Here is a 144,179-nt window from a genome sequence, read left to right as displayed (position 1 = left end):
TCCCAGGTTCTAGGTAGGGTTAGGAGATACTCCTGCCCGAAACCTTTGGACAGCTGCTACCACTCACCGTGGGCAAGACTGAGCTGGATGGACCAATGGCCTGACTCTGTACAAGGCAGCTTCCTCACATCTGTGTTAAAAAAAAGGCTTCTGAGTCTCACGGCACAAGGCAGAAATTGGAAACATCTGAAATGTATGGACGAGCGTGGAGAATATCTGGCCGGGGTTCCATGGCGAAGAGCTTAAGAACAATACAGGACAAAACTGCCTGTGTCTCTTTGCAATTGGATGTGCAGCTAAACAGGCCCCTGCAATTCTAGCTCCTTGCCTCCCGCTAGCTCAGATGGAGAAGTTTGCTCAGGCGGCCTGACGCTGTGCACCTCAGGATGCGCAAGGCTGTTAAACAGCTGCCCAGCGTCCTCCAGGCCACGTGCCCTGCAGGCAGCAAGCCTGCGCCTGTGACAGCTTTGCAGTTTTATCAAGTGCCCAATTAAAATACTCTCACTCTGGTCGGAAGACAGCTGTGTCCTGCAAAGGCTGGGGTGACTTGACGTGTCCAGTCCAGCCTCTCACACTCTCCCATTTGCAGTAACAGGGGCTGCCCTGTTCCGAGACGAGGGTCCCCTCCTTCCTTCTTTCCCGCCCTGCTGAGTTTTCAGCTTTGCACATCAGATACCATTTTTGTCTGAACTGCATGCGGTCGTGACGATCGAGGCTGGAGGTTTCGCTCCGCGGGGTCATCGCCGACCATTTACATAGCCCCTTTCCCCCCACCCTCCAGATCATTGCTGCATCTCCCCTGAAGTAGAATATGAAGCCCTGCAGAGGCAAACCAGCCTTCTGATATATTGGAAAATATTCCTGCAAAATTGCAAGAAGGGAATGTAAGAAAGAGCTCTGCTGGATCAGAGCAACATCCCATCTAGTACAGCATCCTGTTCTCACAGCAGCCAACCAGATTGCTCTCCCTTATTGTGGCTTCCAGCAATGATCAAAACCTGTCCTGCTTTCATCAGACTACCAAGCCCATAATGCAGTGCGATTGTGAAGGACAGACCCCCCCCCCACTGCAAGAAACTGCTCAAGCACTGTACCTGCACACATGCCATACATTTCAAGCACATGGCTTCCCCCAGAGAATCCTGGGAACTGTAGTTCACCCTTTGTAGAGCTACAAACCTCAGCTCCCTTAACAAGCTACAGGTCCCAGGAGTCTTTGAGGTAAGTCATGTGCTTGAAATGTATGGCAGGCACATGGCCTTAGATAATCATCTGAGGCTCTGCTCCAGATCTTTTCTTCCCCACTGTCTGAGATTAGATTCCTGGTAAGCAAAGGCAGTGTCAGGAGTCCAGCCTACACTCAAGTAGGACTCTGGCAGAGACACATGCCCGACTGGCATGTTCCCTCCCTCCCGGTCGATCGTTTGGGAGCTTCAAAAGCTTTCGTCAGCCTGACCATCACAGCAACTGATGCCAACTGACATTGGCACACTTAAGGATCTGCAGAGCTTGCGCATCTTGCGTGACAGACCTCAGCAACTCAGCTTATTGGCTGATCTACTTTATTTACATATAAACAGATACAGAGCACTGCAACATGGCTCCCTCTCTCTCTAGCATCAGACAGCAAAGAGAAAAAAACAACAAAGAACAATAGTCCCACTTCACAGAACACAGCAACACAAACATCCTGTCTCTGTCACCACTTCCCACTCTGTGGAGTCAAAACATATACCGTCATGTGAAAGACAAAAATCCCATGACTGCAATCATAGATCAGGAATTCTAACAGGCAGGGCCTCCTCAGAGGTGGCACCATGCTTATGGAATGCCCTTCCCAGGGAGACTTGGCTAGTGTCAACTGTGTTATGATTCTGGCACCAGGAGAAAAATGTTTTTATTTGCTCTGGATTTCCAGCATGCAATGTTTACTGGTTTAAATGACTGTTCTATCCACCTTGCTGAATTTTTATCTGATCTGCAGTTTTCTTTTAATAGTGATTTTTATCTATATTGGAAGAGTGTGTCCTCTTAGCCGGTGGCACTTTTTCTTATACAGAGTGTGCAGTGTTTAGCTAGTGAATCTTGTCTAGAGAGCAGACTTTACTTATTACAAGCACACAAACACTCAGAGACGCTTGTAGGTAAGGAAATAATAAAGTTGTCTGTGATAGGAAATGCAAGTTGGATAGAAAGGTTTCTAGTTCTCACTGAACCAATCTAGAGAAGGACAAGGGAGCCATGCTTGTGCCTTTGTTCTCTCAGATGATAGCTCCTGAGTGACCTCTCATCCTGAGATCTGAGAAGAAGTTGTAAAATAAGATGTCTCCTAAGACCTATCAGTTTAAACAACAAAGAGAGAGAGAAGTCAGCATAGAGATCAAGATATGGGAATTAGGCTAGAAATCTGGAGGTTCCTCACCTTCTCTGTCTTAACTCCATGCATTCCCCTCTTTTGCAAGATGAGTTACACCCAAACTTCTAACCATCTACCTATTAGTCATTCATTCTGTTGCTTTCTCTGTTTTTAATTCGCCGAGCGCTGTGCCATGGAGCTGCTGATATAGCTCGATATCTGAGCAAATATCGAAGAGTCCTGTTAGTCTTCCTCTACGTTACAGAGGCCTCACTGGCCTCATCTACAAGTCAGGCATGTAGTGTTGCTGGTGTTATAAGAATTCTAAGGTCCCAAATATAAAATAAACGTTCATAAATGTACAAGGCAAACACATACATAAGTATATAAACCACAAGTGTCTGAAATAGAACAGGAGAGCAATCCTGAAGTCATTTTGACTCTTCCAGTGACCTCAAATATTTCTCTGCAAGGAGGAAGGAAATGGGAAACCCTCCCCATTGTCTATTGCTTACCCGTCTAAAAGGCATATGTGTGTGTGAATAGGGTGATCCTGTGACCTGGATTCAGGAATTAAAGTATTTACCATCACAAAAGAATTGCCAGGCTGCCCAGGTAAAGCAATCAGTGACCATCATCAAGTATCCTGGCAAACAGGATTTCTGCTGGAGACCACCTCTTTCTGTGATGTATGTATGATGTTTTGGGGGGTGGTCTTGAGTTACAGGGTGGGCAATTCAAAAGTCTATATAAGGGCTTGCACACTATTGTTCTGGGTCCCTCCTGCCTCCTGTGAGTGGTCGTGAGCACCCTGCTGCAACAGTTAATAAAGATCAGGCTTACTAGCTGCCTTGCTCCTCAATATTCTCCAATTGGCCTCTGTTATTTTCTCCTTCCGATAGGTGACCTACTTATGAACTCTATACAGGCTCCTGGATACCCCATAAGGGGAAAGGAGCAGTATTTTCTTATAACATTGGTCTCATGCGATGGAATGCTCTCCCAGCAGAGATTCAGCAGGCACCCTTGCTTCTGACTCCCAAGAGACTTATTTTTATGTTGATCTATCCAGTCTTCCTCTCCCCAGTCTTATGGGTCCACTCTTTTGTGGATTTACTCATTTCGTTTATTTATACTCACTCGTGAGAAAGGCTTCAGGAGCAAACCCTGAGGGGAAGTCCCTGCCCATCGCCTTGCAGAAATCTTCGGGAGAGTAGAGTCCCTAAGGCTGTTGCACACCTCCTTCCAGCAACTCCTGCAGCCAAGCTAGTGCCAGGTGTATTGCTCTGCTTTCCTTTGGACCAAATCCGTGAGGCTGAGAGGCGACAACCCAGGGCCTCCATGCACACTGCCCAGGCTTGCACCCCAGAGAGGTCATTTTTGGTGCTGCTGATGCAGGAAAAACAATGCAGGAGGCAGCAGTGACGAGTTACTGGTCTCTGCAGCCACAGCAGGTGCTGTGATTCACCAGCAGTTTGAGTTCACCCCGGAGGTGCACTCAATTGTCTCTCAAGACAGATGGACACCAACACCACCAACAGCAATGTATTTGTGAAATATTGTTGTACACTGCCTTGATGTTATGCATGAGATGGTGGTCTGTAAATAATTTACAAATAACATGCCCAAGGATTAAGAATTTCTGGGAGATGATTTATAAGGAAATGAAAAAGGTATTTAAATATACCTTCTTGAAGAAACCAGAGGCCTTTCTCTTGGGCATTGTCGGCCAATTGGTGCCAAAGAAAGATAGAACTTTTTTAATGTATGCTACAACAGCAGCAAGAATACTTATCACAAAGCATTGGAAGACACAAGATCTACCCACCCGGGAAGAATGGCAGATGAAGCTGATGGACTACATGGAATTGGCAGAAATGACTGGCAGAATCCAAGACCAGGGAGAAGAGTCAGTGGAAGAAGATTGGAAAAAAATTAAAGTATATTTACAGAAATATTGCAAAATTAATGAATGTTAGATGGATGCTGGAATGAACCTATATGGCCTTAGCAGAAATGTTATAAAGAATTAAGTAAAAATAGATTGTTAATGGGTCAAAGTGGAAAATTTAAGGTTAGATTGTGTTAAGATAAATTATAGAACAAAAATTGAGAAAGATGGAAAGGATTTGCTGAAATAGCTAATTGAACTAGAATACAAAAAGGGAGGTGTGAGGAGGTCGATGAAACAAGTAAATGAAAGATAAAGATACGGAAATATTGGATATGTTTTTAAATGTTTTTGTTTTTCTTGTTGTTTTGCTGTATTGTTCTTTGTTTTTCTTTTTTTCTGATGTATTGTAAGGTATTGTTTTGTTTTGTTTAACTTTTCATTGTTTCTTTCTTCTTTTTTCTGTAATCTTCTAACTTCTAATAAATATTATTTAAAAAAATAAAAAAAATACAAATAAATAAATTTGATAACAAAAACCAACAGCCTTGCCGATTTTAAGGGGGGAGAAGTCCGGTAGTTTTGAGATTTTTTTGGGGGGGGGGTGTTTGGAGGAGGTGGTGCAACCTTGGGACCCCCTGTGTACATCATCCAGTGTTCCATATGTGAAATATTTATTTCCTGAATTTTATATTCTGCTTGATTGTAAAACAATGAAATTATCAGTAAAAACAGTGAAAAATATTTTTTTTTTTAAAAAAAAAATATATTCAATTTTTAAATGAATAAACTGAAATTCAGATTAAAATATTTGGAGAGGCTTGTGTAAACAAAAATAAGAGCAGAAGAACAGCCTCCTAGATCAGGCCAATGATCCACTTAGACCAGCATCCTGTTCTCACAGTGGACAACCAGCTGCCCTTAATAGGAAACCAGTAAGCAGAATTTGAGCACAAGAGCACCCTCCCCTCTGTGGTTTCCAGCAATTGGTATTCAGAAGCATTGTTGCCTCCAGCTATGGAGGGTGGAGCATAGCCATCGTGGCTACGAGCAACTCATGGTCTTCTCCACCATGAATTTGTCCAATCCTCTTTTAAAGTCATCCAAGTTGGTGACCATCACTGCCTCCTGTGGCAGTTCAATAGTTTAACTATTGTCACGGGAAGTGGGGTTGCTTGTGTGTAAACCTCTAGCTGTTCCAAACTGCTTAGGGGCGGTTGTGTCTTTCCCTGACTGAGCAGCCCTTGACGCTGCTGCTCAGTCGCTAGCAGAATCCGTGAGTGGGTGTCTCCTAAATTTCCTCCAGCATAAGAATTCCTTAACGGACAACCTTCGCCTCTCCTCTCTGCGCGGAAGCCTTCTGCGCAGAGTGGGCGTGCCGAGTGGTGGTCCTCCACCCTCCTCACTGACTTCACTGGAAGAGTCTCGGAGCCTCACCTCCGAGATGCTCTCTGCCTCTCCCTTCTTCCTGGTGTCACCTGGACTTCCTTCCCCAGATGACGTTCTCTCTCTTCCCTTACTCGTTCCCTCTCCTGCAGAATCCGGGAGCCTCGCCTCTCCCCTCTGCTCTGATGTCAGTTCCCTGACAACTATGTGCAGTTTGAAGAAGTGCTTTCTCTTGGGCAGAGAGAGAGAGAGAGGTTTGGAAGAGATTCTTACTCTCTGGTGAGAGCCAGTGTGGTGTAGTGGTTAAGAGCGGTAGACTCGTAATCTGGTGAACCGGGTTCGCTTCCCTGCTCCTCCACATACAGCTGCTGGGTGACCTTGGGCTAGTCACACTCAGTCTCTCAGCCTTACTCACCTCACAGAGTGTTTGTTGTGGGGGACAAAGGGAAAGGAGAATGTTAGCCGCTTTGAGACTCCTTCGGGTAGTGATAAAGCGGGATATCAAATCCAAACACTTCTTCTTCTTTACTTGCTCATAGCAGAGTTAGCCCAATGGCAATTCCTCCAAGCACATTAAAAATTGGTTAGATTTTCATCTGCCCTCATCCACCTTTAAACAAACATTCCACACCAAAACATTTAGGTTAGAATAAATCACAGGCATTTAGCTTTGTAAACAGGTGAACTTTTTCACTTCCAAAAGTTTCAGAAGCTACAGCAACCAAATTTCCATCCATTGGCCGTAAAATAAGAAAAGGGGTTCCAAGCGACTTAAAAACAAAGGATTTAGTTTGTTTACAAAAATAAAATAAAATCATGCGTTTGTTGCAAATGCAGGCAATAGAAATATCATTTTAGAGAGATTCATTCACTTGTTTTTTCTCTACAGCTGGGATCCATGCTGCAGCTCCAGCTTCTTTGAGGAAGCTCAGAGAAAGGGAGGAAGCAAAGCCTGCTGGAAGCCTGCTAAGTCTCACCCACTGGCTACTTGAGCTCAAGGCTCAGGTTAACCCTTTCATGAACATGAGCTAATAACTAGCTGTTACAACATTGCTCCCCACCAGGTGCCAAAAAGAGTAAAGTGAAGGCACCTGCCTGACGTCAATAGGCAGGGAGTGGGTCAACAGACAAGTGTGGGTGCTGCCACCCTAAAAGCTTGATTTCATTATATATATGTAACATCACCAACAACAGAAAGTGTGGGTCTTTGCTCTGAGGTGCTTGCAATCCAAATGTATACAGTAAAGGAAACCAGAGAGGAAGGTGACAGATAAGAAGGATCAGAATATTTTTCATTTCTGTGGGGGGAAATTTTGCAGATCCGTTTTTGCCTGAAGGCTGCTTTTATACTTCAAATACATCTGAATGACAAAAATCTCAAACGAAAAATCTTATTTGAATGCGTTTGCATAAAAATTGATGCTGTATATAACACATTCTTTCTCTGAAAGTTTCTGATATTCCTATTATAGGTATCATTGGGTTTAACAGTTTTAGGAAAAGAACTGAATCTTGTGCAACTGAATATGTTAAATATTGTTGCCTTAAATCTCACCACCTAACCTCACCAAGATAAATTACAAGAGCAAAACTTGGAAGAGTCATAAAGTTGGAAGGGAACCTAAGAGCCATCTAGTCTAATTCCCTTCAATGCAGGAAACACAGCTAAATAATCCCTGGTAACCTCTGTTTAAAAAACTCTAAAGTTTAGGTAGTTAATTAAAAAAAATCCGGATGAGGGATAAGGAAATATTTTGAGAGGCATTTCAAATTTCATATTTCATATTTTGAAAGACACACACACACACACACCCACACACACACACCACTTGTAGGAGAACTGAAACTGACCATGTGGAGAAACCTTACGCACTGTTTCTGCTGATGCAAAACTTCATTCAAAAAATCAAACATGAATCAGACCATTTCGACAAACTTCTCGTCTTGTTTCAGCTCATTTCTCAACCTGCTTTTGGTGCTGTGGGTAAATATATGTCCCTGAAATTCAGATTTTTGGGTTTGTTTGTTGGGTCACATAATCAAGAAACTGGGTTCTTGGCTAGCAAACAATAAACCTCCAGTGTTCGGCTCTCTGTTTCACTGTTTGGATTGTGTGTCCTGGTGGATCAATGAAAGAGGCTCCAGTGGAAGTCTGCTAGTTGAGACCACTGGTCTTCAACTAGTAGGTCAGAATCCTCTCCTGGGTCACAGCCTGATCCAAGGTGGGTCACAACAGGAGCACTACCACCAAGCAGATACAGTGGAACCTCAGTTTTTGAGCGTCTCGGAAGCTGAGCGATTCGGAACCCTAATGCTGAAAACCTGGAAGTGAATGCTTCCATTCTCAAACGTGCCTCGGAAGTCAAACAGCTTCTGAGGCGCGTGTCTCCATTTTCTCAATGGACTTTGCCAACCGCCCATTGCACCTCAGTTGTCAAACGTTTCAGAAGCCAAATGGTCTTCCAGAACAGATTACGTTCAACAACCAAGGCTCCACTGTATAGGGCAAAAGAATAAGGAATGAGTCCCCAAATACATAACTTTGTTTAAGGCAGGTCCTTGGTCTGAAATGGTTCAAGTCTAATGGTTTAGACTACCTTTGAATCTGGATCAGGGTTTGATTTGACCCCCTCCCCCGAGGTTTAAACTCCAAAACCCACAGCTGGACAACACCTTTGCTGTTTAGTATGCAGACCCTCAAAGTGTCCCTATTTTCCAGGGACAGTCCTTGATTTACAGAAGCCGTCCCAGTTTCTAATTTGACGCAGGGGCATGCATACCCCAAAAATTTTGTGAATCTTTGTACTTTTGTCCAGTTACTGTATTTATTTCCCCCGATTTGAACTATAAAGTGGTGATTTTCTTTTCTTTCTTTCTTTCTTTCTTTCTTTCTTTCTTTCTTTCTTTCTTTCTTTCTTTCTTTCTTTCTTTCTTTCTTTCTTTTATATTAATATTTATTCATTTTCACAAACAGTTTTAGACAGCCAATCGCATTTTATCACACATTCTTTTTTTTTTTACTTCCCTCAGTTTCTCTGCCGATCTTCCGTTTACATTTATAGTTTTAACACATTTCTAAACTTAACATTGCCTTTAAATATCTCCTCTCCATCTTACTCTCTTTTTTACAATATTCCTTGTTTTTTCACAGAGTCTCTTGAAAACCAACAAGCGTTATCTGTTCATCACTTATACTAAAGTGGTGATTTTCTTGAGTCAAAATGAGAGTACCCCTTAACATTTTTTTAAAGACAAAAAAGCACTGGATGTCCCTATTTTCATCCAAGGAAAGTTGGAGGGTATGGAGTTACCGGTATGTGACCCCTGAGCCATAGGTAACCATACAACCTTTAGTAACTCTGTCCTCCGAGGAGATAAGTACTGGTACAACCTTTAGAAGACATCTGAAGGCAGCCCTGTACAGGGAAGTTTCTTTTAATGTTTTGTCTTTTACAGTGGTACCTCAGGCTACAAACACTTTGGGTTACAGACTCCACTAACCCAGAAGTAGTACCTCGGGTTAAGAACTTTACCTCAGGATGAGAACAGAAATTGTGCTGCGGCGGCGTGGCAGCAGCAGGAGGCCCCATTAGCTAAAGTGGTACCTCAAGTTAAGAACGGTTATAGGTTAAGAACGGACCTCCGGAACAAATTAAGTTCGTAACCAGAGGTACCACTCTATTATGTTTTTATATGTGTTGGAAGTTGCCCAACACATATAAAAACACAGTAGCCACAGTTGGAGGCAGCAATGCTGGTATTCAGGGGAAAACCAGGGAAGAGGACTCTTCAGCATCAGTTTGGCCACTGTGAGAACAGGATGCTGGAATGGATGGACCATTGGCTGGATCCAGGAGGAATCTTCTCATGTAGAGACATTCTAGGAGGGTGAAGGCAGGGCAACCCACAAAGTCTCACTCAAGGGTGCAAGGGGCTGGTCACCGCGAGAGCTGGACGCCGGGACATATGGGCCGTTGGCCTGATCTCGCAGGCCCTTCGTGTGTGCTCATGCATTCCCATGTATGGGCTCGCGGTCCTTCACCCCAAGATATTCACAGCCTCTCCCCCGCCATAGCCCCAGATGGAACCATCACCCGGAATGGAGAGGTCGCTGGAAATGGCAGGCAAGGCAGGCCAAAAGTAATCAACCCGCCGGGCGACCCTTCACCCCTTCCTCGGCGTTACACATGCCCGGGCTAATACACTTGAGTCCAGCTGCTTGAGCAGCTGACCCCCCCTTCCTCCCCCCCCCAAGGCCCCCTTGCTGACAAAAGGCCTATCTTCTCTCCACCTAAATGATTTAAATTCTAATCAAACATCATTTATAGTACATCTCGCAGCCGTCTCCTGGGAACGGCTCCCACGTGAGCTGTTGCCAGGGCAACCAGGGGGTCTCATTTCAGAAATGTCAGATTGCATTATTGTCTTCACACTTCTCTGATAACCTGGTGTCTCTCTCTCCTCCTCTCCACCATCCCTGTGGTTTTCACTGTCTCCCCCCCCCTTCAACTCCTCCCAGCACCAGTCCGCCGCCCCCCCCCCTTTGCAAACCCCTGCATCCCAGGAGAAAATTACCAGCTCTATTTCATTACCTGCTCTAGCCTCCATCATCACCCCTCCTCTTACACACACACACACACACACACACACACGCACACACTTCTCCCCTTTGGGGCTTGACTGTGTGGTCTGGTGTCATTTCATTTCACTAGATATGAAAATGAGACATGGATTTTGTGTGCGCGCGCGCACCGGCGATGATAGCACAAGCACAGTTGTTCCTGCAAATCTCCCTGGAATCGGGCTGGTTTTTGGTGGTGGGAGGATACAGGTTCTAGACCTAGTCCCTGTCACCCACGGCTATGAGACCCAGGAGAAATCTGGGGCTATAGGAGCAAGGTGCCTGCCACAGGCCTGCCACGTGGCTTTTAAAGATCCGTTTCAAAAGAGAAAACATATTTTCAGCAAGGAACAGGGCTGTTCCTTGTACACCAAGGCTGTGCATGTGTCATAAAACACACACATTTCAAAGACTCCAGGGAACCGTAGTTCATTAAAAGTGCTGGCAATTGCTGCTCCACGAGGGGTAAACTATAGTTCCCATGGTTTTTTGGGTGTATGTGTGTGTGGAATGTGCTTTAAATTTGCAAAAGAGTAGTCTCTGTATAGGAGTAAGACCTCAGAGCAAAAGAGCAGCCTCGTATTGGAGAAAGACCAGTCAGTCCCTCACTTTGATTTAGTCTGACACCTCATTGCATGGGACTGTCCTTTGGTTTGAGGGAGCCCAGAGCAAAATGCCCTCTGCAGAACGCCTCCTACATCAGTGAACCAGCAGTGGGTGCCCAATTATGCCTCACCAAAGAAGGATGCACAGACTTGCATGTGCTATCCCCCCCCCAAATGCAAATTTAGAAAAAACTCCCTCAAATTTAAATAGAAATACAGTTCAACTCGCTGTACTGAGGAAGGTTGTGGGTCCCTTCAGATGTCCTTCATCTGTGATGATATGTGCTTGCAGCAGACACACACGAACCTGCTTTCTTTTCTATATAAATTTTTTATTAATTTTTCAACATTTAATTTTCAACAATAATTAAACGTACTTTTACATCTTATACAATTTTTTTACTTCCATCATTCGCATCTGAAAATTTTCCAATCTATTCTCTTAATTTACATTTCTTATTTTCACTATTACAATTAAATCTCATAACTAACATCTCTCTTCTTTCTCTTCTTTGCAATATTTCATATACTTCTCCTTACAAAACTTCTTGTAGTCCTACTAGCGTAATTTGTTGATTACAGTTGCTCTTCAAATAATTCATATATTTCTTCCAATCTTCTGTGAATCTCTGGTCCTGCAGGTTTTGAATCCTTCCTGTCATTTTATCCAATTCTGCGTAGTCCATTAATTTTGTATGCCATTCTTCTTTCATCGGTATTTCTTCTTGCTTCCATTTCTGAGCCAACAATACTCTTGCCACTCACACACGGACCTGCTTTCAACACCGTTGGTGCCCACAAAAGTTTGCACACCCCATTGCTTCTTGCTGAAATCCGGTAACTTTTTAACACCACAAATGTTCCAGTTATTATTGATGACACTGATATCCTGCCATTCCTCTAAGTTGCTCAAGGAGCTCTCCTCTTCCTCCCCTTTTTAATCATTATGACGACCCTGCGAGGTAAGCTTAGACTGAGAGACAGTGACTAGCCTAAGCTCAGCTGGTGAGTTTTGTGGCTGAGCAGGGATTTGACCCCTAGTCTCCTAAGTTCTAGCCTGACACTCTTAACCACTATGCAACACTGCCTTTCTCTTGTTGCACTGGGGCACCAGGGTGTCGCTCCAGACAGCAAGAATGTGGTAATGCTGGAGAAGCATGGCAGAAGAATGTGCAGCAAATCTTGCATAAATTCACACTGAGGCACTCTTATTGCATCCATGACATGTTTCAGGCTACACCTGCAAAATAATCATAATAATACCAGTCTTCAGGGTCCTATGACCAGGAGGCCTATGGCCCCATTCACAGCTTGCATTTAAAGTGCTATGATATCACTTTAACAGTCATGGCTTCCCCCAAAGGATTCTGGGAGACTTAGTTCGTTAAGGGTGCTGACAGTTGTTAGCAGGCACCCCCCCCCCATTCCAATCACAGAGGTAAAATTCCCATAGTTCCCTGGGAAGAGGGATTGATTGTTAAACCACTCTGGGAATTGTAGCTCTGTGAGGGGAACAAGGGGCTCCTCACAATTCTCAGCACCCTTGCCAAACTACAGTTCCCAGGCTGTTTTGGGAGAAGCCATGTTTAAAGTGTCACGATTCTGCTTTGGATACATAGTGGGATTGGGGCATTAAAGATCAACTTGTTGGAGTGGTCATGTTGTTCGGATGTCTGATTATCATCTTCCAAAGCAACTACTCTATTCCAAACTTTAAAATGGAAAGCGTAATGCTGGTGGTCAACAAAAGAGGTTTAAAGACTGTCTCAAGGCAAATCTAACAAAATCTATAAACACCAACAATTGGGAAACACTGGCCTGCAAGCGCTCCAATTGGAGAACAGCCTTTACCAAAGGTGTCATGGGCTTTGAAGACACTCAAACTCAGGACACAAGGGAGAAACGTGCTAAGAGGAAGGCATGCTTAGCAAATCCACACCGTGATCAACTCCCACCCGGAAACCTATGTCCCCACTGTGGAAGGATGTGTGGATCCAGAATTGGCCTCCACAATCACTTATGGGCTCACTGTTAAACCCGTGTTTATTGAAGACAATTTTACTCGGCTATGAGTGATCGCCAAAGAAGAAGAAAGATTTATAAAATGCCATTGGAATGGGGAGCAGGCAGGGCTTGAAGTTGCCTACCCACAGGTAGCACCTTTATAGCAGATCAGGCACACAGGTCATCATCTTCTCCAGTATGGGGAGATATTCCATGTTTTTATTGCCTCCCCCCCACCAGCCATTATTTCTAAATTTGCATCTATACTTACGCTCTAAAATTTTTGGGCACACCCACATAGCACATTCCACAGAAAACCAATCCTTCGCCCTTCAAAATTTAGGAAATGTTCCCTGAGAAAATTACACATTATTTTAGCACATAGAACGATCCCATCTGTGGGCTCTCTTAATTACTCTAAATATTTCCTCTACAGAAGGAAATATCTTGGAGACCCCTTTCCCAATAGTTCTTTCCCTTACAAACCCTACAAATCCTAAGGGCATATTTTGTGTGTGAATAGGGTATGCCTGTGACCTGGATTCAAGAACTGAAGTATTTGCCATCTCAAAAGAATGGCCAGGCTGCCCAGGTAATACAATCAGTAAAACCTTATCAGGTACCTTGACAGACAGGAGAGAAGCTACACTCTCAAATTTCTGTGATAGACTGCCTATTTCTGTGATGTATGTATGATGCTTTTAGGGTGGTCTTTGGCTAAGGGGTTGGGCAATGTCTAAAGTTTTTAAAGAGACTTGCAAGGTGGGGGTGGAGTGTGGGAACTCTGTTTTGCAACAGAAAAATAAAGACCTGCCTTGCTTTTTCTGGATCCTGCCTCCATTTATTCTTCTCTGACCAATCATGGACTTAGGGGACTCAGAGTCCCTTGGTGAGTTGGGCAGCAAAAGCCTTCCCCCCAATTTTTCTACAACACATATACATTAGATTTTGTGCAGCTTGTGTGCAAACTGGTCTCCTTTTACTTAGTGAGGCATCAGCGGCCAACCTGTTTAAAGGGCATCCCATATATATCTTCCCCAGGGACAAAATAAAGACACTGTTTCATCAGGGGCAGGGAAAAGGAAACAGGGATTGTCCTTGGTTTGGGATGGGGGCAGAAATTAGATCCGGTTTGCATTCAAAGGCAAGCCTGCCTGATTTGCACATTCTAGAGCAAAGGGAAACCGCAGCCCACCTTCAAAATTTGTCTTTCTCCAAATTCTGCAAGGAAGTTCCTCCTGCTAAGTAATGTGTGCGAAGCTGCATGGGTTCAAAAGCGTGAGTAAAAAGGCGTGCATTTGTGAGAAACGAAATGCAAAAATTCATTGCATTGGGAAAACTGCTTTGCAGTTTTGCAAAGTGTGCATTAGGCAGAAACCACAAACAAAAAAGGCCTATTTTCAGCATCGTGAACGCTACAATGCTGATGATTTTTCAAAAGGACTGTTTTTATATATTTTAAAAATTGCAAACTGCTTTGGAAATGTGGTGAAGTGAGCTTAAGTGTGGGAAAATGAGCTGCTGAAGGAAACTTACCGTATTTTTTGCTCTACAAGACTCACTTTTTTCCTCCTAAAAAGTAAGGGGAAATGTGTGTGCATCTTATGGAGCGAATGCAGGCTGCGCAGCTATCCCAGAAGCCAGAACAGCAAGAGGGACCATTGCTTTCACTGCGCAGCGATCCCTCTTGCTGTTCTGGCTTCTGAGATTCATAACTTTTTTTCCTCTTGTTTTCCTCCTCCAAAAACTAGGTGCATCTTGTGGTCTGGTGCATCTTATAGAGAGAAAAATACGGCAGTAAATAGGATGCCCGGATTTTGGGCAACCCCCCTGTTCTTTGGTTGCCCTTGATATCCAGCTCCTTCATTGGCAACCCTTTCCTCCTCCCTCCTCTTTCCTTTACCTTGTGTGTCATGTGCTTTTAAATGTTGGCCCAAAGGGCCGGACCCTTATTTACACACTGTGTGTGTGTGTGTGTGTGTTAAGAAGAGTTTGGATTTGATATCCCACCTTTCACTCCCCTTCAGGATTCTCAAAGAGGCTAACATTCTCCTTTCCCTTCCTCCCCCCCAACAAACACTCTGTGAGGTGTGTGGGGCTGAGAGACTTCAGAGAAGTGTGACTAGCCCAAGGTCACCCAGCAGCTGCATGTGGAGGAGTGGGGAAGCGAACCTGGTTCACCAGATTACGTGTCCACCACTCTTAACCACTACACCACACTGGCTCCCTGAGAATCTTTTTGGCAAAGGGGTGTGGGGTATTATTTTTTTTTTTAATGCCACTAATATAACACATGCCCCCTTAAAATCCCCCAATGCTTTTGGTTCCTGCCTGGCACCTGTGTGCGCCTGGGCACATTAGAAGGGAACACGTCCACTCGCAGACTGGCACTGCCAAGTCAGAGTGGGTGGGCTCTCTCTGATGAATGTGTGCGCCTGTAATGAACCTTCTCTGCGAAGAATAAACCCGCCCTGGCCCAGGCGGTTAATATTTAACTGAATCAAGAGCCATAAATATGGAAAATGGGACTTTTAATTAAATAAGCAGCTTTTAAAAAGACCCTTGGGCCGGAGAGGCTTTTGTTTAAATATGATTGATTGGTCTCCTTTTCTCGTCTGCTTGTTAAAAGTCCAACGAGAGGGGCTGCTTGGTCCCTGTCACACTCCAGAGGCCTGGCTGCTTACAGGGATGTCTTCCAGGTGGGCCGGGCACAGGGGGGCAGTTTCTGAAAGGAGGGTTTCGTATTTTAGGGCCTTAGCTTGGTGCTTGGAGAATCTCCTTTGCAGGCAGAAGGTTCACAGGTTCAATCCCCAACATCTGTAGGTGGGGCCGGGAATATCACCTGCCTAAAATCCCGGACAGCAGCTGCCAGTCAGTGCAGACGATACTGGCCTGAATGGACCAATGTTCAGACTGATATATGAGAGCCTCCTATGTTCCTATTTAATTCAGCACTTCGTTTATAACACTGAGGACTAGAAACTCATTTTTTCCCTTTAGAGGAAGGGCTGCAACTCATTTCATTTCACTTTTAATTTGTATACAACCTTTCTATATTACTAAAAAAAAGTAAAAAGGTAAAGGACCCCTGGAAGATTAAGTCCATTCAAAGGTGACTATGGGGTTGTGGTGCTCATCTCGCTTTCAGGCCAAAGGATCTGGGGTTTGTCTACAGACAGCTTTCTGGGCCATGTGGTTTACAAGCTGAAGAAATGACAAAATGTACAACCATCACATACCTTACAACAACATGATCCAATGCAAATAACAACAACAACGTAACTTTAACAACTTATATCAAAGTAATATTCAATAATCCATTAGAATATAATTCAGTGGTACCTTGGTTTCTGAACGTAATCTGTTCTGGAAGACAGTTCTGCTTCCGAAACGTTCAAAAACTGAAGCATTTTCTTCTGGAAGCATTTACTTACAGAAAACTCAATACGGAAGCCGCGTGGCACATTTGACTTCTGAAAAGCGTTCAAAAACCAAACCAGTTACTTCTGATTTCCAGTGTTCAAAAACTGAAACGTTCAACTTCGGAGACGTTCGAAAACTGAGGTACCACTGTAGTATGCAAAAAACAAATATCAGCAAATAATAATTAGGCATAAAATCACTCTTAACAATTACAACAATTAATTACTAAATGATTAGCAATGTAAATAACAGCAATAAAAATAATGCAATAAATAAAACCACAATACAGTGGTACCTCGCAAGACAAATGCCTCGCAAGACAAAAAACTCGCAAGACGAAAGGGTTTTTGGTTTTTTGAGTTGCTTCGCAAGACGATTTTCCCTATGGGCTTGCTTCGCAAGACGGAAACGTCTTGCAAGTTTGTTTCCTTTTTCTTAACACCGTTAATAGAGTTGCGACTTGACTTCGAGGAGCAACTCATAGAACGCGGTGTGGTAGCCTTTTTTGAGGTTTTTGAAGACTTTGGTGATTTTTGAAGCTTTCCCAAAACTTTCCCGACACCGTGCTTCGCAAGACGAAAAAAATCGCAAGGCGACAAAACTCGCGGAATGAATTAATTTCTTCTTGCAAGGCACCACTGTACAGGCAAACCACGTTAAAGGATCAAATTGAGAAACAAAGAGACATAACTTGCAATATTAATGCTTTTTTTCAATCCCTGAACTCCTGGGAGCCAGTGTAGTGTAGTGGTTAAGAGCGGTAGTCTCGTAATCTGGGGAACCGGGTTCGCGTCTCCGCTCTTCCACATGCAGCTGCTGGGTGACCTTGGGCCAGTCACACTTCTTTGAAGTCTCTCAGCCCCACTCAGCTCACAGAGTGTTTGTTGTGGGGGAGGAAGGGAAAGGAGAATGTTAGCAGGTTTGAGACTCCTGAAGGGGAGTGAAAGGCGGGATATCAAATCCAAACTCTTCTTCTTCTTCCTCTCTCTCTTCCCAGCTGAACCAATGAATTTAGGATCAATCTTGGTTTGAATTATGCACACAATAAATTTTGTTGGGTCAAAGTTAGGACTCATTTTCCAGAGGTATGACCATACAAAGTTTGACTTGCAAAGCAACTAATTTTGGATCTCAGAAGTACAGTGGTACCTCGGGTTAAGTACTTAATTCTTTCCGGAGGTCCGTTCTTAACCTGAAACTGTTCTTAACCTGAAGCACCACTTTAGCCAATGGGGCCTCCTGCTGCTGCCGTGCTGCTGGAGTACGATTTCTGTTCTCATCCTGAAGCAACGTTCTTAACCTGAGGTACTATTTCTGAGTTAGCGGAATCTGTAACCTGAAGCGTATGTAGCCTGAAGCGTATGTAACTGAGGTACCACTGTATCTCTTAGTCAAATGAACAGGACAGCCCAACACGTTTTGCTGCCTGAGGCAAAGGTCAATATATCCCCTCTCTCCTGTTTCCATGTGCAAAAGCCAACCAGTTTGGCAGCTGCATCTTACTTGACACTGTAACTGGGTCAGGATCCCCCGCTGCACCTGAGAGACGCTGGCTAGATTAGGGCTGTCGGTGTGACATATGCTTAAATGTCTCCCCATTAACTTGGAACTCTGTTAGCTATTACACCTGAGTTCAGAGAACTGCACTGGTCGAGGATGAGCTCAAGGTGTTACTGTTAGTATGTAAAGCTCTCAACATCGTGAGACCAGTTTACCGGCAAGATCACCTTGCCCACTTCAATCAGGTTACAGGTCCCACATAAGGCCATCTTTTGGTATGGCAACACTTACAACTTTGGAACTCCTTGCTTGTTGACGCCAGGATATTCTTTTTGGTGCCTGCGCACCAAATATTCTTTTTGGTGCCTGCGCACCAAATATTCTTTTTGGTGCCTGCGCAAAGCATTCTTGTTTAGACAAGACTACCCAGATGTTTACAAAACTGATGTGAGTTTTAATCTGTTTTTAGTCTATTGCCATTTTAACTTTTCATTATTGCTCATTTTTCTTAGGTACTTTGGTTTTCAAACAGCTTAGGTCTCTAACATTTCAGCTCCCGAATGCCACAACCCCAGAAGTGAGCGTTCCGGTTTGCAAACTATTTTTGGAAGCCAAACATCTGACAGGGCTTCTGTGCAGGAGCTTCCTGCAGCCAATCAGAAGCCGCGCTTTGGTTTTTGAACGTTTTGGAAGTCGAACGGATTCCATTCAGCTTCCAAGGTACGAGTGTGTGTGTGTGTGTGTGTGTGTAAACCGCTTTGAGGTTTTCTGCAGTCAAGCGGTGTATCCCTTTTATGATACAAAATAAATTGCTGCCCACCCTGCAAATTATGAGGCGCCCATTGAAACCACCCAAATAGTCATAGACAGTAAGTTGCCTTGTGATTGTGCTCAGGTCCTTCCTATTGTGTGCCCTGGGGAGACTAGGACAAACCCCTTCGCCGCATGAATCATTTCAAAGCGGACAGTGCCCTCCAGATGTGAAAAAGAAACCCATGTCAAGTTCAAATGGCTTGATGAGGAGTAATTGCCCCCTGCGGTTTCAGGAATAAAAGAACTGATAGCATAGAGGATGGAACTTGTGGGTTTGATTGGTTGGATGGATAGACAGATATACAACTAAGTTCTACTTAGCAGAAGTGTACCTAGGACGCAGATAGCACTGTGGTCTAAACCACTGAGCCCCTTGGGCTTGCTGATCAGAAGGTTGGTGGTTCAAATCCGCACAGCGGAGTGAGCTCCTGTTGCTCTGTCCAGCTCCTGCCAACCTAGCAGTTCGAAAGCACACCAGTGCAAGTAGATAAATTGGTACCGCTGTGGTGGGAAGGTAAATGGTGTTTCTGTGCACTCTGCTTTCCATCATGGTGTTCTGTTGCACCAGAAGCAGTTTAGTCATGCTGGCCACATGACCCAGAAAGCTGTCTGTGAGCAAACGCCGGCTCCCTCAGCCTGAAAAGAAAGATGAGCGCCGCAACCTCATAGTCGCCTTTGACTGGACTTAACCGTCATGAGGTCTTTTACCTAGGGTCCCTTGCACCCTTTGGCAAGGAGATGTATCTGCACCCTCCCCCCCCCCAATCACTTTACTTGAATAGATGCATTAGAAATTCCTACATTTTACACAACCCAAGGGGAGCGGAGGAGGAAGGGCGGGAAAAATTCACACACCTTTGTGTCACAGTACAGGAAGGACATGAAGCTTCTTTTGTGGTGGAATCTACATGAATATAAAAAGTTTTCTGAAAAAGCTTTTTTAAAAAACGTTTTTGAAAATACATTGAATTTTCCATAAGGCTCACCATCGCCATCTAGTGCCACATTGTATATTGCACTAAAAACACACTATAAACATTTTATTTGCAACTCTATAGCTGAGTCCACATGGGTCTGATCCCGCTGAGACAGCAGGGTTGTTTTGTTGCACAGTCCTGCGTCATACACTCCATAGGTGATTTTGAAGTCCCTCCCTTTGGCGTGCACCCGCAGCAGGGGCCGGTTTTGCTAAATCCTACGCACAACTCTGCTACTCAAGAGTAAATCTGAAGGAACCTCAGCTCATCACATCCATTATTTTTTATGGATATGCTTTGAGCGGGACTAACATTGGATACAAATCCAGGTGAGGATGAAATATTGATCACCAGCAGCCACTCCCAACAAAACCTCCACGCAGGTAGGAAACTTTAAGGCCACATTCACACCATGCATTGAAAGCGCTGTGATGCCACTTCAAACAGTCTCAACTTCCCCCAAAGAATTCTGGGTGCTGTGGTTTGCTAAGGGTGCTGAGCATTTTTAGGTGACCCCCTTATTCGTCTCAGAGAGCTACAATTCCCAGAGTTCCCTGGGAAGATGGATTGACTGTTAAACCACTCTAGGAATTGCACAATGCAGTGGTTCCGAATGAGCAAAGTTCTTCAAAAGCCAAGCCAAAAGCCAAGGCTTTTGAAACTATTGACATTTCTACGGTAGTTTTTGTTATGTGAATGGTGCCATGGACCACCAACTGGGAACCACTGGTATATGGTATAAGGTTAGCTTCCTATGTCTTAAAAGAAGGACCGGAGAGCCTCTCTTCTATGTGCAGAAGGTCCCAGGTTCAAATCCCCAGCATGTCCAGGTAGGGCTGGGAGGGACTCCTGCCTGAAACCCTGGAGAGCACCTGCCAGTCAGTGTAAGCAATATTGAGCTTGATGGACTAAGGGTCTTACTTGGAATAAGCCAGCTTCTTTTTCCCCTCCCTTTTCAATCAACCTTTTGTTCGGAACAATGAGGGCTGGAATCTTGCATTATTTTTGCATATCTGTATCAGAGCTTTGTGTGCAGAAAGTCCCAGGTTCAGTCCTCAGGTAGGGCTGTGAGAGACTCCCTGCCTGAAACCACTACCTGTCAGTGTAGACACTGCTAGTCTAGATGGACCAAGGGCTAGGCTCAGTAAAAAGCAGCTTCCGAGGTTTCCTCTTGGGCAGCCGATGTGATGGAGGTGACTGTAAGTTGCCTCTGGCTCAGCTAAGGTGGCTGGTCTTGCTGCAGCTGTGTGTGTGTGGAGTGACATTGGAGCTTAGATGCGAGATGGTTACACACACACACACACACACACACACACACACACACACACACCCTCCGTGGCCCCCTCCTCACACACTGCTCATCTGTGGTGGTTCGCAGCTACCTGAGCTGAGAAAAAAGAGAGAAGGGGGGGGGGAGAGAGGCAACTCATCATCCGAGGGGTCCAGCCACTCGCCCCGTTGCCATGGCAGCAGCTGTGGCTTGGCGGAGGCAGGCATGAGTGATGGCGCAAGGATGTGCCCCAAGGCTCTCTCCATAAAGCCGGGATACGGCAGCTGTAAATCGCCCTCCTCAGAGCCGGTGGGCCTGGAGGAGGAGGCAGCCTCGGCCCTTCCTGCCAGGAAAGAAAAGAGGGAAGAAAAGCAAAAAAGAAAGGGATAGGGGGAGAGCGCAGCGAGGAAATATTGAAGGCTGTCTTGGCCCTTTGATGGAAGGCACATGCCATCCCTGAGCATCTTTGGGGTGTCCAGGTGCACGCATGGATTGTGCAACAGACTGAACACTGGCTTTGGATCTGGGAAGCAGGGGCATTGTTAGATTGCAGCTCTCTCTTCTGCCAGGAATCAATTGTCTTCGCTTCCCTCCTCCTTTTCCTCATCCAATTTCTTATTTCTTTTTCTTCATATGTGGCCACCAAAACTGGGCTGTTATCATCCCTTCCTTCCTTCCTCTCCTTCTCTCTCCCTCCCTCCCTCTGTTTCTGCCTCCTTCCTTCCTTCCTTCCTTCCTTCCTTCCTTCCTTCCTTCCTTCCTTCCCTTCTGCCAATGCTGTTTCCAAAGACCAATCCAACCCTTTGGCTTGGTTTTTATGTACTAAGATCAATTCAAATCTCAAATTGTGGGATGAGCCCTGGCTCAATGCCAGAGCATCTGCCCTGCATGCAAAAAGTTCCAGGTTCAATCCTCAGCAACTCCAGGTAGGCCTGGGTGTCTCCTCTGCCCAGAAACGAAAGCGATTTGTTGGTCAAAAGGTTCATCAACCTAAAGCAGTAAAATGAATAACCTATGGGGTAGTGGTGGATTCGTGGAAGGTCAGGTCGTCTCAATTGCAAAGAAAAGTGAAACTGAAAGTGTTAACCACAGGCTGCCCCTGAAGCAGACCCACTGAAATTGACGGAGAGGATTAATTTCGGCCCATTGATTTCAATCAATCGTCCAAAACTGCATGATGCCTTGTGTGTCTCCTTCCAGCAACTCCTGCAGCCAAGCTGGTTCCAAATATCTTGCTCTGCTTTGCTTTGGACCAAATCCGTGAGGCCGACAGAGGGAGCGTTGTCATTGGGGCAGGCCAGGACCTCCCTACACGCTGCCCAGGCTTGCGCCCTGGAGAGGTCACTTTAGGGCTGCTAATGCTGCGGTTTGGCGTCACCCCTGGAGGTGCACTCCATTGTCTCTTGAGGCAGATGAGTGCCTAGAACAACAACTTCTGAGTAGAACTTAGGCTACAGCCCTCTGTCTGCTATAGGACTGATCACGTTTCAAACTATCCTCCAGTCGATTTGCAACAACCGGAGGGGCATGGCCCAGTCCAGTCGCTGTCTTTCAGCCTAACCTACCTCGCAGGGTTGTTGTGAGGATAAAATGAGAATTGTGTGCACAAACTTGAGCACCTTGGAGGAAAGCTGGGGTATAAATGTAATAATCATAATAATACAGAAGGTCACAGATTCAATCCCTGCAATCTCCTGGTAGTGCAGGGAAACTTCTCTATCTGAAACCCCAGAGTACTGCTGCTCAGTCAGTATAGATGGTGGCTCATAGAATCATAGAACTGTAGAGTTGGAAGGGACCCCACAAGCCATTAGTCCAGTCCTCTGCAACGCAGGAATCTCAACTAAGGGAAAGGGACCCCTGACCGTTAGGTCCAGTCGTGGCCGACTCTGGGGTTGCAGCGCCCATCTTGCTTTATTGGCCGAGCGAGCCAGTGTACAGCTTCCGGGTCATGTGGCCAGCATGACTAAGCCACTTCTGGTGAACCAGAGTAGCACACGGAAAAGCAGTTTACCTTCCCACTGGAGCGGTACCTATTTATCTACATGCACTTTGACATGCTTTCAAACTGCTAGGTTGGCAGGAGTAGGGACCAAGCAATGGGAGCTCACCCCATCGCGGGGATTCGAACCGCCGACCTTCTGATCAGCAAGTCCTAGGCTCTGTGGTTTAACCCACAGCGCCACCTGTGTCCTAATCTCAACTAAAGCATCCATTATATGCGTACTGCTACCTTATGACTCAGATTTTCAGGAGCTTCAGTGTGACCAGTCTTCCCTGTTCCATAGTATTAGGAGACTGTTGGAAAGGCACCTTTCAGGGAAGGCAGAGCTTGCTACTGGAATACAACTTACCCAGGGATTGGTCCGAGTGTGTGATTGTTGCGGAAACTTGCCCTCTGTTAGTATTCAGCCTGAACCTTGCGAAAGGTTGCCTCGCCAGAGAACAGAAGGGGGGGGGGGAGAGATCTTTGCCTTTCATTCCATAGATTTATTCTGCATTCTCACTTCCTCGTCGTGAACCCAAGGCATCCTCAACGGACTGACTCAGTAGAGAACAGCTTCCTGTGTAAATTCATGATCCACAGATTATTAGCGCTAGCAATTTTTGCTCCAGTGGTTTCCCTTTGGTCAAGGCACCATCCTGAGCTTCCTGATTTATTTATTTTCTCTGTTGTGTTTTTGTGGGATTTTAGGATGGTGCTCGTACCCAATGTTTTTTTTCCCTAAATAAAAATGTTTAGGGGTACTCTCATTTTCCTACTCATATTGAAATACTGCCCCTCAATGAGGCCAAACTTAGATTCAGGAAATATTTAGGGGTCTGCGTCCCTCTCCCCCTGAAATAAAGCACTTCTTGTTCCTTTGCCTCTTGGCTCTGATTCTCTGTGGCACAGCTCCTAGCTCCCCTGTGCCTGAAGACTCATGCCTGATGGACAAAAAACAAAAAACAAGCAGAATCTATCCCGGCTGCTGGAGTAAACCTGCCTCCCCCCAAAGGTACTCCAAATCACTGGGAAGAACTGCAAGGGGAACAACCCCCCCCCCACGCCCCCCCCCAATCTCTAGGTTAAGGAAGAGGAACAGAAATGGCACCCTCTGGTGGCGAGAGAGAATACTGCTAGACCTTCCTAGGAAGTGGCGGCTCCATATTCTCCGGTTAATGTCCCATTGCTCAGCCAACTCTAAATTATCACCTCTTCCTGTTGCCACAGGGAACTCCAATAAGAAGGCAGCGGACACAACCATTCCACCTCATATATGCCGCTTACTTTTTCTTTTTTGTAAAAAAGAGGACTTAATAGCTCTGGCATTGTTTGACATTTGGGTTTTACTTACTGTAGAAAGCAGCACTAATTACTTCTGCGTTTCACTGCAGCGGCAGCAAGCTCAAGGCTTTTTATGGAGTGCCGGAGACAGCTGTGGCAAAGATCTACCTGCCGCCTGGCGTGGAACTGGCGAGATCCACATGCACCCCGATCCGACACCTCTTGTGCTATCAATACTTAGATCAGCCCAGAGGCAGTGAGGAGTAGTGGTTAGATGGTTGGACTATGACCTGGGAGACCAGGCTTCAAATCCCCACTGGGTGACCTTGCCCTAGTCCCCTCCTCTCAGCCCAACCAACTTCACAGGGCAGACAAACAGCTCTGGCAGTAAGTCAGAGGGAAAGGTCTCCCACAGGAGGCTGTGGGCTCTCCTTCCTTGGAGGTTTTTAAGCAGAGGTTGGAGGAGCCACCTGTCATGGATGCTTTAGCTGAGATCCCTGCATTGCAGGGGGTTGGACTAGATGACCTTTGGGGAATCCCCCTTCCAACTCTACAATTCTATGATTCTGTGAAATGGGGCAGAGAACCATGTACGTCACCTCGAGTTCCCTGGGCAAGAAGGCGGTACATGGATGTGATAAATACAATGCAATAAAAACACATCTCAAGTTGGGGCCTGGGGAGGAATAAAAGAATGAAATCATTAGGGCAGGGACGGCGAGCCTCAGAGCTGGGGAGCAATGTGGCGCTTCAGATCTCTTTGGCCCTTGGCAATCCCCTCAGCATCCCTTCTTCAACATCCCTTCTTTTGCCTGGGTGGAATGTGCCATTGACCTCTGATGGAGGGTAGAGAGGGCCCTGCTGAACCAAAGGTCATGGTTTTGAGCCCGGCTCAAATGCGGGTGGCGCTGTGGGTTAAACCACAGAGCCTAAGACTTGCCGATCAGAAGGTCGGCGGTTCGAATCCCCGCGACGGGGTGAGCTCCCGTTGCTCGGTCCCAGCTCCTGCCAACCTAGCAGTTCGAAAGCACGTCAAAGTGCAAGTAGATAAATAGGTACCGCTCCAGCGGGAAGGTAAACGGCGTTTCCGTGCACTGCTCTGGTTCGCCAGAAGCGGCTTAGTCATGCTGGCCACATGACCCGGAAGCTGTACACCGGCTCCCTCGGACAGTAAAGCGAGATGAGAGCCGCAACCCCAGAATCGGTCATGACTGGACCTAATGGTCAGGGGTCCCTTTACTATTACCTTGGGTGAAAGATTTCTGTATTGCAGGGGGTTGGACTAGATGATGCTCACAGCCCCTTCCAACTCTTGAATTCTATGATTCTATGACCTGGCAGCTGGATCAAGCCAAAGCCCATCTAGTCCAAGACACTGTTTTCCCTTTTTGTATGCCACATCTGCAGCTAGAATTTTGTTGGCCAAAAATTGGAAATCACAAGAAGTACCAACAGTGGAGGAATGGCAGATGAAGATGATGGACTTTAGGGAGCTAGCCAACCTGACCAGAAGAGTCTGCGAGCGGAAGGAGGAGGAGTACCAGGAGGAATGGATGAAATTTAAAGGCTATTTAGCTAAATATGCTAAGATAGTTTAAATAGAAACACTTGCGAGTACCAGACTGGCTTAGGATTTAAATATGTGAAGTTATAGAATAATATATCTAAAGTTAAAATGAAAAGAAGTAAAGATGTTAATGGATTAAGTAAATTTTATGAGAAATTAGTTTTGGAAAACTGTTACAATGATATATATAGAAAATCAGCCAGGGGGATTCGAGGAAGTCACCTAACAATGTTAACAAAAGTGGAATTATTATAGTTAGGATTTATGCTTGTTTCTTTGTTTTTTGATGTTTGTTATAAATTTGGAAAATCAATAAAAAAAATTGAAAAAGAAAAAGATCCTGTTCTCCCAGTGGCCAATGAGAGTCTCCTTCTTTGGAGGTCTTTAAGCAGAGGCTTGACAACCATATGTCAGGAGTGCTCTGATGGTGTTTCCTGCTTGGCAGGGGGTTGGACTCGATGGCCCTTGTGGTCTCTTCCAACTCTATGATTCTATGAGATGCCACAATGGGAAGCCCCGCAAGTAGGACCCGAGTGCAAGAGCTTCTCTCCCCTCCTCTGAGGTTTCCACATTCAGAAGTATTAGGGATTCTGGCAGTGGAGGTAGAACAAAGCCATCATGATTAGTAGCCACTGATCAAAGGCATCAGGGTGAGTCAGTGGTCCATCAACAAGGAAGCCTCACCAGCTTCAGCAGCCTGCTCAGGAGGACAGCTGAATGGGCTTGATGGACCACTGGCCTGATCCACCAGGCTCCTCTTATGTTCTCATGTTTAATTACAACTCCCGTCAGCTTTGGCCCGTGGCCATGCATGCTAGGACTGATGGGGTTTGTAGTTCTGGAAAGCCAGAAGCTCCCCCACTTTTCTCCTACAATAATGATTTGTTACTTATACCCCACCCATCTGGCCAGGCCTCCCTAGCCACTCTGGGCGGCTTCCAACAAAATATTAAAATGCAGTAATGCATCAAACATTAAAAGCTTCCCTAAACAGGGCTGCCTTCAGATGTCTTCTCAAAGTCTGGTAATTGTTGTTCTCTTTGACATCTGGTGGGAGGGCGTTCCACAGGGCGGGTGCCACTACCAAGAAGGCCCTCTGCCTGGTTCCCTGTAACTTGGCTTCTCGCAATGAGGGAACCGCCAGAAGGCCCTCGGAGCTGGACCTCAGTGTCTGGGCAGAACGATGGGGGTGGAGATGCTCCTTCAGATATACTGGACCGAGGCTGTTTAGGGTTTTAAAGGTGAGCACCAACACTTTGAATTGGTTGGGACCTATGCCAATTCCATTCTTGGTGCTGAACATCTCTGCCCTTTTCAAAGCAGGCTGCAGAAGAACTCCTGATGACCGTCCTGGCTGGATCTCCCTCCTCACTCCTTGTAAGATGCCTCCCTCCTCCGGCTCCTCCTTTCCCCAGCCAGGAAGCCGACAATGAAAATTCACACCTCCCGAGGAAATTATCTCCTCCTCGCTTAATTCTCAGGGCCGCAAGAGCTGCCTGGACAAGCCTGTGCAAGAGAGAGTGGTAGCAAACCATCCCCCGCTTCTTCTCTTTTCTTTTCTTTTTTAAAAAAGGAGGGGAGGGAGCGAATCTTTCAAGGAGAAAATCCCCCACTGGCTCCACAAGGCAGAGGTGGGAATGAGATGCAGCTGTCTCTGGTGGGGCCCAGTGAGAGCTGCCGATTTCACGCTTCTGGATGCAGTAACTGGATTCGAAAGACGGCCAAGCGGATGCTCAAACGCCTCTCCTCTCCCAGCCCCTCGGCGGCTCAAAGAGCGCTATCAAATGGGGAGCAGCCTCTTCTCCCCACACCGCAAGGAGTGAAGGGCACCCATTGCAGCTGGACCACAGCCAAGAAGCCACTGCCAGCTTCCAGGAGAGATGAGCTAAGCTGTCCGTTTTTGTTCGTATCAGTTGTTGTTGTTGTTATTATTATTATTATTATTATTATTATTATTATTATTATTATTATTATTATATCCCAAGGTGGTGCACACAATTCTTCTCATTTTATCCTCACCACAACCCTGCGAGGTAGGTTAGTCAGAGAGAAGGTGACTGGCCCAAGGACGCCCACTGAGCTTCATGCCCAAGTAGGGCTTGAACCCTGGTCTCCCAAGTCCTAGTCCAGCACTCTAACCCAGGCTTCCTCAACCTCAGCCCTCCAGATGTTTTTGGCCTACAACTCCCATGATCCCTAGCTAGCAGGACCAGTGGTCAGGGATGATGGGAACTGTAGTCTCAAAACATCTGGAGGGCTGAGGTTGAAGAAGCCTGCTCTAACCACTACACCACACGGGCTCCTGTTAATGCAGGTGGTGGTGGTGGGGAATGTTTTGCGCTCCAGACGTTGTGGAACCTTTGGCCCGCCATGCTTGCTAAGGGGTTTCTGGGAATTGTAGTTCCACAACATCCAGAGCCGACTGTTCTCCACACCTGCATCAGCGCCAGACATTTACAGCTCTCTTATCTCATAGTCACAGATTCCCACAGAGAATCCTGGGAGATGTAATTTGTGAGGGATTCTTGAGAGATGTTAGGAGACCCATATTCCCCTAACAGAGGCACCATTTCCAGAGTTCCCTGGAAAGAGGGACGGACTGTCAAATCACTCTAATATTGTGTGTGTGCTTTCCAAAGGTGTCCGGTTGGGAAATGCAGAAACAGGATACTGAGCGAGCCACTGGCTTCATCCAGGACGGCTTGTCTTGCCTATCTTTGGGTGAATTTCTCCAGCTGAACCCATCTCCCATTTTGGACTCTTCTGCAGAGAGACTTTCCGTGATGGAAGGTTGCAGCATTTGGGACTTTTGAGTTCAGAGGAAAAGAAAGGAAGAGGTGACCTGGTTAGACAGTAATAAAATTACCCATACTATGGAAAAAGTGGGTGGAGAACAGTTTCCTTACTTTCTCTCCTAATGCTAGAACTCATAGATAACCCATGAAGATGAATGTTGGAAGAACGTTGGAGCAATTTCTTCACACAGCACATAGCTAAACTGTGGAACTCCCTCCCACAGGATACAGTGATGGCCACTGGTAGATGGCTTTAAAAGAGGACAGGACAGATTCATGGAGGAGAAGGCTGCTGATGGCTACTATCCCGGATGGCTATGCTCTGCCTCCACAGCTGGAGACAGTAAAATGCTTCTGAACACCACTTGCTGGAAACCACCAGAGGGGAGAGGGCTCTTGAGTTCAGGTCCTGCTTGTGGGTTACCCAAAGGCATCTGGTTGGACCCCGCGAGAGAACAGGATGTTGGACTAGATGGGCCATTGGCCTGATCCAGCAGGTTCTTCTTAATGTTTTAATCTATTCTGGTGCCCCACACAACTCTGGTGCTTCCAACCCTACCAGGATTCCTATTTTTGCTCTTACATCCCTGGCTGCAAATGCTGGGAAACTGGAGGGAGAGCAAAATAATGGAATAGTGAACACTAGTTGGGAGTAAGACAGAGAAACCAGGCAGTGGGAACAAAGGATAGGCTGTTTTATATTAGGACGTGTTCCTTAGAAATAAGTTATGTACACATTTTCTCTCTTTCAAAACTATACAAGTTATTAAGGAAGGACAAAAACTGAACTGCTGATAAGCTTTCTCTTCCTTTTGCTGGTTCATCAAGCCGAGTTGTTGCTTTTCCTAGCCAGGAAACGGCAGGCGAATGAAAGTGATGAGTGCCATCGCTTCGAAGCTGCTTGTTCAAAGGACTCTCCTCTTCGGGGTTCACGGGACAGATCCACTTGGGTTCGAGGAGGGGCCAGAATCCCCTTGTTGTTCTCTCGGCCGTGACTCAGTTCTGAACTGGGGCTGGCGGGGGAGAGAAAAGATACAGAGTGTTACGTGGGTGGCTTGATCCTTGGAAGGGAGCATTCTGCCCAGCAGAACTTGAGCACCAGGGAAGGACCTGAGGAAGATCACGTAATTAGGACATGCCGACCCAATACCGCAGAGGAGGCTGGTTCATTTTGGCAAATGGGGGCGCTGCCCCTCCAATTTCACTCTGCCCCCAGGCAGCCCCACCTTGCCTGTCTTCTAATTTACAGCTCTTCCAAGGGGTGGCACTGCTTGCCTCCTGCTCTTCCGTCTTAGGCCTCATTCACACCAAATGTTTAAAGCAGTGCGATACCACTTTGAACAGCCATGGCTCCCTCCATAGAATCTTGGGAGCTATCCAGGGTGCTGAAGGTGGCTAAGGGACCTCCCCATCACCATTCCCCTTCCAGAGCTACGCTTTCCAGAATTCTCTGGGAACAGGGAATGAAGGTTAAGCCAGACTGTTAGGGGGTTATGTAAGAAGCACCCTTAAGCCTCTATCCCTCTTCCCAGGGAACTCTGGCTCTAGGAGAGGAATAGGTGTCTCCCAACAACTCAGCATCCTTGACAACCCCCAGTTTCCCCAATGGTATGGCACAAATGTGGCTTTAGTGCTGCCCCTTGTAAGGAGGAGGAGGGAGACGAAGCTGGAATTTGTTGGCTCCGCCTCTCAATGGCTCAGGCTCCGCCTACAGTGTGGGCTCCCCACGTTCCGCCCCACTGGACTTGACGGGCACCTGTCGCCTCTGAAGCACACTGCAGCCGAGAAGGTTCGGACAGACAGAGAAAGCAGTTCCGCAGATGCAGAACTAGGTGCCTGCAAATGTGAAATAATTGGTTTGAGGGCCATTGGCTCTGCAATGGCATCCGGCAGAGCCCACCACCCCACAACTCTCCCCCCCTCCCCACCCAGCAAGAATTGAAGAGCTTGGGGAGGGAAGAAAGTAAAGAAGGAAAGAGGGGAACGCAATCCCATCTGGGCAATGCATCACGCTGAAAACGGCGCCCCGCATTAAAAATTCACCAGCCAGTGAATTTTCAAGGGATTTGTAGTAATTAGATGACAAAATGCTGGCAAATCTCAAGCTTGCCGAAGATGTTACTGAGGGGTCAAAGACTCGACACTTTTGGCTGGGTAATTTGTAAGTGTCAATCACACTCAGCCATCAGAGGGAGAGGCAAAGCTCTGGCGGCTGAATTCCAACTAAGTCCAAGACTCCCAGCCCTTTAGTCACCCTCTCCCCTCCACTCTGCCTCCTCCCCGAATAATCTCAGAGGCCTGCATGCAAATGCAGAGGCTTCTCCTTCCCCTCTCAGACTTAATTCATTTATTTATACCCAGCGCCTCCAGAAGGAGAGAGTGCAAATTCCCTGTCTACATGTACCAACGATGCACGCACGCATATTCTGCGGGGATTCGCTCCCGCAAGAGGGCCACCAACTTGGGAGAGGATTAGCACAGGTTCATGGGGGGTAGGGCTACCAATGGCTGCTGGCCATGATGGCTGTCTTTTGCCCCAGCTGTCACAAGGCAGTTTGGCTCCAAATGCAATAAATAAAGCAGGGATTGGAAATCTCTGACCCTCCAGACGTCGTTGGACTCCCAACTCCCATCAGCCCCAGCCAGCGTGACCAATGGCCAGAGATGGTGGGAGCTGTGATCCAACAGCGTCACTGATTCCACAACCTAGTCTTACATTCTTAGGCATCCAGACTAGACTACTGCAATGTGCTCTGTGTGGGGCTGCCTTTGAAGACTGTTTTTGAAACTGCCAGTGGCCATGGATGGTGGAAGATGTAGTTCTGCAACATATCTGGGAATAAAAGCTAAATCTTTGAGCTTTTCTTCTTCTTCTTTTTAAAAAAGTACAGCCAAAATAAATTGAGAGTAGCTTGCATGGTACTCTGAAGATTGCCATGAGGAGTGCATTCCCAGTTAATGCCAAGTTTCCCACTTAATGCCAAGGTGTGGCACCTATGCTTGACTCTTCCTCTGGTCTGGGACTCTTCCCACTGTCTGAGATTGCCGGACATGCTGGCTGGAGTTGATGAGAGTTGGGATCTACCAACACCTAGAGAGCCACAGGTTCCTTATCCTTGCCTTAAGTCAGGGGGATAGGGAACACTGGGGCCTTCCCAGCAGTGATGTATGGAAGTGAGAGCTGGACCATAAAGAAGGCTGATCGCCGAAGAATGGATGCTTTTGAATTATGGTGCTGGAGGAGACTCTTGAGAGTCCCATGGACTGCAAGAAGATCAAACCTCTCCATTCTTAAGGAAATCAGCCCTGAGAGCTCACTGGAAGGACAGATTGTGAAGCTGAGGCTCCAATACTTTGGCCACCTCATGAGAAGAGAAGACTCCCTGGAAAAGACCCTGATGTTGGGAAAGATTGAGGGCACAAGGAGAAGGGGACGACAGAGGATGAGATAATTGGACAGTGTTCTTGAAGCTACAAACATGAGTTAGACCAAACTGCGGGAGGCAGTGGAAGACAGGAGTGCCTGGCGTGCTTTGGTCCAAGAGGTCATGAAGAGTCGGACACAACTAAACAACAACAACAACCTTATAATGAGTCAGGCCATTGGCCTATGCAGGTCAGTATTACCTGCACCTCAGAAGGTGGCAGGCTCTCCTTCATCAGAGGCTTTTAAACCGAGATTGGATGGCCATCGGTTGGGGATTTTTCAGTTGCAATTCCTGCTACCACAGGGGGTTGGACAAGATGAGCCTTGGAGATACCTTCCACCTCTACAGTTCTGTGATTCTGTGAGAGCGGACGTTGCTGTGACTCAGCTGAGCAGGCAGCGGAGAGAGCCAGGAAGAAGTTAACCAGGGCCCCAGGCGCCAAATGGGAAGCCCCCGCCAAGGCTGCTAAGCTGTCAGCCTGCCAGCCTTGCTCTCTCCTCCGTCTGCTAACAGAGATGCCTATTATTTTGCTGGCACCCTGGCCCTGGTTTGCATATTTCACTGATTCAGGTCACATCGCCGTACACACACATGCCACAGCCAACGTCTGTTGATATTCTCGGTCTCTCGCCCAGCTCCAGTTTGAGGTGAAAGCCTTCCTTATTAGCCAATTTGGATACCCATTTACTGTGAATTGCTCAGCCTGATTATTATTCATGAATGGATAAATCTGAAATCTCAGCTCCCTGCTACGCCATTTCTCCCTCTCCCGAATGAATACGCTTGGAGGGGAAAAACAGGGAGGCAGAAGTGCCGCTCGTTCTCCGGGGCGCAAGGGAGGAGGATGGCTTCTTCCCCGCAGCCCCAAATGGGGGGGGGGGGCAATAAACCATATGGGATCCGATGCCCCCCCCCACTGAGAAACACATGGATTTTTAACCCCCACCCCAAACGTAAAGGGAAGCGGCATGGCAAAATGCATGTTTGCTCCTAACTTGGCAGCAAGGGCAAAGGAGCTTCCTGGATATATAACCCGAGGTTTGGAAATGAAGGTACTGTCTCTGTGCACCTGATGCCTCCCTGCAGGAAGCACAGGCAGCTGGCCTGTAATCCAATTAACACAGCCCCTTGTTTAAACTTCCCGCTCCACCCCCCCTTTTTATTTTTGAAAGGACAACCTAAGACATGGCCATTCTCAAAAGGACCACCTGAGGCGCCTCAGACTCCTATCGCAGAGGTTGTGTGTGATCCGTGCTGCGCCTGCCCTCTGATTTTTCGAGTCAAGGCGTTGGTGTTAACTTTCCAAATACCAGGAAGGAGATCCTCAGGCCTATTACAGTCATATCTTGAATCCTGAACACTTTGCAAGTTGAACGTTTTGGCTCCCGAATGCCGCAAACCCGGAAGTGAGTGTTCTGGTTTGCGAATGTTCTTTGGAACCCTAACGTCCGATGCGGGTTCCATGGCTTCCGATTGGCTGCAGGAGCTTCTGGCAGCCAATCAGAAGCTGCGCTTCTGTTTCTGAATGTTTTGGAAGTCGAACAGACTTCTGGAATGGATTCCATTCAACTTCCAAGGTACGACTGTATTATCCTCAAGCCTGTTGTTGTTGTTGCTGCTGTTATGCCTGAACAGGACTCAAGGCAGCTAACAGGTAAAATAGGAACAGCTAAAACATGGGGGGGGGGGGGAGAGGAGAAGCAAACATTTTTAAAAACCTAAACATTAATAAATTCAGAACTCTCTCTCTCTGATTTTTAAAGCTTAGTTAATTACAGTGGTACCTCGGGTTACATACACTTCAGGTTACATACGCTTCAGGTTTCAGACTCCGCTAACCCAGAAATAGTGCTTCAGGTTAAGAACTTTGCTTCAGGATGAGAACAGAAATCGTGCTCCGGCGGTGCGGCAGCAGTGGGAGGCCCCATTAGCTAAAGTGGTGCTTCAGGTGAAGAACAGTTTCAGGTTAAGTACGGACCTCTGGAACGAATTAAGTACTTAACCCGAGGTACTACTGTACAATAAAAACAACACAGCACCAGTCCTTTCCTTAGAAGACCAAGTCCCCCAAAGCCGGCTGCAATAAAAAAAGTCTTCATCTGGCAGCAGAAGGACAAGGGGGGAGCAGAGTCTGACTTCCCTAGGGAGGGAGTTCCACAGTCTGGGAGCAGTCACCACGAAGGCCTTGTCCTGCAGACACCTTGAGCCTGCCTGTGAGGGTGGCAGGATACAGCCCTCTCTAACTGGCTATTGGAACTCTCCCCAGGACATACCCCATCTCCCCAGACCACATACATTTCCCCAGCCTTGCTTTCTATCCTCTCTTAGTAAGAAGGTAAGAAGAGCCTGCTGGATGAGGCCAATGGCTCAGCAAGTCCAGCATCCTGCTCTCTCGGTGGGCCCAGCAAATGCCTTTGGGGGCCCGCAAGCAGGACCCAAGCACAAGAGCATTCTCCCCTTCCTGTGGTTTCCAGCAACAGGTATTCGGAAACCTCTGGCCATGAACGCCGAGCACAGCCATCATGGCCAGTCACCACGGATAGCTTTGTTCTCTATGAATTTGTCCAATCCTCTTTAAAACCATCCAAGTGGGTACTCCTGTGGGAGTGAGTTCCGCAGATTAACTATGCACTGCATGAAGCAGTCCTTCCTTTTATCTGTCCTGAACTTTCCGACACTCAGCTTAATCAGATGTCCACGAGTTCTACTGTTATGAGAGGGGGAGAGAAAAACTTTTTCTCTACCACTTTTTCAAATCTTGCTGGGTTGTCTCCTGGCTTACCTGGATGGAGAGAGAGAGAGGAATGTGTACAGAAGCCAGTCAACTGTACAAAGGGGGCAGCCAGCACATTATTTGCTTTCCCCACTTTTGCCTACGGCTATGCCCACCAATGCAGGCGCCCTGCTGCTTACTGGAGCTACTGCACTGATCCCCAACTGCCTCCTCCATTGACCAAGCAGCAAGTAGGTGGGAAAAGATCTCTCTCTGCCTGAGGCTCTGGAGGGCCACAGACAGTCAGGCATAAGACGAGCCCTGCAGGATCAGGCCCAAGGCTCATCTGGTTCCAGCATCCTCTTCGCACCGTGCCCAACCAGGTGCCCGTGGGGAAACCCTTGAGCAGGACCCGCGAGCAACAGTGCTCTCCCCACTTGCGACCCCCAGCAACTGCTGCTCAGAGGCAGGCAGGCTATCTCGGTGGATGCAGAACATAGTGGATGGGGCTAGTAGTCATCACAGACAGCCTCCTCCTCCATGAATTTGTCTAATCCTGTTTCAAAGCCACTCAGGTTGATGGCCATCACTGTCTCCCCTGGAGTTTCATTGTCCACAAGTCCTTGTGTTATGCAAGAGGGAGGAAAGCTTTGCCCTATCCTACCTTCTCTGCACCAGGCACCACGGGATTAAAGACCATCTGAAGGTGATTCAGAAACTTCAGCAAATTTAGACAGCCCAGTTGCTCACTAGACATGCTTGGACTGCAACGATATTGCCCCTAATCAACAACTGCCATCATCCGATAATCACGAGTCCTTCCCTGGCTGACGAACAAAAAAAGGTAACTCCTCGACCTCCACCACATCTTTCCCACCTCTGGAAGGCAGCCCTGTGGAGGGAAGTTTTTAATGTCTGGTGTTTCATGGTTTCATGGCGCTTTTATGTTTTGCTGGAAGCTGCCCAGAGTGGCTGGGGCAAGCCAGTCAGATGGGCAGTGTATAAATAATGAAATAATAATAATAATAATAATAATAATCCATCTTCCATTATGTTTTACCTTCCTGCTCGTCTCACTGAAAACAGGAGGGAGGATTTTTAATAATTCCAGAGGTCCGTTAACGACAGGCAGATGTAAGTCTAAAAGACTCCTTTATTCTGGATTGCCTCAAGCAGGTGTGGGGAACCTTTAGCCCTCCAGATATCTCTTCCGAACGTAGCAATAACCCTTCTCTTTCGAGTAATTAATAACAACAACAACAATCACTGAAACAAACAAGCCAACTGGAGTGAAAAATGTGAAGGGGCAAGATTCAGCCTTCCAGGTATATAAAAGTGAATTATTGTTATTATTATTATTACTACTACAACAACATTAATAACAACAACCTGCACTGCCTCAGTGTTATCTTCAATACAAGAAGAAAAACAGCCAACCAGCCAGTGCTCTACTACTTAAAAACTCTTAATTAAGATTGAAGTTTCACCCACTCTGGTGTAATTAACGAATTAACTTGCAATTCCCTCCCCCACCACTAAATTCAGTGTGATTAGAATATTTTGGGGGGAGGAGGAGCAGGAGCAGCATTTATTTATTTAAACCCGCCCCCCCCCCGCCCCCAAAACTCATCACGGAGGCCAGAGTCTCCTTTTGACAAAGAAATTGTCAACAAGTGGTCCTTGCAGCTGTGTCTGCAATTGTCCATCAGAAGAGATTCCTTTTATACTCGTAACATTATTAGGACAAAACAAAACACTTTTTTTAAAAAAAGCCCCAAACAAACTCCTGGTGAAAGGAGATAAACATCATTATTGAGGGGTGTGTGTGTGTGGTTTGAGATATTAAAAGTCTCCATCAAGGCTGGAAAAAGGGGGGGGGGAATGGAAACAAAAACAAACCCAATTGCGTGCTGCGGGTGGGGAGGGGGAAATCAAACGGTTAAATTGATTTTCATAAAAATGCAAACTTCAGAAAGCGCTCTCTGTTCTCTTCAACCCCTCCCTCCTCGCCACCCCCCATCCCAACCTCTGGTGCCTTTGAACATCTGACTGGCAAGCATTTCATATTTCAATCTCAGCAGAACAAATTGAATTAGATGTTGAAACCAAGCTCGCCTCTGTACGCGAAAGCCTACCTGCTCTGCCTGCACTAATCCTTTGCCTTGGTACTGCAGGGGAGGCAGCTGGGGGGGGGGGGAATCCACCCTGCTATGGAAGACAGTATGGGGAGGGGAGATACATGCTGCCTGTGGCTGAACACTTTTGCTGCATGCTTGTTAGGGGTGTCCGTCTCACTCGTTATTATCCATGAGCATCACTTGCAGCTGGCAGCGCTGGAGTGGGAGGCCGGGAGGCCAACAGTAGGTGGCGCCAGAGCCAATGACAGGCACAGCCAACTCAATCCTAGATGGGTTGCCTGCATTTGTATCTCCAAGGTAGCGTACATGGTTCTCTCTCCACCTCGTCATTTAATCCCCACAACAAGCCTGTGGGGTAGGTTAGGCTGAGCGGCAGGCAGGGACTGGACCCTTCCCCAAGGTCCCCTAAGAGAGCTCCGCGGCCAAGAGGGGATTTGAACTGCTCTCCGAGGCGCTAATAGACCACTCTCCACTCTTGCCATTTATATGGGAGCCAGGGCTAGGCGATATCTGGTTTTCAACACTGCGGTATATCACCAGCTGAACATTGTGATATACTGATATATCATGATGTCTGAAATAAGGATGGAGCTATGTAGAGGCATTGGCTGGCTTCATGGTTTTTGCGACAATGTGATTTTTGCATCACACACACACACACACACACACCCCCTCACACCACGATTCACAATATATTGCCAGGTCAAAAATTATGAAACCAGTATCACAATATGGACTTGAAACTTTTTTTGAACTATCTATTGATACATCACCCAGCCCTAAGAGGTGCATTCATTTCAGTACATGATTCTCAGTGAGGAATTGCCACCAACACCAGTTCAAGATTGACCTATGTTACATAGTGTGTTGACCAGAGTTGGCCACTGTGGTCCCCCCTTTGGATGACTCCAACTCCTATCATCCTTGACCATTAGGGCTGATGGGAGCTAGAGTCCAATGACACTTGGAAGGCACCATGTTGGCTGCTCCTGGTGTAAACCCAGAGGGAGGGAGGTCAACAGTAGGTGGCGCCAGAGCCAATGACAGGCACAGGGAATGAAATTCTAGTTTTGTCCCCATCCTCCTCCTCCTCCTCCTCCCTGCTGAATTATATACCTCCTGGACTGCTTGCAAGTAAGAAGGCAGGCAGGTGGGGGCTGTCTGAGAGCAGACTACTAGCCATGATGGGTACATTCTGCGCCCAATGCTACTAAATACCAGTTGCTGGAGGGGAGGAATTGTTCTCATGCTCAGGTCCTGTTTGCAGGTTTCCCAGAAGCATCTGGCTGGCGACGGTGAGAAGAGGATGCTGGGCTAGATGGACCTGATCCAGCAGGGCTCTCCTTGAGATGTTCTTGAGACTGAGCTTGGTGGAACAGTGGCCCAGGAGCCCAAATGGACCAATCATCTCCACCGCTTACAAGGGCCAGAGGCTTGTGACTCAACTTCCTCTGGTGTTTTCTCTTGAAATTTAGCATGGTGCAAAATTAGCAGTGCCTACTGATGTACAGAAATGCCTGTGAGAGTATGTGGGCTGTTGTTGTTGCTGCTGCTGTTCTAAAACAGGGATGTCCAACCATGATCAACAGCTCGATCCCCGGGTGATAGCAGTTGATCGTGGTCTCATTTTCCTCTGCCGGGGAAAAAGAGCACGATTGCATTCACGCACGGTTGCAAAAACGGAAGGTGGAGTTATCACTGCTGGTGAGTTTGGCAGAACTCTGGCGCCCCCCTCTAAAAAAAAAAGCTCAACAACTTTGGGTGTCCCTCCCCCAGCATCTCCACCAAAAAACAAAACAAAACAAAAACTTTGGGTGTGTCCCCCCATGGGTTGATCACTGCTAGTTTTTTCCCCCCAGGAGTAGATCGCAGTCTCTTGGGAGTTGGATGTCCCGGTTCTAAACCAAGGAAACATTTTGTCCCCGAAAGTGGAAAGAATTATCCCAACTATTTGGGGGAGGAAAAGATCTTTTACATACACTTGGCAAACAAAGCAGGCTTCGCTGAGAAGCGAGCAAACTCTGTCCTTAAGAAACAAGAAGGCCAAGGATCATAATGCATGTTGGTGCAGCAACGGCTTTAGACCTGGTCTTTAGGAGAATGTTTAGGGGACGCATGTGGTGCTGTGGTCTAAACCACAGAGCCTAGGGCTTGCCGATCAGAAGGTCGGCAGTTCGAATCCCCATGATGGGGTGAGCTCCTGTTGTTCGGTCCCAGCTCCTGCCAACCTAGCAGTTTGAAAGCACGTCAAGTGCAAGTAGATAAATAGGTACCGCTCCAGTGGGAAGGTGAACGGCGTTTCCATGCGCTGCTCTGGTTTGCCAGAAGCAGCTTAGTCATGCTGGCCACATGCACGCTGGCTCCCTCGGCCAATAAAGCGAGATGAGTGCCGCAACCCCAGAGTCGGTCACGACTGGACCTAATGGTCAGGGGTCCCTTTACCTTTAGGGGAATGTTGGATCAGCCTACATCACCCCATCCATAAGTACATAAGCAAAGCTCTGCTGGATCAGGCCAATGGCCCATCTAGTCTGGCATCCTCTTCTCACAGTGGCCAACCAGACGCTTGTTGCAGGACCTGAGCACAAGAGCTCCTCTCCCCTCCTGTGCTTTCCAGCAAGTTGCGTTCAGAAGCATCGCTGCTTCTGACTCCTGCTTTCTATGGCTGTCGTCAAACCTCTGCGATGGTTCAGAGTTCCCCACCTCTCCCCCTTTGAGCAGCAGAGGTGCCATCACTGATCTGCATGGAAGATGGTCGCAATGGTGCAAGGAGCCCCTCCGCCAGCACCCACATTACCCGAGAACATGTGCCCTCCCTCCCTCCTGTTCCTGGCCTATTGCTGCGCGGCACTCTTGCTGACGGGCCAAGCAGTGGGGCGGCCGCAACTCACTCCCCCCCCCCCGGCAGATTACTGGGCTTTTTTTTTTTTTGGGAGACCCCTGGGCGGCGGGGAAGCCTCTCAAGTGGCGGCTCAGGGCTCCATCTGGCCAACAATTGCCTCTCGAATACACCTGCCTCCTTGGTGGGAGGCATCGGGGGGCTCTTGTGATGAAAGGGAAGCTGCCGGCTAATCCCCGCCAGGTTAAGTCGCAGCCACCTTCCCACTGCGCTTCTGGAATAAGCACAGAGCCTCTGGAAGAGCTCTTAATTTCAGGGTGCCTCTGGATGCCTCTGACTCTGACATCTTCCTCTGGAGAGCACAGCTTGGATTCGAGGAGGGGGGGTGGGAAGAGAGTGGAGGGAGGGCAGCAGCCAATCTTGATGAGGGCCAGCGCTCAATGCCAGCAGCAGCAGCAGCCAGAGGGAAGGCTTGGGGAACGTCCAGGGTGGCCAAAGATCTGAGAGCAAAACACTGCCTTCTGGCCTGTGAGGAGGCTTCCGTGAATGAAGGCAGGCCTTTCACCATAAGCCCAATCAGTGGCCCAGATTATGAGGCTTGCCCACATGGGCGTAGCCAGGGGGGTGCAGCTGCCCCCCCTCCAAACCAAGTACAGTGGTACCTCGGGTTACAGACGCTTCAGGTTACAGACTTTGCTAACCCAGAAATAGTACCTCAGGTTAAGAACTTTGCTTCAGGATGAGAACAGAAATTGTGCTCCGGAGGTGCGGCGGCAGCGGGAGGCCCCATTAGCCAAAGTGGTACCTCAGGTTAAAAACAGTTTCAGGCTAAGAACAGACCTCCAGAATAAATTTAAGTTATTAACCTGAGGTACCGCTGTAAATCAATAAAAATACTTACCGTATTTTTTGCTCTATAAGACTCACTTTTTCCCTCCTAAAAAGTAAGGGGAAATGTGTGTGCATCTTATGGAGCGAATGCAGGCTGCGCAGCTAACCCAGAAGCCAGAACAGCAAGAGGGATTGCTGCTTTCGCTGCGCAGTGATCCCTCTTGCTGTTCTGGCTTCTGGGATTCAGAATTTCCCCCCCTCTTGTTTTCCTCCTCCAAAAACTAAGTGTGGTCTGGTGCGTCTTACAGAGCGAAAAATACGGTAACTAACTAACTGACCAACCGAGTCGCAGATAGCTCGGTTCTGCCCTCCCCAATCATATATCCTGGCTATGCCCATGCTTGCCCACATGTCATGGTTCTGCAGCAGTCCAGGATGAAATGGCAAGATTCAGGACAGGTGAAAGCAGATATTTCTTCATGCACTGCACAGTTAAACCGTGGAACTCACTCCCACAGGAGGCAGTGACAACCAACACTCTGCAGGGCTCTGCTCTGCCTCCACCGTCGGAGGCAGCGATGCTTCTGAATGCCAGAAGTTGGAAACCACAGGAGGGGAGGGACTCTTGGGCTCGGATCCTGCTTGCTGGTTTCCCAGAAAAGGCATCTGGCTGGCCACTGTGAGAACAGGATGCTGGACTTGATGGGCCACCGGCCTGATCCAGCGGGCACTTCTTATGTTCGATATTTATTGAATTTACACCCTGCCCTTCCGTCCCCCGCAAGGAGGCAAACAGGCACACAATTCAAAAGCAACCTAAAACAGCTAAGACGTTATAACTTAAGACACCTAAATATGGTAGGGGAGAACAGCACTCTCCCAACCTTGCAGTCCCCCTCAGGGTGGGGTGGGGGCCTGAAGGAAAACAGCAAGCATGACTTCCAGAATCCAGACCCTTAGTTCTAGAGAGAAGGAATGGTTTCTTCTGCTTTCTTCAATTGTCGATCAGAGGAGCTTGGCCCACTAGGGGGAAATTGGACAATGCCCCACCACATTCAGACTGTCCTCAACCAGCCCCCACTTGCCTGCCTTCTTAACTGCAACCAGCCCTGGGGGCAGGCTTATTATTTTTTGAATTTATATACCACCCTATACCTGGAGGTCTCAGGGCGGTTCCGGAGGTCTCAAGGCTGTTAGCTTCCTCCTCCTCCTCCTTAATCTCCAAATTCTCCTTTTTTAATTCAACAGGGAGAAGGATATGCGGACAAAAGTAGGACCTGCTTGTTATGGGCTCTGGCTATTGTTGGCTCTAGCCCCACCTACTGGTGGCCTTCCTCCCTTCTGCCCAATCGGAACCATCCACCATTGCCTGTAAGTCTGGGGTGCCCTACTTTAAGCTGAAGCCTTGTTGCTCCAGGTCAAACGCATCCTTCCAAACATGCCTGGCTCACGGGACTCTCTCCTCTGCCATCCTTTGTACTTGCCCACATCCACTTTCGCCCCCAGTCCTGTCCCCCTCCCAAAAGGTTGCCCATAGGGGAACACAGCCCTTAGGCTTCAAAAAGACTGTTGACCTATTAGCAACATTATCTCCCACGTTCCCTCCAGGAGCTTAATCTGACGTTCAAGATTCCTCTCCCTTGCATCTTTATATTTCACAACGACCCTACGAGCTAGGTTAGGCTGAGGGGCTGAGACTGTGGCCCCCAGGTCACCCAGCATGCTTCACAGCTGAGCAGGGACTTGAACGCTAGTCTTCCAAGGTCCTAGTCCAGTGCTGCGACAACTACACCTTACTACACCCACCAGGCCTTAGCGGAACAATAGGAACAAAAGAGGTTTACAACTGGATGGAGGATCCTCTTTTACGTCTTCTTTCAAATAACCTTCCCTGTGATCAAGTTAACAGTAGAGAGGAAGAAAGAGAGACCCCCTCCCCTTACCTCATCGTTCTGGGGCCAGTGGCATTAGCTGCTTTCCTCACCCCCTTCATCCTCCAGCTTCTCCAGGATTTCTTCCAGAACAGCTGATCGCTTTGTTTTCTTCGCTGCCGGGGAATCTGCAAAGGGCCAAGCGAGAAAAAGTTGAGGTTGTGTTGAGGGGGAAGCAGGCAGCTGTCGCTTTGTGCTCCCAGCAGCCAATCGGCATGAAGACATTCCAGGTAGGACTGGGAATGTGTCCCACCTGAAACCTTGTTCTCTGGCAACACAAAGTTGGGTGGGACAATTGCCTGGCTCACTAGAAGACAGCTTCCTTTCCATATGCTCTGCCAACGAGCTGCGGCTCTTCCCAATGGGGCACAACCCACCAGAATATTCTCCTGCGAAGATCCCCACATCTGTTATGGATGTTTGGCAACTGTGACATATGTAACATGACCTCTGGAGCTTTTTATTCATTGAGGAGGTCATGATGTGCTAACTGGTCCTAACCCCAACCCCAACCTTTTCTGTGTTTTATACAGTGGTACCTCGCAAGACGAATGCCCCGCAAGACGAAAAACGCGCAAGATGAAAGAGTTTTCCATTTTTTGAGTCTTTCCAAAAGATGAATTTCCCTATGGGCTTGCTTCGCAAGACGAAACGTCTTGCGAGTTTGTTTCCTTTTTCTTAAAGCCGCTAAGCCGTTAATAGCCGCTAAGCCACTAATAGCCGTGCTTCACAAGACGAAAAAACCGCAAGACGAAGAGACTCGCGGAATGGATTAATTTCGTCTTGCGAGGCACCACTGTATTCTATGGATTTTCTAGCAAGAATCTCCAGAAGAGCACACATGATTGTTTTCTCTGTCTCCCCCTCCCCCAGTGTGAACAAATGAATCAATTTATTTCGTCCGCTGACCAGAGTTCTCTCCCAGCGAAGCTCTCAGCAATCACTTCTTGCTGCAAGGGCAGCAAGGCGATGCCACTGCACAAAGACCGCCAGAAACCGAACCTGCCGCGGCGTAATGAGAGCACGGTGGCGGCAGCTGATGGCGGTGGTGGGAAGAATGGGGAGCTGGTGTGCAGATGCAGGGAAACCCCCAGGCAAGCGATCCAGGCTGTGGCTCTAAATGCGGGAGAGGAAGCAGCTCCCCATCCCCCCCCAATTCAGGTGGGGGTGGTGTCGGTAACATGGCAGGAACTGAGGCAGAAGGGTCACTGAGGCCGGTCCCCTCCTGCCGCGGCTCTCTCCGCAAGGCTGCTCCAGCCAGCAATCAGAAAAGACCCTCCAGGCAGTAACAGATGCTGCCGCCGCAGCCCAAATGTGGCCACCTCTGGGGCTGCGGAAGGGCAAGGCATGGTGGCTGCAGCTAAGGATGTAAGGAAGGTCCCCGTGGGGTCAGGCCAGAGGCCCACCTAGCTGGCGCTCTGCCCACCAAGTGCCACGCAGGAGCTTGCAAACAGGCCACAAGGGCAAAGAGTTTATCCTGCAGAGATGGTGGTGTTCAGAGCTGCACTCTGCTTTTCCCTGACTCCGACGGCTATGCCCTGTTGGAGGCAGCAAATGCTTCTGAATACCAGCTGCTGGAGACCGCAGGAGGGGAGAGGGCTCTTGGGGGTCCTGCTTGGCGGCTTGCTGCAGGCATCTGGTTGGCCACTGTGAGAACCGAATGCTGAACAATGCTGGGCCACTGGTCTGATGCAGCAGGCTTGCGCAATTCCGCTGCAGAGCCGCACCAGGATTTCCCTGGCTATGGCCTCGCGGTCCTGCCTTTATCTTTAGGTGGCTTTGCCAACTGCCTCAGAGCAGCCCACGAGGAGCGTTTAAGATGCAAGAGGAAAGAATTGCTCCCCGCTCTGACTGCTCACTGCTATGAACTTGAAATATTTCGCAGGCACCATGCACACTTTTCTCAAAGGGGTGGGACGGGACCTTTCAAAATCACCACTTTCCGGAGGGGAAACTGAGGAAGGAGCTGACGAACCGGCTGGGTCGTAAAGCGGAAAAGAAGAGGAAACGTATTCCTGCCCCCCCCCCCACCTGAACAACAGCCATTAGCACCACAACCACATTGCAGAATAGCAATGTAGAGCCCCACTAAGTATAATTAATGCCCAAAGGAGAACCTTCTGGCAGTTCCCTCACTACGAGAAGTGAAGTTACAAGGAACCAGGCAGAGGGCCTTCTCGGTAGTGGCGGCCGCCCTGTGGAATGCCCTTCCATCAGATGTCAAGGGAATAAGCAACTACCTGACGTTTAGAGGACATCTGAAGGCAGCCCTGTTTAGGGAAGTTTTTAATGACTGATGTTTTAATGTATTTTTAATCTTTGGTTGGAAGCCTCCCAGAGTGGCTCGGGAAACCCAGCCAGATGGGCGGGGTAGAAATAAATTATTATTATTATTATTATTATTATTATTATTATTATTATTATTATTATCATCATCATCATCATCATCATCATCATCATCCTCCTCCTCCTCCTCTTAGCATCTCTTGCCTCACTGTGACGCCTCTGGCTTTCTTGCCTTCTACCCCCGCCGTACTTTCCTCTGCTTACTCCGTCTCCATTTCCTTTTGTTTCTCAGCAGATTTTTCTTTACCCCTCTTTTCTACCAACACCTTAGAGCTTCTTCCTGCCTCTAGACTCTGAGAGCCGCCCCCTCCCTGCCCAACATTTATTGCATGCTTTGCCCACATTCCATGACTAGCCCTTCCCCTGGAGACTGTTCGTCAGAATTTCCGTGACCTCACACTATTTCAACCAATCCTGGGTGCTAATGGGCAGAATAGGGGGAAATGAAGTCTCCCCACTCCTTCACCAAACTAAGTTTGGTTTAACTTCTGCAGGGCAAGTGTCAGTCATGGAATGTGGAAAGAGCATGCAAGAGGTGGCAAACAGGCTTCTTTTGGGGGAAACCTCATAGAGCCTAGGGAAAGGAAGGAAAACCAAGCAGTTGGCAGAGGAGTAAAGGGGAAAACACAAAGCCATATATACATATTTTCTACAGATATCTCCTTTACTATTTCCCAAACTCAGAGAAGGATCAAGTGAACAGCAGAGGCTCACTGTGAACATTCCTTGCAAAACACGCCCCCCCTTCTGCACTTCCTCCGCAATTTTAGAAAGCAGCTCTCCATGTGGGGAACAGCTGTTCAAAGCCCGATCTCAGCCATCAAAACACCCATCTCAAACAAACAAATAAAATGTACTTGCAGGACTCGGGGAGAGGGTGTAAAATAAACACATAGGACAAGCTGCTGCATTTACTTTTAGCATTACAGCTGCTTCCGAAGATAAACAACAAGTAAATGTCACAAAACATCAATACGGGAGAAATTAACCTGACAAAAGCCGTGCTTTCCCCTGCTCCGTCCTCGACCAAACAATTTTGCATTTCTGGAGTCCCCCCATCTAATGATTTTTTTTATTTTTCCAATTAATTCCTTGACAGAATGCCAGGACCAAGTTGTACTTCTGCTCTTGTACTTTTTACAAACGTTGCGGGAGATGGAATAGGCGGCGGGTGGGGGGGGGGAGAGTGACAGGAGCCCTTCCTATCCCACCAACGACTTGACGTAGCTTTGTCCAAGTGTCAGAGCTGAGAGCCAGGGAAGGCGTCATTTGGAGACAGGTGCCCACACCTGTTTCGAGGCTGGGACAAGATTACGATTTGGCTGCATGCATTTATTTATTTTTTAATGGAGGTAAAAGTAATGTCTTGTCTCTACAGATTTGCTAACTCGCTAAAAAATAAAAATCAGATTGGGGGGCTAGGTGGGTGGATTTTCATCTAGTCCTTCTTTCTTCTTTGGCGATCACTTGTAGCAGAGTAAGATTGTCTTCCATAAACACGGTTTTAACAATGAGTCCATAAGTGACTTTGGAGGCCAATTCTTCTTCCTCCTAGCATGTTTCTCCCTTGCGTCCTGAGTTCAAGTGTCTTCAAAGTCCATGACACCTTTGGTAAAGGCTGTTCTCCAACTGAGGTGCTCGCAGGCCAGTGTTTCCCAGTTGTCAGTGTTTATACTACATTTTTAAAGATTTGCCTTGAGACAGTCTTTAAACATCTTTTGTTGACCACCAGCATTACACTTTCCATTTTTAAGTTCGGAATAGAGTAGTTGCTTTGGAAGACGATCAACAGGCATCCGCACAACATGACCAGTCCAATGATATTGAAGACTCATTGCTTCAACACTGGTGATCTTTGCCAGCATCCTGTTCTCATGGTGGCCAACCATAAGATGCTCGTAGAGAACCTGCAAGCAGGATATGAGCCCAACAGCACTCTGCCCACCTGAGATTCTTGGCCTAGCGCCTATGACAGTGGAGGCAGAACATAGCCACTGTGGCTCATAAAGGTAAATGGACCCCTGACCATTAGGTCCAGTCGTGACCGACTCTGGGGTTGCAGCACTCATCTTGCTTTATTGGCCGAGGGAGCCGGTGTACAGCTTCCGGGTCGTGTGGCCAGCATGACTAAGCCACTTCTGGCAAACCAGAGCAGCACATGGAAACACTGTTTACCTTCCTGCCAAAGCGGTACCTATTTATCTACTTGCATTTTGATGTGCTTTTGAACTGCTAGGTTGGCAGGAGCAGGGACCAAGCAACGGGAGCTTACCCTGTTGCTGGTATTCGAACCGCCACCTTCTGATCGGCAAGTCCTAGGCTCTGTGATTTTTTGATAGTTTGCTTTCTTTCTCTTGTTTTGCACTTTTTGCTGTTGTTAACAAATCAATAACTTTAAAAAAGAAGTTTCTTAACAACTCTTTGTGCAAATTATGTACACGGCGAAAAATGAAAACAGGGGACTCACCACAGGTTACAAAACTTTCTGGTTAACCATCTATCACCTTCCTATACCCATGATCCGGGATAAGAACTTGTGCTATTTGATTGTTATTCTGCATGCATTGCCTAAACACTGGCTTCTGGGTTACAGTTATTTATCTGCAGGGTGCGTTTGTTTATTTTTTAGCTGAGTTCCCTTACTTTTTAAAAAATAAAAATTAAACTTTTTTTGTCTGGGTGTGCTGGAACGGATATACGCCCAACGGCTCAACCAAAAATCCACCTATATCCGTAATCAATAAAGTTGTGGCCGTTGCTACTCCAGATCATTGTCTGCTTATGTTTATTAATCACATCTTACATTTAACCACTGCCTGGTAGGGGGCTGTGGCACTGCGACTGGGCCCGCAATAAACTAACTTCCTTTTTGGTGAGTTCCCCCGCCTTTTTTCCAGAAAAAGCATTGTTTATCTGTATGATGTTGCTATATGTCGAAAGAATTTAATAAAAATTGGGGGGGGGGGAGAGAGAGAGAGAAAGAAACAACACAACACAACCAGGCTTGGATGAAGCACTTCTGGCTAAATCTGCTCTCATCATTTCAGCACCTGACATATGAAACAGAGACACCCCCGCCTCCCCACATCCTGGACCCCCACGACCTCCCAAGCTTTCCATTTGCGTCTCGTCCCACCCCCCTCCATCCAAGGCGTGCTCGCTTCCCCCCCCCACCCTCCATCCCAAGCCTCAGCCGGGCCTGAAAATTTCCCCTCCTGTCAGTTTAATTCTTTGATCGATGGGGAAGAGCAGGATGCTTGGCCTCGCGCAGCTGGCCTCCCAAGTTACCCCTGGCAGGAGACCGCCGGCCCTGCTGGTGACGGCTGAGTGAAATGTTTGTGGAGCGCACGGAACACAAGTCAATAGTAATTTAGCGGGATTGGGAGCGGGCACCTCCTTCGCACGAACCGCGGCTCCCGAGAGGGGGGAAGTGTGCACAGGATTATTACTGACTCACTCGGAAATATTTCCAAAACAAGCCTCCGATTAAAGGGGGTGGGGGGGTGGGGAGGAAGGGCGGGGGGGGGGCCACAGGAGCTGGCGGCTGCCGTGCTCGGCACTAAAATGTCTCGCAAACCCATCACGGAGCTCGCAAGCGGAGAGAGGAAAATTCAGGCAGTCACGAAGGAAGCTGGTTGCTCAGCTTGGGAGCAGAAGGAATGGGCGAGGCCCAGGATTTGGAGGAAGCCTTGCTGGGTTCTGGAAGGGATAGCGGTGCTCTTGAGAGGCCTTGCTATCCGGAATACGGACGGTAAGGCTGTCCGGGATCACTAGGTACAATGGTTACGCTCTCCCTCCTGTGTCAGAGGTAAGATGTCTCCAAATACCAGCTACAGTGGTACGTCTGGATGCGAACGGGATCCGTTCTGGAGCCCTGTTCGCATCATGAGCAGAATGCAACCCGCGCTTCACCGCTTCTGCACATGTGCGTGAAATCATTCTGAGCGTCTGAACATGCAGCGAAACCAGGAAATAACCCGTTCCATTACTTCCGGGTACTGCGGGACACAACCTGAAAAGACATAACCTGAACTGAATGTAACAAGAGATATGACTGTACAGTGGTACTTCAGGTTACATATGCTTCAGGTTACAGACTCCGCTAACCCAGAAATAGTGCTTCAGGTTAAGAACTTTGCTTCAGGATGAGAACAGAAATCGTGCTCCGGCAGCACGGCGGCAGCTGGAGGCCCCATTAAAGTGGTGCTTCAGGTTAAGAACAGTTTCAGGTTAAGTACAGACCTCCAGAACGAATTAAGTATTTAACCTGAGTTACCACTGTACTGGGAATTGCAATTGTGTTGCTCAGGTTCCGAAGCTCACTGGGTGACAACTGCCACCAGCCATTGGCTCTCAGTGCAACCTGCCTCACAGGGTTGTTGTGGTGATTAAATTGGGGGGGGGGGAGACCACACACACCACCTTGAGCTCCTTGGAGAAAAGGTTATAAATGGGTTATAAATGCAATAAATAAATAGATGAAGAAAGCAAAGTTCCCATTCATGAGACCAAGGAGATGCAGCAAACCGAGCTCTTGCAATGCCAACGTTCAACAGAAGTCAGGTTACGCCAGCGAGGCCAACGAAAGGTACTTGGGGACGTCACTTTTGGAAAGCGTGGAAGGGACACAAGGTGCTCCAAGGCAAGATTAAGAGACATTGAAGCCAGTGCCTGCAACACGATGAGAGGAACTTGACACTGACTTCAACAACAGACAGGTACGGCTCAGGAGGACAGCATCTGGAGGTGGGTCTCGCACCAGTAGCCTTCGCCGTCGAGAAAAGTCATGCGTGTAAGGATTTGCCAGTATTTTGTTTAAGAATATATCCCCCGCTTTAGTATTAAAGAAAAACGCTTAAGTGGCGTACAAAACTCGGTGCATAAAATCAGCAGTGCAAAAATATTGATTGCCACATCATTATAGCAGCGGATAAAACACAAAGCCCAAAACTGCTAAGCACGGGAGCCCAGCTTCAGTGACCAGATTCAGCACCTTGGGGGCAGGGGAAAGCCTGGGTAAATAAAAAAGTATTTAAAAGACAATGCAAAGCAAATTAATAGAGGGGGAACCCTGTATGGCGGAACAGAGAGAGCACTGGGAAAGTCAGCCAGGAAAAAGGAGTCAAGTTTTTACAGGATAACCACATATTCAGATAACACAGTCGGGATATATATCAAGTTCGTTGGAAAGGCAGAGGAAAACGATAATGGCTGCTTTGAAGCTGAGGTTGCCAAGGAGGTCCACAGGGGCACAATTCCTCTCTTGAGAGTCTACATCCTCTGAGCATCCCCCAACCCATTCACTGCCACCTTCGTCAACACCCAAAAGAAATGCAAAAGCTGCAAAGTGGATTCCCCCAAATTAGGGTTGTCGTGATGTGGACAGTTCATGGCTTATCTGCATCAGAGGTGAAGACCCTCAGGCCTGGGGTTCTGGCCAGCCTTTGGAATGGTACCCATCCTCCTGAGGATACACCCCATCACTGTCCCTGCTTTGCACTCTGATGCTTTTAACTGGCTGGAATGACTCCTTGTCCTGTGTGAGTGTCTGGAGGAGGTTGGAGGTAGCAGCTAACAGATTGAGGTTGAATCCTGACAAGACAGAAGTACTGTTTTGGCGGGACAGGGAACGGGTGGGGGTGGAGGACTCCCTGGTCCTGAATGGGGCAACTGTGCCCCTGAAGGACCAGGTGCGCAGCCCAGGAGTCATTTTGGACTCACAGCTGTCCATGGAGGTGCAGGTCAATTCTGTATCCAGGGCAGCTGTTTACCAGCTCCATCTGGTATGCAGGCTGAGACGCTACCTTCCCGCAGACTGTCTCGCCAGAGTGGCGCATGCTCTAGTTATCTCCCGCTTGGACTACTGCAATGTGCTCTACGTGGGGCTACCTTTGAAGGAGACCCAGAAACTGCAACTAATCCAGAATGCCGCAGCTAGACTGGTGTCTGGGAGTGGCCGCCGAGACCATATGACACCGGTCCTGAAAGACCTACATTGGCTCCCAGTACATTTCCGAGCACAATTCAAAGTGTTGGTGCTGACCTTTAAAGCCCTAAACGGCCTCGGCCCAGTATACCTGAAGGAGCGTCTCCACTCCCATTGCTCAGCCCGGACACTGGGGTCCAGCTCTGAGGGTCTTCTGGTGGTTCCCTCACTGTAAGAAGCGAAGCTACAGGGAACCAGGCAGAGGGCCTTCTCAGTAGTGGCGCCCGCCCTGTGGAACGCCCTCCCACCAGATGTCAAGGAAATAAACAACTACCTGCCGCTTAGAAGACATCTGAAGGCAGCCCTGTATAGGGAAGTTTTTAATGTTTTATGTTTTATTGTGTTTTTAATATTCTGTTGGGAGCCACCCAGAGTGGCTGGGGAAACCCAGCCAGATGGGCAGGGTATTATTATTATTATTATTATTATTATTATTACCCTTGAACTGTGGTGATGCCTCTTGCATCCCGGGGTGGAGATGGGTCACGTCTGCTTTTGCCACAGCCACTGCTGGCATGCGGACCCCAGAAAGCCACCTGTGAGAAAACACGGCCCTTGGGCTGGGGGTGGAAATCCCTCACTCCAGATAAACCCTGGGGAAAGAGCTATGGTTCCAGAGACCCTGCCTATGTGCTGCCCACTCCAGTAAAAGACAATCCTCAGCCTCAAGGAAAGCAGATCGGGGCTTGCTCCCTTTTTGTCCATGGAAGCCAGCCCTTCTGGGACAAGTGGCACGCTGCCAGCTGCAGAGGTCGCAGCGTCCAAGGTGAGTGGATAAGTGCACTGACCTTCTGCATGGAGTGGTCTGCCAGCAACAAAAGGGACCGGCGATGGAAGGAGGGGGCCGGAGAGGAAAGGCAGAGAGGAGCATGTAGCCAAATACTAAAACCCATTTCCTCCGACCCGAGAGAACAGCAAACAAAGATTTTTCGAGCAGATACCTCCGGCACCATTATGCTCTGTCCAACGGGTTTCTAGGTACTGCAGCCGGGAAATGGGGGCTGAAAGCCTCTCTCTGCTGCGGGCCTGCTGTTTGAAATGCCCTCTGGATGAATAGCACACAGCTAGCAGCGTTCGCTCTCTGCCCCCGCTTGCACTTGGCTTTTCTGCCAGCATCTTTCTCTCCCCCCCCAAAAAACCCCCAAACAAACACATCCCCAGAAGCATGTTCCCTCTTTGCCGGCTTGGAGAAGTGAGGGACAGACACGAGAAATAAAAATAAATAGTAGTCTAGGCTTTGGCGGAGGGGGAAAAGGCGATGCATACAATTAGTTGTTTGCAAATGTGTAAAACCTCATCAGGAAAGGGAGTGAGTTGTTTCCTGCCTTTCAAAATCAAAAGCACTGGTTTCAGAAATGCATTCAGCACTCCATAGTCTGCGGGGGTTTGCTTCTGTTGCTCTATGCATACCTCAAGGCCGGCCCTACCATTGGGGGAACATTAGTGGGGGACATTTGGCCCATCAAATGTTGCTGAACTACAATGCCCAACATTGCTGGCCACTGGCCATGCTTGGTAGAGCCGAGAGAAATGGCCATTCATACGGAGGACCAAAGGCTCCCCACTCCTGCGTTAGGAAAAGTGAGGTGGCTGCCTCAGGTACGATAAGCTGGGGGGTCGGGGTGGGCAGGGAGTGGTGGTGCAGTGTCAGAGAACAGAGCTCTGGGCACAGTGCATGGGTTGGCCTGTTCACCCTAAGCCAGTCTGCTGTCTTCAGGTATGGTGGAGGATGCTGCCTGATTGTAATGACGTCAGGTGTTTTAAAGAATTGTCCAACCTACCTGTCAAAGTCAGCCCATAGGGCTAGCAGGGTGGAAGGAAGATAGCGACTAAGCAGGATTGAGCTCTCTGCCCATCAGCTAATGTGCAGGTAGTTCAATCCTGCATTCTGCAAGGTGCAAGTGCGCTAGTGAGTTTGCTGCAGGGAACTTGCTCGTGTACCTGAAACAAACAGGACTGAATTCTACACCCGCCATCTTTTGAACAGGGAGTTCCAGCCTGCTTTCCGCAGGGATTGTGTATGCGATGTGTGGTTTGGGGGGAAAGGCTCTGTGGGCCATGTAGAGAGGCGTGGTGAGCCAATTCTGACTTGCAGGGGAGAGGTTCTCAACCCCTGGCATTGGATAAATTGATTCTGAGTGACCCCCCCTAGGCCTCATCTATCCAAGATCCTGATTCCGTTTCAACACCTTCCTCGATCTTGTGCGGATTCTCTCAACCTCAAGTCTGCAGTGGTGGGGTCCCAACGTTTACAACAACATGTGTGGATCCCTTTTTCAGCCCGGGGGCCACATTCCCCTTTGGGCAAACTCCCAAGGGCTGTGTGTTGGTGGTGGGCGGGGCCAGAGGCAAAAGTGGGTGGAGCAAGAAACACAAAATGTTATCTTTGCGGTTTCAGAGCAGGCCCCTCTGCATCCTCCCTCCAGACAAGCAAGCGACTTGACATCAGCTCTTTTCCGAGAAGTGCAAAGTGGGCAGGGGGAGATTGAGCCAAAGGAAGACCATTGATCTACGTCTTATTCCCAGTGCTAGGTTGGGGGGGGACAGGGGACGAGAGCCTTACACTAATATTTGCCAACCAGTACATTTGCACCTGTCAATGCTTGTCGATAGCTGCGTCGGACAGCAGTTTCCGTCTCTGGCTTGTCAATGCTGGGACTCTGATCCAAAGAGACTAATCCACTGCTCCTCAGAGGAGCCTTCTCCCTTTCAGTAGGATTGCACATCCCTCTCAACAGAGGCAGCACAGCAGAAGCAGCGGCTAACCAGAGGGAGCTATGCGGGGCTTTGTGAATCCAGGTTTCAGGGCCCTCTTTAGGAAGAGAAGGGAGAACTTGGTGGTGTAGTGGTCAGAGCATGGGGAGGCAACCTAAGGCCCGGGGGCCGGATCTGGCCCAATCGCCTTCTAAACCCGGCCCGTGGACAGTCCAGGAATCAGCGTGTTTTTACATGAGTAGAATGTGTCCTTTTATTTAAAATGCATCTCTGGGTTATTTGTGGGGCATAGGAATTCATTCATTATTATTTTCTCAAAATATAGTCCAGCCCCCCACAAGGTCTGAGGGACAGTGGACCGGCCCCCTGATGAAAAAGTTTGCTGGCCCCTGGGTTAGAGTGTTGGACTAGGATCTGGGAGAGAGAAGGGTTCATATCCCCACTCAGCCAAGAAGCTGGCTGGGTGCGACCTTGGCCCAGTCCCTGCCTCTCTCAACATAACCTACCTCACAGGGTTGTTGTGAGGATGGGATGAGATGGGGGAGAAGCCTTGAGATGAGATGATTAGATGGGAGAGTACAACTGCAGCCGTTGGCAGGCAAAATGGGGCCAGTGAATGGGACCCATCTGCTACAAATACAGTCATACCTTGGAAGTCGAACAGAATCCATTCCGGAAGTCCGTTCAACTTCCAAAACGTTCAAAAACCAAATCACGGATTCTGGTTGGCTGCAGGAAGCTCCTACAGCCAATCAGAAGCCCCGTAAGCCCCGCCCGACGTTCGGCTTCCAAAAGAACGTTCACAAACTGGAACAATCACTTCCGGGTTTGCGGCATTTGGGAGCCAAAACGTCCGAGTTCCAGGGCATTCGGGATTGAAGGTACGACTGTACTAGAAGCCTGGCACAGGAATGCAGGAGGCTGCCTTATACTGAATCAGGTCATCTTGGTCAACGGCCCACACTGACTAGCAGCAACTCTCCGGGGTTATACTGAGTCATACGCTTGGTCCATCTAGCTCACTATAGTCTGCACTGACCGGCAGTAGCTCTGCCTGTCTGGTTTCAGGGGTCACTCCCGAAATGAAGATGCTGGGGATTGAATTTAGGACCACTAAGCTGCAGCCACCCCCCCCCCGAATATCCACGTGCACAACCTAATTTGAGCTACGGCAAAAGGGCAATAGGGTTGGGGCAAAGCTTGAACAAGTTGAGAGAAGAACCATTCCTTATGAAGAACAGTCGAGGGAGCTGGGTATATTTAGCCTGGAGAAGAGAAGACTGAGAGGTGATATGATAGGTCTGAAGGTCTATCCCTTGGGAGATGCAGCAAGCTTGTGTTCTGCTGTTCCAGGAGGTAGGGCCCAAATCAAGTTACAAGAAAGGCAATTTCGACAATACACTAGGGAGAACTGTCTGACAGTAAGAACTGTTCAACAGTAGGACAAGCAGCCTCAGAAGGTGGTAGGATTCTCTGTCAGTGGAGGTTTTCAAACTGAGGTTGGGTGGCCTTCTGCCAGGGATTCCTTAGCTATGATCTCTGCATTGCAGAGGGCTGGACCAGATGACCCCCATGGGTTTCCTTCCAATTCTACAATTCTGTGATTTCATTATTCTAGGTGCAACAATCTATTGCCACAGCTCGGCCCTGACAGACAATGGCTTGCAGGTTACAAAAAAAGCGGTATACAAATTCCACTAAATAATAATAATCATCATCATCATCAGTGGAAACAAAATCAACAGAAATGACAACTGAAATAGTAGATATGTGCTACAGTACCGTGAAAGTGCTCCGCCGTTTTCCGCCTCAGGGCCTCCACTGTTTCCTCCGAGTCAGCCCATTCCAAGACCAGCCTCCTGCCGTACAAATGAGTGCTGTGGCAGAGGGCGTTGAAGGCTCTCTGTGGGAAAAGGAAGCAGGAAGGACGCTGTTCAGCTTGTTTTAAAGAAAAGTTGTCACCACTGCACCTCTCTCGTTCTGCCCTCCCCACAAATGCAGAGGTCTACGGAGCCCCGGTGTGCACCGAGTTTCCTCGGTAGGGGAACCGAATTGGTTCGGCTGGGCTTCCTGGTAAAGGAGCATTTTCAGAGAGACGAGATCCATCACAAACTGAGCCATGTGGAAGATAAAGGGGGTGCATTTTTTCCTAAAAGGGAGTTTTCTGATAGCATCTTCCCCCAAAAGTAAATGTACGTGGTTGGAAGATAGGGAGAGAGGCTGGAAAGCTAGCTGCTCAATGCACAATATAAAGCTTGCTGCTTGAGACAAAAGGGAAAGCTAGCTGCTCAAGATACAACAGAAATGCACCCACTGCCAATACAATAGATATCTACATTGATGTCTGAGATGTCTGAGCTAGATGTCTGCACTGAGTGACAGTGGCTCTCTGGGGTTTCAGACAGGGGTCTCTCTCAGCCCTACCTGGCAATGCCTTGGACTGAACCTGGGACCTTCCGCATGCAAAGCAGATGTTCTAAACCAGGCCCAGGCAAACTTGGCCCTCCAGATGTTTTGGGACTACAACTCCCATCACCCCTAGCTAACAGGACCAGTGGCCAGGGATGATGGGAGTTGTAGTTCCAAAACATCTGGAGGGCCGAGTTTGCCTATGCTTGTTCTAACCACTGAGCTATGGCCCTCTCACTAGGATACACCTCATCCTGGTGGACAGCATAAGGAAGTGCCTTGGACCACCCAGCTTAGTAGTGTCTGCACTGACTGGCAGCAGCTCTCAAGTGTTTCAGACTGGGGACATTCCTGGCCCTACCTGGAGATGCCACCTGGGACGTCTGGGACCCAAGGCAGGTGCTCTACCACTGAGCTATGGCCCTGGTCCTTCCCTTGGGCAGAGAGGACTCCTGCTTTTCTGCTGGAAGTTCTCCCGAGCCCAAGGGTGGAAGAGTCTTTGATGGGAGAGCTGCCACTGGAACATCCATCTCAGAGGCGGCCAGGCCTCACATTGTGTCATCAGGAAGATGGTGGAGTTTATCACAGAAGTGATGGGGTGATTTGAGTCATTTCTTGCAGACAACATGACTATAGGTGGGCAGAAAAGGAGCTAGCTGGGGCTTGAAGGAAGAGGCCTTTCCTGGAAATGGAAACTGTAGAGAAGGCCTTCCCTGGGCATTGGAAAGGGTGCCTTTCCTTGACACTAGCTGTGTCCTCTTCCGGAGAATGAAAATACTTTTTTTTATTTGCTTAAGGTTACCTTCTCCTGCGGTTGACATTCCTTGCAATGCCGCAAGCTTACGGTTGTTTTTATTTGCTGCTGCTGTTGTGTGCGTGTTTCTAAATGCCTATTTTCACACCGAAATGTTACCCAATTAGCAGCGCAATGTGTTGGCTTAAATAAACACCGCTGTGGGGTGGAGGGAGAGGAGAGGAGAGGAGAGGAGAGGAGAGGAGAGGAGAGGAGAGGAGAGGAGAGGAGGAGCCAGCTACAGGGAGTTGCAATAGCTGTTTACGTTGGCAGAAACCGTCGTCGTCCCGGCCCTGGCAAGCAACTGTGGCTCTAATTGTAGGCTCTCGTCTACTAATTTGTACTTTTTTAATTTCACACTTCCCAGCGTCGCGTGCGAGAGGGAGAGCACGCGAGGTTGCGTTGCGCAAACCTGCATGCACATGAAGCCTCGACAGCTGGGCGCCACCAGATTCTTGAGGTCTCACCCAGGCGGAGTGTCATGTCAGTTCCAAAGCCCTACCAGTTTCCATTCAGCTTTTCACAGCCTTAAGGACAGGTGGTAGGAATGCTTTTGGAACCATATTGCACCAGTGGCGGTGTAATGGTTAGCATGTTGGACTAGGACCTGCGGGAGCAGGGTTCAAATCCCCACTCGGCCACGAAGCTCACTGGGTGAACAAATAATATGTGTGACTCCATATTTAGCGAGAGCGAGAGCTAAACGGAGCTTCATGATGCCTCTGAATTTCCACCCCTGCTTGCAGAAAGGCGACAGACTTCTGGGAAATGATACATGATGAATTATAAAAAGATGTTTAAAATAGCCATTCCCAAGAGGCCTGAAGCATTTCTTCTGGGGATTATAGGGGCAGAGATTCCAAAAGATGTTTAGGTATGCTCCTACCATAGCCAGTATTCTGTATGTGCAGAGGTGGAAGGAAGTCTCAATGAAAGAAGAATGGATTTTAAAGTTAATGAACTGGGCGGAGATGGCAAAGTTGACAGCAAAAATAAGAGACCAAGAGGATGAGAACTTTGTCAAACAGTGGAGGTCCTTTTCAGACTACAGTGGTACCTCGGGTTACAGACGCTTCAGGTTACAGACTCCGCTAACCCCGAAACAGTACCTCGGGTTAATAACTTTGCTTCAGGATGAGAACAGAAATCGTGCGGCAGCGGTGCGGCAGCAGCAGGAGGCCCCATTAGCTAAAGTGGTACCTCAGGTTAAGAACAGTTTCAGGTTAAGAACAGACCTCCAGAATGAATTAAGTTTTTAACCCGAGGTACCACTGTATTTGAGAAAAGAACTACAGAAATGAAATCGTGAGCAGGATATTTGAATAATGGGCAAGGGAAGGAAAATAAATAAATGATTTTAATACAAGCTATAATACACAATAGAAAATAAGTGGCCGTTGTGGCAGCAGATAAAGGAATGCAAAAGGAACATCACAGAGCATAGCTGTCAACTTTTTCCTTTTTTTGCGAGGAATCCTATTCGGAATAAGGGAATTTCCCTTTAAAAAAGGGAAATCTTAACAGCTATATCACAGAGGGGGAAGACAAAATGTAAGAAATTATTATATTGAAAGGGAATTAAAGAATGTCAAACTTTGTGTAACCCCCCCTAAATAAATTATTATTAAAAAATGAATTTCCATTCCTGGGGGGGGGGGGGGTTGTCCTTTCCTTAATGTGCACATGTATTGGGTGTCAATCTACATGCAGTGCCCAGCTTCAAATATCTGGCTTACTGTTGGTGCTGAACATGCTTCATTTTTAAAAATGAAATATACGAAGCATCTGTAAACATGGGTGTACAAGCAAATCTCCACCTGTCAGCCTGTTCTGTCTGTAAGGTAAAGGTAAAGGGACCCCTGACAGCAAATGTCAGAATCTGGGTTAAAATCTGCTGGTTCAGGCCAGTGGGAAGAACACAAGAAGGACCCGAGCCACAAGAGTGATTCTTCCTGACTGTGGTTTCTAGCAATAGGTTCTTCTGAAGCATGACTTTCTCCAATGGCTTTCAATGAGGATTGGACAAATTCACGGAGGATAAGGCTATCGATGGCTACTAGCCATGATGAGGATGCTGTGCTTTGCATCCGTGTTTGGGAGACAGTCATGCTTCTGAATACCAGCTGCAGGAAGCCACCTGCTTGAGACCTTGCCATGGAAATCTTGTTAGCCACTGTGAGAACAGGATGCTGGACTAGATGGACCACTGGCCTGACCCAGCAGGTAAACGGTAAAGGGACCCCTGACCATTAGGTCCAGTCGTGACCGACTCTGGGGTTGTGGTGCTCATCTCGCTTTATTGGCCGAGGGAGCCGGCGTACAGCTTCCGGATCATGTGGCCAGCATGACTAAGCCGCTTCTGGCGAACCAGAGAAGCGCATGGAAACACCGTTTACCTTCCTGCCAGAGCAGTACCTATTTATCTACTTGCACTCTGACATGCTTTCGAACTGCTAGGTTGGCAGGAGCAGGGACCAAGCAACGGGAGCTCAACCCGTTGAAGGGATTCGAACCGCCGACCTTCTGATCGGCAAACCCAAGAGGCTCTGTGGTTTAACGCACAGTGCCACCCATGTTCCTCTGTCTGTATTGGGGCTTAAATCCCACACACCTTGGGAGTTTTGTTGGCATGACTGTACATATAGCTCACAGATGCAAGGAGAGAGGGAGGGAGGGAGGGAGGCAACTGTCTGGGTTCCAGAGCTGCCATAGATCAAGGAAGCAGGCCACCCGAGTTCACCTCCCAGGGGGACAACAGCTCACCAGATCTAAATGCTCTTAATTTGGGGGACAGGGCCACTCTGCCTCTCAGCTCCCCGTTGCCCTATTAAATGCTCGGCCCAAAGAGCCTGGAGGCAAAGACCATTAGCAGGACACAAAAGGCAGACAACATTAGGCTGTTGATAGATTTCCCATTCTTCCTAAAAAACAAAGGCTCATCAGCGCTTGGGTGGAGGACGTTCCCCGCAGTGCCAGCTGAGCTCCTCCTGCTGCTGCGAGAGGTCTGTGCCTCACCCCTAAATGGGAGGTTTCTTGGTCCTTTGGAGCAGCTGAATTTTTAATACTGCCAGCGCCAGGCCTCCGCTCTGGACAGCCACACAGACTAGGGCCGGGGAAAAGAGGAACGCTTTGCAAAAATGATGCCGAAACAGATATATTGATATCTTTTCCTGGGGTAGCCAAAGCAGTGCCCTCCAGATGTTTTAGATCAGGCCCATCCAAATCCCAAGAGAGTAAGATCTACTCCCAGTATAAAAAAACTGGCAGTGTTCTACCCATTGTCAATGAGGATTGACCAGAGTTGCTGAGCTGTCTGGGGGGGAGGATCAGAGTGGTTGAGCTTCTTTTGGGGAGGATTAAAAAGAGTTGCGGGACGTGGGTGGCACTGTGGGTTAAACCACAGAGCCTAGGGGCTTGCCGATCAGAAGGTTGGTGGTTCGAATCCCCGTGATGGGGTGAGCTCCTGTCGCTCGGTCCCTGCTCCTGCCAACCTAGCAGTTCGAAAGCATGTCAGAGTGCAAGTAGATAAATAGGTACCACTCTGATGGGAAGGTAAACGGCATTTCCGTGCGCTGCTCTGGTTCGCCAGAAGTGGCTTAGTCATGCTGGCCACATGACCTGGAAGCTGTACGCCGGCTCCCTCAGCCAATAAAGCAAGATGAGCACAGCAACCCCAGAGTCGATCACAACTGGACCTAATGGTCGGGGGTCCCTTTACCTAAAAAGAGTTGCATAGCTATTTTTAAGGGGAAATGACATACCGTATTTTTCGCTCCATAGGACGCTCCTGACCAAAAGACGCACCAAGCTTTTAGAGCAGGAAAACAAGAAAAAAAATCTGACTCAAATTTTGTACTAAACTATTTAAAACAGCAAAGTGTGTGGCTCCTGTCCACTTTGCTGCTTTAAAGCGAGCCATGGTATATAATGATGAGAATGGAAAAAGGACACATTCCATTATAATGTAGCTGTTTTCATTATCGCTGGGAAGTCAGTATTGGCAGCAGTCACAAAAACTAAAATTTGAGCATTTTACTGTTATTAATCAAGAATATTAATAGTCAGGGAGAGAAACCAGGGCTGTGCAAATGAGAAGTGCTTGGAGTATGGAGGAACAGCAAAAAGATGATGATGATGATGATGATGATGATAATAATAATAATAATAATAATAATAATTTATTTATTTATACCCCGCCCATCTGGCTGGGCCTCCCCAGCCACTCTGGGCGGCTTCCAAAAGAATATTAAAATACTGTGAAGCTAAAGATCAAATGATTGTGCTCCAGTTCCTAAATCTCTGAAGTTTTCTCAAAACAGGCATGGTTGTTTTGAAAGGAAGATTCAAAATGGAGTGACTGAGCAAAGAACAGAGGAGGAAAAGAGGGCAGATAAATAGCTTCCATTCAATACCAAGAGAACACAATGTTTTTGGTTTAGTATAGGTGGACTGTACTTGTAAGAATTTGTATAATGAATTATAGAGTTGGAGTGGAATATCAGAGCCTCTTTTCAGCAGTAAAGATTAGCTACTAGGAACATGGTCCACACACACAGGATGTCTGGTTATAGCTGTGCAGTTTAAACTGTTCCTGAGCCAGATACCTGCTCAGTTTTAGCTGAAATTACTATTACTGGTTTGTAGAGATGCTTTGCATGTATTTATGACTATTTCCCCAAAACTGCTACTTGAAGAAATCCCCAAACTTACTATTTTTAAACTTCAAATGGAGCTCAGAATCCAGTTAGGCAATCCTTTGCAGTTGAATTAGGAGGCACTGAGAGACAGCAATTTGCTGCTCCCCACCCCCACCCTCCACCCCAGGAGCACACAGCCTTCCCTCTGCTTGCAAACCTTGCAAACCTTGTCCGGACTTCAGGGGAAAGCAAAGTCTGTAGGCAGAGCAGTGTAGCTCCCCACCCCCAAAAAGCACCCCAGCAGCACACAATCTTTCCTCTGCTTGCAAACCTTGCAAACCTTGTCGGGACTTCAGGGGAAAGCAAAGGCTGTAGGCAGAGCAGTGTGGCTCCTCCCCCCACCCCCAAAAAGCACCCCAGCAGCACACAGCCTTCCCTCTGCTTGCAAACCTTGCAAACCTTGTCGGGACTTCAGGGGAAAGCAGAGGCTGCCGGTAGAGCTGCGTGGCTCCTCCCCCCACCCCCAAAGAGCAGCCCGGGAGCGCACAGCCTTCCCTCTGCTTGCAAACCTTGCAGGGACTTCAGGGGAAAGCAGAGGCTGCCGGCAGAGCACCGTGGCTCCTCCCCCCACCCCCAAAGAGCAGCCCAGGAGCACAGGACGACAGCGATTTGGCTCCAGGGAACACACATTCGCTCCATAAGACGCACAGACTTTTTCCCTTACTTTTTAGGAGGGAAAAAGTGCGTCCTATGGAGCGAAAAATACGGTACATCGCTCACATCAAACTCCAAAAACCGCCAAACAGCAACCACTTTACGCAACGGAGGGACAGAGCCAGAGAGGAGAATAAGGATCCCACAATCGACTAGGAAAACCAGGGGATCTACTTGTCGATCACGACCGACCGGTTGAACATCTCTGTTTTAGATTATAACTACCATCCTCCTGGACCATGGGCCATGCAGTCTGAGGCTGAGGTTGTAGTCCAAAACTTTTAGATCAGTGATGTCTCAAAGTGGAAAGAACCATTCTCTGGGGGAAGGGGGGGGGCAGTGGCATAACCCAGGCAGGGAGCCAAGAGGCAAAGGGGGAAGCACAAAATATGAACAGGTTGCTTCTAGCTGTGGACTTTGTTCAGACATTTGGAACGAGTTTATACAGAATATAGTAGGTTATTATCAACCATACACATATTAGGTAAAGGTAAAGGGACCCCTGACCATTAGGTCCAGTCGTGACAGACTCTGGAGTTGCGCTCATCTCGCTTTATTGGCCGAGGGAGCAGGCGTACAGCTTCCGGATCATGTGGCCAGCATGACTAAGCCGCCTCTGGCGAACCAGAGCAGTGGACGGAAACGCCGTTTACCTTCCCGCCGGAACGGTACCTATTGATCTACTTGAACTTTGACATGCTTTTGAACTGCTAGGTTGGCAGGAGCAGGGACCGAGCAACAGGAGCTCATCCCATTGCAGGGATTCGAACCGCCAACCTTCCGATCGACAAGCCCTAGGCTCTGTGGTTTAACCCACAGTGCATATTAGGACAATAATATTACAGTCATACCTCGGATGTTGAACAGAATCCGTTCCAGAAGTCCGTTTGACTTCCGAAACATTCAACTTCCAAAGCACAGCTTCTGATTGGCCACAAGAAGCTCCTGGAGCCAATCGGAAGCCACAGAAGCCCCGTCAGACGTTCGGCTTCCAAAAGAACGTTCGAAAACCTGAACACTCACTTCCGGTTTTCGATCATTCGGGAGCCGGAACATTCGACTCCCAAGGCATTCAGGAGCCAAGGTATGACTGTATTCAGATTTGTATATAACAATGTATGGAAATGTAACTGATTCAGTTTGGTGTATTATACTGTATCTTTCTTTCTTAATGTATTTTTAAAAACTTTTTTCTCTTATTTCTTTTTCTTTCACCACTTTATTCTCTATAACTTAAAATCTTTTAATAAAATATTAATTTCTTTTTTTAAAAGAGGGAAGGGGGCAGCAGGGGGAGCCTAGAGGTGTAAATGACTATCAGACTTTTAAAAGGCTGGTATCGCTGGCTCATGTTCATCTGTTTTGTTGAATTAATTAAACTGAGTAGTTTTTATTGGATTCTGAATAGATGTGCAAATAATTGTTCCTGTTTTGAATGTTTACTGCATTGCTACCTTCCTTAGAGGCTCTTGCAAACCACTCTTCTGAATAATGCTTTTTATAGGGTAGGGAATTTTGGGGGTGAGTTTATAGAGCCAAGGGGGCGGTGGCATAAAAAAGATCGTTTGGGAGCTCCTGATCCCGAAGGCACCAAATTGGCTACCCTGGTGTTATAGGGTTAAGAACGTAAGTACAGAAGACGACCATGCTGGCTATTAGGCCAATGGCCCATCAAGTCCAGCCCTCTGTTCTCAAAGCAGCCAACCAGATCAGGCGTCAGCAAACTTTTTCAACAGGGGCCTGGTCCACTCCACTGTCCCTCAGACCTTGTGGGGGGCCAGACTATTTTTTTTTGGGGGGGGGAATGATGAAAGAGCACCACGAGCCCTGGTGGCTGCTTACCTGTTTACCTGCTTACCCGCAGCAGCGGGACAATGAGTGGTGCACAAAAGGGCCCCGGAGAGGGGCTGCTTAAAATGGCGGCTGCTCAAGCATGGTGCTGCTGGCACCAACAGAGCCCAGCCCCCTTCCTCCTCTAGGCAGGGCGGGGAGAAGCCAGGAGGAGGGAGGGAGGAGGCACTGCTGGCGCCGCCGTGGGAGGGAGAGGGAGGCAGAGGGGAAGATCCACACGGCGATTCCCGGACCATCCGCAGACTGGATCCAGAAGGCAATTGGGCCTCCTCTGGCCCGCGGACCTTAGTTTGCCGACCCATGAGATACCCCAACGGGATGCCCCAAAGCAGCACCTATGTGCAGGAGAACCTCTCCCTGCTTTTGACTCCTAGCACTGGTACTCACAGGCATGCTGCCTCCATCAACGGAGAGAGAACAAAGCCATCATGGCTAGCTACCGATACCCTTATCCTCTGTAACAAACTGCTTATTGAAAGTAATTTGCTCCAATTTGTTGGGAGGTGGATGAGGCAACCCTGGCTTTAGGCCTGATTCGTTTGCAGGGGAGGTTAGGCGATGCTGCGCTGAAACAAGTGTGACCCCCACACTTTCTAGGGAATTTCCCCGTTGCCTTCCTTAATTGTCACGCAAGAGCGCCAAATCAGCTTTAAATGCACAGGTAGGATTTGCCGGCACGTGACTGAATCTCACCCCAAGATCAGCCACAGACCGGAAGCACCTCTCACTGCTCACCTTAGCATCCTGCTTTGTGAGGAAGTCCACGAAACCGAAACCACGGTGCTTTCCTGTTCCAGCCATTTTCTTCGGCAGGCGAACGGTTTTCAGTTCTCCAAAGGTACTAAAGGCAGGTGATTGGGGAGCAAGGGAGAGAACAAGAACAATAAATAAATCAAAAGCAATAAATAATCAAGAGCATAAAGGGGGGGGGGTTACCTCCCTTTCAACACATGCTCATAGGCAGCATTAGAAACTCAAGATATATAATCTAATCGCCAAATGGCACCTTAAACCTAGGTGTTCAGGAGCCTTTTTTTGTTGTTATTTTCATTTCTATACCGCTTCGTATTTCAAAGAACAAATCTCAAAGCAGTTTACAACACACTGAAACATCAAATAAAACCATCTAGAACAAAACAAATTCAAGCTTGAAGGAAAATATTTCAGATCCTTCTCTAAGTGACGTTTTGCTTTCTGATTCCCATGGAACGTTAGGAAGGACTTTCTAATGGTAAGAGTGGTTAGACAGCGGAACTGACTCCCTCAGAAGGTGGGGGGTCTCTCCTTCACCGGAGGTTTCTAAACATGGATTGGATGGCTACCTGTCTGTGATTCCTTGGCTGTGATTCCTACATTGTAGGTGGTTGGACTAGTAGAGTCTTGAGGTCACTTCACACTCTACAATTCTATGATTCTAATGCAGGGGTCAGCAACCTTTTTCAGCTGTGGGCCGGTCCACTGTCCCTCAGACCATGTGGTGGGCTGGACTATATTTCGGGGGGGAAATATATGAACAAATTCCTATGCCCCACAAATAACCCAGAGATGCATTTTAAATAAAAGGACACATTCTAATCATGTAAAAACACGCTGATTCCCGGACTGTTTGCGGGCCGGATTTAGAAGGCAATTGGGCTGGATCTGGCCCCTTACGTTGCCAAACCCCTGTTCTACTGCATGGACAACCCACCTATCTACTAGAGCAATTACCTTCCTTACAGTGGACGAAGAATGTTGGATATGTGACCCACAGGCTGAAAAAAGACCCCCCCCAGCCCCACTTGGTAGGGAAGCGAGTTCTTTCTTTGTAGACCTATAAAGCCCGATCTCAAGCTTTTTGAATCCATGGCTCCCTTGACCATCTACATTCTTTCTGCATCACCCCTGTGGGGCTCAGGAGCCCAGTTATGTCGCCCTTGCCTGCGGAGCTGGCAGCATCTGGCAGCATTTTTGAACACCCTCCCTTGTGGAGCGTTCCCTCAGCCTCCTCTCTTCTTCCCTCTCCTTGGGAGTCCTCTGGGCAGCTGCTGCTGCTGCTCCTGGTCTCTGAGGTGCCCGCTTCTGCCCCAAAGAGGGGTGCCTCTTCACACTGCCCCACAGGGGCCTTGGAAGAGGATGCTCCTAGCTTTAGTGGCCCAACGGAGACTGTCCAAAGGTGAACATGTGGCCAGCACCTTACTTTGGGAGGCAGCAGTGGCAGCAGCGACCACTGCCAGGCCTGCATGTTGGAAAGGCTCCCCTTCAGCACTGGGCACTCAACTCTTATGCACACAGCAAGCACAAGAAAGGCCGGTGCCCGGCCTCCCCCTTGCCCATCAATTGCCAACAACAAGGGTTGGTAGACTGACTGGCTGGGCTCCCTTGCCCACTTGCTTGCTTACTCTGATACTGCCTCAGCTCCTGGCAACCAGCACCCCCTGGCCAGCCCCAGACGCACCATTCGCCTGCAGAGCTTGTAGCCAGGGCTGCTGCAACAAACAGCTGTGCAAGCCTTTGGGAGGCAGAGACTTGAGAGGGCATCAGAGGAGGGAGGGAAGGAAAGAGGGACAGAGGCCAGTGCTGCCCGCAGCACCCCTGATCATCATTCACGGCACCCCAGGGTGCCACAGAACACTGTTTGAAAACCCTTGCCCTATACGGTTTGGGCCCAAAACTATTGTTTTCAACTGGTTTGTTTTTATTGCTTTGCATTTTGTAATGTGGTTTGTAAATGCTGGGTGCCGCCTTGAGTCCCAACTTGGGAGAAAGGCAAGGTATAAATGCATAAATAGAGCCCAATGAATTATATACGCCTCGCTTTACGATCCAGTGTGTGCATGTGGTACCAGGGTGGGGGCAGCAGCCTACCTGTCCCATAGGTTTTAACTGCCCCCCTGCCCCACCTTGAAATTCCACTGTGATGTTTTCCCCCCACAGCCAAGAACTAGTCGCTTCTTCGCCAGGTCTGCTTATCAACACCTATGCACAAATTGGGAACAATGAATATTTAATGCATGGGCTCCAGAATAAGGAGGGAGGGGGGATATTTTTCTCCAGCAATCTTCACGCTAGCAGGGCAGGGTTGGGGGGGGGGGCGGCAGTTGGCTGGGCCAGTGCACCGGCTGGGAATAAACGCGGTAAAGTGCCGTAAACGCTCTCGTGAAATGATAGAAGCTAAATCCGGGGAGTTAACCTGCTGCACTGCCAGCATGACCAGGCATCCATCTGCCGAATTTCCTCAGGATGCGCCGTGTGTAAGTAGGGCATTATGAAGCCTCAAAATGAATCTGCACGTCTCCCTCCTCCTCCGAGCCTCCCCTCTCTCCCTGCCTCCCTCCCTCTTTTTCTTTGAAAGCAGCATTAACGAAAACACAAAACAAACTAAAACAAGGGAGAGGCAGCAGCGGCCTCGGAGAATCAGCAGCGCTGTCGGGAGGCTAAAGCAGCGGGAACCTTGCGCGTAATCTTCCAGGAGTCAGGGAAGGAAGGAAGTAAACAAGAAGCCGAGGGCCTTTGTTGTTAAGCGGGTCATTGTCGGCTGCAAAGTTGAGACTCCTACAACACCCCTTCGGGCGTTCTGCCGGCGTGGAAGGACAGCGCATGATTGACTTCGGAGCCCTTGATAGATCTCTCACCCGCAGTTTCATATGATCTGCCTCTGAAGCCATCTTCGAGTGTGGCAGCACCGACCCGTTGGAACTCCCTGCCTGTTGACACTTGACATACACTCCTTTTGGCACCCATTTAAAACATTTGTGTTACCTATCTACCAGCCACAGAGAATGATTACATATGTTTTAATCTCTCTCTTTTTAGCTTATGGATTATTTTCATTATCCTTTGAATGTTTTTTACGTACTGTGGTACCTCGGGTTAAGAACTTAATTTGTTCCAGAGGTCTGTTCTTAACCTGAAGCACCACTTTAGCTAATGGGGCCTCCCGCTGCCGCCGCCGCACGATTTCTGTTCTCATCCTGAAGCAAAGTTCTTAACCCGAGGTACCACCATCTGGGTTAACAGAATCTGTAACCTGAAATGTCTGTAACCCGAGGTACCACTGTATCTGTATTTAACTGTTTTTTACTGATAAGGGCCAGTACAATATACAGTGGAACCTTGGAAGCCGAACGCCTTTGAACTCGAACGTTTCGGCTACCGAACGATCAAAAACCGGAAGTGATTTTCAGAAGCCGAATGTCTGCTCCTGCAGCCAATCGGAAGCCGTGCCTTGGTTTTCTAACTGTTTTGGGAGTCGAACGGACTCCTGGAATGGATTAAATTTGAAAAGGAAGGTAAGACTAGTGCTTAAGCATTTTGGACTAGGACCTGGGAGACCAGGGTTCAAATCTGTACTCTGCCCATGAAACTCATTGGGTGACCTTGGGCCATTCACTGTCTCTCAGCCTAATCTACTCCCTCACAGGGCTGTTGTGGAGAATAACTGATGAGGGAGCAAGGAGGACCATGTATACCACCTGGACTTCCTGGAAGAAGAAAATCTAGGATATATATATGGATGGCTCAGTTGGTTAGAGCGTGGTGCTGATAACACCAAGGTTTCAGGCTTGATTCCCATATGGAGCAGATGCATTCCTCCATTGCAGGGGGTTGGACTAGATGATCCTTGGGGTCCCTTCCAACTCTACCATTCTATAATTCCACGAAATAAATAAGGAAAATAAAAATAATTTTTAACACCTTTTTCTTTTGTAAACGGCTTTGAGGTTTTAATACAACTAAGCAGTATATAAATTTTGTTAAATAAGTAACACAGAAAAAATACATTTAAGCTAGCAGTCGTCACCCCATCTTGGGGCGGTGAGTTCCAAAAGCTAATTCTGCATCATATAAGGAACCGATTCCCTTTTTCTGCCCCGTATCAAGGGCTCCTAAGTCACTCGTGGAGTATTTGACCAGTGCATGAAATGACCCCACGTATGCAGTGATGCAGAAGCAAAGCTTCTTCATACATTAGCTAAACAATGAGGAGAGTATAGATGCTGTGAGCCACAATGGAGGGGGTAGCCAGGACTGCTTTCTGCGGTCCCCCACCCCTCCTTACAAGGAAGGGCTGTTGTCTCTTGTCTGAACCACTCTACAATGAAGCTGCTGAGGTTAAGAACCTGGACCCAAACGCTGATTGCTCTCGCTAAACTTTGCCTGCAGAGAAAGGACCTGGGGTCCCTTAGACCTTTGGGCAAGGAGCTGCATTTGGGGGATACCCCCCCAAAAAAACCCACTTTACTGCATGCCTTTGTGCCGCAGTGTGAGAATGACAGGAAGCTTCTCCTGCCTTTGATCTCGCAGAGATAGCGGCAGCGCATCCATAGCTGTCAAGTGTCCCTTGTTTGAAGGGACAGTCCCTTATTCCAGCTGCTGTCCCGCTGCTGTCCCTTATTGATGGATGTCCCTTAAATGTCGTCCCTTAAATTTCAAAGGAAGGAGCTCCTCTCCCTCCCTCCCTGCCGGCCAGGGAGGAGGAAGGCTCCAACTGTGTTGCTTGGCTGTGTTGCTCACCCAATAAGAAGTCTAAGAACGACTGGGGGGTGGAGCTTGCATGCCTTGTGTGTGGCTAGTTAATGCAAGCTGAGGGGTTTTTTGAATGCTGGATGCCATTTTGTTGCATGTGCTGCTGCAAACTTTGCAGTGCAAAGCCAGGCCGGGGAGCCATCTTAAGTTGAGGCTGCATAGGCCTTGTGGTGCATGTGATTCAGATTCTATTCAGTTGAACCTCTGGTTACAAAGTTGGTTGGACAGTGTTTTCGAAGCTACCCAGCATGAGTTTGACCAGACTGCAGGAGGACAGGAAGACTGGAGTGCCTGGAACAGGTGAGACTGCAGGTCCCTTATTTTGGCTGCTGGTCCCTTATTTTCAAATCTGTAAGTTGACAGCTATGAGCGCATCACCACAAGCATATATGTCATACATCCCACACTCTGACAGATTATTTTTGTGTGCACACAAACACACACGGGTCTGCACCCCCAGTGGGGGCCAGTTTTGCCAACCCCTATGCACGCCCCTATTTGTCTGAATCAAGCCCTTTCGGGTCTCATCCAAGAATGTAGCCACGCTAATCTCTAGTGGCAAAACAGAGAGGCCTCATCCTGACATGCTGTCAATTCTCCTCTGCTGCGGCCACAAGATTGTAAGCTTTCACTTTCGACTTAAAGTAACGGGGTTTTGGTGACATCCGAACCCAGATGTAAAACGGGGTCAGCCTTAAACTTAGGATTTAGGTTAGTGAAACAAAGACAGCTTCTAAACGATGGTTAACGACCCTGGCTCATTTCTCCCAGGGTCCGTGAAAGGAATTTAATGGGCACATGGCAGAATTTATTTTATTTTACTTCATCCTAGGTTTTTGTTTTTTTTTTGCGGGGGGGGGGGGGTTTAGGCTGGCAGAAACAATACGAAGACAAGATAGTGCTATAAAACTATGCCCAAATTGTCTTCACCTGAGAAGGGAGTACACCGGTAAGACTATAAACCCTCAAAAGGAGTACACAATTCCTGTAAGTTTGAGCAACATTGCCCTAAATCATAGTTATAAAACTAACCTCTGGTTTGGGTTAGTTAAAAACAGCATCCTCTTCCCAAAGATTCTACTCTTCTAGATGCAAGGGATTTTCCCTTCTTTCCATGGAAGAGTGTTCAAATTATGACAGCTCCTGCTTGCAATTTGAAGCAGTACAGTCCTGACCCAAGTTGATGACCTCAGTGAGAATAAGGCTGCAGTTATAACCCAAAAGTATATATGGGGGGAGCGAGGGTTGTATATGAGAGAGAGAGAGAGAGAGAAAGAGAGAAGGGGGGAGGTTTTTGGGAATCAACTGTTTTCTAGGGAGCCACAGGAAGGAGAGAAGATTCCAGCAGGCTTCCTTACCCACCGAGCCAGGGGGAACAATGGGGTAACCAAGGACTCCTTGTCCAGGGACACCCCCCTCCCTCCCCCACTGTGTTGATAATTAGAATCCATAACATGGCCATTGACATCCCCAAGCTGCGAAAAAAACGGAGGGGAGGGGGGGAATGCTTTAATGCCCCCCTTCCTCTCCAAGCCCAAGCAAGCCGCTAACACCTCTCTTTTCCAATTACGATGTTCACCTTTTGAGGAGTGGGAGAAGGCACCAATTACCCTCTCCAGAGCACAATGTGCCCTGCCTGTGAAGAATAATTTATGTTTTGATCAACAAGAAGAGTTCTCACGTTCCTAATTTGTTTTGTAGCATGGGATGGGGTTGGGGGTCTGCGCACACATGAGTAGAAAGGGTGCGCACCGGGGGTGGGTGGGGAGCCTTCCCCCCCCCCCATGGAACCCAGGAATAATTATGGGCCTCTTGAGCTCTGGCAGCTAAAATGTGCACAAGCCCCTGTTTGTATGCAGATGCGTGGAGGTGGCAACAGGGAGGGGGTGCGCTTGGATAGTGTGTGTGTGTGTGTGTGCGCGCGTGCGTGCGTGCGTGCGCGCAAGGCTGGACAGTAATCTGTTAAAGGGTCCTAGCACTGCACATGCAACTCAATGCATTCAACGGCATGCACCACAACAACCCTGGTGCAGTGGCGAGAGCGTCAGACGAGAACCAGGGTTCGAATCCCCAGCACTGAAGCTCACTGGGTGCAACCTTGGGCCAGTCCCTGCCACTCAGCCAAACCTACCTTGCAGGGTCGTCGTGGGGAATGGAGGAGAGGGAGCCATGTACGCTGTCTTGAGCTGTCTTGTGGGATATGAATGCAATAAGCAAATACAGTGGTACCTCGGGTTATATATGCTTCAGGTTACAGACTCTGCTAACCCAGAAATAGTACCTCAGGTTAGGAACTTTGCTTCAGGATGAGAACAGAAATCGTACTCCAGCAGCGCGGCAGCAGCAGGAGGCCCCATTAGCTAAAGTGGCGCTTCAGGTTAAGAACAGTTTCAGGTTAAGAACGGACCACCAAACCGAATTAAGTACTTAACCTGAGGTACCACTGTAAATAAAATGTGCAAATAATTTGTTTTTTAAAGGCGCGGGCTACCTGTATGCGACTTAGAAGGATACAATAGCCCCCCAAGGATTTTACCTGCACTGGGGAGGTGTGGGGGAACCTCTTCCAGTCTGAGGGATGTGCTCCTCAGAGGGCAAGCTACCAGGGGCAAAGGTGGGAGTGGCCAGAGGCAAAAGAGGTGTGTCCTGAAGACCAGAACAGAGAGGAAAGGAGGGTCACATTTGACCCCTGGACCCAAGGTTCTCCCGCACCTCCGACTCATACCTATTAATAGGCATTATCCAATATGCGTTGTGAGAGACACAACAAGTATGCTACATTATACAAGGGAAGGCCATTGGGCCCAGCTAGCCCAGAATGGTTTCTTTTTTTCCTGACAGGCAAGTGGATCTGAGGGGAGAGAGATATTTTGTGCTGGCCACCATGGCTTCTTCCACTTGCCTTAGCCCTAAGAGCCTTTCCTAGACCACGACTTTGAGAAAATCAGGAACAGCTGGGAAGAGAGGAGTACAGGGGTTATCTTAAAAAAAATAATTTTAAAAGCTGTGCGTCCCTGTTTCTCAAGTTGACCCTTTTACATGGTTTTGTATGCTCTGTGGTATTTTATGCATTGTGACTTGCCATTATTTTATGGATTATAGTTGGGTAATTCTTTATTCTAACTGTTAGGTGTAAACTGTTTAATTACTATTATTTGTTGATATTTAATTTTACTGTTTGCTTTTATATTCTAATGGGTTATTGAATGTTTCTTTATTTGATATAAGTTGTTTATTTGGTATAAGTTGTTGATTTGATCAAAGCCATTTTATTTATTTGTTTTATGTAAGCTGTTTATTTGATATAAGTTGTTGGTTTTAAAGATACGTTTTTATTGCGACTTTTTTTTTTTTGCATTGGATCAGATCATTATTGGGTATGTGATCTTTTGCTGTCAATTTTGTTGTTTCTTCAGCTTCTAAGCCGCCTTGTGTATAGTATAGTATAGAATATAGAATATAGAAAAAGGGTGTGCAAATCAAAAGCGAAACAAAATGAAATCTGCAAGGTGAGTTGCTCACCCAGTCTTGCAAATGCATGCATTTATTTAAGAAAATTGCACCTGACTGCAATAAAGCCTCAAGAGAGATTTACAAGCACGCACACACAAAATCACCCTTTTTTAAAAAAAAACGACAACGGGTCAACATACAAACATAGGAAGAACTGCTGAATCAGGCCAATGACCCATCTAGTCCAGCATCCTGTTCTTACAGTGGCCAACTAGAGGCCCCAATGGGAAACACACAAATGGGACCTGAGTTCCAGAACACTATCACCCACCCAGCAGTTTGCTGGAACTGGTAATTCAGAGGCATTCACAGCCACCAGCTGTGAAGGAAGAGAAAGGGCATCGGGACTAGTAGCTGTAATGGCCTCTTCCTCTAGGGATACAGTGGTACCCCGGGTTACATACACTTGAGGTTACATACGCTTCAGGTTACAGCCTCCACTAACCCTGAAATAGTACCTCGGGTTAAGAACTTTGCTTCAGGATGAGAACAGAAATTGTGCTCTGGCGGTGCGGCGGCAGCAGGAGGCCCCATTAGCTAAAGTGGTGCTTCAGGTTAAGAACAGTTTCAGGTTAAGAACGGACCTCCAGAATGAATTAAGTACTTGACCCGAGGTACCATTGTATATCCCAACCACACAGCTTTATTGCAGTCCATAAACCCCAAATACATGGATATATTTGTCCAACCTTCTCTTAAAACCACCCAAGTCGGTGGCCATCACTGCCTCCTGTAAGAGTGGCAGAGTTTAAATTATGTCCTGGCATGAAGAAATACTTTTATTTTTGCTGTCCTTAATCTTCTCCCTCCCCCTCTTTCTCTCTCTCTCTCACACACACACATACCCCACAGTTTTATTGGATGGCCCAACAACCCACGGCTGCCGTGGCTGCGCCTTGTTCTCCAATCTCCCTTCTCCTGCATCTGCCATCTTCCAAAAAGACAATCGAAAGCAAGAACAACAGGATGGAGCCAGGGAGAGGGAAAGAAAGTTTCCAGCCAGCTCTGGAGGATTTAAAAGGCAATCCAGGAGTCACAGATGGCAAACGAGCCATTGGAACAGATTTGCTCAGCAATTCCACTTCCCCAACCTGCCCACCTCCCCCCGCCCCAGTCTCCGTGGCACATTTTGCGTTCGCAACAGCGTGCATGGGACTTCACAAGTAAAAAAAACAACTACAGAAAAAAGCAGAAATGAAAAGAACAAACACATTCCGACGACACTGAGCGCTCCCCTCCATAAATCTTTATTATTAACCTGATTATCTGCAAAGCATTCTCTTCCGATGTGGCACAGAAGAACAAGCTGGTTTTTTCCACAATGGGAAGAAGCAGCCCATTCAATCTGTGTGTGTGTGTTTGTGTGTGTGTGTGTGTGTGTCTTCAAGCTCAGCAAAGGATGGTGGGAGCTGCCTTGGGAAGGGTCTTAAATAGGCTCCCTCCTCAGTCACACCCTACCAAACCAGCCATGGCCTTCCCTGAAGGCAGTGGCAGGGCAGCTGCAAGTTGCCACTTTAAAATCCAGTGTGGCAAAGTGGTCAGAGTGCTGGACTAGCACCTGGGGAACCAGGGTTTGACTACCAACTCAGCCATGAAGCTCACCGGGTAGGTGAAATTGGGCCAGTTATTTCCTCTCATCATAACCTACCTCACAGGGTTGTTGTGAGGACGAACTGGGGGTGGGGGGGGATAAGCATGTACACCACATCAAGCTCTTTGGTGGAAAAGGTGGGATATAAATGCAACAAACAAACAAACAAAAGCATTTACAAACCACTTAAAAATCTTAAAACCACTTAAAAAAATAGAAAACGGCTGCTGGTGCCAAGCCAGTTGGCTTGTTCTTACAGTGGCCAACTAGATGCCCCAATGGGAAACACACAAATGGGACCTGAGGTCCAGAACACTATCACCCACCCTGCAGTTTGCAGGAACTGGTAATTCAGAGGCATTCACTGCCTCCAGCTGTGAAGGAAGAGAAAGGGCATCAGGACTAGTAGCTGTTATGGCCTCTTCCTCAATGGATATATCCAACCACACACCTTTACTGCAGTCCAACTGGCCTGGCACCAGCAGCCGTATTCTATTTACTTACAGTATTTTTCGCTCTATAAGCACCAGACCATAAGACGAACCTCGTTTTTGGAGGAGGAAAACAAGAAAAAAATATATTCTGAATTTCAGAAGCCAGAACAATAAGAGGGATTGATGCGCAGTGAAAGCAGCAATCCCTCTTGCTGTTCTGGCTTCTGGGATAGCTGTGCAGACTGCATTCACTCTATAAGACGCACACACATTTCCCCTTACTTTTTAGGAGGGAAAAAGTCTTATAGAGCAAAAAATACGGTACTTATTCACTCACCCATTCATTCATTCCTGCAGGGATAGCTCTGCCGGCAGGGCATGAGACTCTTCGTCTAAGGGTTGTGGGTTTGAGCCCCATATTGGGCCAAAGATTCCTGCACTGCAGAGGGTTGGACTAGATGACCCTTGGGGTCCCTTCCAACTCCACCATTTGTTCGTTTACAGATTTAACAAAATAAGACATGGAAATAAAAATTATTATTAATAATAAATGAATAATACTAATAGTGACCAACCCCAGCCCCCAAACTCACCACCCATTTATATTACAGATAGCAATATTCTTGGTACATGCATTGTAAGCTCAAGTTAATATAAGCCCCCTTCACATCCCATAGGTGATTCACATGGAGCTGATGTCTACATGAAATTTGTTTAGAAGTAGCCCGGGCAGCGAGACCCTGAGACCTCGCTAAGTCTCGGTTTGAGAGGCCTACGAGATCGGAGGGATTAGAGCAGAATTCAGTGTTAATGTTAGTTTTCAAGAAGGGAGAAAAATAAAGATATTGTGGCGATGCTGAGAATTAAATACAGTGGTACCTCAGGTTACATAAGCTTCAGGTTACAGATGCTTCAGGTTACATACTCCGCTAACCCATAAATAGTACCTCGGGTTAAGAACTTTGCTTCAGGATGAGAACAGAAATTGTGCTCCGGCAGCACGGTGGCAGCACGGTGGCAGCGGGAGGCCCCATTAGCTAAAGTGGTGCTTCAGGTTAAGAACAGTTTCAGGTTAAGAACAGACCTCCGGAACAAATTACAGTGGTACTTCAGGTTACATACGCTTCAGGTTACAGACTCCGCTAACCCAGAAATAGTGCTTCAGGTTAAGAACTTTGCTTCAGGATGAGAACAGAAATCGTGCTCTGGCGGCACGGCGGCAGTGGGAGGCCCCATTAGCTAAAGTGGTGCTCCAAGTTAAGAACAGTTTCAGGTTAAGAACGGACCTCCGGAATGAATTAAGTACTTAACCCGAGGTACCACTGTAAGTTCTTAACCCGAAGTACCACTGTACTGGCTTTAAAAAAACAAAAACAAAAACAAAAAACAAAACACTCCTTTATTTCAAACAAAGCCCAGGGAAAAAGCAAGTTTCAGTTCTACGGCTGGCAGAGTCTTTGTGGGCCTGTATGAGCCGCGAATCGCAATCCTGCAGCCCCACCCACTCCCTGTCCCTGGCGTGGGGGTGAAGATAGGCTTCATCTCTGCAAAATGCATCCCATTGCCACAAAATCTTTCTCATTTTTTAACCACTGCAAAACAGCACCACCCGCCCCTCTGCAAACTATCTTTAAACATCTCTTGCTTTGCACCAATTGGACGATTAGAGAGGGATAATAGCTGCTTTTCTCCATCCTATCTCATCCCTTTCTTCTCAGAAGGAAGGAATGAGTGTTCTGTCCAATAGGGCGAGCTTTTTTCGTCTGCCAAGGTTCCCATCCACGGTCAGTACCAGCCCCTTGGCGTAAGACGGTTAAATGAAACATGCAAGGCAGAAAATGCTCTCTCTCTCCCCATCCCTACCCCCCCAAAAAAGGCCCCCTCCCCTCCCCGCCATCCCACCCTTCGCTCTTCAGATGACTCCAGTTCAGCTAATCCCATTACAAGAAAATAACGTGGATAATTCAAGCTAATGAAATCATTACAAGGATGCAGGCAGCCAGAGGTGGACATTGAGAGCTAATTTAAACACTCTTTCTCCAGCGTCGGCGCAGGAAATATCTGTAGGTGGAGGAGAAAGGAAGAAGGAGGGGAGGGGGAACCCCCTCAAAAAAAGGCAGCCCTCCTCTCTCATTATTGCAGAGATCTGGGCAGCAAATTCAAGGGGAAATGGTCTGAACCATTTCTCCCCCCCCCCCCAACTTCCCCATATTACTATGATCGCGGTCATCAATAACGTCTCCTTGGTAACCTCGGGGGGGGGGGAATAATGAATGAATGATGTGCAAAAATGAAAGGGTGGGAATATACCTCCTGACACGCTACAGCAAGCCTGTTCCCCGTCTGCAGGAGGAAAGAGCGGAAGCTTTTCGACACAGCCAGACATAAGAACCGAAGAAGAGGCTGCTGGATCAGGCCAGGGGCCCATCTTAGCCCAGCATCCTGCTCTCACAGGGGCCAGAGCCAGATGCCTGGACAGAGACCTCAAGCAGAAACTGGGATTCAGAAGGACTGCTGCCTAACTGTGCAGGCAGAGCATAGCCCATCACGGCCAGAAGCCGTCGACAGCCTCATCCTTCATGAATTTCTCCCGTCCTCTTTTAAAGTCAGCCAGGCTGACAGCCATCACTGCCTCCTGTGGAAGGGAATTCCGCAGTTTAACGAGGCGCAGAGTGAAGAAGTCCGTCTTCAATCTTCCAGCGTTTGGCTTCAATGGATGCCCATGAGTTCTTGTGTTGGGAGAGAGGGAGAAAAACCTTTCTCTATCTGCTCTCTCTGTGCCATGCCTGGTTATATAGTCCACCTAAGTCAGGCATAGGCCAACTCGGCCCTCCAGATGTTTTGAGACTACAATTCCCATGTTAGCTAGGGATGATGGGAGTTGTAGTCCCAAAACATCTGGAGGGCAGAGTTTGCCTATCCCTGATCTAAGTCCACTGAAATCCACAGCAGAAGCCTTCTCAGATGGATGCACAGTGGTTTATGATGAACACACAACTCTCATCCACCTGCAACTACTAACATAGGAAGCTGACTTATATTGAGTTGGGCCCGTGGCCTATGTGGTTCAGTATTGTCTACACTGACTTGCAGCAGTTCTCCAGGGTTTCCAGGGGAGAGACTCTTTCCGTCCTACATAGAGATTCTGGATATTGAACCCAGGACCTTTGGCATGCGAAGCTGATGCCCTTTCACTGGGCTACAGCCCTTCTCAGAGAGTGGCTGGATTTCACAGTGGTTGTGGCTGGGTTTTTCTGGCGTGGGTTTGAGTGTAAGATGACTCTGATGTTATCCCCTCTACCCTTGAAATGTTACAGATGCTACCAGTTCTGCCAGACAGAGGATGCAGGAATGAACCAGAGGAAGTGCTATTAAAATGCACTGAGTATACCATTTCAAGAATCTCAACTTTTAATTTAAAACAAAATACAAAAAAAACAAGATGCTAGTCCTTATCACTGAGAAGATATTCTGGAATGCGGATCAGTACAGTCTGCTTAACAAACCTCAAACTGGAAGGAGCAAGCCCTTGTGAAGCAGTTCTCAAACAGCTGCCTCGGAAAAAGGCGTGGAACAACAACTACAAACCCAGTGGTTTGCAAGATATCCCTTTAAAAATTTGAATAAAGTTTCGTCGTGTCAGAAAATAGCAGAACTCTGAAGAGTTGGGGAATTTAAGTTATCTAAATCCACCCAGCTTGCACATTGCATATTGCCAAAGAATCCAGGATGAAAGTGTATTGAATAAATAAAATCTGTGCATTCTAGGTATGTGGTTATTTTGCAAATCCTTTAATGCCTTTCTGCTCTCAGAATTCCCACCCACCCCATTCCACCAAGCTGCAGCGCTGGTAGTAACAAGATGCCAGACAGAGAAAACAGCACCATTTGATTCCTCCAGTGTTTGAAACTCCCATTGTTCTAGGCGAACTTTGCGACAGGGAATTTCATCAGCGCGTGCAGGTTCTGAGCTCTGGGCGCAGTACTGCGCCTAAGATTTCAGATTAAGACTGCAAAGTGGAAAGAAAGGAGGACCTTTTTCTGCCTCCCCGCTTCCAGCTACTCTCTGAAGACTGGAGAAGAGACCCTCTTAAGAATATCAGGGGCGTGGGCAAGGGAAGGACTAGACCATGTGAAAAATGAACATAATATTTCAGCTGCAGTTCATTCATTTTCAGCTTTGTAGTCTCGTTATTAAAAAAGCGTGCCTAGATACTCCGTTGTTGCGCCCATAACCTAGGTTTAATGTGCCATTTAGCTCCTAGCTTTCACATCTCAGTTTCTAACACTGGGCTCCTCCTCTCTTTGAACTGTTCCTATTCCAGCTGGTTATACAAGAACCTTGCACCTGAGAATTAGTGCCCATGCTTACTTTTTCCCTCTTCCCTCCAAACCCTCTTCTGCCAACCTGAGGGGAGGGACTGCCTTGCTAATGAAGCTTCAGAGTTAACAATGCTTTAAATAAATGTACTTCAGTTCCTTTAAATGGCGCAAACTATTTAAACCTTTCACCCTCAGAGAAGGAGATTCACACCCACTTGTCCCTTTATCTGTTGTCGGACCCTAACTCCCATCATCCCTGATGAGCCATGTTGGGCTGGGGAAGATGGGAGTTAGCTGTCTGCCTTGTAAGAAGCTCTTCTGTGTCGGTAAAAACATGGCGTTGATAACGCCAAAGTTGCAGGTTCGATCCCCAAAAGAGACAGCAGCATATTCTTGCATTGCAGGGGGTTGAACTAATATCAGGAGTCAGCAAGCTTTTTCAGCAGGGGGCCGGTCCACTGTCCCTCAGACCTTGTGGGGGGCCAGACTATATTTTTGGGGGCGGGGGAATGAACGAATTCCTATGCCCCACAAATAACCCAGAGATGCATTTTAAATAAAAGCACACATTCTATTCATGTAAAAACACCAGGCAGGCCCCACAAATAACCCAGAGATGCATTTTAAATAAAAGGATACATTCTACTCATGTAAAAACACGCTGATTCCCGGACCGTCCACGGGCCAGATTTAGGAGGCGATTGGGCAGGATCTGGCCCCCAGGCCTTAGTTTGCTAACCAATGGACTAGATGATCCTCAGGGTCCCTTCCAACTCTACCATTCTATAATTCTAAACCTTCTCCAGTTCTACTCTTTGCCAAAAAATGCTCCTCTCTCTTTCATGATTAGTTTAAGGAATTTCTCAGCCACCTTCAAAGTGCAAACATCTTCCCAGTGTGGAAATCAGTACTTAAACATTTTGAGGCAAACATCAAAAATTCACCATTAAAACAAGCAAACAGAATCAAAACAAGCCAGCCACACAGACACACACACAAACACACACAATTACAAAACGCTAACTCACACTTAACGAAAACAACTTACAGGAGTGCTGGTGAAGCTTTTCCAGCCCAAGGGCCGCACTGCCACCTAGGAAGACTTCCAGGGCCACATGGTTGGGGTGGTCAGAGGCAAAAGTGGCCAGAGCAGTGAATGAAAATATGACCTTCGTACAGCAGGCCAGTTTCTATACACAGCCTTCTATACTCCCATAACAGCAAGCAAGAGAGTCACACCACTGGGGTTTAAGAATGCGTCCCAGCCAGGCAAAAAATCTGGGAGAGTATGAAGAAGGTTCTGACAAGGGGTGTGGCCCAAGGAGAGTCCTCCGTGGAAACACGGAGAGCTCCGTTTGGTCCTCAGGGCTGAGGTTCCCCACCCCTGACATACAGCAACGCAAATGAATGAAAAGCAGATTCGCTTCTTGAAAATCTTCAAATCACAGCTGAAAGAAAACAAGGAGGGAGTCGAGCGTACCTCTGAGGAGGGAGTTTCACAAATACGGAGCCACCATTAAGAAGGCCCTGCCCCTTGCAGCCGCCATCCTAACGCCCCGTTGCTTCTACTCAGAAGGGGAACATAAGCAATCGCGCGTCTTCGACTGGGCTGTTTGCAAAAGCTTGGTAGCCAAGCGCCTGATATTTAAGATGTTTTCAAAGTGTGTGGCTGCGTTTTTGCTTTCTGGAGGTTTTATTGCTTCGTCTGGTACTGTAGGTTTTTTCTTTCTTTTGAGATATCTTTATCTCTGCCTATATCTACTGTATTTAGAAACTCTTTAATAAACAATTTATTTATTTTTGTTAGTCACTTTTCAGGCACGCATCGTGGCAGAGACTCATTCATCCATTTTAGAGACCCTTATGGTATAAAGCAGTCTTTCTCTTTTCTCCCTCTATCCCTCGCTCTGTGAATGAAATAAACAGCCCCTACCACCGCCACAGCTACCACAGGGGTGATGGGGGAAGAGAAAGAGTGGCACGCTTAGCATGAGTGCTGCCTTTAAAAATCCCCCTCCAGTAGAACCTTCTGTTTATGCCTCTCTCCCTCCCTCCCACTTTTGACCCGTTTTTCATTCATCCTGCAACACACGTTCCCCGAAACTGGCGAGGTGTCACAAGGCAAGCAAGGATCGGGCAGCCTCTGAATAAAATAACCAAAAAAAAAGGCAGCCGTGAGATATCATAATTAGAACGGTCATTAGCGGCACACTCAGCAGAGGGTCTTGCAAATGAAGTGTAGATTCGGGTCTCTTTTCAACCTACCGGGAATATGAACAATCAGTCGGATTAGTTAATGGGACCAGTTGCCAGGGGTGGCAGGAAACGAAAAATGACACTTTTTGCCGACAAGTTTTTTTTCTTCCTTTTTTTTAAACGTGCTGCTAAGAAAGCAGGTGACATCGGAGAAAGAGAGAGGAGCTACTCCCTCGTCTTCAATTCAAGCCCCAGACCAAATGATTCTGTCCTTATTTATCACATTTAGATTATTTCTCTCCAAAATAGAGAGCACTCCCCACCCTGTTTTATCTTCACAACAACCCTGTGAGGTAGGCTGTGTGTGTGTGTGTGTGAGAGAGAGAGAGAGAGAGAGAGAGAGAGAGAACACGTGGCAGTGATAAGTAGGCCTGATACATCACCCATGATCGTTTTGAGGGCCAGAGAGCAATGGCGCCCTCACTCAGAGGTATATTGTGGGTGAGGCTTTTCTGTGCATTGCCTTCTCTACTGCTTCCTTCCTCCCTGTGCCGGAAGCTGGTGGTGGAGGGAACTGAGGCCGGGCGGCCAATGCTGCTTGTTCCTCCCTCTGCTTTTCAACATCACAGCATATCACTATACAGTGGTACCTCGGGTTAAGTACTTAATTCGTTCCGGAGGCCCATTCTTAACCTGAAACTGTTCTTAACCTGAAGCACCACTTTAGCTAATGGGGCCTCCCGCTGCTGCCGCGCTGGCCAGAGCACGATTTCTGTTCTCATCCTGAAGCAAAGTTCTTAACCTGAGGTACTATGTCTGGGTTAGCGGAGTCTGTAACCTGAAGCGTATGTAACCTGAAGCGTATGTAACCCGAGATACCACTGTACTGAAATGTTTGGCTGGTGATACATCATGATGTTGAAAAGCTAACATCGCCCAGCCCTAGCGATGAGAACAGAATGCTGAGCTAGATAGGCCTTTGGGCTGATTCAGGAGGGATTTTGTTGCGTTCTTATTATGGGGAGGGTGTATGTGTGTTTGTTCACAGCAAATATCAAAATCTGGGTTAAAATCTGCTGGTCCAGGCCAGTGACCCATCTAGTCCAGCATCCTGTTCTCACAGTGGCCAACCACAGTGGTAAGCACACAAGAAGGACCCGAGCCACAAGAGCGATTCTTCCTGACTGTGGTTTCTAGCAACTGGTTCTTCTGAAGCATGACTTCCTCCAATGGCTTTCAAAGAGGATTGGACAAATTCATGGAGGATGAGTCTACTAGCCATGATGAGGATGCTGTGCTTTGCATCCGTGTTTGGGAGACGGTCATGCTTATGAATAGCGGCTGCAGGAAGCCACCAGAGAGGAAAGTGCTCTTGCGCTCATCTCCTGCTTGAGACTTTGCCATGGAAATCTTGTTAGCCACTGTGAGAACAGGATGCCGGACTAGATGGACCACTGGCCTGACCCAGCAGGACTCTTCTTATGTTCTTCAGAATATGTGGCCACTCATAATGGGAGAGAGCCTGCTTAAATACCTCTGAGCTGCAGCCCTTTTGCAGTTCTGCAATAGCTAATTCTGCAGCATTACAGAGAGAGCGAGAGAGACAGAGCACGCGCAAGGGAACCTGTGGATGGGGAAAGGGGGTTAACAGAAATGGGAACGCAGATCTGAGGTGGTGTTGCAGAAAGAATACACGAACATGAACACACACACACCCCAAGTGATGACATGCATAAGTGAATGTGTAATCGCAAATCCACCACCACTGGCAAAGCTGTCACACTGCCTCTCCTCAGCGAAAAGTGTGATATCTCTCTGGTGGAGCCAGCTCACACATAGGCAGCTGCCAGTCATCAGCTGAGAGCCAGTCGGACCGAGACTGGGGAGAACCCATGTTCAAATCTCCCCACATGTCATGCATTTTGCTGGATTGACCATCCATACTTTAGAGGGACAGTTATCCTGGGGAGGGGAGGGGGCTGTGATTCAACAGCTGATCTGGTGTCTGGGTAAGCAGTCAAAGGCAGATGTAGATGTTGCTCTGGGAATGTGGGCAACTAGAGGGCATGGGTTGGCCTGGGTGCAATAGTTAGATCAGGTCTGAGGTTGCTAGCTCCCTTGCAATCCACTGGCAGCTCACATTGTGAATTGTGTGCTTGGGTGTTTAATTAGGGAAGGGCAGGAGCTACGTGGTAGAGCATCTGCATTGCACACCAAAGGCTTTAGGTTCAACCCCCAGCCTCTCTGGGTTGCTTTAGAAGCCTCCTGCCTGAAAGCCCAGAGAACAGCTGCCCATCACTGCAGAGCAGGCATGGGGAGAGAAATGCAGTGGTACACTTGCGATGGTCACAGCAACACCCCTTCTAACATTATACGGCAATCTTATGGTTACAGAATAACAGCATTTAAGGATGCATTGCAATGTTCCAGGGCCACCACACACATAAGTGAAATCGCATAAAGTGGGGAACATCCTTAATCGTGTAAAGTGGGGAGCACTTTAATAGCAAGGGGTGCCAGGAATGGCATGTGGGCATGGAAAAGGCACCTCCCACCTTGTGCCACCTTCTCTCACTTGGGCAGCACTCCCAAGCAACTTCCAGGCACCAAGACAGGGAAAGCCAATTTATTTATTTATTTCGCAGCGACCCGCATAAACGCGATTGCACACAAATGGGATGCCTGTACAGATCTCCATGTGTTGCCTTTCAGCTAGATCTACTCTTTTCAGGAATGTGAACCTGGAGAAACGATTTAGAGTGTTCCAATATCTGCTTTCAGAGTAACTTAAGCTGTGCTTTCCTTGAAGTCCCATTGTACGTAACAGAACTTGCACCCCTTTCTCTTGACACTGGACGCCTTGTGCTTTCAGTGCCCCTTAAGGCTTAGCTTTGGAGCATACCTCCCCCTGAGTGGCCCTAGGAGCCCACCCTCAGCAGCTGACTTTCCTCCTTTCACTCTAATTGGCTCCAACCAGCACAAAGGGTGAGAAGGCTTCTTTCTCAGTGGCTAAGAAACGTTCCCTTTCGTGCTGATTGGGTGGCTCTGGAATGCTGGATACAGGGACTCTGCTGCAGAAACACCTCCCTCCCGGCAACCCTAGACCACTATATGAGGAAGCTTTGGCCCACTGGATTTTGCTCAACAACAGGCATAGGCAAACTTGGCCCTCCAGATGTTTTGGAACACCCATCATCCCTAACTAACAGGATCAGCGATCAAGGATGATGGGAGTTGTAGTCCCAAAACATCTGGAGGGCCAGGTTTGCCTATGCCTGCTCAACAACAACTCCCATCATCCCTGGTTGCTTGTTAGGGATGATGGGAGTTGTAGTACAGCAACACCTGGAGGGACGAAAAATGTCCCACGCTTGGTGAAGACAATTCCGAGATAAGCAGACCAATGCTCAGATTCAATATAAGGCAGCTTCCTAAGACTTAATAACCTGGGCCAATTTTCTCAAAATTGGAATCCGTGCTGCATTGTCTCAGCTCCCGGCCAGCCCCTGCCTGCCCGCCACCCTCTCCAACAGCCCACTCCCCGAATGATTACTTCCTGACAGCTTCTCAGCCGCAGCTGGAGCGGAGAATGACAGGCAGAGACAGGTACGTCTGCGTTGCTACAACTGTCACAGTAATTTAGCACTCCAGAGCGGCTCCCACGGAATAATTTAACCAAGGAGGAGGTGGGCGAATGGGTAGGGGTGGGTGCTGCTGGGTGGTGTTGCCCAAGGGACCTCAGTTGTCCTGCTAGCACAAGACTCTCTTCCCTCCGCCCCTGTGCCCATATCTAGGGAAAGGGGTAGATTTTGGAGGCTTAATTGTGATGGCCTGGGACTCAGGCTCAGAACCAGAGGAGTCTCAGTCCACAGCGGATCCTTTGCCTCAGGCGGCACCTGAGCAAAGTCTGGGGTAAGATTCCGAAGAGCCTCAGTCTGCACACGTTCCCTTGCAACAAGCACCAGCTGGGCCGAGTCAGGGGCCTGAGCCTGCCCTGGCTCCAGATACGGGGAATACCTTGTTGCCTTCAGCTGGGCAATCACTTACAGCTGCTCCACCACCAGTTGGGTCAGGAGAAGCTTAGGTGGCCTCTGGGTCTAGTAACCCACCAACATCTCCCGAGCTGCAGAGACTAAGGTCTGAGAGAAAGAGAGACCTGAGTACTCGCAGGAGGAGTGCTCGCCTTTGGGCAAAACAGGGAGGTGAGTCATCGGGGGATCAGGACCGGCCGTTACCCCGACAAAGATAAAGGGCTGTCGGACCCCGCCCCAGGTTGCAGGAGCAACATTGCTGTTTGCTAGTACCTGCCTGAGACCCTGTGCCTGACCTTGCCTGGTTTCCTGCCTCATGTCCTGCCTTGGCCCTGTCAGACTGACTCCTCACGGAACCCCTGGATTTGGGACCGGAGAGAAATGAAGGCAATGTTAAGACTACAAACAGGCGGCCAAGGCGAATCAAACCTGAACTGGACCCTACTTCCATGACCCGGATTGGGTGGGGAGGGGGGACAGGAAGGGGCGTGGCCACAGGCCCCTCCATGTCACCAACTGAACTGTCAATCGTGGCACCATCAACATAGCTGGTGGCGCCGCACTTTGCCATCCCCTTCATCAACCTGATCTCGTTTTTTGACAGAATTACAAGCCTGGTAGATGAAGGCAACACAGTGGATGTAGCCTACCTTGATTTCAGCAAGGCATTTGACAAGGTGCCCCATTGCCCCATGATATTCTTGTAAAGAAGCTGGTAAAATGCGGTCTTGACTATGCTACCACTCAGTGGATTTGTAACTGGCTGACTGACCAAACCCAAAGGGTGCTCATCAATGGTTCCTCTTCATCTTGGAGAAGAGTGACTAGTGGGGTGCCACAGGGTTCTGTCTTGGGCCCGGTCTTATTCAACATCTTTATCAACAACTTGGATGATGGACTCAAGGGCATCCTGATCAAATTTGCAGATGACACCAAACTGGGAGGGGTGGCTAACACCCCAGAGGACAGGATCACACTTCAAAACGACCTTGACAGATTAGAGAACTGGGCCAAAACAAACAAGATGAACTTTAACAGGGAGAAATGTAAAGTATTGCACTTGGGCAAAAAAAATGAGAGGCACAAATACAAGATGGGTGACACCTGGCTTGAGAGCAGTACATGTGAAAAGGATCTAGGAGTCTTGGTTGACCACAAACTTGACATGAGCCAACAGTGTGACGCGGCAGCTAAAAAAGCCAATGCAATTCTGGGCTGCATCAATAGGAGTATAGCATCTAGATCAAGGGAAGTAATAGTGCCACTGTATTCTGCTCTGGTCAGACCTCACCTGGAGTACTGTGTCCAGTTCTGGGCACCACAGTTCAAGAAGGACACTGACAAACTGGAACGTGTCCAGAGGAGGGCAACCAAAATGGTCACAGGCCTGGAAATGATGCCTTATGAGGAACGGCTAAGGGAGCTGGGCATGTTTAGCCTGGAGAAGAGGAGGTTAAGGGGTGATATGATAGCCATGTTCAAATATATAAAAGGATGTCACATAGAGGAGGGAGAAAGGTTGTTTTCTGTGGCTCCAGAGAAGCGGACACGGAGCAATGGATCCAAACTACAAGAAAGAAGATTCCACCTAAACATTAGGAAGAACTTCCTGACAGTAAGAGCTGTTTGACAGTGGAATTTGCTGCCAAGGAGTGTGGTGGAGTCTCCTACTTTGGAGGTCTTTAAGCAGAGGCTTGACAACCATATGTCAGGAGTGCTCTGATGGTGTTTCCTGCTTGGCAGGGGGTTGGACTCGATGGCCCTTGTGGTCTCTTCCAACTCTATGATTCTATGATTCTATGATCAGAGATGGATGAATCTCTGCCCCGCCACAGGCAGGGAATTCTGGTCTTCAGGAATCGTGGGAGGGGGCTGCTGTAAGATTGACGGCAATGTGCTACACGTCGGCAAGGGCTCCCAAGGTGGCATGGCAGGGGAGCCAGCCAGAAGGTCTCCCCACCCAGGGCCAAGGAGGGTGTCCCGGCTGGTGGTGGTCTGTGCCATGCTGCATAAAGTGGCAAAGACATGGAAGCTGCCCGTGGACATTGAGCTGGGACCACTTAGTCTTGTAGCTGGGATGTGGGCTGGGATGCTGGGATCCAGGGGTGTAAGACCACCCCTGCCATGACAAGGATCCAAGAGCTTTAGAGGTGGAAGTAATCTAGTCCAATGTCCTGCAATGCAGTTATCATAGGCTCATCGCCTCTGGATGGGCAACTGGGGCTCATATTTAATTGAATTACTCACCCTGGAATACAGTTTGGGAGTCATCGTACTAGATATTACAGGAGCGGTTTCTGGGGAATTTCAGCAGCGAGTAATTGTTCAGATGCAATGCAACAGGTTACTTATGCCCATCCACACCTGATTTGTTCATTGAAACTGAAGACGAGTTTTACAGAAGCCAGGTGGCCACATGGGGGTCACAATAGTGACCAAACTGCAAAAGAATGAATCTAGGAGGGAGGTGTCCTTATCAAAAATTAAATGATGCTTTCTTTTTTCTTTAAACTAAGTAGACTTTGAAGAACTTTACTTTGTATAATTCCAGAAAACGACTTTGGCTAGATTAATTATTTTAATGAGGGGAATAGGGAAAACGTGCACAGAAGATCAAATAAATGCAAATCCACTAAGGTTGTGGGGATTCTCATTAAGCATTTCCATTAAAGAAATGGCAAGATCTTGGAATGTGAAATAATTCTCCAAAAGAAAAGGAAGAGGTTGCTCGCTCTCTCCTTCAGGGCTTCAAAGCCAGGAAAATGGGCACAGAAAACTGAACTGGAGCCAGAAAGATCTGGCACAACCTTAGAAGAGAAATGAAAAAAAATTCTCTGTCGTTAGCTCATCTGCCACAGAAACAATTGTTCTTAATGGGGTTTTCCGAGTAACGTCTACTACATATTTTGGAAAGTTGTTTGCTTGCTCTGCATTTGGACAGTTCTCGAGGTATCATAGCCAAATCTGCCATGGCATTTCCTAAGATCAAGGAGCAGGGTTTTCCCCCCTAATGTTTCTATACAACTGGGTGCCGTTTTAAATAAAGATGGCAGACTTAAACTTTCAAAACGCCACTGATTATATAACAAAATCCTGGGAGAAAAGAGGAGGTTTCCGTCTATGTTGCAATACAACTGGACGCCATTTTGAACCAAGACTGCGAATCGAACCTTCAAAACTGCACTGATTCTGTGGTTTCTCAAAATTCCTAAACAGCACCAAGTACATTGACCTTCTTAACAGATGAAATAAAAGGAACCACTTATAGAATAATACAGATGTTAGAATGATCTATGATATTGTTAGTTGACAGATGTTTTTTTAAAAAATGCACTCTACATTATTCTACAGTTTTTATAATATGGTACTAAAAAGGGACCACGCCTTTCCTTGTGCCTATATAGGAGCAACTGCTATTAATTTTGACTTTTCTGCAATTAACCTGCATTAATTTACAAAGCCCTGAACAACTTAGGTCTGGGGCACCGTAGGGACCATCTGTACCCTTATATCCCAGTTTGATGACTGAGATCATCTGTAGGAACATTGTTATCCATTCCCTGAGTTAGCGAGGCTCATTTGATAGCCACAAGAAACCGAGCCTTTATTGTCATTGGCCCAATCCTGTGGAATACTCAATAGAGATTCAGCAGGCGCCTTCTGTTTCAATTTTCAACAGCCAGCTGAAAACTTTGCTATGGCGTCAGGCTTATTTATGCAGGCAATTAAGAATACTTCTTTCCACAACAGCTGATTTCTGATCTTAAAATTTGTATGGCTTTATGCATGGCTGCTGCAAACCACCCTGATTTCTTTAATGAATAGATAACTGCTTGGCCACTGTGAGAACAGGGAGCTGGGGTAGATGGGCCTTTGGACTGATCCAGGAGGATTAGACAAATCCATGCGCTCTATGTGGGGCTAATTTGAAGGTGACTCGGAAACTACAACTAATCCAGGATGCGGCAGCTAGACTGGTGACTGGGAGCAGCCACTGGGACCATACCACACCAGCCCTGAAAGACCAACATTGGCTCCCAGTACGTTTCTGAGCACAATTCAAAGTGTTGGTGCTGACCTTTAAAGCACTAAGCAGCCTTGGCCCTGTATTCCTGAAGGAACATCTCCACCCCCATCATTCAGCCCAGACCCTGAGGTCCAGCACTGAGGGCCTTCTGGTAGTTCCCTCACTGCAAGAAGTGAAGCTACAGGGAACCAGGCAGAGGGCCTTCTCGGTAGTGGTACCCGCCCTGTTAGAACATCAGGTGTCAAGGAGATGAGTAACTATATAACCTTTAGAAGACATCTGAAGGTAGTCCTATATAAGGAAACTTGTGAATGTTTAATGTTTTATGGTGTTTTTATATATGTTGGAAGCCTCCCACAGTGGCTAGGACAACCCAGTCAGGTGTGTGGGATACAAATCATCAACATCATCATGACAGCTTTGTTCATCTCCTGCTTTGAGGCCTTAACAATTTTTTGTCACTGTGAGAACAGGACGCCTGGCAAGGTGGGCATTCAGCCTGATCCAGCCACAAATCTCTTCTTAGTTTCACTGTCCATCCTGGCTAGGAACACTGGGACTTGTATTCCGCCATGTTGGCTATACCTATCAGAGTCTCAACTCCGCCACCCCGAAAGCAGTGATGTGAAAAGACTATCCAGGGGCCATTAGCACACATCCTATTGTTTATTTCTTCTCTGGGCCCCAGCGCTTGGAGAAATACAAACAGCCCTAGCGGCCTTTGAAACAGTTTAAGATGGTGGTGTTGCAAGGTGCTTATTTGGGGTGGGAGTAGGGAGCACCTACTTCGCCTCCTCCCCTCCGCCATTAATCACATTTTAATCATATTCAGCATGATGCCAGAGGTGTCTGCAGCCAATAAGAGGTGATGGCAGCCAGCTGCACTTTACTGACAGAAGCTGTCAAAACAGCCTTGCAAACAGGAGCTGGAGAAGGAGGGGGGAGAGCTCGATGATAGTGCGAAAATGAGATACAAAACAAGGGGGCATGGGGAAAGGTGTGGGGGTGTAGCTGCTCACCCCCCCCCCCAATTTGAGTAGCTTAGGGATAAAAAGGAAATATCCAAGCAAATGTTAAAGATGCGGCATAAACACTTAATCGTCGGTGGAGGTGGACACACACAAACACAAAGGGGTACCAGGTGGAGGAAGAGTGGTGGCCGCCACAGGGAGATAGTTGAAGACATTGCGTTGGTGCTCCAAACATCCCTGCAGAAGAGATCAACTCTTGTTTCCATTATGCAGGTGGGGTAATTGAAGCTTTGAGAGGTCGTGGCTTACCAAATGAGGCTGGATTCTGAGATTTGTTGTGGACAAATCCAGACCATAAGAAGCCCAGAGCAGCCCTCCTAGCTCAGACCAAAGGACTATTTAGTCCAGCATCTTGGTCACTTGCAGTGGCCAACCAGGTGTCCCAATGGGAAGCCCACAAGCAGATGGTGAGGGTGGGGGAAAAGTTCTCTCCCACTGCTGAAGACCAGCAGCTGGTCTTCAGAAGCATACTGGCTTGGTCAGGGAAGGTAGAATGCAGCCATTGTGGCTGTTGTTGTTTAGTCATTTAGTCGTGTCTGACTCTTCATGACCCCATGGACCAGAGCACGCCAGGCACTCCTGTCTTCCACTGCCTCCCGCAGTTTGGTCAAACTCATGTTCATAGCTTTGAGAACACTATCCAACCATCTCGTCCTCTGTCGTCCCCTTCTCCTTGTGCCCTCAATCTTTCCCAACAACGGGGTCTTTTCCAGGGATTCTTCTCTTCTCATGAGGTGGCCAAAGTACTGGAGCCTCAGCTTTACGTTCTGTCCTTCCAGTGAGCATTCAAGGCTGATTTCCTTCAGAATGGATGGGTTTGATCTTCTTGCAGTCCATGGGACTCTCAAGAGTCTCCTCCAGCACCATAATTCAAAAGCATCAATTCTTCGGCGATCAGCCTACTTTATGGTCCAGCTCTCACTTCCATACATCACTACTGGGAAAACCATAGCTTTAGCTATATGGACCTTTGTCAGCAAGGTGATGTATCTGCTTTTTAAGATGCTGTCTAGGTCTGTCTTGGCTGTCATCACTACCTCTTGTGGAAGTGAGTTCCATAGTTCAACTACGCAGTGTGTGACAAACTTGCTTTCGTCTATCCTGAATCTCCTAACATTCAGCTTCTTCAGGTCAAATTCAAAGCTGACCTTATTCATGTCTATCATCTACAACATCCTCCTCAATCATCCACATCTATAATTATCCATAGATTTTGAAGTTTCTTTGTCTATCTAATTCCTATGCATTCAGACAACTCATAATGATATTGTAACAAAATTTGGCGTGATGGTTCCTGAGACTGAGGAACAGGTTATCCTCTATGTTCGGCTACAAATTGGACGCCATTTTGAAGCAAGATGGCAAACCCGAACCTTTCAAAACTCCAATGCTTTTAACAAAATTTGGCAGGATTGTATGCCATACCCAACAACCTTAGAATGAAAATAGGTGTCATTGTCTCCCTGGCATTAAGAAGTAGGGCTGGGCGATACTGGTTTTCAATATCGCAATATATCATCAGCTAAACATCATGATATACCAATAGATCGCAGTGTCTGAAATAAGGATGGAGCTATGTAGAGGCATTATTTGGCTTCACGGTTTCTCCCACATTGTGATTTTTGCATAGCATGCACACATCATGATTTGCAATATATTGCCAGGTCAAACATTATGAAACCCATATCATGATATGGACTTGAAACCAGTTTTGGACGACACATCATGATTTGCAATATATTGCCATGTCAAAAAATATGAAACAGATATCAAGATATGAACTTCAAAACAGTTTTGGAAGATATATCGCCCAGCCCTATTAAGAAGCTATACAAATAATTATCCACGTATAAATCTCGGTGTTTTTTGGTTTCTAAGAATTCTTGCGCAATGCCAGGAAGTACTGTCAGCTAGCATATATAAAATAGATACGGAAAAAGATTTAATCTTCTCCTTGATATGCTTGTTTTATTCATACAGGAAGTTTTTGTTTACATAAAGGAAAGAAGATTTTATCTCCTACCTGTAGCCGAAACACAGGACAACCCAGTAAATGCTTAGGGACGAGAACATAAATAAATACATGCAGAAGAGGTAGGAAAATCGGACTGGTCTTTCTCTACAAGAGGGCTAGCCAATACAATGGCAGCTTCAAGGTCCCATCAGCCTCAGCCAGCATGGCCAACAGTCAAGGATGATTAGAGTTGCAGTCCCACATCCAGAGAGCAGCATGCTGACACTCATTCTCCGTATAGCCATGTAGACATGGTTCTAGTCCTCAGGGAACCATAGGTAAAATTGCAGTCTACAAAGAGGGGAATTTTTAAGGGGTAGAAAGACCATACATAGCAGCTTATGAGGGTGGGTGTCTCCTACAGCATTGGTTCCCAAGTGCTGGTCCACAAACCACAGGGGGTCCGTGGCACCATTCACGTAACATAACAAAAACTACCACAGAGAGATCAAAATTTTGAAAAGTAGTGGGTCCATGGCTCGGATTTTGAAAAACAGGGGGCCCACAGAACTTTAGCCCATTAGGAACCACTGTCCCACAGGGTTCCTTACTCATCTCAGATAAATATATGGAGCTGGGTGTTACCTTGGTGTAGGAGGTTAAATGCAAGTACAGTGGTACCTCTGGTTAAGTACTTCATTCATTCCAGAGGTCTGTTCTTAACCTAAATAAAAAAAAATCCTTCCTGTAGCACCTTAAAGACCAACTAAGTTAGTTCTTGGTATAAGCTTTCGTGTGCATGCACACTTCTTCAGATACACTGAAACAGAAGTTGCCAGATCCTTCTATATAGTGAGAAGGTGGGGAGGGGTATTACTCAGAAGGGTGGTGGGAATTGGAGATTGGCAGATAGCTGAGATGAGCCTGTTAGCATGCACACGAAAACTTATACCAAGAACTAACTTAGTTGGTCTTTAAGGTGCTACAGGAAGGAATTTTTTTTATTTTGACTATGGCAGACCAACACGGCTACCTATCTGTAACTGTTCTTAACCTGAAACTGTTCTTAACCTGAAGCACCACTTTAGCTAATGGGGCCTCCCACTGCTGCCACGCCGCCGGAACACGATTTCTGTTCTCATCCTGAAGCAAAGTTCTTAACCTGAAGCACTATTTCTGGGTTAGCGGAGTCTGTAACCTGAAGCGTCTGTAACCTGAAGCGTATGTAACCTGAGATACTACTGTAAAATACAACAGCACCTGATTTCTCAAGCCTTCCCTGCAACCTGCCATGAAATTTTGGAGTAACCAGTTGTGTAGCTAAGAGGGGGTGGGGGGAAATTTGAAGGGAGAAGCACAACACAAGGCACTCAATCCCATCAGCTTCCCAGGTTAAAGGTACTCAGGATGGGGAGGAAGCAAAATAAATAAATAAATCCCCCCACCCCCTTTTAAACAGCCAAAGCTGCTCCTTCAAGAAAGAAAAAAAGAAAGAAAGAAAAAAAAACATCCATTTGGCAGGGAGGCCGTGTGCACCTTCCCCACCCAGCCCCTGCTAGGCTCCACTGGAACAGACACGATGCAGTCCTGCGTGACAGCACGAAATTAATACCATTTTGGGGAAAGCTGGCAGTGAATAATGAGAGTCTGAAATACCTTGTTTCCTCCGTTTGCCTCTTTTAACCCTTGCACTGCTGCAGCTCTCTAGCAGGGCCACGGCATGAACACCGCCAAGTTTGGGAAATTTGTGGGGAGCACCGGAGACGGTCCCAGGTTGTTGTTGGGAGTTGAGTGCGAGAATGGGGGTCATTGGGCAAGATGCTCTCTACCTGTGGGTCCCTTCTCCTTCCGAATGAACCTACCCTCTCTTCCTTCTGTTATCTCCACTGCCTTCTCACCTGCCCACTGCCTATGGACCCAACCAGCACACCTTCCGCAGAGAAAAGACGATGAGCAAATGAACGATGTCGCAGTGTTTTTAGTTTAGAGAAAAGGAGAGCCAAGAGGCAACGTGACAGAAGTTGATAAAATTCTGCAATGCGTAGAGAAAGTGGACAAAGTTTTTCTCCTTTTCTCATGACACTAGAACTCCTAGACATCCAATGAAGATCAGTAATGTCATCTGCGGATTTGTGCGATGCTCCCCAGGCTGGTGACTGGGAGTGGCCGTCGTGACCATATTACACTGGTCATGAAAGACCTACATTGGCTCCCAGGACGTTTCCGAGCACAATTCAAAGTGTTGGTGCTGACCTTTAAAACCCTCAACGGCCTCAGTCCTGTATACCTGAAGGAGTGTCTCCACCCCCACCGTTCAGCCCAGACACTGAGGTCCAGCTCCGAGGGCCTTAATAATAATAATAAAAAATTTTATTTATATCCCGCCCTCCCCAGCCGAAGCCGCCCGCTCAGGGCGGCTAACAACAATCAAAATAATCCAACATTCTAAAAACATTTATTATAAAATTAATTAATATCAAATTAAAATCAAATTGATGGCAACCATTAAGCAAAATTCTGTGCAGATTGCCAGAGGAGGGGGTCAGGCTGCGCCCTGACCAAAGGCCTGGTGGAACAGCTCTGTCTTGCAGGCCCTGCGGAAAGATGTCAGGTCCCACAGGGCCCTAGTCTCTTGTGACAGAGCGTTCCACCAGATTGGAGCCGCGGCCGAGAAAGCCCTGGCTCTAGTTGAGGCCAGCCTAACCTCTCTGTGGCCTGGGATCTTCAGGATGTTTTCATTTGCAGACCGTAAATTTCTCTGTGGGACATACCAGGCGGTTCCCTCACTGTGAGAAGCAAAGTTACAGGGAACCAGGCAGAGGGCCTTCTTGGTAGTGGTGCCCGCCCTGTAGAACGCCCTCCCATCAGATGTTAAGGAAATAAACAACTATCTGACTTTTAAAAGACATCTGAAGGCAGCCCTGTTTAGGGAAGTTTTTAATGTTTAATGATGTATTGTGTTTTTAACATTCGGTTGGGAGCCGCCCTGAGTGGATGGGGAAACCCAGCCAGATGGGTGGGGTATAAATATATTATTATTAATTATTATTATTATTATTATTATTATTATTATTATTATTATTATTATACTAACTGGCAGCAGCTCCCTGGACTCTCAGGCAGGAGTTCTTCCTATCCCTAACCTAGGAGATGCCTGGAGCTGTATGCAAAGCAGAAGATTCAGGGAGGATAAAAAAAGGGACTTTTTCATGCAGCTCTTAGTTAAAACTATGGAACTCGCTTCTGCAGGAGGCAGCGACGGCCGCCAACTTAGATGGATTTAAAAGAGGATTGGACAAATTCATGGAGGAGAGGGGTTATCAGTGGACATGATGGCTGTCCTCTGCCTCCGTGGTCGAAAGCAGTGATGCACCTGAAAAAAGGTTGCTGCAAACTGCAGGAGGGGAGAGGGCTCTTGTGTCAGGTCCTGTTTTGCAGGTTTCTCACGGGCATCTGGTTGGCCACTGTGAGAACAGGGTGTGGGTCTACATGGGCCCACTGGCCTAATCCAGAACCCTCTTCTTACTTTCTTCGACCGCCCTTCCTTCGCCTTCCCTTGCTGATTGGGAACCTGACTGCCAGCCTACCTTTGACAACATCACCTGCCTCTGATTCTTTTGACTTTGGTCTGTCCGTGCCAGAATGGGACCAGCTGGTGCCAGCTGTCTCAGACCTTGGCTGAAGAGACAGACACACACACACACACACACACCACAAATATATATTAGGCATTTTAAGAACTCAGCCACCGTCTACCTGCATTTGCACCTAAAACTACCAGGGAGAGTTTTCAATTCTGCTGCCAGCTAGAAAAATCCTTTGCCCACTGCCATTTCGATTGCAGTCACCGCAGGAGGAGAAAAACTACTTCTGAGAAGTGTTCATTTCAGTGTGCGTGTGTTTTGCAGGAGGGAAACGAAGCCACTGCTGAGTTTTGTTTAGATGCTCTTCTGGAATATATATCTTTGCTCTAAAGCCCAGAGTGAAGGAGCTGCCTGGCACAAACAACTGACAGCAAGACTCCTTGTTCTCTGGAGCGAGGCTGTTATCTGTGGGTCTGGGCTCCTCTGTGCATGGAACAAAAAAGAGAAGGGGGAAAAAACTAGCTGGCAGCCAGTGCACTCAGACCAGGTTTGGCGTTATATGCTGAAACTGCCTTGCCCCTGTGAGCAGCCTAGCTGCTGAATTCTGCACCAGCTGAAGTTTCCAAACTGTCCCCACATATCTCGCATTGCGGCAATCTAACCCAGAGGTTAGGCTATCCCTGTTCAGAAAGGGGTGCAGCTGGGTCACAGAGGCTACCTGAGCCTCAAGCGACAGAGATGGATCCAGTAGTAGCCCCAAGTTACGGACCGGCTCTTCAGAGGGTGTGCAACCGCATTAAGAGCAGCCCAGACACTGAGATCCAGCTCCAAGGGCCTTCTAGCGGTTCCCTCACTGCGAGAAGTGAGGTTACAGGGAACCAGGCAGTGAGGGCCTTCTCGGTAGTGGCACCCGCCCTGTGGAACATCCATCCATCAGATGTCAAGGAGATAAGTAACTATACAAGCTTTAGAGGACATCTGAAGGCAGCCCTGTATCGGGAAGTTTTTAATGTTTAAAGTTTTACAGTGGTACCTCAGGTTACATATGCTTCAGGTTACAGACTCTGCTAACTCAGAAACAGTGCTTCAGGTTAAGAACTTTGCTTCAGGATGAGAACAGAAATCGTGCTCCGGCGGCACGGCAGCAGCAGGAGGCCCCATTAGCTAAAGTGGTGCTTCAGGTTAAGAACAGTTTTAGGTTACGAACGGACCTCCGGAACGAATTAAGTACTTGACCCGAGGTACGACTGGAAGCCACCCAGAGTGGCAACCCAATCAGATGGGCAGGATGCGAATAATAAAATTATTAATATTATTATTAAGAGCAGGCAACGTCTCAGACACCTGGTGAAGGGAACTGCCCACTAACAGTGCCTCAGCCTTTTCTGGATTGAGCTTCACTTTATTGGCTCTCATCCAGTCCATTAACTAGGCCAGTCCAGCACACCGACTTCCACACCTGCAGATGTCAACATAACCTTGAGGCTGGACTACTGCATACCCTCCAATATTCCTCCGATGAAAATAGGGACGTCCCATTACATAATGATGATTTTACTATTTATATCCCCCACATCTTACTGGAAAATAGGGACACTTGGAGGGTCTGCTACTGCAATGGGCTGCCCTCGGGCCTGGTTCGGAAGCTGCAGCTGATACAGAACGTGGTGGCCAGACAGCTGATGGGGCACATAGCTGACCCCATGGCCAAAATATTTGCACGGGCTGCCCATCTACCACCAATACAGATTCAAGGTCTTGTGTTACTACAAAGCCTGAACAACTTAGGTCCAGGGTACCTTAGGGATCGGCTTAACCCTTACATGTCACCTCAGTCACTGAGATTATTGGCAGTCCTGTGGAATACTCTGCCAACAGTGTTTCTGCTTTAGTCTTTAAACTCCTGCTGAAAGCTTTTCTATCGCCAAGCTTATATGCACGGGCAATTCAGAAAACATCTGCATGTAACAGTTACTCGATATCTGATTTTAAATGTTTACATGGTTTTTCATGGTATAGATATATACCTCTGTCATAATCGCTTTGATTTCTTTTCTGATGAACAGCGATCTTCAAGCATTTTAATAAATAAATAACAATAAACATGTCGATGTTTTAAGCAAAATAATATTGGTCTAAGCTACGGCTACCTAAACCGCCAAACACAGCTGAGCAATTATTTGTTTAAGATACTTAGATGCTGTCCAATGACAAAAGATCTCTGGGTGTACTTCAGCAGAAGTTAAGAACACAATTAGGTAACAAAAGACATAGACCATAGAATCAAAATGCAGCATGAAAGCCAGCAATCACAGACTGCATGCGCAGAGCTTAATAACAGTCAAAGGCAGAGGTTTTCATAAGAGTCAGAAATTCCCCAAATCCTTAAAACTCCAAATAAGCAAATAAAAGCAGAATAAATTACCAGTTGATATTACCTGGAGCTACGCGCAAGCAAAAGAAAACCTGGTTCCCCACCCCCATACCAACAGAAACCCAGGATAATGGGAGTGAGATTCCAAGTGTCTCTGTGGCTAGGTCCCATACAAAATTCGCACATGCTCTCATCATGAAATCACATGAGAATATAGCTTCTATCAAGCCAGACCACTGATCCATCTAAGTTAGCAGTGTCTACACTGATGGGAAATGGCGCTGCAAGGTTTCATCCTCTCCCAAGTTTTCAGGTTCCTAATCAAAGGGGTGGTTTCCAGGCACATTGAGCTGAACATGGGTAGCATTGTCCTGCAGACCTACAAGCTCAATGTGCAAAGTTTCAAGGGGGGAGGGTGTGGCATGCAGAAGGGTCCCTGAGAATCACATACAGCTCCATCCATTTAGAGTCCTTGCTCTAGGAGTCACCCACGTTTTAGGTCAATGGGCACAGTTGGATTTTTGAGGTCGTACCACGGGGGTGCCACCCACTCTGGTCATTTCTCTCACTCGCTCCAATACACACACACGGACCCCACCCCTCGAGACAGAAAAGAGAGAGAAAGCACCCACACAATTCACTTTTGTATGGATCTGAGCAAGAGCCTCACCCGGAAGAGTTAACCTGAGCCTTGAAAAGCACATAGAGCTGAAAGTTGAAGCGAGAAAGAACGCCATTCTTCCACCTTCCTCCTTCAACGCTCTGCATTTTCCAAGTTTTGCTCTATTGTATTTCGAACCAATTATCTTTCCCCTCCCTTTATGTTGTTTGTATGCTGATAAATGATTTCCCTCCACCCACCCCCCCACCCCACGTAAAAATGCTCTGGGCCTATAATAAACCATTTAAAGCACCTGGTGATGCTCCTTTGTTCTTTAAATCAGGTCAGAGCACTTGTCAATCAAGCCGGGCATTGATAATTCTGACTGGCAGTGGCTCTCCAGAGTTTCAGGCAGAGAAGGGTCTTTTCCTGTCACCTGGTACCTGATCCTTTCCCCCTGAAGATGCCAAGAACTGAACTGGGGTCTACGTGCAGAGAAAGTGCTCTGACACTGAACTATGACCGCCCCCACCCTAGTGGCTTTCCTCCCTGGCTCCTAAAATAACCTCCTATCCCAAGGACTACCTTTTCCTACTTCATTCATTTCTCTCCATGCTATACCTGCACTAGAATCGCAGTTCTAAACGTGGGATGGGGACTGAATGAAGCTTCTGCTCCTGCCAACTTTGCTCTCTTGCTTTTGACTGTCCCTTACTCAATGGGGGAGGGAAAGGCACTCTGCACATGCTCAGAGGAGCCTTTTTTTGCACGCCGGGAACCTAGTCAGACTAATGGGTGGTTAGCCGAGGGAGTAAGCAAGGAAGCAGCTCCTACCCCCCTGGTTCTTCTAAAATGGGACACTGACCAAGCGCTCTTTAACCCCTTGTTCCCCAATCCCAATGTTTCTCTCCCCCCCCCCACACACACTGCAAGATTACTGCTAACTCCTGTCCACAAGCAGATACACAAAGCAAAAAAAGGGATGGGTATATGCCACTGTCATGCAAAAGGGAAGGACTCCACCGATGCCCCACTCGGCTCATTGCGCCTGGGAGCCTTCTCCCCCATCTTTCAGAGCAGGCAGAGCAGTCAAAGGGCAAAGCAGCCATCACCAGTCCTCCGGCCCTCACTTAGTTCAAAATGCAGCAGTCATTGCAAAAGAGACAGAAATAGTCACCCGCTAGGAAATACAGGAGAGAGATTTGACACCAGTCCTGAATTTTCCTGGGTTTCACATCTGCTGAGACAAGAAGGGGTGCTGGTCTTTGTATTCTGGCATGTACTCAGAAGGTCCCCGAACAAAATCCAAATCAAAACCAAACCATTGGGTAAATTCTAAGTCTTTACACACTGTCAGCACAGGAACAACAACCCAAAACTGAAAAAATAAATAAAAATGTTCTGGAGGGTGAGAAAACGGCACATGCGTTTTTTGGGTCCACCGAGATGCTCTGAGCCATGCTTGTGGCTTCTGAGAAAGGTACAGTGGTGCCCCGCAAGACGAATGTCTCGCAAGATGGAAAACTCGCTAGACAAAAGAGTTTTCCGTTTTGGAGGTGCTTCGCAAAACGAATCTCCTATGGGCTTGCTTCGCAAGACGACAATGTCATGCGAGTTCCTGCTGGTTTTTTCCCCTCCCCCCCTTTTTCTAAGCCACTAAGCCGCTTATCAGCTGATCCGATCAGCAGATAAACCACTAAAAGCCGCTAATAGCGCTAATCCGCTAATCCGTCAATGGGCTTGCTTCGCAAGATGAAAAAAACGCTAGACAAAGAGAATCACAGAACGGATTCTTTTCGTCTTGCGAGGCACCACTGTACAAAGGCGAGGGGCACCCTTTTCGCTCCGAGCTGGGAAGCGAAATCCTCTGTGCGTTTTGTGCTCCCTCTCCCTCTGCCATCTTGCACACCCCACCCCACCCCGCTAATTTGTAAGCTTGCAAATCCTGGTGGGGAAACGAGCGTTTCCTCCAGCTCAAACAGAAGGGAAAAAATAGCAAGTGCCCACAGAGGAGAGGAAATGTCTCTCCAGCCATTCCCATCATCAATGCAGGGGGGAGCATCCCTGGCCCAGGCCAAGAACCATTTCTGAGGATGCAGGTTAAGGCAACAGACGCCGGCTTCCACACACACACACGAGAACCTTGGTTTCTCCCACCTCCACCTGACCAGAGCCTTTAACCTCCACTGGCAGCTATCATTGCCTAGCAAGGAGCCTTCCAGGGAGAGCTTGAGCTCTCCTCTCCAGCAAAGGCTAAGAGTGCCCCCTGGCGGTCCGGCAAAGGAAGAGCAGTTGGTACCCACACAACTCTTTGATTCACAGGGGTGTAAAAAGCATAGAACCACAGTGATACCAGGGTTCCCCGTTAAAGGGGTCTTGGGGGGAGGCATTGGCCATACGCCAAGAGGTTGTCATTGCTCTCCCCTCCAATGGCGGCAAGACGGGGGGCGGGCTCTCTGCTTGAACATACGTTCTCCAGAGCCAGCCCAATCCCCACACATTCTGGATAACCCTGATGTCTCCCAGATCCCCAGCTGGGGACTGGGGAGGATAAACACCCAATGCCTAAGCCAAGGTCTCCCTACACCTGAAACTTAATAAAGTTGTGGCCAATTTTAATCCCATAGCATGTTGTCTTGAGTCAGTATTCCGCTCGGGGATCGCCTGGGGTTGGAGGGACTCTGCCTGTCCACGCAATGACTGCTCCCATGTCAAATGGGGGGCACCTTTTGCGTGGTCACATGCGGCCCCCCGGATCCCAGTGCGGCTCCTGGTAGTTCGGGCTGGCTTCATCCTCCCCAGGCTGGATACCTGGAGGTCTCTGCTTACCCCAATCGCCCAATCCTGCCTGGGGAGGCGTTGCCAGGGGATTGACCAGGTAAGGGGACAGGCTTGTTAAGAGTAGGGAGGGGCCCTACAAAGGTCATCCAGTCAAACCCCCTTGCAATGCAGGAATCACAACCCGAGGCAGCTGGTGTGCACTGGAACTGGTGGGGCAGGAGGCAGGGAGGTGGACCCAGAAGCAATGGCCGATGGCAGAGCCATCTAATGTTAGCTTTGTCTCCATCCTCCTCTCTGCTCAGTTCTAGAAGGGCATAATCGAGGGGAGGAAGATGCCCCAAATTAGGCCAATGGGTCCATCTCTCTCAATATTGTCAACACTGATCGGCAGCAGCTCCCAAGGACATCAAATGGGTGGCAGGGAGGGGGGGCCTCTCTTTTCCAACCCAACAATGGGGTCTCTTCCAGACTGTTGTAAGGGAAAGACAGAAACCAGGGGGTGCAGAGGTGGAACGGCGTATCATTGAAGAGATCGTGGCAGGTAGGAACCCTGAACAAGAGTACTTGATTCCATAACACGCAGTGGTAGATCACACCCACCCCAACACCCTGTTAAAGGCAACCCCTCTTTGTTTTCAGCCAGTTCATCTTGGCTAACGAAAGCCACAGCTCGTGCCCTTTGCTAGTCCAGGGAGCCGCAGAAGCCAGTGAAATAACACAGACGGGAGTCCGGAGAAAGGAAAGACGATCGTGATAGAACTGTACTGAGCCAACTGAACAAGAACAGCATATAACTTGAGGGGGAAATAAGAAGACAGGGGTGTAAGTCTGTCTCACTCCGGGCCTTGTTCATAGCAGGAATACATTCAACGAAATGTATAAAGACAAAACTCCCTCAGAACGATGCAGCCAATCAGAGCACACTATGTGAGGATCATGCCGCAGTGATTAGTTGCTAAGCAACACCTGCCCTTGCCCCACTCTGGGCTAGTTGATTTTAACACAAACAGAATTAACCAATCCCAACAGTTGCACTTCCAAGACACAGGACATTGAATGTGGCTACAAGAAATACCTCCTTACCTGAAAAGCTCTCTGATTTCTTTCACGGTTGCCTGGAAGGGGATATTACGCACTAAGATCTTGGAGCTCTTTTGCTTCTTGCCGCTTTGCTTCTTCCGGGCCGAGACCGCAGCTGACCTGGTGGATCAAAAGAGACAGGGGTGAGCTCATCCCTCCATCACCCCCAGGATCTGCCTCCGCCCCAACTAACAGGAGTTTTTGTCAATGTCGGCACTGCTAAGTTTCCTCGGGGTGCAAGAATGTACAGCTTTGCTCCAGACCAAGATCACCACCCTGGGGTGAAATGGCAGCATAGATGCCAAAGCCAGCTGGCAAAAGATGCCCAACTCCACATGTCCATCAAATAGGAGAATCCATTGAAAAGTTTCGGCTCTTGGGAACTCCTGACGTGGATGGTGGCGGCTGCCGGAACCTCAACTGCCCCCAAACGCAAAAAGCTTACTGGACTTGCACCTTTCAAGTTCGTATAAAAATATGTGGAGTTATAATAGTAGTAATAATAATGATGATGATTAATAATAATAATAAATTATTTATACTCCATCCATCTGACTGGGTTTCCCCAGCTACTCTGGGCAGCTCCCAACCGAATGTTAAAAAAAATATACAGCATTAAACATTAAAAACTTCCCTAAACAGAGCTACCTTCAGATGTCTTTTAAAAGTAAGCTAGTTGCTTATTTCCTTGACATCTGATGGGAGGACATTCCACACGGAGGGTGCCACTACCGAGAAGGCCCTCTGCCTGGTTCCCTGTAACCTCACTTCTTGCAGGGAGAGAATTGCCAGGAGGCCCTTGGAGCTGGACCTCATTGTCCGGCTGAACGATGGGGGTGGAGACGCTCCTTCAGGTATACTGGGCCGAGGCCATTTAGGGCTTTAAAGGTCAGCAACAACACTTTGAATTGTGCTCAGAAATGTCCTGGGAGCCAATGTAGGTCTTTCAGGACTGGTATTACATGGTCTTGGTGGCCACTCCCAGTCACCAGTCTAGCTGCCACATTCTGGATTAGTTGTAGTTCTGAGTCACCTTCAAAGGTAGCCCCACGTACAGAGTATTGCAGTAGTCCAAGCGGGAGATAACTAGAGTATGCACCATTCTGGCAAGTTCAGAACTAGCTGAAAAAGCAACATAAATGGCCTGCAAGACCTGGAAAAAAAACATGCTGTTTGGTGGGGTTTTATCTCATATACAACAAATGCACACACAGACAGGACTCCCTCTCCATTGTGCAACGTGAAATTAAGTCTCTCCCGGATACACTGCACTGCTGAGGGGTTTTTTTGCACCTCTGTTATGTTTATTGTATTGATTTGTTCAATTTACTTCAATAAAATTGGGTTGGTTTGTTCTTGTTCTTAAAGCAGGAGCTTTAGTTTGGGCAAGGCTAGGAGCAGGTTTCGATTCCTGCACTTCAGGGGGTTGGTCTGGATGACCCCTGTGGTCCCTTTTCCAACTCGACAATTCTAGGTACAACTCCCAAGTCAGGAACTTACTTGACAGCTCTTTCGGAGATCTTCACTTCCAGCTGATGACCGTCCACAGAGCAACCCTGTAAGAAAGCAAAGACTGCTAAGGGGGGAATGCAAGAGACCTCCAAGTATAAGACACCCAAAGCCGCCTTATATCTAGAATCAGACCACTGGTCCATCTAGTTCAGTATTGTCTACACTGACTGGCAGTGGCCCTCCAGGGTTTCAAGGCAAGGGCCCTATTTGGAGAGGCCAGGGATTGAACCTGGGACTTTCTGCATGCAAGGCAGATGATCTACCACTGCACTATGGCCCTTCTCCAACTTAGGAAGCAGACTTACGCCAGGTCAGACCATTTGTCCATCTACTCCAATACTGCCTACTCTGACTGGCAGCAGCTCTCTCAGGCAGAGAAGGGTCCTTTCTTGCCGCCTGGTCCCTTTTAAACTGGAGGGGCCAAGAATTGAACTCAGGACCTTCAGCACACCAAGCATGCACTCTTAACAAGCTACAGTCCCCACTCTCTGCATGTGGAAGAGAAGAGGCGTTTGGCCATTACCTGTAGCTGTTTGAGGGCTTTCTGAGCATGCTCTGGTTTCTTGTATTCCACAAACCCAAACCCCATGGAAAGGAGCACTCCTGGAAAAGAAGGGCAAAAGGTGTTGGGGGCGCTGGAGGGGAGAGAAAACATTACCTACCAGTTTTAGAGGGACAGAAATATCGGAAGCTGTCTAGGCGAGAGACCACGGTCACATGATGACTGGTTTTTGCTGATAGGGCAGAAAGCAGGGAGGCCAACAGTAGGTGGCGCCAGAGGCAACGGCAGGCTAAGCCAACTAATTCTTGGTTTGTTCCCATCCTCCTGCTTGCTCAGTTCCACAACGGCAAAACAGAGAGGAGGAAGTTGACAGCAGGGTCCATCCCATGGGGTGGTTTTTACGTAAAGAGGCAGGCAGGTGGGGCAGTGCCCCACTCGCTCCAACAGACCAACCTCCTCTGCACTGGCCCAACGAGCTGAAACTTTGCTGGTGGTGCTGCCACTGGGGTTGGCATTGAGCCATGACAGGGTGGGATGGGAACAAACCAAGAATTAGTTGGCTTAGCCTGCCATTGCCTCTGGCGCCACCTACTGTTGGCCTCCCTGCTTTCTGCCCTTTCTGCGATGCCCTCCCTGGCGAGGTGCATCTATCTCCCTCATTGTTGACTTTCAGGAAGAATCTCAAAAACATCCCTGTTTACCGAGGCATTTGGCAGCTAAAATATCTTGTTCCTGGCAACCCTGTGGACCAGTGTCTTTATAACGCTTTTAACCGTTTCTAGATTTTTAATTTTACCTCAAGGAATGTTTCATTCTTGGTTTGTTTGCTGCCCTGGGCTCCTTCAGGATGAAGGGCCATATACACACTGAAATGCTAATAATAAGCATCATCATTGTTTATATTTTTATACAGTCGTACTTCGGAAGTCAAACTTGTGAGTCAAACATTTTGGCTCCCGAATGCCACAGACCCAGAAGTGAGTGTTCCGGTTTGTGAACGTTCTTTGGAACCCAAACGTCTGACGCAGGTTCTGATTGGCTGCAGGAGCTTCCTGCAACCAACTGAAAGCCGTGCCTTGGTTTCCGAACGTTTTGGAAGTCGAACGGACTTCCAGTACGGATTCCGTTTGACTTCCAAGGTATGACTGTATTGTTGTTTTATGTTTTTATATTGATGCAAACTGCTGTAACAGGAATCTTATAACACAATGATATTTTATTTATAATTTTAGGGGGGAATACATAAGTCAGTACTTGCTGGTACCAAATAATGTTGACTTTTTCTGCTGCTCATGGCATCCATCCTGCTATAGCAACCCTTTGACCAAGATTTGAGTTCCAGCACCTGTTTTTTTCACCACAAAAAGGGGGGGGGAAACGCACCCTAGAGCAGTTTTTGCCAACCTGGACTACAGCTGCCACCAGCCCCTCCCAGCACAGCCATTTTGTACCTCACCTCCCACTAGGTCCCAGCCAACGTAGCCATTTTGGACTACAACTCCCACCAGTCCCACCTAGCTCATCTTTGCTAGGGGGGTGATGGGAGTTGTAGTTCAAAGCACACAGAGGGTGACCGGTTTGGCACAGGCTGCCCTAGAGGGTGACAGAATACCAAGGGCTAATTAATCGGACAGGAGGACGTACCAGCTTTATCTTTCTTCTTTGAGATGGCGCAACTCTTCACAGCTCCCACCTTGGAAAAAACCTGGAAGGAAAAAGTTGTGTGCTTCTTAGTTTAACCCCAGAAAAGGGGAAAAATAACAACAATTTGCAAGCCACCCAGAAACAAATGCTAAACTTGCGCCACATACCAGTACATTTCTGGAAGCGGCTTTTACTTCACGTAAAAAAAAGCTCGGATATAACGCAGATGTCAAGGGGAATTGGGGTTGCTTGTGTGTAAACCTCTAGCTGTTCCAAACTGCTTAGGGGCGGTTGTGTCTTTCCCTGACTGAGCAGCCTTGCCGCTGCTGCTCAGTCGCTAGCAGAATCCGTGAGTGGGCGTCTCCTAAATTTCCTCCAGCATAAGAATTCCTTAACGGACAACCTTCGCCTCGCCTCTCTGCGCGGAAGCCTTCTGCGCAGAGTGGGCGTGCCTAGTGGTGGTCCTCCATCCTCCTCATTGACTTCACTGGAAGAGTCTCGGAGCCTCACCTCCGAGATGCTCTCTCCCTCTCCCTTCTTCCTGGTGTCACCTGGAATTCCTTCCCCAGATGACGTTCTCTCTCTACCCTTACTCGTTCCCTCTCCTGCAGAATCTGGAAGCCTCGCCTCCACCCTCTGCTCTGATGTCAGTTCCCTGACAGCAGACAACTAACAGTTAGTAAAACTGCAGATGAACAGAACACTGTCGTGTGAATGCAAAATAAAAGTTGAAGTTCCTGCCTTCGGCCAGAGGCCCGGGGAATAAACACAATGCACTCAGCCATTAGACACGCACCTCTTGTAGAGTCTCCTCTTTGGTGACAAAGTTGAGGTTCTTTATGAAGAGTGTGCACCCAGGAATGCTTTCCTCCTCTTCTTCATCCTCCTCCTCCTCCTCTATTTCGGCTTCCACTGGCTGCGTCTGAGCTCCTTGGCTTCCACAATCACCTGCAAAATATCAGGCAGGTTCACAGCCATCGCCACCTAGCAGCCAGTCACTCAGATTTAGCTTGGATTCCCCGCCCCCCTCCTAAAAAGAGGGGACATTATAACAAGCTTGCAACCTGGGGGCTAGTCAGCATTGCAGTTTTCCCACTTTTTAAGGGACTCAAAACAGGCAGGTTGCACAACTGAGCATTGACACTCCTGAATGTTAAAGAGGATTCCGGACAGGAAAAGAAAGTACTTCCTTCACATGCCACAATTGTGGAATTTGTTCTCATGTGATGTTGTGACAGCCACCGGCTTGGATGGCTTTGAAAGAGGATCAGACACATTTGCGGAGGGTAAGACTAGACAGGGTGCTACCAGACAGGGGTGGCAGTGTTCTGCCTCCACTGTCGGAGGAAGCATTTATTTATTTTATTTGTTTCATAAAATTCACGTGCCGCTTGATTTGTGAAAAGAAAATGCTCAAAGCGGTTTGCAAGAGGAAGAAAAAAAATTGAAATTTTCAGTTGTTTTTAAAACTAAAACCTGGAAAAAAATTAAAATCAAGGATAAGTGGATTAAAACACATGTAGCTACATGTCTGGATAGGTTCATCTAAACAAAAACATTTTAAGCGGGTGCAAAAAAAGAGCACAGGGAAGGCGCCAGCCTGATTTCAAGAGGCAGGGAGTTCCAAAGGGTAGGTGAAATACTGATTTCTTACGAATGTGGAATGGGTGTCATGTTGCACCTGGTACAATGCCAGCTCTTCAGACAGAAGAGATCCCAAAGGTAAACTGCCCCCAAGTTGTTAAGGGCTTTATATACTAATAGTAATACCTTGAACTTGGCCCAGTAGCAAACTGGAAACCAGGGCAGGTCTGTAATATGCTGACAGTGTCTCACTCCTGTCAGCAATTGTACACTAACTGCAGCTTCCAGATCAAGTACAAGGAAAACCCCACATAAGTTTTGGAGCGAGGTGGAGAAGCACACTGGGGGCAAGGGGAACACGACAAAACCCTTCTTCCTCTACACCAGCCATATTTGGCCTTCAGTCCTCCAGATATTTCTGAATTACACTTCCCAGCTGGACTATGCTGGCCAGAGACAACGTCTGGGGGGCGTGAGGCTGAAGAAGCCCGCTCTACACACTTATGACCTGACGCATCCAGGCTGAACATTTGCAGAGCGCTTCTCTCTGTGTGTCTAGCCCCAAACAGGGGGACCTCAGACCCAGCTCCCCCCCAACCATGCGAGATATTTCAAAATGCAGTCAAACCAACGATTCATGTCTTGCTAGTTAGGCACACGGCAGGAGCTGACGCTCACAGAGTTTTCTTGCAAGTTTGCTAGAGAGAGACTTTGTGAAAGACACTCTCACCGTGCCCTGACAGTGGGAGGGCATAGCTATACGTAGTTTCCTACCTGCCTGGGCACAATCTCTTTCTCGTCTCTTTCTACCAAGCCAGAAACATGAAAACATCTGTGTAATGGGAATTGGGGTTGCTTGTGCGTAAACTGCAAACTGCTCCAAGCTGGTTGTATAGCTAAACCTTTCCCTGGTTTGACAGCCCTTACAACGCGACTGTCTCAGTCACTGGCAGAATCCGTCAGTGGGCATTTCCTAAACTTCTTACAACATAAAATTTCCTTGACTCCAAGTCTCCTCCTAGATTCTCTGTGCGGAAGCTTTCTGCGCAGCGTAGGCGTGCCAAGCGGAGGTCCTGTGCTCTCTCCGCTGATCTCACTGGAAGAGTCTCGGAGCCTTCCCTCCGCAGTACTCTCAGCCTCCCCTTTCTTCCTGGTGTCCCCTGGATTTCCTTCCCCAGCGGAAGCTCTCTCTCTCTCCTTGCTGGTTCCCTCCCCTGCATCATTGGGGAGCCTTACCTCTCCTCTTGCCTCTGATGTCAGTTCCCTGACAATCTGCATTGGAGTTCAGGCTCCATCTCAAACAAGACTAAAGAATGTTTTTGCAAACGAATTGCCGTTTTTAGGCTGCCTGAACAAAGCGGTTCTTATTCTTCAACAAATAGTCAGTAAATGTTATTTTCCCCTTTTACAAGACTGTTTATGTCAATATTGTTTTGTGGGGAAGAAAAGGGGGGGGGAATACCAGGAGAATCCAGTCTGCCTTAAGGCATCCTGGATTATTTAAAACTAAAAGGCTAAAACCATCCTATCTAAGCTTCCTTTTAATCTGCAAAAGGGTTGCCACTCTGCTGAACTCGCAAACGTGAGGAAGGAACGATAATATCTAATAAATATATCCACTCCTAGAATCTATTCAAATCCCAACAGGAAATTTGTCCCTGAACTTTGATACTGCTTGAATGATGAAGGGTATGCAGCTATGTAGAAACAAGCCTACTGCACAAACGAGGGGGTGGGGTTTCATTTGTTGCTCCACCCACTTTTGACTCTGGCCCCGCCCACTGCTGGAATGTGGCCCCCCAGAAGGTCTCCCAGAAGGAAATGCGGCCCTCAGTCTGGGAGAAAAAAAAAGAGCCCCCCTCCCCTTTGTTTAAAGCCAGGCAAAAATTCCTATTACAGGCCTTTTCTAAAGGGGGGGGACACACAACCCTAGAGAGGCAGCGAATTAGCAAACATAGACATTCACTTTGTTGATTCTCTGGAAAAGAAACCAGATTAGAGCTGTGGGGAATGAAGACACCCCCCCTTTCCCCCCGATCTACCGTTTCCACAATAATAATAAAACGAAGTCAGCCTCACGGAGCTCTTTTGTAATCAGACGGAGGAATTTACTGCCACTTTCCCCCTGGGTGCCAGAGGCTGGCAGCGGAGACCCTTATCGGCCGCGAGCAGATTTCTGAGGGCCGCAGTGCTAAAAGCCCTTTATCTAGAGGTGAGGGTCCTGGCTGTGGGAAAGGGGGAATTTGCTTGCCGGGGCTGGCGTGCAGAAAGGACGTGTGGCTTTGCCTCCGTGCCTCCCTTCTCCTTTGGGAAGGAGTACATACAAGCAGGAGATGGTGGGTTTTTTTAAAAATGTTTTTAAAATTAGTGGAGGGGAGCAAAACGCAAGTTGATAAATGAAAACAGAGGAGGGTTGTGTTGCCGAAATCAGGGCATCTGTAGCAGGGCTGGGAATTAAAAACATAAGAAGGAAGAGATCCCTGCTGGAGCAAGCCAGTAGCCCAACTGGTCCAGAATCCTGTTCCTGGACTTGTGGGAAACCTGCAAGCAGGATTCAAGAACAAGAGAAGGATCCTGTGGCTTCTAGCAACTGGTATTCAGAAGCATTGCTGCCTCAGACTGTGGAGGCAGAGCTTCGCCATCATGGCTGGCAGCCCTTTCCTCCACGAATTTGTCTAATCCTCTTTCTCAAGCCATCCAAGCTGGCACATCCTGTGGCAGGGAGTTCCACAGTTTAATTACCGTATTTTTCGCGCTATAAGACGCACCAGATCACAAGACGCACCTAGTTTTTGGAGGAGGAAAACAAGAAAAAAAAATATTCTGAATCTCAGAAGCCAGAACAGCAAGAGGGATCGCTGCGCAGTGAAAGCAGCCATCCCTCTTGCTGTTCTGGCTTCTGGGATAGCTGCGCAGCCTGCATTCGCTCCATAAGACGCACACACATTTCCCCTTACTTTTTAGGAGGGGAAAAGTGAGTCTTCTAGAGCAAAAAATACGGTATGTGCTGCATGAAGAAGTACTTTTAACACACAAACAGGGCCTGCCAACCACAGATTTGCTCCTCCTTCTGCCCTCTCTGGCAGTCACCCAGGAGGTGATCAATGAGTCTTGGTTGTACCTGACCAAACTCTTTTCAGCAAAGCTGCACCGAAAATAATGGGCCTAAGTTAGGCCCTATTGGCAGCATTTTTAAATTTCATTGATTAAATTTCTTCACTGCCCTTCATCCGAGGATCACAGGGCAGTTTTCGTATAAAAACATAAAAATACGTAACATAGTAACAAACAAAAACGAAACCCCCCCAACCCACAAATTTAAAAGGCTATAGGTATGCCTGTGAGGAGAGGAATACAGTGGTGCCTCGCAAGACGAAATTAATTCGTTCCGCAAGTCTCTTCGTCTTGCGATGCACGGTTTCCCATAGGAATGCATTGAAAATCAATTAATGCGTTCCTAGGGAAACCGCCTTCAGACCAGGTCCGGGGACAGTCTGTCCCCGGACCTCTTCTGAAGGCGGGGGGGGGGGGACAAGGGCTTTTCTTCCCACCCCCAGCATTTTAAAAAACCCCGGGACAGCGGAGGACTTCTCCGCTGTCCGGGCGATCTTAAAATGCTGGCGGGCGGCATTTTAAAATCGCCCCGGACAGCGGAGGACTTCTCCGCTGTCCGGGGCGATTTAAAAGCCCCTGGGAAGGCAGGCAGGGGGGACAAAGACTTTTGCCCCCCGCCAGCCTTCAGAAGAGGTCCTGGACCTCTTCTGAAGGCGGGCGGGGGGCAAAAGTCTTTGCTCCCCCCCCCCGCCTGCCTTCAAAAGGTGTCCCCGCGGCGGCGGGAGGTGTCCCCTGCCCCCCGCCCGGCTTCAGAGCACCGGGAGAAGCCATCTCCCCGCAGCCCCTTGCTGCAAAAGACGTCCGGGGGAAGCGAGGAAGAAGCGCTTCGCTTCCCGCTGCCCCCGGACCTCTTTTGAAGCAAGGGGCTGGGGGGAGATAGCGATCTCCCTGCAGCCCCTTGCTGCAAAAGACGTCCGGGGGAAGCGGGGAAGAAGCGCTTCGCTTCCCGCTGCCCCCGGACCTCTTCTGAAGCAAGGGGCTGGGGGGAGATAGCGATCTCTGATCGGATAAGCTGATAAGCGGATTAGCGGCTTAGAAAAAGGGGGGGGGGAGGAAAAAAACCAGCAGGAACTCGCAAGACATTGTCATCTTGCGAAGCAAGCCCATAGGAAATTCGTTTTGCGAAGCATCTCCAAAACGGAAAACTCTTTCGTCTAGCGAGTTTTCCGTCTTGCGAGGCATCCGTCTTGCGGGGCACCACTGTACATGGGGGGGTCTTATAGACGGAAAAATACGGTAATTGGGCCTGGCGCCTAATGATATGTAATGAAGGCGTCACACGAGTCTCCCTGGGGAGCCCGTTCTTGTGTTGCCCCTTTTCAGTCTTCCACACGAAGAAGGGCCTCAGATGATGACTGCATTACATGTACATTCATTTAAAGCTGCAGGATTGGACCCTGAGGAGCTTGGGCAAAGCATCTTTGAGAATTCCCTCTCCCTCTCTAGGAGGAGAGTGCTGCAGGATTCCAGCCTGCAATTTCTTCAGGAGGGAAAAGATGACCGGCCACAGAGCAAGTGGGAAGTGGGGGTCTGGAGGCAAACCATTTTAAAAACAAAAAAACCACCCACACATACATTAAAAACAGACAGTGCATACCAGTTCCAGGCTGTCCATCGCCTTCCTTCTTGCCTTCTGGAATCTCAGGTTCTCTCTTTGCAGGGCCAGAGAAGACACCCATAGGTGCCCATTCTAGGTACAGGGGGATATTCTTGAACTGAGTGGTGGGGAGAAAAATATCAGCGTTTGTAAAAAAGAAAAGGTTCTGACCTCCTTTTTACTCCTTTGCCTAGTCCTCAGACCTTGGTTGGCACAAAAGAGCCTTTGAGAAAGAGTATTCTTGCAGAGTATTGCTGCGTTTATTCTTAAAAAGTCTTCTTCTCCAACCACGACCGACAGCTTTTACACACACACACCAAATACAACCAGCTTTCTATCATCCAACCAACCCACACCCAACACTAACATTGACCACTCTATATATACAGGTACAATTTGGTGAAAAGTTGCATGAGTCATTGTAGGCCACTGACTCATGCTGACTTAGTTCTTTTAGCATTAAAGAAACAGCGGCCAATTTTTAGCCGTGACAAAAAAAGTGCCATTAGTGCAAACAGCAGAAAGGAGAAGCCGCTGCTTTAAACTTCCTAGCATCCGGGCTTGTAAATTGTTATTTCAGTTTCTATTTTCGTACACCCCACCTTTCCTCCAAAAAGCTCAACATGGCACACTCTTCCCCATATTTCTCTCACAACAACCCTGTGAGGTAGGTTAGGCGGTGAGGCGGTGGCTGCTACCCAAGGTCACCCAGTGAGCTTAATGGACAATTGGGGGGGGGGGTCTGAACCCTGGTCTCCCAGATCCTAGTCCTACACACTTAACCACTGCACCTCACTGGCTCAGATTCATCCCAAAGGTTATTATTTTTTCACTGTTAATTTTTCTTGTAATCTAACCCACTCCATCTCCCATCTAAGAATTCTCAGACAATGGTGTGTGTTTTCCAGAGAGCCAGTGTGGTGTAGTCTCATAATCTGGGGAACCAGGTTTGTGTCTCCACTCTTCCACATGCAGCTGCTGGGTGACCTTGGGCCAGGCACACTTCTTTGAAGTCTCTCAGCCCCACTCACCTCACAGAGTGTTTGTTGTGGGGGAGGAAAAGAAAGGAGATTGTTAGCCGCTTTGAGACTCCTGAAGGGGAGTGAAAGGCAGGATATCAAATCCAAACTCTTCTCTTCTTCTTCTTCCAGGACAAATGTCTACGTAGATGCTCTCAGAAGCCAATCCCAAAGGGATATTAATGGATATCATCAGCAATGTCTAGGCAACACGATGACCATGTACATACGCAATAGACAATCTTTATAGAATTCCTTCAAACCATAACAAGTACAAAATGAAATCTTTAGTCTCAAAGTCTCTCATTATTACATGAAAACCGTTCCACGGCGTTTGATAATTTCATTTACATACATTCATTCGATATAAGATGGGTTTATGAAGCAATTCTATATCCGCCCACCACGCTGACGAAGAATTCTACGAAACAGTAGTCAATATCCGGAATCACTGTTCAGTGTTGGACATCGTATTTGCTGAATATACAAAGCTTCACAGCTTGTCTTTCATCGTACAAAGTCTGGTACCTTGCTTCATTTAAAGATTTTCAGAGACTTTGGGACCAAAGATTTCATTTTGTACTTGTTATGGTTTGAAGGAATTCTATAAAGATTGTCTATTGCATATGTATGTGGTTATCGCGTTGCTTAGACATTGCTGACGTTCTCTTTGCAACACAGGGGTTTGTCCAGTTAATGGATATAACAGATATAAATAAGTAAGCAAACAGAATTAAATTAAATGTAGTCAGGAAGGAGTTAAAAGTCAGAGCTCCACAGAAATAGCCCTGCGGGCGCATAGAGTTCCATGAGGCTAATTGGGAGGTGGGCAGCCATCTTGGCTGAGTCCAAGCTATGCACGTTTATTCATTTATTGACTCACACCTTTTTCTACAAGGAGGAAAAGGCGGTATGCATGGTTCTCAAAACACACACATCCCGGCCCTCCTCATTTCATCTGCAAACAACAGCCCTGTGAAGTAGGCTAGGCTGAGAGGCGGGGACTGTGGTCCAAGGGTCACCCACCGTGGGCTTCATGGCTGAGCAGGGGATCTGAACTGTGCTCTCCCAGGGTCTAGGCCAGCACTCTAACCACTACACCGCACATCCTCACCTTTGAGTAAGCCAATTTCGTGAACGCCCGCTTAGCTTCGGTGGGCTCCAGGAACTCCACAATGGCCGTCACCCCTCCTTCGGGGAGCAGCACCCGGCCAAGGCTGCCGTGGGCCCCAAAGGCCTTCTCTATTTCGGCCACCTCTGTTCCAGCAGGCAGGTTCTTCACCAGAATCACGGTCTTGCTCCGCTCGCCGGCAGCCTGGAGGAAGAAGAGGGAAGATCGTGACTGTCCTACGAAGGAAGCTTTTGCAACGCTTGGGACTTCTTAGGCTGCAGGAAAGGCAAGTTAAGAGGCAACACAACAGAAGTTTACAAAAGCAGATAGACAAAAGTTTTCTTCCCTCTCTCATTAAGCCAGTGCTCGTGGATGTCCTATGAAACTAAATGTTGTAAGATTTATGTAGTAAGGTTAAAGCTTACTGGGAAATGATATACAATGAATTGAAAAGGATGTCCAAAATAACTTTTATATAAAAAACAGAAGCTTTTCTTTTGGGAATTATAGGGACAGAACTATCTAAACTGTATAGAAATTTATTTATGTTGCTACAGCAGCAAGAATGTTACTTGACCCAAAGTGGAAAGAGGCAGAAGTCCCAGAAAAGAAAGAATGGATACAAAAACTTATGGAATATGCAGAAATGGCAAAACTTACAGGAAGAATAAGAAATCAAGATAACAAACTGTTTATAAAAGAATGGGAATTATTTATCGGATATTTACAGTTGAATTGTAAACAGATAAAAACATTAGCAGGGTTATTGTAACAACCTGTAGTTTTATAAGAGTATATATTTACAGGAGACACTTAAATGAGCAGGTTAAATGAATTTGGATATGCAGAAGACATTAAAAAATAAATTTAAGGGACCGCAGCAAGTGGGGGAAGGAAGTCAAATTTTGAAATGTTAAATGGATTGTAAAATTAATGAAAGGTATAAACTTGAAAGGTATAAATAAAAACTTTTTTTAAAAAATGTTGGAAGATTCGTGACAGGTAAAAAGACCCTCTCTATGCAGTGCATAGTTCAGGGGTCAGCAAACCTTTTCAGCAGGGGGCTGGTCCAATGTGCCTCAGACCTTGTGGGGGGGCGGACTATATTTTTTGGAGGGAAATGAATGAATTCCTATGCCCCACAAATAACCCAGAGATGCATTTTAAATAAAAGGACATGTAAAAACACACTGATTCCTGGACCGTCCGCAGGCCGGATTTAGATGGTGATTGGGCTCCTGGGCCTTAGTTTGCCTACCCATGGCATAGTTAAACTACGGAACTTGCCCCTGCAGGAAGCAGTGATAGCCAACAACCTGAATGGTTTTAAAAGAGGATTAGACAAATTAATAGAGGAGAGGTCTATCAAAGGCTACTAGCCAGGATGGCTACGCTCTGCCCTTCAGGAAGGCTTCTGAATCCCAGCTGCTAGAAAGAACAGGAGGGAATGCTCAAATCCTGCTTTGCTGGTTTCCCACAGGCTGTGGCCATTTTGGGAACAGGATGCTGGACTAGATGAGCCATTGGCCTGATCCAGCAGGCTCTTCTCAGAATGGAAAGCAAGTGCAGGATTCATTTCCTACCGGGCTCCAAAATGCAGTCCACCCGGCCTCCCAAGTCATCCAGCACATTCTGGGGGAAGAGAACGCCTCTCCTCCCAAGTGAGACAAGCAGGGTGTGTACCTCTCTACAGGAACATACTGGGTGAAGGACATAGGCTTGGTGGGAGAGCATCTGCCTTGCATTTAGGTCCCTGGTTCAATCCCCCAGCATCTCCAGTTAGGGCTCGAAGAGTCCCTTGTGTGACTCCCTGGAGAGCAGCTGCCAGTCCGTGTAGACAATCGCTAGCCTAAATTGACCGGTGGTCTTCCTCTGTATAAGGCACCTTCCTCTGTCTAAAGGGAAGGGCTGTAGGCTCAGTGGTTAGGATGCCTACTTTGCATACGTAACGTCCCAGGTCAACCCCCAACATCTCCAGGTAGGGCTGGGGCGGGGCAGGGGGGATGTCCCTGCCTGAAACCCAAGAGAGCTGCTGCAATTCAGTGCTGACAATACGGAGCTAGATGGGCCAATGGTATGACAGCATAAAACAGTTTCTTACGCTCCTATGTCTCAAAGGGGAGAAGCCATAGCTCAGTGGTTGAGAATTTGGCTTTGCATGCAGAAGGTCTCAGGTTCAATCCCCAACATCTCCTGCCAGGGCTGGGAAAGGCTGGAGAGCTGCTGCCAGCCAGTGTGGTCAATAATGAACCAGTGATTTAAGACTGTAAAGCTGATGCACATTTACAGGGAGGGAAATCCCAGTAGAGGGGCAATTCTGATTGGGGCGAACTCCCTGCTTGAAACCCTGGAGAGCTGCTGCCAGTCAGTGTACACAATATTGAGCTAGATGGACCAATGGTCTGACTCAGCAGAAGGCACACTTGCATGTTCCTCTCCCGGGGCACATGGTGTTTACCTGGCTGAAGGAATCCAGGCTGACGCCGTTGTCCAGCAGGAACTGTCGGACCTTCTGAACAAGCTCTGTTTCCCCCAGAGCCACTCTCACGGCCACGCTCCCCTTGCCTTCCTGCCAAGAGACAATATCATTTATTTATTTCATAAAATTTATATACACCACCCGATTTTTTTTAAAAAAACAACAACCTCAAAACAATCTGCAAACAGACAAAAACAACTGCAACATCCAAAAGAATTAAAACCAGAAATAAACTAAATATGCATCAGCAGGTGCCCAAATGAGTACACAGTGATGGCGCCAGCCTGATGTCAATAGGCCGGGAGTTCCAAAGGGCATTGCACTAAATGACCCTTGGGGTCCCTTCCAAGTCTACAATTCTGTGATTCTACATAGGCACCATGTTGCCCTTGTTCTTCAGGCAAGAGAGAATTTTAGATACGTACCGTATTTTTTGCACCATAACACTCACTTTTTTCCTCCTAGAAAGTAAGGGGAAATGTCTGTGCGTGTTATGGAGGAAATGCCTATGGGTGGCATGCCTACGGATTTTCCTCCTCTAAAAACTACGTGCGTGTTATGGTCGGGTGCGTGTTATAGAGCGAAAAATACGGTAAATAGATATGGATATTGCCATTAACATAGCTGAAAGACGGGATAGAGGTTTTAAAAAACGTTATATAATGAGTTGAAAAGGATGTTCAAAATAACATTATTTAAAAAAACAAAAACAGAAGTTTTCTTTTGGGAATTATGGGGACAGAACTGTATAGAAATTTATATATGTATGCTACTACAGCAGCAAGAATTTTACTTGCCCCAAAGTGGAAAGTAGCAGAAGTCCCAGTAAGGGAAGAATGGATACAAAAACGTATGGAATATGCAGAAATGGCAAAGCTTACTGGAAGAATAAGAAATCAAGATAACAAACTGTTTATTAAAGAATGGGAATGGTTTGTTGGATATTTATAGTTGAATGGTAAACAGATAAAAACATTAACAGGGTCATTGTAACAACCTGCAGTTTTATATGAGTATATATTTACAGTAGATAATTAAATGAGCAAGTTAAACGAATTTGGATATGCGGAAGATACGAAAAAATAAATTTAAGGAACTGCAGAAAGAGGGGGAAGAAATGTTAAATGGATCGTAAAATTGATGAAATGTATAAATTTTAAAAGTATAAATAAAAAACAATAAAAAATGATTATTTAAAGAAGGCTCACGTCATCAAACACTTGGCTCTTCGTGGCATTGTACTTCTGCGCAACAGCATCAGCGACTGCATTCACTCCCATGAAGAGGGTGTTCCAGTTATGAGAGCTATATTCGGGGGGGGGGGGGAAATAAAATAAATATTTATCCCATTCGGTGTCAGTTTTGGAACTGAACTGATTTTACGTATGCACTGTTTAAAACCTCTTATGAAATGATGCACGGCATTTCGCAAGGCTAGCACTCGTGAACACCCAGTGAAGCTGAATGCTGGAAGATTCAGGCCATCTTCACGCAATGCGTCGTTAAACTATGGAACTCCCTGCCACAGGAGGCAGCAATGGCCACCAGCTTGGATGGCTTTCAAAGAGGACTGGACAAATCCATGCTGGACAAGGCTATTGACGGCTACTAGCCACGACGGCTATTAGGGCGGTTCATAAAAAACTTTTTTTAAAAAAATGCCTGTTCCAAAGGTCTTCTCTTACTACACTAGGGATTATATAGCTGTACAGTGGTACCTCGGGTTAAGTACTTAATTCGTTCCGGAGGTCCGTTCTTAACCTGAAACTGTTCTTAACATGAGGTACCACTTTAGCTAAAGGGGCCTCCCGCTGCCGCTGCGCCACCGCTGCGCGATTCTGTTCTCATCCTGAAGCAAAGTTCTTAACCCGAGGTACTATTTCTGGGTTCGCGGAGTCTGTAACCTGAAGCGTCTGTAACCCAAGGTACCACTGTATCTGAAATTTCATGCCTATCAGTTAATATCTCGACCCTCCTCCACAAAAATAGCTGTTTACATGGCCATTTCCCTAGGTCGTAAAGGCTGAAATTTCAATTCAGTGGAGCAGGGTCAAGATATTAACTGATATGCATGAAATTTCAGATATAGCTATATAATCCCTAGTGTAGTAAGATAAGACCTTTGGAGCAGGCATTTTTTTAAAAAAAGTTTTTTATGAACCGCCCTGATGGCTATGGTCTGAATCTACTGTCAGAGGCATCGTAACCTCTGAATAGCAGTTACCGGGAACCACAGGTGAGCTTGTGAGTTTTCCTTTGGGGCATCTGATTGGCCACTGTGAGAACAGGATGCTGGACTAGATGGGCCACTGGCCTGATCCAGCAGGCTTGTGTTATGTCCTTATGCCACATGTTTCTAATTGATTTTTTTAAAATTGTTTTTATGTATGCAATTCTTTTGATTGTTTAGGTAAAGGTCCAGGACCCCTGGACATCTCGCTTTCAGGCCAAAGGAGCTGGCGTTTGTCCACAGACAGCTTTCCAGGTCATGTGGCCAGCATGACTAAACCGCCTCTGGTGCAACAGAACACTGTGACGGAAGCCAGAGCGCACGGAAACGCCGTTTACCTACCCACTGCAGGTACCTATTTATCTACTTGCACGGGCGTGCTTTCAAATTGCTAGGTTGGCAGGAGCTGGGACAGAGTGATGGGAGTTCACTCAGTCGCGGGGATTCGAACCGCCGACCTTCTGATTGGCAAGCTCAAGAGGCTCACTAGTTTAGTCCACAGCACCACCTGCACCCATATGTATGTTTCATAGAGATTCATTTGTAAATTTCTTCAGGGTGCCTTGTGGGAAGTGATTCATAAATAAAATAAATACAGTGGTACCTCGGGTTAAGTACTTAATTCGTTCCGGAGGTCTGTTCTTAACCTGAAACTGTTCTTAACCTGAAGCACCACTTTAGATTACGGGACCCCCCGCTGCTGCTGCGCTGCTGGAGCACAATTTCTGTTCTCATCCTGAAGCAAAGTTCTTAACCCGAGGTACTATTTCTGGGTTAGTGGAGTCTGTAACCTGAAGCGTATGTAACCTGAAGTGTATGTAACCTGAGGTACCACTGTACACAGTTAGTAAGATTAACAATAAGTAGGCAGCTGTCAGGGAACTGACATCAGAGCGAGAGGCGAAGGGGAGGCTCCCAGATGATGCTGGCGAAGGACCCAGCAGCAGGGGGAGAAACAGCTCAGTGGAGGGGGAAGCTAATCAGCGCAACACCAGGGAGAAAGGGGGGCAGATGGGGGAATCGGAGAGAGGGCTCCAGGACTCTTCACTGGATATCAGTGAGGAGAGCCCAGGTCCTCCGCTGCCCACGCCCTCCCTGCGCAGAAGACTCCCGCGCAGTGAGAGGAGGAGGAGACTGGGTGTCAAACAACTTTTATGTTGGAAGAGGTTCAAGAAACACCCACTGACGGATTCTGCCAGCAACTGAGGCAGCTGCGATGAGCAAGGGCTGTGCAGTCAGAAAGGTTTAACAAGGCAAATTAGCCTAGAGGGGCACCAGTTTACGCATGAGTAACTCATAGCCATTACAGCAGCGCTGGGGCTTAACGAACACACAAACAAACCTGGAACTGTTGGCTTTGTCCTTGGACGCCTTTTGCTTCTTGTAAGACGACGCCCCAGCAGCATCTGAGTCCTCCCCTTCTTCCTTCTTAATGGTGGAGGGCAAAACGTGCAGCATCCGGCCCTAGGAGAAAAGACAGCAACTCTGGAACTCCATGCCAGATGAAGATAGACAACGTAAAGAAAGAAAAAGAAAAAACCCTTCTCAAACTTTGGCCCTACTTCAGCAGTGTTTTCCAAGCCATAAAATGTCTTGGGTGAACAGGAATGTTCTTAAATGACGACTACTGAATGAAGTACTTCACCAGGGAAGGCGTTTCATAAAGGGGGAGCCACCTTTAATAAAAATACATTAAAAAAATAAAATAAAAGGGGAGCCACCACCAAGAAGGTCCCGTCATGGGTGAGCACCCAGCGGCAGAACCAAAACCAAAAGGAGCTTCCCTTCCAACCACAGAGCCAGAGATGGTTCCAGGCTGGGTCTTTCCCATTCCTTGAAACCTGATCCTTAAAAAAGAAAAATCGAGAAACCTGGGATGGAACTTGGGGACCCTGCTGCCCGCAAACCCAGTGGATTTCCTCACAAAGTGACAGCCCGTTCCAAGTCAGTCGTACCTGGAAAACCTGCCCATCCACTTCTGCAAAGGCTTTCACGGCATGTTCCGGGATCATGTAGGTGATGAAAGCAAAACCTTTGGGTTTCTTGGTGAGACTGTCAATGGGGAAATGGATCTCAGAGAGGGGCCCTGGACAGAACGAAAAACAAACACACATTTCCACAAAGAAACCCTTGTGGCTGCAGAACGCAGCGGCCAAAGAAGACACAATGCGGCGCTGAGGCAACAATCGCACCATAGATTTAAAGCGCTGTGATATCACTTTAAAAAAACTGTGGCTTCCCCCAAAGAATTATGGGGGCTGTAGTTTGCGAAGGGTGCTGAGGGTTACTAGGAGACTCCTGCTATTTCCCTCACAGAGCTAGAACTCCAGAGTTCCATGCAAAGAGCAATTTATTGTTCAACTGCCGAAGGCCTACCATATTTGGAAAATATTGCCTCCAAGTCTTCTTCGGTGCTGGAGTAGGGAAGGTTCCTCACAAAGAGCCTCCCGGATTCGGAGAGATCTTCCTCCTCTTCATCATCCTTCTTCGTCCTTTGCCAGACCTGGGCCAGGTGTTTTGAAGGGAGTTTCGCCTTCCCAGCGCTCTCTTCGGGAAACACCTCGATGTACCGCCCACCTGTGAAAACAAAGCACAGACGGAGGGGAGAAATAAATATAAAAACACATAGCACAAAAGGAAAACAGAATGAGAGGGAAGAGGAAAGAGGGAAGCCTAGGTCCAAGTTCAAAGTCATCTGCAAAGCTCTGATTATATTGTACCCAAATGGTACCCAAGTTTGTAATGTGTTTGTGACATTCACACACTATAATTTTAGATGTGTATCTGAGTATCAGGAAAGAAAAGCATCTTTGGAAAACCCAGAAATTCAGAAACTAAATTGACTATTAAACCTCCTCGTGGATACATACCCATGTATTCGTGATTTCGTTTCAATGCTTTCTGCACCTCTTCCTCACTGTTAAAATCAACAAACACATAACCTGGGAGAGGGATGAAAACACACAGGGAAGAACGTTATGACATTTCATTCAGGTCTTACAAAGAGCAGATTTTACGTCAAGGCAGAACAGGAAGCTGCCTAATACCAAGTGAGGTCATTGGTCCATTTAGCTCAGCACTGCGTACACTGATTGGCAGAAGCTCTCTAGGGTGGCAGACGGGAGTCCTTCGCCACTCCTAACTGATGATGAACCCAGGACCTTCTGCATGTAATGAGCGGTGAGCCTTCGCCGCAAAAAAAAAATTCCCCACACCAATAAAAATATAAATTTTTTTTTAAAAAAAATTCCCCACAGCATAGGTCACTCATTGCAATGCTTGGAGACCTTCAGGTGATGAGCAACTACGGGTAATAAGTTTAATAAATGAAATGGATGTTACCTGTCTTATTCCCATGGGCGTTCCTTGCAATCCTGATCGCCACTGGCCGGAGAGGCACAAGAAACTCCTTGATATTTTGCTGTGGAGAGTAGAAGATCAAGTCACTTCACAGGGGAGTTGTTAGGCAGCCCCTTTTCCCCACACTACAATTTTCAGAGTTTCTTGTGAAGAATAATTTGACTGTTCAGCCACATGGGGAACTGTAGCTCTGGGAGAGGAGTAGAGGTCCTCCAACTTCAACATCGTTATTATATTTATATCTCACCTATTTCCCAGGCCGGGACTCAAAGCAGCTTGCAAAAATTAAAACAACGGTCTGGCTTTTCTAGGGGGAAGAGTTCCAAAATCTGGGAGCAGACACCAAGAAGGCCCTGCAACCCCACCAGGCATGGTAGGAAGGCCTTCCCCAAAGATCTCAGAGCTCGGGCAGGTTTGCATGGGATAATGCATTCCCTCAGATAGCCTAAGCCATATATAGCAAACTACAGCTCCCAGGATTCTCTGGGAGAAGTCAAGGCTGTTTAAAGTGGTATCACAACATTTTAAATGAATGGAGCGATTGGAGCCCTAGATAAGCTCCTGCAAAGGGCACCTACCTCTGTGACGTTGAACGGGGCGCCTCGCAGCTTCACCGTGTAGGGAGTGGTAGGCTCATTTGCACCGGCCGAAGTTTTTGCCTGTGTGAAGAAAGACACATGTCGTCAACGAAAGTCTAAAGAGGTACCGTATTTTTCGCTCTATAGGACGCACCGGACCATAGGAGGGGGAGAAGAGGGGAAAAAATTCTCCTCCTCTCTGCTCAGGGCCCTTCAGCGAAGTGGCAGGAGAAATGGAGCCCCTTCCATTTCTCCTCCCGCTTCACTGAAGGGGCGCTGCACAGAGAGGGAAAACTGTGCAGCACCTCTCCAGTGAAGTGAAGCCTGGAGAGCAAGAAGGATCAGTGTGCACCGACTCCTCTCACTCTCCAGGCTTCAGGCGGCTATCCGCAAGCCTTTGGAGCGCAGCGGGAACTCCTGCTGCGCTCCGAAGGCTTGCGGATAGCTGCCTGAAGCCCCCGGAGCGCAGCCTTTGAAGCCTCTGCAGAGCAGCAGGGTGCCTTCACCCCGCTGCCCTGCGGAGGCTTTGCGCAGCTAACCCCAAGCTAGAACAGCGAGACAGAGCGCTGCGCAGTGCTCCGTCTCCCTGTTCTGGCTTTGGGCTTAGCCGTGCAGCCTGCATTCGCTCTATAGGACGCACACACATTTCCCCTTAATTTTTGGAGGGGGGAAAGTGCGTCCTGTAGAGCGAAAAATATGGTATTTCGTGGTGCTTCCTTTATAACCTCTCTAGGCCAAGGCATGCTGGAACACAACACAAACTGCCTAATATCAGGTCAGACAATGCATTCAACATACCTAACACCTGCCTGGTTTGCACATCAACAGTGAGTGTGGACTAAGACCTGGGAAGCCACAGTGGTGACCTTGGGCCAGTTGCTGCCTCTCAGCCTAACCCGCCTCGCAGGGTTGTTGTGAAGGTAAAATGGAGAGGAAGAGAACTTTGTATGCCACCTTGAGTTCCTTGGAGCAAAAGTGGGATACAAATGTAATAAACAAAGAAACAGAAACTAGCCTACTGTACAAAAGATAAAATTTACATTTATTACTCTGCCTCCCCCTTTAGACTCTGGCCCCAACCACTGCTGCTATGTGGCCTCCAGAAGGTTGCTGAGAACGGAATGTGGCCCTCATCTTGAAAACTCTTCCCTTCCCTTAGACCAGTGTTTCCCAAACTTGGGTCTCCAGCTGTTTTTGGACTACAACTCCCATCACCCCTCGCTAGCAAGACCAGTGGTCAGGGATGATGGGAATTGTAGTCCAAATACAGCTGGAGACTCAAGTTTGGGAAACACTGGTCTACACTATAAGTAGAATGCCATCCAGGGTTGGGTTGGGGGCCTACCTGGGATGCATCTTTCAGTTTCTTCTTCCCCTTCGTGACACCTCCCTGTCCCTTGATCGTTTCATCCAGCCCAGGTCCCGTTGCGAGGACAGCGCCTGGGGCTTGCTTCTGGTGGGGCTTCTCATCCTCTGCCTCCTCTTCTCCTCCATCAAAGTCCCTGCTGTCTAACTCCTCAGTCTCACTCTCCTCCCCAGACGAAGGCAAGGACCCATCGCCCTTCACCACTTTAGACCTCAGGTAGTCCATGTCAGAGAGCTCCTGCCTGGCCGCCATCTTGCCCTCAGAGGTTTTCTCTTTTCCTGCAAGTTGGGGACAAGGGGAAGGAACAGAGAGTCACCTCCTTGTGTGCGTTTTGGGAAGTCTACCTGGTAAGCAAAGGACTTGCTCACGGACCAAGATGGCTTCAGATTTAGAGAGGGAGACTCCCATTCACCTCCCAGAGCTACAATTCCCAGAGCTGCCTATGAAGAGGGGCTGACTGTTAAACCACTCTGGGAATGGCAGCTCTGTGAGGGTAACAGAGAGCCTCTCCGAACAACTGTCATCACCCTTAAGGAATTACAGTTAAGGGTGCTGAGAGCTGAAGATCCCAATATCCCAGGGAACTCTAAGAATTGTAGTTCTCTGAAGGGAACTGTCCCCTGACCACTTTTAGCACCCTATAAACAAAGTGCAGTTTCTAGAATTTTTTGGGCCTGTTTAAAGTGGTAGAGTAGCACTTTCAATGTGTGGTGTTAATATGGCCATAGAGGAGGCATAGGCAAACTCAGCCCTCCAGATGCTTGGGGACTACAACTCCCATCATCCCCGACCACTGGTCCTGTTAGCCAGGGATGATGGGAGCTGTAGTCCCAAAACATCTGGAGGGCCGAGTTTGCCTATGCCTGCCATAGAGGGAGCAAGTCTCACTATTAGTAAATACCTATAGTGGCAGGAGGAGAACTTTTTTCCCCCTATAAAGGTCTGCTAATCCACTGGGAGGAAGCAGTCAGGGGCCTCGGCACATGGTGGACGGTGCCAGAGCCTGCTACAGGACCCACCAACAAACGAAAACAGAAGCAAGTCACTCCAAAGAAAAAGAGACTTCTCAGTGGTGGCCCCATGGCTGTTAAATGCTCTCCCTAGAAAGGCCACCCTGGCACCTTCCTGTGGTCTTTTCCAAACCTGTGAAATGTTTTATTACCCCAGTCTTCTTTTTTAAAAAACAAAAACAAACCAATTTTAACAAGTGCATAATTTAGCTTTAAATATATTTTACTTCTATGCAATTTAAACATAGTTTATTCTATTTTTATGGGATCAATGGACTAATTCAATAAAATTCCATTGTGTTCCAGTGCCGTTAGTCCATTTGTGAGATGAGTACTTTTGAATCATCTGGTTTTCATCTTCCTTTCTTTTAGGAAAGCCTTTTATGCTGCAAACAGTGGCATTGTATTGTAAATATTCGTTTTGCATTCATATTACACAGACCCCTTCACTGCATTGTGTTCAACAACTGCTGGAAACCTTTCTGTTTAGATATGTAATTTTATTACGTCCGTAAATGTGTTTAAAAAATATGCCGACTCTTATCTTGATATTTTTTGTGTGTCTACTTGTTATTAAAGTATGTTGACTCTATTGGTATATCCTTATTAATATTTTACATTGTTGTGACATAAAACAGTTGGAGGTATGTGGGTTTACAAAAAAAAGAATTAAAAATTGATATAAAATTGGTTAACTAAATAAACGTTTTCTATTGCTTTGTAAATATACATATATATTGTGCATACATCTTTATTAGGCTACATCCAGCAGTATGAGTAGACCCATTGAAAACAATGGACATGGGTAACTTAGGCCTATTAATTTCAACAGGTCTACTTTGAGTAGATCTTAAGTTGGCTATGCAACCTGTTATATATTTTAATTTCTGTTTTATGGGCTCCACCAAGAAATCAGCATCACTGGGCAAACTTTTAAGATATCAGTTTATATCCAGCTAAGCCATATCCATGAGCAGAGTGGACCCATCAAAATCAGTGGGCCAAACTTAAGTCATGTCCATTAATCTCAGTGGGTTTCCTCTGAGTAGGACTAATATTGGTTAGGACTAATGAGATAATGAACTAAAATAAATAAAGCATCTTGCCCTATGAAAAAGGATTACACTGAAGGCAAATGAGCATATGGTCACAAATCCAATACATTCAGGCACAGTCCATAAGAAATCCAGTTGCAGCAGACTTGTAACTTACAAGAACTTATTATAAGACTAAACCTTAACACTATAGCATACAGAACAGAGCACTAGAACAAAGAGGTAGACAGAGAAAGTAAGAAACCCAGGCTCCTCATGGCCTGACTATAATAGTCAGCACGACCCTGGAAGAAAGGATAACAAAACCAGTTTAAACCAGCTGTACTCAGCTTCCCAGGAGAAATAACCCAAACTAGAGCCTTCTGCCTGTTTCTTTCACATAGAATGAAAACTTCCTAGAACCCTCTTGAATTAAGCAAAACAAGAAAGATCTCTACTCATCAGATCAATACTTTCTGTACTAAGAAATGCAATCAGATAATTCTGTACTGAGGAGGCGTCGCAAAAACCAAGGAAATGGTTTTTCCCCCTCCCCCCTCAAAAAACGTCCTTCTTCCCCCTCCCCCCTCAAAAAACACAGGTAATTAAGGTGTTAAACCAGGGGTTGGAAACCTAAAGGCCCATGGGCCACAAGCAGCCCATGGGGGTCGTTTAACCAGCCCATGGAACCCCGCCGCCCGGCTCCTGTGCACCACACTAAACCGGTGCAGAGCAGAGCAGGGACTGCCTTCCACAACGCTGGCCGGCTTCCCACTGGCTGCCGGAAGCTCCTGCAGCCAATGGGAAGCTGCGCATGCCTCCTCTGCGCTGGAAATAGCGTTTGCGCATGCGTCCATACTCCGGCCCACTGTGGCGTCTGTGGGACCATGGCCGAAGCCACAAAAACTTTGGCAACCCCTGTGTTAAACCCTAATTAAACTGGGCACACCACAGCTCAATTCGGTTCAGGACACAACCCCCTTCTCCCCGTGAGGCTTGGAGCGGGTGTGTATGCATGCACAGCCCTGCTGTTCTGCTATGCTAACTAGACCAGTTCCCAAACTTGGGTCTCCAGCTGTTTTTGGACTACAACTCCCATCATCCCTAGCTGGCAGGACCAGTGGTAAGTGATGATGGGAATTGTAGTTGAAAAACAGCTGGCGACCCAAGTCTGAGAAACACTGAGCTAGAGTCTCCTTGCAGAGCAAAGCCACTTGTGAGATGCAGAGTCTCCCAAACAAGCCCTATGTCCAATTACCTTGGGTAATTCCCTCCTCTCGTTCCTCCTCTCCACCCTCGGCTTCCCTCTCGCTTAGGCTCTCCGACTCGTCGGAGTCAAAGTTCAGATAATCGTCCGTCTGCTTGGCTTTGCTCTTCTTGGGCTCCTCCACTTTGGCATCGTTGGACCATGTGGCCGCCTTAGACCGCTTCTGGTGCACTGCCAGGAAGTCTTGAAACGTCTCCTCTTCTTCCAGCTGTCAAAAAGAGGGAGAGACGGAAAAGGGGTCACCAAGGTAAGAGAGAACATCAAAAGCTGGCATGAAGGGACTTCCCAGCACTGTAGCAGAGTCCATCTTTCATGTGCAGAAGGTCCCTGGTTTCACCCCTGGCATTTCCCCTCTTTTTTTCCAAAATTTCAAAAACAAGTTTTTTACACATTTTTTACCGTATGTTTCGCTCCATAACACACTTTTTTCCTCTTAAAACCTAAGGGGAAATGTCTGTGCGTCTTATGGAGCGAATTTGTGGTCCTTGGGGCTGGGAGGGGGAGAACCCGGCTTCCCTCGCCAGCCCCACAAGCTCACCGACCTGCTCTTTGGGGCTGGCGGTGGCTTTCTATTATTATTTTTTATCCTCTTGGTGCCTGATCTTCCTGGTCAGCCTTGCCATCTCCACATAGTCCATCATCTTCGTTATCCATTCTTCTTTCAATGGGGCTCTTTCTTCTTTCCATCCCTGGGCAAATAGTATTCTAGCCATGGTCGTCACATACATAAACAGTACTTTCTTATCCTTCGGTAATTCTGCCCCTGGCATTTCCAAGTTATTGCTGCATATGTAGCATGCTTTATGGGGAGTTGGAAGTGAATCTGGTCAGACTAGGACCTGGGAGACCAGGGTTCAAATCTCCACTCAGCCATGAAGTTTACTGGGTGAACTTCTGCCAGTCACTGTCTCTTAGCCCACAACCAACCTCCCAGGTTTGTTTTGGGGGGATTAAGTGAGATGAGGGAGAACCACATACACAACCTTAAACTCCTTTGAGAAAAAGGTGGGATATAAATGCAGCCAACAAATAAATAGCTTATGCTTGCCTCCTTTAACTCCCCCGGTCGATTCTTCTTTTTCTTTTTCTCCTGAAAAATACGGGGTTTTTAAATGGTTACTTTAAAATGACAGGAGACATTTAATACCAATTTGCAGACAGCTTTCAAGCGAAGGAAAGACAGAGCCAGGAAAACCAAAGACTGGAGGTCTTTCCTTAAGATATTTTTGACAAAGTGAATTAAAAAATAATAATCTTACTTGTTTTGCTTCTTTATTACCAGAACTTTTTGTAAACTTTTCAGGAGCTTCCTTTAACACTGGGGGCTTGAGAGAGTGTTTGCTCCAGGCTCTGGGTTTCTGTGGATCCCCAAAAGACTTACAAAATTCAACCTACAAAAGAATAAAAAATGGTTATGGTGCAGGTCTTTATGATTCGATGGCACCTTAAACTCGAGTAAATATGGTATATATACACTTTCACACATATGCTACAACAGCAGCAAGAATACTTATTGCAAAGTATTGGAAGACACAAGATTTACCCACCCTGGAAGAATGGCAGATGAAAGTGATGGACTATATGACATTAGCTGAGATGACTGGCAGAATCCGCGATCAGGGAAAGGAGACGGCGGAAGAAGAATGGAAGAAATTCAAGATCTACCTTAAGGACTATTATAAACTTGATGAATGTTAGAATGTCGAGGTTTGAGTAAGAAAGGGATACAGCGATATAAGACTAGGTTGAAGAAAGGACTAAGAGGACAGAGGACTGACAGATATATTCAGAGTTGCTAAAACTTTTGGACATTGGGATGCAGAAAGGGGAGGTATGGGGAAGTCTGAGAAACACGGTTTATGAAAAAAAGGTTATGAAATTATACGTGTTTGTATGTCTTTTTATATGTTTGTATTGTCTTAAAAAAATTTGTAAAATCAATAAAAAATTTATATATATAAAAAAAACGATATAGGAAGATTCTTTCCAGTGGCACCTTGGAGACCAACTAGGTTTGTAATTGGTGTGAGCTTTCGTGTGCATGCACACTTCTTCAGATGCATGCACACAAAAGCTCATGCCAATGGCGGACTTGGTTGGTCTCTGAGGTGCTGCTGGGGGGAATTTTTTTATTTTGTTTCGACTACGGCAGACCAACACGGCTACCTACCTGTAAATAGGAAGTATTAATTGCACATGGCTTGAGGATGTGGGGGCAGGTTGGAAAGTAAAAAGATTAAAAATAAAGCTGTGCCATAAACATCACAACAATGGACACAGCACATTTTATTCCTCTTACTGATATGTACTGGATTCTCTAGGTAGTATAGCTTCAAATATAAATTCTGCAATGGGAAAAAAATATATATATAAACTTTCACACAACATAAAGGCTACTTCCAGGAATATAGTGCATGTTTAGTACTAATTTCTGTAGGGGGTTTTCTGGAAGCAAATCACAGAGACATTAACACTAAACTTGTGCTATATTACATTATATTTCTGGAAGTAAATCATGTGCGGATATAGGCAAGGAAACGACAGGGAAATGGAATAAGCTGCTGTGTGAATGCAGTCTTAGTTGGATACAACTCCCTCCAGATTTTTTTGTTGTCTTCCTGATAGGCAGCTAGGTTTAGAGCAGTGAACAGCAATCCCGACTCTTTCTCCCCACCTGGTAAAAAAACAAAAAACCTCAACATCCTGCATCACTACTTGACATTATAGTGCATCTGAAAGACACCTCACCGTCACTCTGGCTGTGTCTATGAAGCTTTTGTTGAAATGGGCAAGGGCCACATTGGCTTCCTCTTCTGATTTAAAGCCAATAAACCCAAATTTGCGGAATTTGCCATCCTTGGTGAATTTCAAACTGCAGTCGGTCAGCGTGCCAAATGCAGCAAAGAGGTTCCGGAAGCGCTCTTCCTTCATCTAGAGGAAACAGATTTGTTCAAGCAGTGTTAAGAACACAACATGTTGGTAACGGGGAACCCAAAGCCCTTCAGGTCTGGCTGGACTATAGCTCCCATCACAGGAAGCTGCCTTAAACTGAGTCTGACCATTGGTCCACCTACCTTAGTACTGTCAACACTGACTCACAGTGGCTCTTCAGAATTACAGGCTAGGGTCTCTCCAAGCCCTACCAGGGATTGAACCTGAGACCTTCTGGAAGCAAAACAGATGTTCTGCCACTGAGCTGCAACCCTTTATCCCTAGCAAAGGGGCTGATGGGAACTGGGATTCCAAAACCATCTGGAGGACCACAGGCTCCCCATCCCTGCAGCAGACAGTCTGCGGGCAGAAGGAATCTTCAAGCCACTGTGGGATGCTGGAAGCTGGGCTAGGTAGATTTTTGGTCTGATCCATCTGGCCTGTTTTTGTAATGAAGGGGCAAACATCTGGGGCTAGCAGCAGTTCTCAACCTGTGGGTCCTGTTACCGGAAAAATCCAAGGGCTCCCTTGGACAAAAACAAAGACACCAACCAGGATAACTTGGAGCAAAACAGCAGCCTGTAGGCTTGGCCTTTATTGAACTGTTGCAACAGGGTGTTCCCCTCACTCGCAGGAGAGAGGAAAGACCCAGAAAGATGGTGTGCAAGACCTTATAAAAACTTTTGAAATTCCCATCCTCTAGGTCAAGCCCACCCCCAGAAACATCATGCATACATTACAGAAAGGAGGGGTTGAGGGAGCAGTTGTGGTGGTAACCTGAGTGTCCTGTCACCTGGCTGGTTCCTCCTTTCCCCCTCCCCATGAGTCACTTCCAGGAGACAAAGGGAGTTTGCAGTTTCCTGCCCCCAGAGGGAAGATCTGAACATTGTCCTTTGTTTCAGTCCATGCTGAATCCACTCCCGTATGCAAGTTCTTTGTGATCCTGACTGTCTTCTGTCTGGGATCATCAGGGTTGACATAGCAACTGGGCAGGGCTCCTGTGGATGTGCTGGGATGGTGAAGGGATTATGGCTGACCAGAACCAAGCCACCCCCCTTTGATAGTCCTTGTCACATGGAGTAAAATGAAATGGAACAGTGCAAATCCGATGTATGGTTGATTTTTCTATGAATTTATAACAGAAATGTGGCGTATGTAGTGTGTGAGTGTGAGTGTGTGTGAAGTTTGTACAAACAGAATGATTGGGGTGGGGGGGGTTCCTGCTACAGTCCCCAGATGTTGTTGGACTACAACGCCCATCATCCCTGAGCTCTGGCCTTGCTAGCTAAGGGTGATGGGAGTTGTAGTTCAACAACATCTGGGGACCCACAGGTTGAAAAAGGCTGGTTTAGAGAAAAGGTGAAGAGGAAGCAGCACAATAGAGATGTAAAGGATTATGCATGATGTAGAGAACATCCCCATCTCCCATAATGCTAGACATCCAATAAAACTGAATGCTGAAGCATTCAAAAAGAAGAAAAGAAATTTATCCCTGCAGCATAGTTAAACTATGGAATTCTCTCCCACAACAGGCAGCGATTGGCACCAACACAGATGGATTTATAAGAGGCTTAGACAAATACTAGCCCCAATGGCTGTGTGCTAATTCCACTGCCAGAGGAAGTATGCCGCTGGATACCAGTTGCTGGGAATCACAAGCAGCGGGGAGTGCTGCTGTGTTCACATTTGTGCCTTAAGCACATAAAAACATAAGATCCCAGCTAGATCAGGCCTATGGCCCATCTAGTCCAGCCTCCTGTGCTCACCCTGGCCAACCAGATGGCTGTGGGAAAGCAGGATTCGAGCCCAAGGACAACTCTCCCCACCTATGAATCCCCTCAGCTGGGAACCAGAGGCATAATGCCTCTAACACTGGAAATAAAGCACAGCCATTATGGCTAGTAGCACGCAGTTGCCGTGATCCATCAGACTGTTAAGCTCTTGGCCCAGAGTCCCTTTACCCCACGCGAGCCACGTCCACACCAGCCCAAACTGCCTTCTGCACACCGCCTCTCACCCCGTTCGGCAGGTTCTTCACGATAAGTCGCGACATCTTGAAACAGCTGCGTTTTCTCCTTCTCTTTCAGGACCGGAATCCAGCGAGAACCGCTTCAAGGGAGAAATAACATTACTCCAGGCAGCCACGCCGCTCCCTGGGCGCCGCCATGTTGCGATGTAGCTCGAGGTCACGTGACAAGAGGCTCCACCCCCCCCCATTAAAACGCATGCGCGGCGGAGGAAAAGCTCCTCCTCTGTTAAAGCGGCTGAGGCTAGATTGGGAAGTCACCCAAAGGGGATGAAGAGCAAAAATGACGCCTTGTCGCCACTTCCGGTTCTGAGTGGAGTTTCTGCGGGGGGAATCCTCGCACGGGAATAGGACCAGGGGACCATAGACATATAGACTGATTTCCCTATTTTGCAATCATAGAGGCAAAACCAATCAAAATAGAAGAGACATATAACAACTGATATCCTTTTGAATGTGTTGTGCAAGCAGGGATTCTTGGTTTCTTTCTGGGTTTTTTTGTTTTTTATTATGCATTTTGTGTTTTATATATGTGTGTGTGTGCGTGCGTGTGTGTGTGTATTTGGTGAACCGCCCTGAGATCTAGGGATGAAAGGCAGCAAAGAAATATTATAAATAAATTAATAAGAATAATAATTGGTAAGCAAACGAAAAGCCATACTGAGTGGCATGAGTCTAGTGCATTGAAAGCCCCCTTTAAATGTTTGCACAACTGTGCATTGTCGTACTGTGGTATTATGGATATCTAGTGATCTTTGAGACTTGTGGGTGAAGGGCATATTTATGCATTTCCATATAGTATAAATAACATAACATTAACAGATGGAGAGGTCACGGGCATGGTTATAAGGTGCTTTGGGATTGGCTGAGAATACTAATTTCCACCACCAGGGGGCATTAAAATATTATATATGATACTGTACTTCCTTTCCCATCAGTGGGATTTCTTACCTGCCCTACAGTATTTTGGAATCTGTGTAATCCACCTGAGAATAAACAGTCAAATATATACATATTTCAGGGAAGCAGTTTTGTGTCAATAAAAGCTTCATTGTGTAATAATTGTGTACTATTTATGGCTGTAGAGATATATCCTGCTCACTAAGCACACTTTTCCAGTTTCTGTTATTTCTGCACAATTTATTCTCAAAAGTTTGCCATTTAGATTGTTTTTATTTTTCTATTTTTACTTATCTTGTTTGCCAAGCGGTTAGAGTGTCAGACTGGAACCTGGGAGACCAAGGTTAGAATCCACACTCAGCTTGTTTGGTGGCCTTGGGCTTGACACTGCCTCTCAGCCTGAACTCCCTTGCAGGGTTGTTGTGGAGATTAAATGAGGATGGGGAGAGTCATGTGTGCCACCTTGATCTCTTTGGAGAAAAAAAGTGGGTTATGAAAGCAATAAATAAATAAATCTTCTTCTTCTTTGGCGATCCCTCGTAGCCAAGTAAGATTGTCTATAGTAAACACGGTTTTAACAATGAGTCTGTAAGTGACTGTGGAGGCCAATTCTGGATCCACACGTCCTTCCACGGTGGGGACATAGGTTTCTAGGTGGGAGCTGATCACGGTGTGGATTTGCCAAGCGTGCCTTCCTCTTAGCACGTTTCCCCTTGCGTCCTGAGTTCGAGTGTCTTCAAAGCCCATGACACCTTTGATAAAGGCTGTTCTCCAACTGGAGTGCTCGCAGGCCAGTGTTTCCCAATTGTTGGTGTTTATACTACATTTTCTAGATTTGCCTTGAGACAGTCTTTAAACCTCTTTTGTTGACTACCAGCATTATGCTTTCCATTTTTAAGTTTGGAATAGAGTACAGTGGTACCTTGGGTTAAGTACTTAATTCGTTCCGGAGGTCCGTTCTTAACCTGAAACTGTTCTTAAACTGAAGCACCACTTTAGCTAATGGGGCCTCCTGCTGACGCCGCGCCACCAGAGCACAATTTCTGTTCTCATCCTGAAGCAAAGTTCTTAACCTGAAGCACTATTTCTGGGTTAGCGGAGTCTGTAACCTGAAGCGTATGTAACCTGAAGCGTATGTAACCAGAGGTACCACTGTAGTTGCTTTGGAAGACGATAATCAGGCATCCACACAACATGACCAGTCCAACGAAGTTGATGTTGAAGATTCATTGCTTCAACACTGGTGATCTTTGCTTCTTCCAGTACACTGGTATTAGTTCGCCTGTCTTCCCAAGTAAAATTTTTCGGCGACACCATTGATGAAGCAATAAACCTGTGGTGGTTTTGGCAAGGTGTTGTTCCACACAGTCTCCAAGTGGTGGCAGTATTCTGGTTTTAAAACCTCATGTTCTGCCAAGCTTTGAAGGTGAACATGTTGATTCAGTCAAATTGAACAAGAAGCTGTTTTCCCCCTTCCCCCCAAACCCTGATGATTAAAGGCACTAATTGATTGCTGCAGGACATTGGTTGTGGCTAAGTCACTGATAACAGCTGCAGAAAGATGCAAGGCTGGAAGACCCAAAACCACAAGACCGTAAAACTCTCAACAGCCTCCTGCATAAACTCTTTCAAAGAGGGTGTGTTTGACAGTGGAACTCATGGACACAGGATATACAGTGGTACCTTGGTTCTCAAACTTAATCCGTTCCGGAAGTCCATTCGACTCCTGAAACCATTCGAAAACCAAGGCGCGGCTTCTGATTTGCTGATCGGCCCCGGAAACAATGCCGATAGCCGAAAAAGACCTTCGGCTTCCAAAAAAGTTCGCAAACCAGAACATTCCTGAGCCAATTTGTTCGACAACTAAGCCATTCGTGAGTCAAGGTACCACTGTATTGCAATAATATTTACACCGCAGGGAAAACACTTTTTAAAAAATGTAAGCAGAAAGCTTATAATTGAATTGGGTTTTGTTGTGGAGAACTGTTTTTTAAAAACCAAAACCAAAAACAAAACAGCGCAACTGTTATTCCTTGCTAGGTACGAGCTACTGGTGTTCTCGTCTGAGTTTAATCTCGTAGTTCAAAACCACTCTGTGAGTTTCACTGTCACATGGTCGAGAAATTTAACATAAGATCCCTGCTGGTATCAGGCAACCCCTGCCCCCAAACATTCAGTCCTGTTCTCAGAGTGGTCAACTGCAAACAGGATCTGAGCACAAGAGCATTTCCTTTTTGTGTCCTGAACAGTGGCGTAGCGTGGGTTGTCAGCACCCGGGGCAAGGCAAGTAATTTGCGCCCCCTAACCCGTGGATTTGCACCCCCTAACCCTAACCCCCAGATGTTGCGCCCGGTGCGGCTGGCCCCCCCTGCACCCCCCACGCTACGCCATTGGTCCTGAATCTTCCAGGGTTTCACTTTCAGGGTGAGGATTTAAAATGTTGTCTGTTTTAAAATTTATTTGCTTATCCTCTTAATCCTCATTCTTCACTGTAACCAAGCGTTATGTGCATGGATCAGCAATTCGCCTCCCCATTCTTCTCTCCTCCCCTATTTTCTTCTGTTGTCAATTTTAGATTGTAAGTCCCATCACCTCCTGGCAAATAGAAGGGGAAGAAATGAAGGCAGTATGAGATTTAACTTTCTTGAGCTCCATGATCATTGCAGATGGTGACAGCAGCCACGAAATTAAAAGACACCTGCTTCTTGGGAGAAAAGTGATGACAAACCTAGACAGCATCTTAAAAAGCAGAGACATCACGTTGCCCACAAAGGTCCGTGTAGTTAAAGTTATGGTTTTCCCAGTAGTGATGTACGGAAGTGAGAGCTGGACCATAAAGAAGGCTGATCGCCGAAGAATTGATGCTTTTGAATTATGGTGCTGGAGTAGACTCTTGAGTCCCATGGACTTCAAGAAGATCAAACCTCTCCATTCTTAAGGAAACCAGCCCTGAGTGCTCACAGGAAGGACAGAACCTGAAGCTGAGGCTCCAATACTTTGGCCACCTCATGAGAAGAGAAGACTCCCTGGAAAAGACCCTGATGCTGGGAAAGATGGAGGGCACAAGGAGAAGGGGACGACAGAGGATGAGATGGTTGGACAGTGTTCTCGAAACTACCAGCATGAGTTTAACCAAACTGCGGGAGGCAGTGGAAGACAGGAGTGCCTGGCGTGCTCTGGTCCATGGGGTCACGAAGAGTCGGACACGACTAAATGACTAAACAACAACAAAGTGGGAGATATCTGCCTGTGTTGCCTATGTAACTCTGTCAGGTGCCTTGTAGCATACTGATGGCATTATTGATTTCTTACATTCTTTTAGGGAGCAGATCCTGCCTTTCCTCCGAGGTAGGTAGGGCAGCATACAAGCTCTTCCACCTGCAAATTGTATTCTTACCAGGGATGCAGGAGAAATACTATTTTGTTTGCATTCAGTACCAAATCTATCAAATTTGCACTATCTGCAATGATAGGGAATCAAAACGTGACCGTCCTACAAAATCCACACTTATCGAAATGTTGCAATGCAGTTCTCTAACCAATCTACATCTACAAAAATACATATACTGTATTAGGGAAAATCTGTATACAAAAGCAGATATTAGTGAAAACAACATACAAATTGTATATGGGGAAATTGCTGGCCAAAAAATGTGTACATTAGTCCAAACCGCATACAAAAAAAACTGTTTTTAGGAAAAATTAGCACTAAAATGCTGGTGGATTTTCATAAGGATTTTTTTTAAAGCAGGTTTTGTTGCAGAAAGGTGGAGAGATGAATTGGCTGGAAAAATGAGAACACCTTCAAGTGGCTGAAATGTTTTTAATTAGAATTAAATTAAACAGCATTAGAATTTTTAATCAGAAATGTACACAATCTTGCAAATAATTTTTGTATCCCTTAAACTACTGGTGTGAATTAGGAAGGAGCCCCCCTGAGAGGAAAGGAAATAAACATTATTGTTCGTTCATTGATATTGTTATTTCTTAGATTTTTGTAAATATCTTTCAGGTGTCACAATATCCCATTTTAGCACCCAGGTTTTGAATGTGAAAACTGAAATGTGAAATTGTACCTCAGTCAGCATTTAAATGTGACTCTAGAGGCATTTGAAATTTCTGTTTTGAAATCTTACCAGCTGTCTGCAATCAAATACAAAAGGTCATTACATACCAGCTCTTACAGAAGTCAAATAGTAAGAATCCTTAATGCAAAACTTCCGAGACAGTGAATGCACCATTGCATGAGATCAGCCGAATGCTGACAAATACTCAGTACCATTTCATGTCAGCTTCCAAATACTTGCACCATTGCATGCCAGCTATGCAGTCAAAAAGTCATGCTACTACATGTGCCAGCCATCAAATACTTTCAGATCTGAAATGCCATTGTAATTCAGCTATCCCATCTTTTCAAATATGGAATCTGTGGAACAAACAGGATCAGTGTTTTGTCTCAGAATAAGGCAGCTTCCAACCATGATCCAATCAAGCCCATAATTATCAGTACCAGAAATTGGGGGGGGGCGGAGGATCTGGCCCTCCAGCTATTGTCAGATTGCAGCTCCCATCATTCCTACCCATTGACCATTTTGACTGGGGCTGATAGGAGTTTTGAGTTCAGGAGCACCTAGAGGACCACAGCTTCCAAATCTCTGCCTGGCACCAGCGCTCCAGATTTTTAGACAGGAATAGCCCCACCTAGGAGTTAACCTGGGCCCTTTGCGTACAAAAGCATGTGCTCCAACCACTGTACACTACAGCCCTTCCCCTTCATCCCAGATCCACCAGGATATCTCCTAAAAAAGCAAGGCCTTTGGGTGATAACCCTAATCAGTTCTTCTGAGACCAGTGGGAGAATATCGAAACTCCAAAATTCCCAGGGGAAAATTCCCGGGTTCTCAAATCCGTTTCAGCCCTGGGCATTTGCACATATACACAACATCACGGCTTTTTTTTTTTTTTTTTGCTTTTTTGCTCTTTTTTTTTTCTTTACAGGCTTCCAGCCTACTTGGGCTGACCTTGTCTCTCTCGGTGATTTAAGTTTTGAAGAAGGAATGGGTGAGGATTTGCTCTGACATTTAAAGGCAATCTGGGTAATTAATGACCCTGGCAGCGTCCATCTCTCCCTCCATATATCTGCGCAACAGTATCTATTTTTGACGTAGCTGACACGCCATTTCCTTTGGCTGCCCAAGGGCGGCTCATCTTTAAATTAAGCTCGTCTCCAGACCCCCTCCGATCTCCCAGCCGGTCCGAGGCAGACCACGGTGGCGCATATCATCTAGAGAATGTGCAGGCGTAGTCGAAGGAGGGTGATGTATTGACCTTGCCACTAGGCTACATCTTTCCTGGAACCCAGGCAAACTCTTGAAGCATTAACTAATGGCATGAGAAGTCCCTTCAGTATCTAATCACCTTTAATGTTCAGATTTAGAAGACAACTTTAAGGGAAGAAAAAGAGATTAGCAGGTCAGGTCACGGCACCCAGGAGAAGCAAAACAACTGGCTCTTTCAAAACCCAGCTTGAGATTTGGGTTCCATATTTTTTTTTATGGCGAATTCCACTCTTTGGCAAGGGGGGGCGGGAATCAAAACAATGTCAGGACAAAAGTTCAGAGGCCACTTTCTGGAAACAATGGCCTAGTCTGAGATGCAGCCATCTTAAGGGACCTTCCAGGGAATATATAACATTCAGAGGCAAGATCATGTTTTCGGAAGCAGAGGAGTAGGGGCCCCAGTGAAAGTCCTTGAAATGGGAAGATGAGTGTTGTCGCAGAGTTTGTAACAGCCTGATCCCGTGCGCAGAGTTTGGTAGAATTTACTCTCAAGTAAGCATGCATTGGATTTCAGCCTTAGCGATGTCCCCTGATATGAGGTGGTTGTTGACAGCATTGTTAAGTAAATGGTGATGGGATGATCATTTCTCATTCATTTCCTTTCAATCCCTTTTGGCTGCCGTCCTATGCATGTTTACTTGAGAGTAAATGCTACTGAATGCATTTGGACTTCTTTCTGAGTCAACAGGTGTATAGCATTTTCATGGCTAGTCTTTCTCTCTCTATATATACAATAATAATAATAATAATAATAATAATAATAATAATAATAATAAACTGAAATGAGGAAATTGTTAAGTTTATTTCCTTACCTCAAATTGGCTGGGTTGCATCCCATGACCAGCACATGTGTATTATTTGTTTGATTGATATATAGATATAGATATAGATGATATAGATATAGATGATATAGAGATGTAGATGTAGATGTAGATGTAGATGTAGATGTAGATATATTCCCCTCCATTCCTGAACTTTAATCAATTATGGGCACTGTTGTAATCTGGGATTTTATTTATTTATTTATTTATTCATGCATTCATTCATTCATTTCATGAAATGTATATAATGCTTGAAACCTCAAAGCAGTTTCCAAAAAGAAGAAAATAACAAAATGAGCCATAAAAATAGTTAAGGTAAAGGTAAAGGACGCTAGGATGGTTAAGTCCAGTCAAATTTGACTTTGGGGTGCAGAGCTCATCTCCACTTTCAGGCCAATAGAGCCGGCGTTTGTCCACAGACAGCTTTCTGGGTCATGTGGCCAACAGGACTAAACCGCTTTTGACACAATGGGACACCGTGACAGAAACCAGAGCGCATGGAAATGCCGTTTACCTTCCCGCCGCAGCAGTACCTATTTATCTACTCACGCTGGTATGCTTTTGAACTGCTAGGATGACAGGAGCTGGGACAGAGCAATGGGAGCTTAATCTGACGCATGGATTCTATCCTTATGATGATAGGCAAACTCAAGAGATTTGGTGGTTTAAACCATAGCACCACTCACGTCCCAAAAACAGTTTAAACCCACTATTTAAAATGTTCAAAAAATGATCAAAATCAGCAGTGAACCAAAAGCAGATTAAAACACTTGTCAATATACCTCTGCTTGGGTAGGCCTGCATGTTTTTAGCAGGCATCAGAAACAGTACACCAAATGCACCCGTCTGAGGTCAATAGGCAGGGAGTTCCAAAGATTGTTTTCTAACAAATGCAGAATGAATGTCATGCAGCACCTGGGGCTTTTGACAGTTCTGCAGTTTGAAGCTGTTGAGTAGGTATATTGGGGTAAGGCAATCTCACAGGTAAACTGGCAGGTCAATTTTAAAAGGGGAGGAAAGAGTGGTAGAATTTGGCTAGTTAATGGGACTTGATTTTCGTAGGGTTGACAGATTGCAAAAAGTGAAAATCCAGACACAAAAGTTGTTGAGCTTCTTTTGGCAAAGTTGTAGGGCTTGCGGCGGGGCATATCCCCCCCCCCAAAAAAGGTCTGAGCTATTTTTAAGGAAATTTTCCAAAATCTAGACTTCCAATATGGGTTGCCATACATCCAGATTTTTCTGGACATTTCAGCAATTTCCGCGCAGATGACTGCCATATTCCATCTATGTCTGGGAAATTCCAGATGTATGGCAGACCTAAATAACGTCCAAAGACAACCCATTTTTACTTAAACAATCCTACCATTAAGTAGACTTTGCCTGCAAGGAATGTGTCCTTGAATAATGCCTCTTGCGACTGTGGTTGGAGGATAGAGGACGGAAGGGAGATAAATTCAGTCCCATTTGCCTTTAACTTACCATATTCTCTTTTTCCAAAACAATGAGGGAACCAACACACACACACACACACACACACACACACACACACACACCCTTTGAAATCTGCACTTCTCCACATTTTGCAATTTGGTTCTCTGGCCAAGGAATGTACACCAAAGAATGCAAAGCCCAGGATAAAAGCTGGCTACAAAATGCATCTCTGAGTGAAAATAACATGGAAAAATGTGTTGTAACAGGCATACCATATTTTTCGCCCTATAGGACGCACTTTTCCCCCTCCAAAAACGAAGGGGAAATATGTGTGGTCCTATGGGGCGAATGCAGGCTTCAGGAGAGCCCCAGCGCCAGCCCCACAAGGTCGGGGGACAGTGGGGAGGCGGAACGCCGCCATCCCGCTGTCTCCTGATGTGGTTTGGAGGCTGACGGCGGGGAGACGCCTGCTTCTCCCCACCGCCAGCCCCGCAAGCTCCGGGGACAGCGGGGAGGCGCAGCGCGTCTTCCCGCTGTCCCCAGACCTGGTCTGAAGGCTGGCGGTGGGGAGAAGAGCGCTTCTCCCCGCTGCCAGCCCCACAAGCGCCTGGGGGGAAATAATTTTTTTTCTTTATTTCCCCCCAAAAAAACTTGGTGCGTCCTAAGGGGCGAAAAATACGGTAATTGCATAGTGAACTGTGGCTATTAGGAGAAATTTACCCTAAAATGCAAATGTGAAAAGTTGAGCTTGAGTTTGGGAAAAGAGAAATTGGGAGAAAACAAAATTGACAAATTTGCCAATTGCTAGGTAGAAAGTGTGTGTGTCTGCACACGCAGAAACGTCTGGCTTGTGCACAGCTGAAAGGTAGCCTACAGTACAATGGTGAAATTCACATTATTCCCCCATGTTGATCACCCTCATTGTAGCCAGGCTGGGGATTTCAGTTGGGGTCTTTTTTCATTGTTATTCCTGCTTTTCTGAATTGAAAACAAAATCACAAACCATGGGACAAAATCCTTGAGCATCCCTTTTTTCACACTGCGAATCCCACAAGTAGGACATGAGAGCGGTGAATCTCTGCTGCTGGTCTCCCTCAGAGACTAGTACCCAGTCTAGGAACATAAAACTAAGCTTATATTAAGCAGGACCATTGGTCCATGTAACTCTGGATTGTCTACACCAAGAATGCTGGGTGTTTTGCAGCCTGAGGGCCACACTCCCTTCTGGGAAACCTGCCAAGGGCCACGTGCAAGTTGTGGGCAGACCCTCCAAGTGCCCCTATTTTCCAGGGACATCCCTGATTTAGAGAAGCCGTCCCAGTTTCTGATTTTATCCCGGAATGTCCCGCTTTTCCTTAAGATGTCCCTATTTTAATTGAATAAATGTTGGATGGTATGGAGTTATCCGACCCCCAAGCCATCTGAAGGCAATCCTGTATAGGGAAGGTTTTTTTAAATGTTTAATGTTTAATTATGTTTTTATATGTGTTGGAAGCTGCCCAGAGTGTCTGGGGCACCCCAGAAAGATGTGTAGGGCATAAATAGTAAAATTATTTTAATGGAATGGGACGTCCCTATTTTCATCGGAGAAATGTTGGAAGGTGTGCCTCTTTAAATACCTGCTCTTCTTTCTCTTTTATACTACAGTGGTACCTCGGGTTAAGTACTTAATTCGTTCCGGAGGTCCATTCTTAACCTGAAACTGTTCCTAACCTGAAGCACCACTTTAGCTAATGGAGCCTCCCGCCGCCGGAGCACAATTTCTGTTCTCATCCTGAAGCAAAGTTCTTAACCAGAGGTACTATTTCTGGGTTAGTGGAGTCTGTAACCTGAAGCATATATAACCTGAAACGTATGTAACCTTTGGTACCACTGTACTTGTTAGACCTGCTAACTCAACACATGTAAATGTGTTTAACCTTTGTTTCTGGATATGCTCTCACATTCTCTGCCATTCTGTTGTTAGCTACATACACGCTGTACATTTAAAGCACACACCTCCTTTAAAAGATTCCTGGGAACTGTAGTTTACCTCCCCCCCCCACAGAACGACAATTCCCAGCACCCTTAATGCACTACAATTCCCATAATTTGTTTGGAGGAGTGAGTATTAAATATATGGTTTATCCACAGCTATGATCAGAATAGCATCTTAAAAAGCAGAGACATCACCTTGCCAACAAAGGCCCGCATAGTTAAAGCTATGGTTTTCCCAGTAGTGTTGTGTGGAAGTGAGAGCTGAACCATAAAGAAGGCTGATCGCCAAAGAATTGATGCTTTTGAATTATGGTGCTGGAGGAGACTCTTGAGAGTCCCATGGACTGCAAGAAGATCAAACCTATCCATTGTGAAGGAAATCAGCCCTGAGTGCGCACTGGAAGGACAGATCCTGAAGATGAGACTCCAGTACTTTGGCAACCTCATGAGAAGACTCCCTGGAAAAGACCCTGATGGTGGGAAAGATGGAGGGCACAAGGAGAAGGGGCGAC

General features: G+C 47.2%; 1 protein-coding gene across 2 annotated transcripts; it reads right to left on the bottom strand.

Annotated features, from left to right (window-relative positions):
• Nucleotides 1–29,150: 29,150 nt before the first annotated feature.
• RBM19 (RNA binding motif protein 19) lies at nt 29,151–133,396 on the bottom strand. 2 transcript variants are annotated; one of them, XM_083478525.1, is made up of 25 exons: nt 133,191–133,396; nt 130,991–131,173; nt 129,502–129,633; nt 129,291–129,332; nt 128,234–128,450; nt 124,911–125,209; nt 123,566–123,646; nt 122,970–123,048; nt 122,498–122,569; nt 122,004–122,204; nt 121,583–121,713; nt 120,970–121,091; nt 118,606–118,702; nt 117,377–117,487; nt 114,922–115,122; nt 112,789–112,906; nt 107,290–107,441; nt 106,494–106,554; nt 104,871–104,950; nt 104,336–104,391; nt 102,839–102,955; nt 64,543–64,648; nt 55,186–55,306; nt 42,369–42,484; nt 29,151–29,489 (listed from the first exon to the last, which is right to left on the bottom strand). In XM_083478525.1, the coding sequence occupies exons 1-24, from the start codon at nt 133,224–133,226 to the stop codon at nt 42,393–42,395; spliced, it is 2,907 nt and encodes a 968-aa protein (XP_083334651.1). In that variant the 5' UTR covers nt 133,227–133,396; the 3' UTR covers nt 29,151–29,489; nt 42,369–42,392. The 2 variants fall into 2 exon arrangements, 1 of the variants encoding a protein (XP_083334651.1); XR_014519828.1 differs by lacking the exons at nt 29,151–29,489; nt 42,369–42,484; nt 55,186–55,306; nt 64,543–64,648; nt 102,839–102,955 and having other exon boundaries at nt 106,494–106,553; nt 107,288–107,441.
• Between the last annotated feature and the right edge of the window lie 10,783 nt (nt 133,397–144,179).

The sequence above is a fragment of the Podarcis liolepis genome (assembly GCF_965112155.1).
Source record: "Podarcis liolepis genome assembly, chromosome: 15".
In the NCBI taxonomy this organism is placed as follows: Eukaryota; Metazoa; Chordata; class Lepidosauria; order Squamata; family Lacertidae; genus Podarcis; species Podarcis liolepis.
The sequence above is the reverse complement of the archived record's forward strand: the minus strand, read 5'-3'. Positions and strand labels throughout refer to the sequence as shown.

Coding starts and splice junctions, on each gene's coding strand:
- RBM19 (XM_083478525.1), bottom strand. CDS start 133,226: ATGTCGCGACTTATCGTGAAGAACCTGCCGAACGGG. Junction 131,174..133,190: donor TGAAGAACCTGCCGAACGGG/GTGAGAGGCGGT, acceptor TGTTTCCTCTAG/ATGAAGGAAGAGCGCTTCCG. Junction 117,488..118,605: donor AGAGCCAAGTGTTTGATGAC/GTGAGCCTTCTT, acceptor GTCTCTTGGCAG/GAAGGCAAGGGGAGCGTGGC.